The sequence below is a fragment of the Centroberyx affinis genome, unplaced genomic scaffold (assembly GCF_046629955.1).
Source record: "Centroberyx affinis isolate AG114_WGS23_722 - 3 ecotype Tasmania unplaced genomic scaffold, CSIRO-AGI_Caff_v1 ptg000120l_1, whole genome shotgun sequence".
Classification (NCBI taxonomy): domain Eukaryota; kingdom Metazoa; phylum Chordata; class Actinopteri; order Beryciformes; family Berycidae; genus Centroberyx; species Centroberyx affinis.
In genome coordinates, this window is record NW_027278821.1 from 23,194 (window position 1) to 167,372 (window position 144,179).

Below are 144,179 nucleotides of genomic sequence, written 5' to 3' on the forward strand. Positions count from 1 at the left end.
AAATAACAAGCTCTTCATTCTTCCTCTGCTGCGCTTGTCACCTCAGATGCGAGCCAAACATCTGTGTGACATCAGTGGCGCTGGCAAGTGTTACTGACCCTAGCAGGTGTTTGTGTGTACGAGTGTGTGTGTGTGTGTGTGTGTTTGTGCCTGGCATGAATGTGTATGTGTCTGTGTTTGAGTGGGTGGGTGTGTGTGTGTGGGGGGGGGATTGGGATTGGGGGTTGCATACAGTATCTGCAGCATACATGCGAGTGAGAGAAGCCAAGTGGCGGTGAAAGGAGCACCTGTGTGCGTTGAAAAGACTTCTCTGAATAGCTCCATATCCGAACAGCCTCTTATCCGCCCGATAAAGCTGTAAGTGATTCGCGGCAGCTTCCTGCCTGCGGTGGAGAGAGAGGAAGAGGGAGAGAGAGGAAGAGACAGAAGCAGAGAGAGAGAGAGAGAGAGAGAGATGTAATGAGAACATCAGCTGTAATTAGGGCTACTTTGCGCCGTTTGGAAGTAGGTGTCTCTATCTTTCAGAGAGAATTACTATTGAAAACTCTGGGTGGGTCAAAGCAATACAACTTGAACTCATTGAACGGGTAATAAGTCAGATTTTTACTGCCCCATAGCACAAAATGACCAAAAAATGACCTACCAAACTCTACCCAGCTCCATGTAGGCTACAATCTGACCTGACCGTCCGCTAAACTACATCACACTGCCCGTAACGCACTTTCACCCCACAGCAGTCTATGCTGCGGCAGAGAAAAAAAAAATAGTTCTGTCATTTCCTGATTAGTGAAAGTGTGTGTAATGGCGGAATTGTGTCATGTTTACTCTCAACTCCCCTGTGGAGCGGACAAATGGCTTTTTTGGAGATATTTTGACAAAACCCCTAACAACGGAGCTCGCCATTTCAACCGACAGCCGACTCGAGAGTCTATATTCTCTGCTGGTTCAAGTACTACAGGTATGTAAGAGATAAATTATATATAGGCCCAAAATCGCCAAACGTTTCCTTTAATAACAATGGCGACAGATAATACCTTTTTGCATCTCGAAAATTATTTGAAGTGAGCGTGATTCAATTTCTATATGTTCTATGGGAGTCCAAACCACAATGGCTGTAGAATATGGTAGGGCCACATTAAAGGTTTAGATAGATGATGAGCTCTAAAAGCTACTTCCCATTCTGAGTCATCACATCCTCTCTCTTAGTGGTTGGATAAGACCAGTGATTTGCAGTGTCGAAAGGTGACCATTCAAATGCTCCTGACATTTAGGAAATTGTCCTTTTTATTCACCCGTCTCCTTTTATTTCATCGCCTTTTTTCTTCTAAATGCCATTTCACCCTTTTCATTCCTCTCTCACCCTGTTGATCTCTCTTGTTCCTTCTTCCTTTCTTGTTCCTTTTAGCTTGACCGCTGGCTGACTCTATTTTTCTCAGACATCTGCCACTTCCGCCTCCCTGGACAGTACTGAGAGCGCGATTATCTCAGCCAGCGGTAGGCCATATTCTTTTTTTCCGGGTTAGAAACATAGAAGGAGTTGGCTTACGATTATTCAAAAGGTTTCAACAAATAATAAGAGCTAATGCAATGTTTTAAACTAATGGTGGAGATTTAAAGAGAAGCATTGACTATTTGCTGGCACTCAGCAGCAGCTTTAAAGTGGTAATCCACATGATCTGCCTTTTACTTAGTCTCCATCTTTGGTGCTAAGTGTTCATTGCTGTGGTGTTTCTGCACTGCACTTCCCAGAGATCACCTGTCAATCAAACAGTGTGTCCAGCACTGTGACTTTGTCTTTTTCCTTGGATTTTCTGTTGCTGCAGTTTGAGTTTCTCTTTTCTTCGTCTGTTCAGCCATGGTGGCGCTTGCTGCTCATGGTAACTACCCAGTTCTTCTTCTGTTTATTCCAAACAAACTTATTTATGATGAGGATTATTACTTTAAGTAAAGTTATGAGGAGGGAAGAAGGACAAAAAGAGGTTCGGGGCTTCCGTCTAGCAAAAGGACTTGACTAATGTTCCGAAATGCTTTGCTCACTGTGTGCCTCCTGCTTCCCGAAAGGTAAATCCGGGATGATGCTGCTGGTTAATTGGCAATACACAAAGGTTGCCATGGGGACAGACCCTCCCAACAGAGGGCAAAACAGCATCCAGTAAGTGGGTCCCAACAGCCAATTAGCAAACACAAGCGGAGTGAGAATTTAATGGGTTCTGAATACAAGACCTGTCGCCATGCTCAGAGTTTCCATTCCATTTACCTTTGGTAATAGTGAAGGAAATGTTCATTTTCTCCAGCAGAAAGAGGAAGTTTATCTGGTATAATTCATGTTCTCTCAGATGGTGAATGCCAGTGTGGCAGCTTTGTTCATGGTAGTCATCTCCTGTGCCTTTGGAGCTCAGTGACTTTGTGTCCTCCTATCCCTAGAGGGCAGTAATCCACACCCTGGTGCCCAGTTCAGTCATTAGCGATTTCACAGCTGCCTTCCATTTACTGCTCAGAGAGCCATTAATGTCAAAGCGACTCATCTGTAGGAGGCTTGCTCCTAGTTTGCTGATTGCAAAGTGTTTTACTCTCTCAGAAAAACTGCTTTGGCAAAAAATGATTGTCTTCCAGGCAGTTTGTGTTTGCAAGGAGGATCAGCTGGAGGTGCTGGAGGTGTGCAGTCTTCAGCCCCCAGCTGTGTGCGGTGCTGAGATGTGCAGTTAGCCGACTTTGCCGGGGAAGACAACAGATAGTCACCAAAGAGGACGGCCATGCTGAGCGGATGCTTCTTCTCCCGCTCATTAGGCTCAAACGCGTAAGACTGCTGGGACGGAAATCTGCACTGGCCGCATCGCCTTGCCCAGTTATCGATGCCCCATGGCCACAACTCGCAGACACACACACACACACACACATGTGCGCACACACACACACACACACACACAAAGCCAATGAACCAAAGCTTGTGTACAGAGGAGCAAGCTGTGCTGTGTCCAGGCAGGGTTTTAGTTGGTAATCATTAACACAGACTCCCTGTTTGCTTTGCCTCTGCCCCGGCTATATGTCTGTCAGCCTCTGTGTGTGTGTGTGTGTGTGTGTGTGTGTGTGTGTGCCTGTCTGTGTGTGCTGTCAACAGCGCCATGTGGTCATCTCTTTGTGCTTTATCAGCTTATGGACTCGTATTTACGTACAGGGGTCTCTCCAGCGCGCGAGGTTGTGGGGGCTTTTCGCATACACACACACATGCATAGACAAATACAGAGACACATGTGCATGCACATACACACTTAACATCTGCTCATGCCTGTGGTTGCATATGTTGCAGCGCTAGTTTGCTGTAGCTTTTTCTTTTCACAGCATCTTACATGGTCTTTTCAAATGTGTAAAGAACACAGATGTAGAGTTGAAGATGGATTACATTAACAGGCCTTATAACTAATCCTTGGATAAAACAAGCAACACTTTCAATGTTTCACTTACTGTAAGATATTTAGCAGTGCTAGCCAGTTAGCTGCACCGCACAACTACCCAGATGCGTTGTGTCTACAGCTATGTATCTTTGGAAGTGAGAGAATTAGTCTGGTCCTGCTTTACATGCTACACTGGTTGAGGAATTTGAATGACTTAATTTATTAAGATACAGAGCGGCCCTTTCCATTGAAAAAACTGTGATGAAGCAAGAGAAATTCATCTTCTTAAATGCAAGATACTGTGTGTACTGTAGTAATTTTCAGAACCTTTCCCAAATGGAAAAACTACTATGAAAATATTTATCTTTCTATATTGTAGGATTTCCTGCCTCTCTCTTCTGTGAACTAATTAATATAAGCATTAACAATGGGGGAAAAATGTTGGGATGGCATGTTGTGTCTGTTGTCCATTGATTGATTTGGTATTATTGGACCATTTGTTGTTGCTAACATCACATAGCCATGAAATTGAAGCCGACAATAAGTAGTTCTTGCATTCCAGGCCATAAAGCACCTTTGAACTGAATTGCAAATTGAATATACCAGACCCCCGGAGCTCGGCGAGGTCAGGCGCCGTTGTCATTCCGAATGGTCAAACGAGACCCGACTGCTTGGCAGATCTTTGCTGCCGGTGCTCCTTGCCTTTGCATCTGCTGCCCCCTCCCTGGGAGAGCTCAGTGCCACATCTGGTCGGGCCCGGGAGTCGAGGGGACGCCAGGCGGCTCCTTGAGGCAGAACATTAGCATACACTTACTCTGGGAATGCCCTTGACTGGCTGTCTGACGAAGGAGACGTGAGCGGCATCGAATACATACACCGCCGGGTCCTGGAGAGAGATGGGGAAAGGTGCGGTGAGACAGAAAGAAGGGAGACAGTGGAGAGAGAATAAACAAGAATAAGTGTGTATACTTATGTGTGTGTGTGTGTGTGTGTGCTGCATGGCCAGGTGCTTGGCTTTGAAGCGAGGGTCGGCACTGTACTCGCATAGCCATCGCAGTGCATTTCTATGTCTCATTACCATTATTCATTACTACTCATCTCAGCGTTGTTATTTTGTTTTCACAGTGCACTTTCAATGTCTTTTTTCAATGCGTAACATTCCTCGAAATGCCCCTTTAAAGCAAGAATAAGTTCACGATGACAATGTGTGAAAAAGCCCATCTAATAGTGTCGTGGATGGGTATTTGTTTTCGTGGAGCAGAAGGTACGAGTGGGTAGGGAAAATGTCAGAAAATACTGTGTTGAATGATAGAGGGGACGTGTGCGTTTTGTCTGACAGAAGAAGAGCAAGCGAGAGAGAGAGAGAGAGAGAGGGAAAGAGAGAGAGAGAGAGAGAGAGAGGTTGGGGGAGGGGGCTGGAGTAGGTGGGCGGGAAGAGAGGAGGCGAGTGTCACGGACAGAGAGAGAGAGAGAGAGAGAGAAGGAATAGAGAGCTGCTTGCTTTGCCGGAGCTGTTGACTGGCTGCGCGAGTGTGTGATCGTGAGTGCTGCTTGAGCCCGTCGTGTGACAAAAAAAAACAGGGACGTTGCTTTTTGAGCTTTTTTCTTTTTTTTTTTTTTTTTTTTCTTTCGTTAAGCGCGCCACATCCGAGCCTCCCTCAGCCTCCCCCAGAACTTGTGCGAACCACCTCCTGGGATTGTGAGGAGGACCCGGGGGAAAGACAGCGTGCTGCCCAGGTAAGAGACACAAAAAAAAAACAACAAAAAAAAACAAAACAAGCGGTCTTCTCTAGTAAGAGGATTTCTCACTGTGGAGACGGTGACAGCGAATGGGCATGGTGGTTCCTTCACAAAAGAGCTCTCATCTCTGTTGCTGCTGGCATGTGTATAGGTTGAAGATGATAAAAAAGTGATGTTTTTTCTCTGTGCGTGCACGTGTGTGTGTGCGAGCATGTCGGCAAACAGGGATCACGGGACAATATAATTGTGATGGGAAGAGTCAGGTCTCATGTAGGAGGAGGAGGAGGAGGTAGAGTCTTTTTGACAGCAGCTCCTCTTGGATGACAGATGTCAGGGAATGTTAGATTTACATTTCCGAGATCCGATTCAATCAATCTTGGAGCAAGTTAAGGCAGATATAAAGTGTTGAAACACTCGTGAAAGGTGTTTTTTTTCTCTCTCTTGTTTGGAGCCGTTCCCTTTGCCCTCATATAGTGTGGCGTTCAATAGTTGACCTCCTACGGTGAATAAAGAAATACTTAAGAAATACTATACATGCTGGATGTCTCTGGTCTTATCTTGGTCCTCCTTCATGGAAATACTAGACATCCTCATTTCCCTCAGTTCCTAGAAAGCTTGGGCTGAAATATTGGTATGTGTCTAAGCTCGCGCGCGTGTGCCCTCCTACGCGAGTGTCTACATTTGTAAGTGTGACCCGGCTGGATGTGGCTGCAGAGTTGATAGGATCCGTGCCATTAGTGAGAGGCAGGGATAAGCAGACTCCCACGGAGGGCTGGGCCGCGCTCCAGATCAACGGCTGCTCCTCCAGCTCAGCCTGGCCGCACCACAGCGAGAGGAAACACTGCTGTTTCCCTATAGAAAAGAGGGAAGACATGCCATATGTAGCAGTTGAAGCTACAGTATAGTGTCAAGGCATCCTGTCCTATGGTTTGCTTACAGGTAGAATGAAAACGTCACCCCCCCCCCCCCCCCCCCCCCCCCCCCCTTCCCCTATACGAAGCCATTTAGTCAGGACTCATGGACTAATCAAATCACTGCTCTGCCTTCCCTGCTCTTTGTCATTTCCCCTTTGTCGTTCCTTATCTCTCTCTCTCTCTCTCTCTCTCTCTCTCCCCACCCCTCCCTCCATCCTCCATTCCCGCGTACAGTATGCTGCCCCTGCCTATTAAACAAAGACAGACTAGAAGACCAGTAGCCGAACAAAGCTTTCTCTGTTGTTATTAACATTCACAGTTTTTTCTTTTTTTTTTTTTTCCCCCCACTCACTCATTTAGAAACATGAAAGACGGGGAAGGTTGGTAGATTGTGGGACTTCAAACAGCCCCCCTGTCTATTTGATTCCATTGTCTATCCCTGGAATAAGCCATGAAAGCCAACGCACTGCTCCGGTCTTTTCAGAAAACGCGAGCCAATTCAGTCGGATTTCAATTTCATTCCGACTCTTTTTCCATCACCTTCCAAATCCTTTATTCTCCCCCAAGGTCCAATCCGTCCTATTCACATCTACTGTGCCATTGTGCTGTGCCCTTTGGAAAATGGATTTCTACTTTCAACAGTGGTCACAGTAGTGGACTTGAACACTCACCTCCCTTTATAAATGCTATTGTCACCTTTTGAATATGTATGAAAGCTAAGTCATTTGTGGGAGCTATTAAATATGATTCATCTGTATTGAGGACATTTTGATCCTTTTCTTGGTATACACAAAACATTCATCCACCGGCTTTGTCATGCGATTCAACAACTATTGTGTGCGTGTGTGTGTGTCCACGGTGTGCGGTGTGTATCCAGCTGTGAGATCTCCCATTGCATCAATAGTTAATGAGCGTCTCTGGCACTCATTCACTGGCACTCATTCACAGTGTTTTTGTTTATCTAACGGCTGTTCAGCCTTGAGTGACACGTACACCATTATGAAGCTCGAGCACGCGGCTCAGCCCGAGCTGGATCTGAATCTAGGCAATATACTGACCTTCACACAACCTTGTAGTGGTGTGGTGGGTGTTTGGTGAGTTATGAAGGGGCGACAAGACATGAGAGAAATGGCTTGACTCATAAATCTAATACAGAGAGAGGAGGACAGACAAGTGAGGAGAGAGGAAAAATCTGACTTTTTGACATTAAATATGTGAGATCTTTGGCAAAAAAAAATGCATATATACACATATTTACATATTTAATATGGGTGTTTTGTGTGTGCGGGGGCTCTGACCCATTCACTCCATCCATAGCCGCTACAGCTTTCTTGCCCAAAGCGGCGGCGCGAGGCCTCCTTTCCTTCCGCTCCGCTGGACGCGGTCCGCTCTCACCGTGACTCATTCGCCTCGTCCGCCCTGATTGGCCGGCTTTCCTACTCCGGGGGAAGGACGGGACAGAAAGGGGTTGGCCTCTCATGAGCAAGGATCAGCCGTTCTTTTCACACAGCGTCCCACTGGATGCACACGCACAATGTCTGGGTCTGAATGTTAAAAGAGAAAGGACAGGATATGCTTTTGATTGCTGACAGGCTACCATTTGGTGCTTCTCTCTGGTATCACAGATATAACTGTCATCTGCACATTTCTGCAGAAAAAGTATTACTGAAATCATTCTTTCTGAGACGGGCAATATTCCATCTAGCCCTGACCATAGTCATATTCTGTATCCATCTGAGGCATGCATTCAAGCTGCCAAGCCCTTACCCCACCCCTCTGTAGATGACGCTGTCACATGTGACAGCTCCGGAGCAAACAGGGCGTGGAGCTCGGCGCCTGCTGAGACCGCGGCTTGTTTGCCTCTTACAGACAGACCTCACTAAAAGACCGGGCCCAAACTGCCCCCTCCAGCCAGCTGAACTGATATCATTCTCTGTGAGCGGAGGCCCTGCAGCGGGGGTTCAGGACCACGGACAGCGGTCCCTTACCGAGGGGCAGAGGTGGCAACAAGCAGAGGGGTGTGAAAATTCAGCACCACCTCTGCTGGACAGCGGCAACAGTCCATCGTCAAGGTGACAGAGGATCCGCAGCAGAGAGGTGCTAAAGTGTAGCCGATGAACTACATCGCACTTATTACCGCGCTGTCATGCTGAACTTGTGTGTGACAGGATCGGAGGCAGCGGAGATGAAGGCATGGGATGGCAAGCAAAAATAATGAGCAAAAATGACACGCAGGGCAAGCATACATTCTCTGAATCTGGTTTAATGGGGAAGTTGTTTTTTAAGATTGTTTATATGGTAATTCTGCTTAATTAGATAATATACAGTGAGGACTCACATAGTTTTTATATTTCCCATACAGAACACATTAGGTGCAGCAGTGTTTGAATGTTTACTGGCCTAAACTATTTGCATTTACCAGCCAACCCTGACTGCCAACAGACTCTATAAGCTGCAGTGCTCAGCATTGAACCAGGCAGCCTGGCTACATATTTACAGCAGTAGCCAAATTGGTAGCTATCAAACCAGTTAAGCTTGCTAACAGGGTTTGTGCTACATTGCCACAGTGAATGTAGCTCACTTGGACATTAGAACTGTGTTGGCTTGTGGTCACATCAGTCAAGCTCTTGATGCCCCATCCACCAGCTTTTCCTCCTGTTAGTACAAATGATGTGTTTGCGTCTTAGTTTCTTAGTTTCTGAAAAATACTCATTAAAGATGTAGCTGAATGAAAGTCAGCCAAAGGAGACTAGATTCCTAAGAAGTCTACAGACAGGTTGTTTGACCGAGTTTTTCCATCTATGGCTACTGAGTTTGCATTGTTATGGTCTTGGACTGTTCAACCAATATTTGTGAATAAACAACTTCAAAACCTAGAATTCAGAGAGCTAAGACTAATCCATACTTTTTCCGGAGCTGTTCCGCTTATAATGTGTGGGAGGCTGACTTTTTTGTTGTTGTTGTTTTTTTCATCCAAAATAGGCTGTATTTCAGTGTAATGGTAGCAAGTATAAGGCAGAAAATGTACCTGGAAAATCACTATGGGTACCATCAGTATGTTGGTGGAAGTCAGTCTCCTATCCGCTGCTGATGGAATAGATCCAGAGTTGCTCAATGACATTGTAGATCAGTATTGGTTCTCGTGTTTCTAACTTGTTCACAAATCTTAACCATCCAAGCTTTTTTTTGCCTTAGCTTCCCAATCATTAGTGCATATATCCAACATGAACAGTCCCTACCATAGTAACATGCTTCATTTCACAGAACAAATCATTGTAATTAATCAGCTTTGGCTGTATTAAATGTGATATGCGAGTCAGTTATGCCTTTGTGGATCCATCTTATTGATTTTAATGCATATGTTTACCATGTATGTACGTGCAAGGCATGTTGAAATCGCAGCTGCACAAGTCAGATTTATTGTATGATCTAAATTTGTCGATAAAATAAGATTTTGTTATATATTTATGTAGCTGTGGGTGTGTGTTCTATAGTTTGTACTATATCACCCTCTTTCATAAATCAATTGGATTTATTTTACATCTGTTTGTGTGATGCTGGTGAACATAAGAGGGTGAAATAGGATGTCACAATGGGTTATTTCTATATGCCCTGTTAGACGAAAGCTAACTGTCTAAACTTTGGTGATGGGATTGTACATCGCAGCCACTCAGAGCCTCGACATTGAATTGATCTGCTGGAGAATCCATGACGATAAGAGCCTCTTGTGTTCATGTAGGCACAACCAATAAAAGCAGAACAAGTCTTGCCCCGAGGCTTCTGTTATCACCAGTGGACAGCAAACCACCCGTCACCCCTCTCTCTCCCTCCGCCGTACCCCCATACACATGTCCCCTAATTGAGACAGCTAATAACTAACCAGGGTCATTTGTATGTGTGTGCATTAGCATAATTGAATAGGCATGAGTTAAGTGTTTTCCACTGGTGCGTTAATAACACGGTCCTGAAAAGAGGCAAACACATGCTCCACTCTGTTTATTCAGCTCAACGCTGTCATGAACCGGGAAGCATCCATCCGTTCAGTCCCCTCCCCTCTGCCCTATACCGTCTCCTCCCTCGCTCCCTTTTCCTCCCCCAGCTGTCGATGCCATACTGTAACGAAGGTATGGTCATTTTTTTTTTCCCTCGCTCCTGAGGATCTCCCTGTTCGTGTGTTGGCCAGAGCCTGAGAAACGGGGAGCTGTCCCGGCGCGATAACGGCCCAACACGCATGGCAGGTTCGACAGCCGTTGGACCCCGGCCACTGCGGGCTAATTTTCTCGTGTCAAACCGAGGCTGGCTGGAGAGATTCCCCCGCACGAGCGCCTTGTGCTTTCCCCCCTCGCCTGTCCTCGGAAGCCACTTTCACCCCCGGCAGGTCGTCAGTTACTGTAAAAGTCAACTCTGTCCGCAAACCCCTCCTTTTTGAGCGGCCCTAATGTCGGGCAGCTGAAGCATCAGAGGCAGGAGGTGGGGGCAAAGAAAGAGAGAGATGAGGTGAATTGGACTTTAGGGGGGGGGAATGGGATGGGGGAGGGAGGGGAGGGAGGTTGTATTTTCCATCCCGGTGCACTGCAGCTGTCGTCCTTGTCACTGCGCTGTGTAAATCAGTGCGCTGTCTGCTGCGATCTGAGCGGAAAAGAAGAGCTACTTTTCATCGCTGCATCTCTGACTCCACAGAGGGCTGCATATTCACCGGAGACCTCTATTTACAGAAGGGGGGGGGGGGGGGGGAGCTAACAGCACCAAGAAACGACTATGTTTTTAACACTAGTAAGTACACAGGCTGCTGAAAGGGAAAAAAATTTAAGAGTAGCACATGTCAAACAGATTTTTAATTGTTGCATAGCAACAGTGCCCTAGTTTTCAGTAGTTATAATGTAAGAGCAGCAAGGGAAGCCTAGTTTTATGTTTGACAGAGCAGATTTGGGGCAGTTTTTTATGTTTACATGTTGAAAATGACTTCTGGGGGTCTGTATCAAGTGTAAGGGGTGTAATGTAGAAATCAGCAGTCGCATTAATAACTGGTATATTGTGACACTGGTGTTCACATTCACAGTCTCTCTAGACTTCCACGAATAATCTCTTTTCGAAAGCATCATTCAGGGAAAATAAATATATTGCCTCTACTTTATGTGCACTTATGAGCACTGTAGAAATTAAAGCTTAGACTAAAATTGAACAGTTACCCGCCACTTTTGAGGAATTGAGTCTCCAACTAGCCTGAAAGGCTGCTGTCTTGCTGTGTTGCCTGGCTGCTGCCCAGTGCCGCTTCATGCTCCCACTATTGCACATGCAACAGCTGAGTAGCGTTCCATAAACATGCATATACTGTACATGGATAGATGGGTCATTCCTTTGGTGGACTCCTGCATTCTTTTCATTGCTATGTGAACCTGAACAACATACTTTGGTAAAAATGTGACATTTGAAAATCCATTCATTCACTTCAGGAAAAAAAGACATAAAATGATCTGACTTACTCAATTATTTCATTGACAGTCATTTTGTATGTGTATGTACATGTTGCAGCTTTGCAAGCAGCTTTGCAACCACAGTTTTTTTAGGGCGTGTCAGGCAAAAACACTCACAATCATTTAGAGACCCTGCAGCACTTGAGAGGCTTCTATTAGTGTAGGCTAATTGATCTGCCTTATCAATTTACCAAAACCAGTTTTAGACTTGTCCCGCCTCTTCTATGTGTCAGTGTTGACCAGAGCCTTTGATTGGTACTCCGCCAACCAATGGGTAACTGCAAAAACATGACCCAACCTTTGTCTTTGTGCTCCTACCCTTAGTGTGCATTCCACAAAACTGGTTTTCCGGCAGAGGCTCTTTCTTTTTACAAGGGTCAGTGGTGGCAGCACCTCTCAGTGTCCCTCCAATCAATCCCAGTTTACAGTAATTAAAGACTCTACCATCTTAAAAGGCTATCTCAAAAAGAGCCAACTATATTGTTTTTAAAGTCCCCATGAAATGAACTCCCATTACTTTTACTTCCTGGAAAAGAGAGTATCTTTAACGGTGACCTCATGCTGCACTAGGCGTAGATATAAATTCCAACCAATAAAACATCACAGATTTTTAAACAACATCAGAAAACACTGCCTTTCTCTCCCTGACTGATATTCCATTGGTTTACAATTTTGAACAATCCATCCCCCTATCATGTTTCAATAGGAAATACATCAAATCAAGGAAGTAAAGCTGCCATTTGATGAGGTCTTTTAAAGGAAAAAGCCAGGGGTTATCTCCAAATCTGACATTTTCTCCAAACTCTGCCCCACTTTGATGCATTGACATGCCCCGAAGGAGAGGCAGCTGTGGCAAATGGAGAGTAATCACTGATCTTAGATGTCCATTTCGGAGCATATTATCAGCTACCGCATCGCAGAGCTCCAATATGGAAGAAACAGATCCCATTAGAGATGTGTCCCACAGGGAACACACACACATCACGCATAAATACTGTATTCATGTGTACAATTGTGACTTATGTCTTAAAGCGGCATCGGAGGTAGATTTCATAGAGCTTTTCAAGTTTCCGCCCCCTGCTGAGCGGGGAGGGATAGGTCGGGGAGGCAGGTGGATGATGCGGACGGCTTCTGAAATTGTTCCGCAACTTGTGTATTCAACCTTTTCATTCAACTTTTGAATTATTTTGGTGATGACAGGGTCTCTCTCACAAATGCCAGGTTTGAAAAGGCCTGGGGAAAATGCAATCAGTGCTTTTTGAGAAGTTTCACTCCCCCGCTGCGACGAATTTCAAATGAACGGAGATGAAGTGAGTGCCGAGGAGAATTTGAAATGTTTAGGGAGAATAAGTAATACTTACTTTTCTCCCTCTCGCACTCTCTCTCTCTCTCTTTCTCTATCTCTATCTCACTCTCATGTCTCCACCCAGTTTCACATCACCTATTTGCAGATCAGAGGGAAAAGAGAGGAGACAGAGGTGTTTTTGTGTGTGTGTGTGTGTGTGTGTTGGGTTGGGTGTAGCAATGTGTGAGATCGGTGTGATTAATGGCGGCAGATAGAGCTCATGCATTATTCATCTGTCGTCACCTTCACCCGCTGCCAAAAGTCGTGACTGAATTTTTTGGGGAATGCATTATTACTGCGAATTTAAAGCCATATTAACAAGTCAGTCAAAAAAAATAAAAAAATAAAAATCCACCCTCCCTCCCAAGGACGAGTCTGTTCTCCCAGACCGCCTTGTTGTGAAGACTACCTCTCATGTTGAACAGCCTCTATCCTCCCCCACCCTCCCCCCCGAGGCGGCTTGCTTGTGAGCGGAAAAAAATAAAGTTAAAATCCCAGGAAGCTCTGCAGCAAAACCAGTGGGAGATTGTGTACTTGCAGCTATCAAAGTGCAGCGTGTACCTCAGATAACTCGGATAAGACGAGGAGTCTGAACTTAATTCCACTGTTCCCATGTGTGCTTGCTTGAGCCAAGTTACTGTTTTGAACCGCACAGTTCGTGGAATCAAGTGAGTCATATCATCATTGTGAATTTGACTTTTATAAGTGCAGCTTTCTGGACAGAGTTCATTCTTAAGAGAGCTGTACTCTTTTAAGAAATCATCCTCCCCGTAGCACTTGAATCCTCTCTCTCTCTCTCTCTCTCTCTCTCTCTCTCTCTCTCTCTCTGTGCCATAACTGTCAGTATAAATAACCTTGCTGGCTCCTGATATGATAAACCCCCTGGGAGAAACAAATTACCCAGGATGCACGGAGAGCGCGGGGCACGCGCAGCACGGGCCACTGGATTATGAGGGACGTTCGCTGAATAGTCGGCGCTAATTTCCCGTTCCACCGACAGTCACTGCGCGGCCAGAGTTCACCCTTGAGATGGAAATGTCTTTGAGGAGGGAGAGACGGATATTATGCATTATGCAGCGTCATGCCACGGCATACCACATGAAAGCATAGAAATATATCTATACATTTCTGCACTATGCTCATAGCTGCCACAAGTGTACCTTTATTTTGTGGTTGGGACAGTCAAGTAATATATCCTCATAATCATCATAATCCATTCTTCACATACCTCAACTGACCTATGCCCACTCTGTTACAGTGCTATTATGTGAGAAAGTTACTCCAAAAAATATAATCTGTTGCACATTATCTTTCAATCATCCAGAAGCGATTTTCTCTCCGAGAGTAAACAGCTGAAGTATTAATTATTGTTTACCACCAGGCACAAACTGTGATTATGCCCAGTGTCCAAAAGGTGTCACTCCAATCGATGGGAAACGCTCCGTCATGCGCCGCGTACCAATTTACACGTAATTACATTCTGCAGATTTGTTTTTTGCGAACATTGAAAAAGATGCGCGTGTGTCCTAAGTGACAGGGCCTAAAAATGAATACGCCGCAGACACCGGGGAGAAGGAAACAGAGGTCGGTGTGTTTACACGGCGCCGTAATTGGAAACAAAAAGTCAGTCACATTATTCCTGCCGTGTTTTCCCGGCCTGAAGGGGAGCGAGGCCGCGGCGTGGCGGGAGGTTTAAGAGCTTTTAGTGAGCTGAATTATGCCATCAGTTAGACCGTCTGCCCCTCCCATACCTGTCGATCCCCCCCCCCCCCCCCACTTGCCTTTTCCCCCCCTTCAGTCCATCAATCAATCCAGCCTCCAACACGCTCTAGTAAGCTTGACTGGCACTAAGGAGGGAATCTAGCCTCAGAGCGTAGCGTGTGGCGAGGGCAGAGCTGAACCGGGCCTTCCACTTTCCTCAACTGCTCCTCAAAGCGTTACACACACACACACACACACACACATATATATGTACACACACATTCCTGCATTCTCTCGTCTGTGGAAGGAATGTTCCTCAAAATGGCAGCGTGGTACTGTTCGGCATCACACGCCTACGCTGAGATGAAACGCTTTGGCTTAAGATGACAGTCGCTCTGTGGCTCTTGGAGATTTGTCTCTTCCTACAGCTCGTCTTCATCGACCCCAAGCACCTTCACAAGGCCAGCAACAAGGTCAAGGCCCTCGCTAGGTCATCTGGCTCTGGAGGTGTGTCCTGCTCCTCTGTGCTGTGAATGCCTCCCATGGCATCCGTGTATTCATTTCTGTTTTCAGTCCCTATCTGTTTGTCCCCGAGCATATAGATTCTATCCTATCGCACTGTGTGCCCATTATCGTACTACTGACACTACAGTATATGAGCGATATCCTCTATTGTGTGAGCGTGATGAGCGATGACAGCGCTCGGAGTCTTTTGTTCCCGCTGTATGCCCGGGCGTATTGTGCGTGGTCGTGTTTACCCGGAGCCAGTCGGGAGCTGCTTGCGGCCCCAAGGCGGGGTGGGGGGTGGGTGGGGAGTGGGTGGGGGGGGGGGGGGCGTGACCCTGAGTAACGTTTCCACGACACACGACAGAGCATCCCACTGCCACCGCCTCGACCTAGACGTCCCACGGTCCCTCTAACGGTTTTTTTTTGCGTGCCGATCGTCTCCGCTATTATTATATCGTGATTATATTCTTTTTTTTTTTTATTCGCGCAGCTGCTAATGCATGTGCGAGGCAATAATGGATGGCGCGTTTGTAATTGATTTTTTTTCTTCTTTTTTTTTTTTTTTCCCAGGTGATCGTTTAAAAAAAAGAAAATTCGGACGACACCGCGCGGAAATCCAAACCGGATAATTCCGCGGCGTAGTCTGTTCATTTCAATTTATGAAGCGGGGGAACGTCGTGAGAGGGTAATGAACAGGACGGCCATCCACATTCATAAACTGTTATAAATTAGCGCCGCGACAGGCTCTAATTAAGTCTGAAGCCACACTGAATTAAAACGCCGCTTTGTCAGGGAAGTGCGGAGGGAAGACGGAGAGGACGAAAGAGGGAAAGGAAGAAAGGAAGGAAGACAGAGCAGACGTGACGGAGAGGACACATGACAGGAGGGAGACGGAGAGAGAGAGGTGGGAAACAAAGTTTTCGCTCCTCAGGAGGGGTGGTAATAAGATAAGCTCTGCAGCATGAGCTCGCAGATGGCTGTCCTCTCCCCGGTGCGGCCAAGACACTCAGGCTTCATTTATCTCCTCCTCACAGCTTTGTTTCCATCTTTCTGGCCGGCTCTTCTCCCCTCCACCTGCCCCAATCCCCCCCCAACACACACACACACACATACCCCTCCCACCTCTCCATGGAGAGTGGAGCCCCCCCCAGCCTTCTCACCCAGCCTTCACCTGCCTCATCGGGGGGGGGGGGGGATAATGAGAAAGTCCCTCAGAGTTTTCCGGGCCCGGGCCTTATCTGCCCAAACAATGTCTTCAGATCTTATTTTGGCAGCCTTTTTTCAAACCCTCCTTCCTCCACTGTTGAGGCAAACTTGATTCTCGCAGTTTGCAGATGCACTTTCTAGCGAATAATAGCAACACTAGCAGTTTGAAGATCTGGAAACAGGTTCCCACCTTAGGAGGTCAAATACTGCACGCTGAATTACTATAGAAGTCCTCCATCATGAATCTATCCCGAATCTATCCTGTGTCCCAACTGCAACAGCTGCTGCAGCCTGTTGTTTCACCAACGTTGAAAAGAGACATTTATAGACATATTCTAACAAAAAAAAAAAATAAAATTAGGAGAAAATGACTGTCTGGCACGCCGTTCCTTGCACCTTCTGGCTGCTAGACAGATACTTGAAATGTGTTATGATATATTACACACTAATTATAAGCCCATTAAAAGCATAGATCAACTTTTCTTACTAGCAGACAAACATCAGAAAATTGCATTAAATTGAATGTCATTAACTATCCAGCTTCCCCATAATCAATGACTTATATTTTTTCACAGTGAGTAATCAATTCCCTACATTTTTTTTTTTCACTTTGTGTTCATTATATCACGCTCTGAAAAAATAATTATCATGCCAATGCCTTATGATCATCAAGTAAAGTGTTACCACATTTCCACTTAAGGGTGCAGAAAAAGTGCAGTCAATTAAGTGTTACGCAAGACCTAAGACTGCTGATGGATCATTGATTTATTGATTTTAACTGCAGCTTTGAATATTGGTTTCAACTTTTGTGAGGTGTTTCATACTTGAACGTGCATATGTGGCAAGAGAAAGTATGTGATATAGTGAGGTTTACAAAAATGATCAAAAATTAAACCCCTAGACCAAGAACGTGGTTAATACTTTGCTAATGTGCTTAATAATATGAAAGAGGAAATTTGTCACGGCTCTATTTTAAGGGAGCTGAATTTTCACACTAATTCCCAATGTTCTAGGATGTGTAAGGGACGTCTTCACACCACGCACCATCCTTGGTTTCCATGACGACTGTGATCCCTGTATGATAATCGGATTCCCGCTATAGCTGTGAAAACACTCATTCCTGCCTGATCCAAGGAAATTATAACATGAAGTCACAGCGAGGAATTTGACTCCATGACCATAAACAGCCGAGCGCAGAGATGCTTTGTAGCTTTGCCAGCCCGCAGAGTCGGAGCCGTTCATAACAAGATGGGTATCAGTGACAATGATAACGGCCTAGACCCCCATAAAAACTAGAGTATGCAGCGATATGATGGAGGAGTTGAGCCAGATACTGAAAAAGAACGACAGAGGAGATATCAGCGGCGGTAGCTGGGATGGATGTGGAACAATCCATTTTGTTTTTTATCATGCGCACCGCAGTATTAGAAAATGGAGGGGGAGAAAAAAGAAGAGTAAAGGAAGAGTGTTATTGTGTGGACTTCCTTTCAAATTACATTCTGGAGGTTGAAGAAGCGCAGGAGGCCGTTTGAGCTAATGTGTTTTTGTGGGGCTTTGTGTAGAATCACCCATAGTACATGAAACAAGAAAACCATAAGTTAACCAGAAGATCAATAAGTGACTGCATAATAGTCATTAATTTCTGCTCTTTTAGTTCTTTCCAAATGCGTCTTTATTGGATTTTTCAGACGCTGTCAGAGTGCAAAATGATGCCGGTATACAGTAGTCAGGAATGGAAAAGCAGGATTGCATAAAGTCTCCTTGTCGGCACAGTCTTTGCCTTTCACATTTATCTCCAGCTCAGAGTATGACAACTATAGATCCCCTCTCCTTTGCGGAAGACAAACGACCTTATTACCACAGAGGGCCATTCAAAATAGGATCATGTCAAGCATGGCGAAATGCTCCTGAGGAAATACAGACCTGCTCTCCGAGGCGCGCGTTGTTTCTCAGTGGAAGCGTCAAGAGCACATTTCATAGGCCGAATGAGTTTTTAGAGCTTGTTTGGGCTTTCAGCACACATCAAGAGGATCATCTAAAACCACTAGTGGACTAAGCACCAGTGTCGGTTTCTGTATATTTCAATACTGCGCAGCCGTTTGTAAAAGAGCACCTTCTAGCGAGGCTTATTTGCTGCTGAGGACACATTTGTTTCACCATAATGAAGTTTTTCTGTGTACCGACTGAGATATGCCTGGCGGGTGGCACTTGTTCTCTGGTTTACTGTGTGTGTGTGTGCGTGTGTGCGTTTTTTCCCCTATGTTGTCATAGCGCTAAGAGAGATAGGAGAGATAGGCCAGGCACACAGTGTTCTCCCTTGTGGGAAATTAACGTCCGCATGCATAATTACAGGATAGGACAGTATACCCAGGATTCATTTTCCTCGGCTGTGTACATACAGCCCTAAAGCCCGTAGCATTATCCACAGATCACTAGAACTTGCCATGTTAAATTATTCATGTTTGCAGATGTGAGTGAGAGAAATGGTGTGATGGTTCTGTTGATAAGCGCACCAGGTAAAGACGCCTTGTTCCGTTCACAATCAATCTCAAGCAATTTGAGGGGAGGTTAGCGTCACGTTGACCTCCCCTCTTCAAAGGTCACAGTTGTTTATGATCCTTTTAAGAAGTGGAGTTCATTGATTTGGATCTGGACGGATCCGCTGAGAACAGTACGGACTAATGAGCCCAACATGCATTAGTGTCCAATCACAAACCATCAGGCTTGATTCATAACGGCAGACCTTAATAGCATGATTGATAGGCTAATAGACCAATCATTTTTACGTCAGTCATCCAAAATGGGCTTGCTCTTTACAGTGGCTTCAGTTGATTTGCATAAAGAGCTCTGTTTGCACAGAATTGCTCCATTATTGCACAATCTAGAAAAAGAGCAGTGTCTTTGCTTTGTGGAGGGAACATTAGAGAGGGTTGCCGGGAAAGACTGCTAAACTGTCCAAAATCTTCTGGACATTGGAAGATCTTTATGTGAAAATACACCTGTGTTATTAGGCTAAATCACAAAGTGGGGCAGCCCTAATTGAGATTTGCCCCGTTGGCCCAAATGAAATTCTGGTGTCCGGTATGAAAAGTGAAGGATGTGATGAATCAAAATGTTTTCTTGTCCCTTTGGTTTCCTTTGGTATAAAGTGACCACAGACCGGCCGAGTTGGTAAACATGAGCGTGCTGTGTGCTACATTACATGATTTCTGGCTATTGGACTTCATACTTTTCTAACAGTTCCCTCTTGCTGCCATTTGGAGCCACCAGCGTGCGAAGTTGCCTAGTGCAGATTTAACACAAACAGGGACAGTTTACCTGATTGTGTCCCTTTCCCTTCCCTTTCATATCAGGTTCAGCAGCTCATCTCAGCAACTTGTTGGATTATTCATTGTGGCTTGTGGCCCTCAGGTGAGCCGCGCTCTTCACTTGGTGTTTATGCAGGTTGTCAACACCTGACAGCGGACGAAGCGGGGCTGGCAGTTGGTTTCCTCGGCTCGATCGGTCCGGACTGACGGCCCACAGCTGAAGGTCAGAGCGGGGCTGCCTCCCTCCCTCGCGTGAAATATCAGGCCAATTTAGAGGGAGATTTATGGAGGAACCAGCAGCAGACATCTGGAGGGACATGAGCGATGCTGAGAATTGAGCCCAGTCAAGTAGAAATCAAAGGAACTTGAGTATGGATGCAACTCGTCCTGGCTGACCATTTTAGGTACAATATTTACTGAAGCCCGTATCACTATATTTTCATTAAAACACATTATTCGGTGTAGAATACAGACACATTCAGATTCAATTTCCACATGCCTACTTGAAAATCCTATTTCCCGTTTTTCAGTGCCGATGATCTAATCACAGGGTAAGCTCGTCTCTCGAGATGTCAGAAGCACTCCAGTGTGTGGAGTGGTAGCTTGACATTAACGCTACGCCGAAAATAAACTCGTTCTGTCTGTTCTCCTTTGGTTGCGTTTGGTTTAGTGTTTCGTATTCCAAAACCATCTCCTTATGCCAGCCGAACTCAAAGGCAGCGCACCCTGTTTATATAAACCTGACATCAATGAGGCAGGAGGGAAGTGACGGCCCTTATTCTTCAGCCCTTCTCCCCCACACCCGTTTGCATGCAGATTTCCAACCAGCCTTTCTGATAACACTTCAGAGGCCTTTTCGGAGCAGACTGGCACCGTTAACGCAATCAAGTGCCGCCGTCCTAGCTATTATTATTATTATCCTAGCTTGTGGGAGAGCTCACGAAAGTGTTCTGTGTCTCGGTTAAGCTCTTTAACGGAGACAAAATGGTTGTCATTTTTCCTAACACCACCTAATTCCCTTAAATGTCACAGGAACACATTCAGCTGGTGTTGAATGGGAGCAACAGTGTCAACCTGGGCTGTGCTGTTTCCCTCTTGGGTGTCTCCGTTTCTGATGGATCTCGCGACTGATCCTCTGAATATTTTTTTCCCCACACAATGGTGGAATCAGAAGCTTTCGATTCAGTGTTTAATCGCTCGAGGGCATCTGACTCGGAGCAGCTTTTATTAATCATTAATAAACTTTCTGTTACTTTCCTTACAAGCTGCTTCCACGTTGTTGCTGTAATCACATGGCAATATCTTGTTCTCAGGAAACATTTTAGTAGACTCTGTTCCTCACTTTGTTGCCTCTTGCCGGGACCTTTGGCCGTCTAAATTGCCCCCCGAAATTGCTTGGCGCCTCAGCTCCCGCAGCACAGCGGCCCGCCTTCTCGCAGGAAAGCCGCTTCCGAAGCGGCGCCGATATTTCTCCACACTCCCACATGGGATAACTAACAGCTTGTTCAGTCAAGGGTTATCAGCCGCAGATGGTTGAAGACAATAAACATGATCAAACATGGGGGTGGGTATTTCGAGGCGGTGTGCCTTAAGCCCTGTCATAGGAAGATGCAGTGCCACCTCTTTGTAACATTTCCTTATATTCCTTTCTCTCCGTCTGCACCGCACCTTCTCGGGCTGTTTTTAATGTCTTTAGGTTGTCATTGTTTTTGAGCCGTATGACCTGTCATATCAAGCATCAGGACTAACAATTGATTGACCTCATTCCTAACGCAGCACAGGCACACCTTCTTTACCGACCATAAACAATCTAACTTGTGTAATGAGATGTGTGGCCTGCCCCTCACTTTTAATGGCTCCTATAAATCACCTATTTAGGCCTTGTGAGCAGTGCTAAGCTCAGGGCTACTGCTGACTCTCTGCCTCTCTCTCCCTTGCTCCCACTGGTGAGCCACCTTCAAGCTATTTTGTCTAGTAATCATGATTAATTCTGTTTACCTCAGTGCAATCATTATAGAGAACGGTCCCTATAATTCTAGTAGACAGTGTTTTGGAGTTAACAGGTTGACCTCGATTTTGCGCTGCCCTTTCTTCCCAAGGTTACCGGCATTCAATAAGTTAGAGCTGAGAAATAACACCCAGTAAGATTGCACATGTATCTTGTGGTTTGTTTAGTGTGCTCTCTCTCATATTGCAGCACACACAGGCTTCTGTGTGTACCCCGTTAGATTACAGTAGCTCCGCCTAGCAGTCATCTTAGGGGGACCGAGGCTCTTTGAATTGAGGTAATGAAACTTATCTTACCGTTTCAGAGAAGATTACACAAAAGCAAAGATACTAGAGCAGGTTGCTTTTTTTCCTATCAGAGGGACAAAGGAAATTTACTGCAAATAAGACTGCATGCTCTCCCGCGGAGTGTCTCCATTTGCTTAATGATCATACAGGAGAGGGTCCCACTCCAACTACAATGCCGCCTGATTGTATGGTCCTCAGCGTTTCCAGGGATGGGTTGTGGCGGCCCGGCTTACTTGACGTCAATTGAAACTCTTTTGTTCGCAGATAATACTTCAAAGAGAGCATTTACTCTTATACAATCTCTCTACCGCAAAGCTCCCTCACTCACCGTATCCACTTACACATCGCAGATGGAAAACGGGGAAACAAATCAGTCTACTAATGTTCCATTTCGTGTGATTAGATAAAGGCCGTTTGACATCTCTGATTAGGCTTTGTGAAGGTATCTCTCTTGTACTTTAATAAGTTGAAATGAAGTAATCACCATTAGAAAGTTGCATGAACCATGCTTTTATACTGAAGCCGCGTTGCTTATAGTGTAATGATAAAATACGGTTTGCTCTATATAGTAAGCGATCTGTCTCTATAATCACAGCTAGTCAGAGCTGATTGTACTATCAGCAGCAATTCCATATTTTCGATTTGACTTAATCATGCTCTTTCCATTCCCGTTTCCCTCTTAAGTCATTGAACTGAATAGTGAAGATTAAATTGATATCGCCCTACATGGTAAGTAGCAATGTGCTGTGGAAGTCTTTATGGGTTCTGTAGGAAGCTATTGTAAAAAGGATATGATGCCAAACCATACAGCTAAATACAGAAGTTCAAGTTCAAATTATTTCTGCATGCTTAAAGTTAAAAATGCATCTTTTTCACTGCACACTGGCTGCATGTACCAGCTGTTTTAGGACATTTGGATGATAATGTATGGATTGATTAATTTTTTCATCTCTCATCCACACTATGGCACAGTATCACCTGTGCTGACTTGCTGTACTGCGGTGACTTTCAGACTAATAGCTATTCCACTCACGGATTAACAGAGCTACTTTGTTTTTGGAGGCAAAATATTGTTTTTTAGAGCATGTGCTGCTCACCCTGCTGTGCCCCGGACTATGAACGACAGAGACAGAGGGAAGCAAAGGGGAAAACCCTAAGTGCTTGGCCCTGCCACTCCCACACCTCCCACACTGATCTCAAATGGAGCCCAGTAATAGACCAATTTCAGCTCTGCCTGGAGCAAACCAATCCCTTTATTCATGTGCTCGGGTCTCTTCCTCTGTGGCCAGATTGCACCCTCGTCCTCACAGAGGCACAGGGAGAGATTCCCCTCCCTGGCAGGGCGAAATGAAAGGAGATGGTAGGGCCGTGAGCTTTCTGGATGGGCACAGCAGAGAGTCCACATTACGGATGGTAATGGACTGTTTGTATGCCTGGCTCCCTCCCGGCCTCATATTGTTCATTCTGCAGGCTCCCTGGGCACTACCTCACTCCAAGGTCACAGGCTTTAGTTGAGGAGGCCAGGCCTGTGCTTACAGTATCTGGGTCCCCCTGGTGGAGCAGGGCAGCTCCAATCACAGTCTGATCTGAGGTAATAGGCACCGGTCCGTCCAGCCGCACAGAGAGGGGAGGAGGTAGGAGGAGAGGACTCCATAGAGAGAGCATTATACAAAATGTAGCACTCTATGGAGATGGAGCCTGTCTTGAAATATTTTATTCAGAAAATGTTGTCAGGATTGTCTTTTAAATTATTATTATAACTAATTTAAAAGACTATTATATCTTTTTAGCTTTCATATGATATTTGTTATATTATTATTTTTTGCTATTTTATTGTTTTTATCTTCTTCTTCTATTTTCTCTTCTACTTGCCTGAATTTATGAGTATGGTGCCTTCTGTTATTTGTCAAAGCACACAGGTGTAGTTTATACGATGATGACGATTATTATTATTTTTATTACCATTATTATTAGTTTTGTGTCAGCTGTGCTCTGTCTCTATCATATGTGTTGGTTCTCTGATGGGGAGCAGCAGCCAGGCTTTGGAGCGTGTGCTGCTGTGTGCTCTGACCTCGCTGGGCGCTGGGCTTTGGCTCCGTGTGCGTCGGTGCTGTGCCAGCCTCCTCTCCCTCTGATCGGATTGGGGACGCATTTGAATGACGCACCTGTTTGCCGACGCCCAGTTGAGCCCGACTGGCATTCTGCCGGTGCCAAACCGGATCTCCGCGGAGACGCCTCACCGGGAAAATGGCCCTCCCAATCCCGCCCCGCCTCCCCCGTCCCCCACTGTTTACCGAAAAGAAGTATTATCACAGCAGCCCACCCTGCCTCACATTGTCATCGCTCATAATTCCGATTACCAAATGGCACTCATGCTTAGTTAATTAAAAGGCTAATTTAAATTTCCCAGTCTCTGGGTTTTAATAAGACATTTAGAAAAATCAGGGCAAAACTGACAGGGTGGTAAACAGCTAAAGACAGTTGCCTGCTTTTCTTATGCTTCATTTGCTCGTAATAATAGCAATTTGATCTATTCAGCAGACCATAGTGCTGAGAACACTCAACAAGCATTAATACTTGTGGATTTGCTGCCCTTGTGGACTTTATCCTTTATGATGTTGTTGACTTTGTCCAGCTGGCCGGCGGTGGTGCTGTGCTTTCTCACCGGTGATGGAGGAGGTGACAAGCATCAGTATGGGCTGTGGCCGCTTCCTGGGGACTGATGTCAGGAAGGATTCCAGTCCTGACATGCCATCCTCCATAAGAGGAAGGTAATTGGCCCCCTAATTGCTCTCAGAGGCATGTTCCACCATGCCAGCTCCCCGGCCCCGCCGTCAGCTTCGGTCCAGGTCCGGTGTCAGCCGCTATGTGATCTTCCCCCGAACACTTGGCAGACAAGAAAAAAGGCAGCTCTCTCCTCCTTCCTCTGCCTTCCTCCCATCAGTGATCTATTCTAGTTCACCAGAACTGTCACTCCCTCTGTCTGCAACTCTGTTTGTCTCCCTTGGGGGGCGCTCTTTTCGTTGTTGTGTTTTTTTTCTCCAGCCTGACATCCCAGTCAGTGAACTGTTCAATCAGAGTTGGATCAATAGAAATTACATTGCTGCTGCCATTTTAAGCATTGGGACTGGAGACAGGCCAGAGTGATTGTCTTTCCGTCTCCTGTTTTATTTTCTTCTTTCTGGAAACTTAAAGGTGCATTAATGAATCCATAACCTGCATTGACCTCTACTGATGACCAGTAGGTATTGCAACAACATCCATAGAACTTATCTCCTCCTACACTTGTCTTTGGCTTTGAGGTGACTTGTAATTGACACAGACAATAGAGTCACATTTTCACAATAGAGAGGAGTACGTAATTGAGAATGTAGACAAAAGGCTAAACTTTATGCAGCATCAGTTAGCCATCACAAGGCTTTAGTCATAGTCATTTGTGAATGTTTTGGCACTGCTTCTGAATGAGCAAACATCTCATTTGAATCCATGTGGAATCTTCACGCTGGCTCCTTGCAGAAGTGTTGATGGCGCGGCTATAAACGGGGGAGTGGTGAAGTCAGGAGGCTCAGTGACTCATGAGAAGCCATGACAGAGAGGCTTATATAGGGGGAGATTTTGGCAGCCCACTTGGAATTAAGACGTGCAGTGAAATTGGATGTGTACGGGGGTTTGGGCCCGGGCCTGATCCACTGTGACAGGGTGTTGTGTCAGAAGCGGTTCCCTGTAAAGTAGGCAGATTGGAGTTTTAGTTACACAAACTCGGAGGCAGAGCTGCTCTGGAGGCAGAAATAATCTCATTGGTTGAAAAGAACCACTCTTTATTGTAGCTAACCTGAATGGCAAGGAAGGAACTTAACAAAAAATAGAAATAGCAATGACTTCTTTTGTCATTTATTCATGAGCATGCCATTCATAATCTTGGAAGGTGAGTAGGATAGCTAACTAGCTTACCTAGATAGCTATAGTCTAGCATGGCTAGTTTGAATGTGGAAGGCCAGCTAGACTGACTAGCTAACCTAGATAACTTTTTAAAAAAAGCAAGAGCACTACATATATTACCGCCATTTTCACTGCATGGGATCAGTGTAATGTTACTTAGCCAGAAAAACTGTGGTTCTTTGGTTCCGCCCCCTGAGGTTTAACTCAACCAATGAGATAATTTCTGCCTCCAGCGCAGCTCTGCCTCTGAGAAATGTTTGTATAACTAAAACTCTGTGTATAGTAGTAGTAAGTAACAAGGACAGTTTCCAGGCTGTGCTTCTTGTCAGGAGGTACCAACACAACAAACGTCTTGGTTAGGAGCCTTGTCTTCCTGCCAGCGTCTGAGAATAATGTAATCACCTGGGATTATGATTCTGACTCCAGTTGCTAAAACCTGTGTCAGGACCAGTGAAGTTGTAGTGGAGCTGATGGGGTTGGATCTTGGGTGGCACAGAGAGGGTCTTCCCTGCTGGCTCATTTTTACAACCAGAGTATATCTCTCTTTTGCCTGCAGAGAGTGAAAAAGAAGGGAAGGGGAGATATAGATAGAGTGGGAAGCTAGCTGAAAGAGAAAGCTCAGGGTAAATTTGTACAATCAGGAGTATTGGAGTGTACCGCCCAACGTCCATCTTGGTTTTCCATCTCTATATCACACCACTGTTGGCTGCATTGGAGCTTGTATTATTCAAGAGCAATCCCTGCCCAATTTCATGCGCTGTCTGATACGGCTGCATCTGATCGCAATCTGCAGACTCGATGCTCGCAGGAACAAAAATCTCTTTGATGGTATCTACTTTGCCTGTCAAATATGTGCTGTATGTGCGCTTTTGTTCTGTGGCTTGAAGCCAATCACACCTGTGGTAAAGTTACATCTGGGCTATGGAGATGAGACGTATCAAAGCACTAGGGAAAAGCATGACAGACACCTCTCTCCCCTCTCTCTCTCTCTCTCTCTCTCTCTCTCTCTCTCCCTTTACCATCGGAGCTTTTCATAACCTTGGGTCACGGCGATAACAGCAGGCTTGCAAATGAGAGAGCTTCTCCCAAATGAGAAAATCAGAACTCATGCTAATGCGGTGTCGGGGACGCCTGATGGCGAACGATAAGCGCTGAAAGATTGTTGGTCACAATGCCTGTTTATTTCAATGTCACCCTCACAATGTTATCTATCAAGCTGCCACCACAGTCAATGAGTTCAGAGTCTCACTCTCCGAGCCACCCTGGCACTTTGGAGTATGATTTAGGAAGGCTGTTGTGTTAAATGATAGTGTGCCAGGAGGATCTGATCTGACAGCTCAGTCTATTTCAATGATAAAATGATGGGAAAATGATAGCGTGTTTTATTTTGAGGCCTTGTCGATACACATTACAAAGGTTAAACTGCTATTCACTGGGTTTTTTTTTTGGATGTCATTATTGTAACTGTGCAGCTAAATTATAATTTCCCCCGCAATTAATTTGCTAGATGGACATGGGCAGGCGCGCTGTTTTACAAACCGAGCGCGTGGGCGGAAATGTTGTGAGAGGTTGTAGGTGTGGATGGAGGAATGGAGAGAGATTTGTTCCCTTGAAGACAGTTCTGTGGCATGTATGGAATAATCTATATGACACAAGCTTCTAAAAGTCAACAGACCGAAAAGAAAGCAGCATCCCATCCTGATCATGACGCGCCCCCCACCCCCCCCCCCCCCCCACCGCTCCTGTCCTCGTCATGACCGCTTCACATCTGCTTGAAACGGCAGATCAGTGACACTTGGCCTGTTATTTCTGGAGTCGAATTATTTGTCACCTTCTAATCACGCTCTCTCATCACTCTGTAACACCGGATGAGCAACCTGTCAGCTTTTGTGCATGAGCATTGACGGCTGCAGTAGGACTCGAGTCTCCACGGAGGAAATTAGACGTCTCGGAGGGAGTGGGGAGGTGGTGTGTGTTGGTGTGTGTGTGGGGTAGGGGGGGGGGGGTTCAGAAATCCTGTGACTCAAACGTCAGATCAAAGCACCAATCTGCTGCGAGTGTCAATTAGATTCGAGACGTGGGCGTTTGTAGGGAAGAGGCCCTGGATTAACTGATTTAATTCCAATATTCTGCTGAAAGCTCATGTTCACTAACCTAGAATTCACCCCATCTCAACATGTATGTGATACTTTGTGATTTAGCCCCTTGGCATAAGCTCTCTCCCAAGTTGAAATTCCCACACTTCATCGTTTAAATTGGATCGCTGTCGAGTAGCAAATCAGATGAGGCAGCGCATATTTAGTTTCTCTGGACACGTCAGAGCATATTACGCTTTTTAGGATGCGTGGTAGCGCTGAGTGAAGGGATCGCGGTTCGAGCCTCTCCTTAAACTAGCCCTCTTTACCATTTGAATCAGATCTTTTCCACGTGACGAATCAGATAAGACAGCGCGCGTTCAGCTCTCAGTCACCTGATGCTGTTTCTCGTTTTCGAGCAATGGCAAGACGCACGCACACACACACACACACACACAGACACACACACACGCCAAACAGAATTAAAAGGTCAGCTGCCAAGTGTCTGGGAAGAGCACTTGAAGGGCCGTCTGTCTGTGAGCAACATTAACAGCTCTGGGGACGTCTCTTTTGACACGGGCGCCGTCGAAAATGACAAAAGGCATCGGCAAATAAGGAAATTAAGCAGCTCCATCTGCCGCCTGATCTGTAACCAAAGAAACAAGGAACAAGGAAGAACCATCAGACCACTTCTCTAAACTCGTAAAAGGGGATTTCCCACATCCGAAAACACTTAACCTTAAGAACTACAAACACGACATTTCTTTATTTTTATTTATATGCATGATCTGTGAGTATTTAAGTTAGTTATGTCAGCTATGTCACTCTAGTTTTCTCTAACCTTGTTGTATTTTTGTTCTAGCGTTATGCACCTGGTGATATTTGCCTCGATACACCATGTCAGATGTGATATCTGTATCTTTGCCCTGCGGGATGCAGGGTGTAGCAGAGGGAGGCGTGAAGGAGTGGGCAGGGAGATGAAAAGCAGGGGGACGATGGAAGCTAAATAAAGGAAAAGCTTTAGGGCGTTTGTTTTATGTTGTTCCCCTACTTGGCTCCACCAATCCGAGGCATCTTTCTGATCCTAGTTAAGGCCGGCGTCCGCTGACTGAGCAGCGACAGCCGGACTTTAGTTTGTTTCTTCAGGGGTTTCTTTGTTTTTGTTTTGTTGTTTAGCTCAGTTATGGGTGAGCCATGCATCAACCGGAATGTAGGTTTATTTTAAATATTTTAATTGGTCTCCCCTGTCACATTTTTTCGTTTCAGTCAGTAGTTTCAATTAGGCACAGAGCCGACAAGACAGATAATAAACTAACGGAGCAATCGAACCCATAGTAAAAAAAGGGATCATCATTCATTCATTGGTTTCATTCTTTCATCATTCATTCACTGGTAAACTGAAATTTTGGCGCAATAAAATCTAAAAAACAGATCAAAAATATGTCTGGTGGACATTGGCCTTCAGAATGTAACAATGTAAAAAGTGCCAAAACATAACAAGCTCTGCAATATAAATATGTCACTTAGAGGAGACTTTGCAGAGAGATTTCTGAAGAAGCACAGACATAGAGCTATTTCCCCTTATAGAAAACTGTCAGCACTGTATGAAATCTCAAACCTGGGTCTGCTTGACAGAATGATCCTAGTACTCTCTGTAACCCCTTGGAGTACATCAATTGCCCTCTGTCTGCGGTGCCCCAGAGGGTCAAGCTCCTTGGCCATTAAAATCACGTCGCTCACTTTCTGCCTCTCCCAGCCTGTCACGCTGCCCGTGGTTGCCGGGCAGATTTCCCTGTAGGGCGATCCTGAAGTCAGGCGGCGGTCGAGCAAATAGCCCCCCTTTAACCGTATGACTCACTTACCTGTGGTCGGTCGGTGGCCTCGCCTCCCACGTCAGGCTGATTCCGACAGACACGGCTCCCCAGGGGCTGCTATATTAGCCCCGGCCCTCGACCAGCCGCCCACCGCCCCCTCCGGCCTCACAGCCAGCTAAGCACGCAACCAGGGCTAAGGGTCGCTAAATGTGGGATGTGGGTTTTGGAGCTGCTATCGCTTCTATATTTGTATCTGTCAAACGTGATAGAAAACAGACTAAGTCAACCAGCCAACTATAGTGTTTGATCCCTGTTGTTTGTCTAAGAAACACGGGGGCAGAGAAACAATGGACTATCACGGCTCTCGAGCAGTTTCTGTCTGAGTAATGTGTGAGTAATGGAGCTTGATGGTCAAATCTGAGCTAAATCCCAAAATATGACTGATACACTAGACAAACGCTCTGACAGTGTTTGTAATGTTCATTGGTGCAAGCATTGCTTTTTCATTTGGACACCAAGGTGTGTCTCTGGTATTAATCAAAACAGGCCTCTTATAGTTCTCGGCTTAGACAAAGACTTAAATGAGATGTGTTGCCTGCGGTAATTTCAAGTTTTGTGAGTGGGAGTGGCTAATGGAGAATTATGAAATACAACACTGAGATAGGTGTGTTTGAATTGTGGATGGGTGGACATAGATATTTGTCATAGATGGAAGAATGTTGGTGTGGGAATGAGAGGAAAGGGGTGGGGACCCAGAGTCACCTCAGCTATGTCCTGGCTTTACAGATAATAATGTGAATACATTTTATTTTCAACACCACCTCCCCAAAATCATTGTAGCGTGTGTAAGATCCTTCGATCAGTTTTGCTTTCATTGCTGCAGGATGTGGGCTTCGTAACACCAGCCAGTCAGGAAGCACGGGAGAGGGTTTTCCATCCTAGAATCTCAAATCAGATCAGAGAATGCTCCAATTATAAAGGGCACTTTAGGGCGCAAGGGTGCCAGTCTTGGTGGATTAGTCTTAAAGCTGAAGCATGCAATTTGCACTTGCAGTGCTCTTTGGACTGTTTAGTGTATCAAAATTGATTCAAATCAATGTCAGGTCATTTGATTCGGCAATTACCCCATATGTAAATTCCAACTATATGTAAGGTCTCATCAATCTCTCTACACTTTGTTAACCTCTACTCCCCGGCCCCAAACAACCAGCCTCTCATCCAGCCCCTGGCTGACAAGCCCGTTTTTCAGGGGGTGTGCCACCCCCATTGCAATGTTAGTCAGATGAATAGACTGAACATATCCACCAACGACTTGGGGAGTCTGTCAGCTCTATATGAGGAACAAGAGTGAACGATAAGAGCTGCTGGGATTTGGAGCCACTAAGTCTTTCTGTCTAGCAGCCAACACGGCTGCTTGTTCTAACTTTCCTCAGCTCTTTGGAAGCAGTAATTGAAAATAGGGGAATCTTTGTGCGCTGGCTTAATAGAGCTGTCCTGCCCTCGCTGCAAAGCGGGGTTAATAACTTTTTCCAGTTCCATTACCCCTTGAGATTGGCTTCAGGTGAGTAAAGAGGCTGCAGTGGACAGGGGGAAGCGGCCTCAGGGCCTTCTCAGCCTCCTCTTATCTCTTCTTACTGCAGGCAGCTCACCTGACAATCATTTGCACGACTTATTATACACATAAAGAAACTCTCCCCTGTGTGTGTGTGTGTGTGTGTGTGTGTGTGTGTGTGTGTGCGTGTGTACGTGTCTCTTCCCTCATATGTGACCAAGACGTCTCGTAACACTATCCTCCAGCAAATGAGTGCCCAGCAAACGGTGGTGGGTGCTTGACTGACAGCCAGTAATTAATGTCCCAGTCCACTAGCTCAAGTCCTATAAGTCACAGTTCAGTTCCTCCTCCGGCTCGCTGTGAGGCTTTGGACATGCACAGTACTTGATATAGACCTGCGTCAACACTGGACGACTTAAAAGTTCACATCAGTTCAGTTCAATGGGCTAAATTGGCCTGACATTTGACGTGTGCTGCCATAACAAGTTGACTTCACAACAGTGAGTTTGTTCTTGGTCTTCTGAAACGACAATCACACAGCAATTGGTTTGCGTCTAGTTGACTGGTGATTTTCGTGATTTTCTTTTGAAGGAGAGTCTTTTGATAGTAGTGAATAGAGAGAGAGAGAGAGAAAACAGCATGAGTTGGAGTCCAAACCCAGGTGCAGGTTGACAGTTCATGCATCAATTGGTTGGCTACTAGGATGACCCAGCAGACTGAATGGCTACGTTTACATGTGTTGCACAAAGTAACACAGCTATTGGCCATACTTTGGTTAAGGGCTTATGTGGGTTAAGCTGTGTACATGAAATGTCGGTCCAATATTCCAACTTTGGGGTCCCATCTATAGCTAGAACGGTCCGCCAGCAAAGAAGTATGAAAAGGTTTGGCCACTAGCTACCCTCTTTGCTCAGTCAAAGAGGGTAGCTTCTAATACAGGTGGATGAATGACTCAATAGTAATCAGTCCAATGTTTTTCATTGATATCAAAATTTAGTCATAACTCTGTAAGAGTCTGAGTTTGCGCAGACAGCTACAACCCAAAGTGAAGCAGTGAGATGTTTCTATGCAACAGTAACTTGTTTATTAAGTTACTAAGTTACTTCTCATAATTGGAAAGTCAACTTATATGTGGAAACTTATCCACTGTTATGCATATATAAGTCTTCTGTTTTACCTTTGGAGCCAGATCACACTGATGCCCATTTTGAAGACCAGACTTGAATTGCACTTGTTCTCCTACATGTAACACTGTTGCCATAAGAAAAAGCAAAATTAATTTTATAATGATCTTGTAAATTTTAGTATTACATATTAATGAAATGGTTTATGAAGCATGGAATTACTTTAAAAATTCTAATTGCTATTTATCTCCCCAATTCAATATAGTGGTGTTAATTGTTTGACACGGTGCTCTGGTCTATTATTCATGCAAACACAAGCTTTAATTTGCTTTGAGTTTTTTCTATGCCATTTATTATAATCACACTGTTAGCACTCCCTTTGGATCAAAACAAGTGTCCTTGCTATGATTATTAGTTTATCCTGATCTGTAAAGCAATCACTAATGTGTCTTGGCAAGGGGAGGAATTTCCCTGCTTTCAACTGCAGCAGCTACATGATCAAGATTGTCACAGTAAAGTGTTAGAGTGCACATAATAAGAGTTCATTAGCGTTTTGTTATAAAGGGAATTTTAACCAGATGCTGGAGTCAAATGAAACGTGTACTTCTTATACCTATTTGCCTAAGAGGAGGAAGTAGAGTCTTCATTGGGCCTGCTTGTTTAGTCAAAGCACTCTCCTATTGATCCAGACTATTGATCCCAGCACTAGCATTTGTCTCTCTCACTCTCTACATTTGATTTGTTCTCCACTATTAGTCTCTTCCTGTTTAAAAGTCAAACAAAGCGATGGTTTCTTTGAATTAGTCACTGTCAGTAAAGGACAGTTTTCAGAGGTTTAAATTTCAGCTTTCAAATGCTGACTTTGCTATTAAAATTTCTTATTATATACTGAATCTGAGTTATGTTGTGTACAGTGACATTTACAATTAACCACCAGAGCCCACCCTCCCACTTTCCTTTCTCTATGGTTGAATAATTTGGTAGCAGAAGCAGTGATTTGGATTTTTTTTCTCCAGTCCTTAGATGGAAATTTGTCTCATACATATATATGTTTGGCAATAATAGGTTTATCCCGCTCTATGATATACAGTAAACCGTGACTCAGTTGCCCCAAAATAAAAATGTAAATCACATTTACATTTAATCATTGCTTATTGTAAAGTAGGAATGGATTACACCCATAGCTCAGTTTAATTACTTCTTACTTTATTAAGTCTATTATCAAGTAATTAAATATTTATCCTGATCTCATCTGCATTCACTGTTGTAAACTCAAGTCAGCTCAAGTCTGCTGTAGTTGTAGTTGCGGTAGTGAGTACAGAATGTTTCACATATGGGACATGATAAGGAATTGCAAGAAATGCAAGAAAGTTTCTATTTGATCCTAATTTTAATCAGCTTCGGCCCTGAAATGATGCCATGCCAATTCCATTATGTATAATGTACATGCTGTCTGCACCGTCTCCACCAAAATAATGAATCGGTACCTGCTCACTCTTATTGACTTTATGCCTGGTACTGTGGTGTCGGTGCATACATGTATTCAATTGGTTTAAATTAGGCTGACATGTAACAACTGCCGAATGAATCATTATGTGATAATTACCGGAAGATTCTTGTTAAAATTTAATAGGTTTTAGATTTTCCTGGGTGATTAACTCATGATACGATGACAAGAGGGTGATGATGAAGTGATATTGACAAAAGGCCACCTGACTGTCTTGCTGTTCCTGCCATACAGTCTTCTATGATCTGTTTAATATGCTGAAAAAGATGATGAGATGGACAGCGGTACTCCTGGACCGGTGTCACCTTTGGGGTTGGGCTGACTTGGCAGCCTTGTAATTTTCTCAAACAGCATGAGCTATATGGTAGAGTGAAGTGTAGCTTGCCAAAACTGGAACCTGTGGGGAGCAGAGAAATCCACATGATACCAACATGCTATCCAAACATAAACCCATGGAAGGGGTCTCTTGTCTCCGCAGTAGCCCTCCATCTATCCGCTGCCTCTCTTTTTCTTTACAGTCTATAGATCTCCATTAAATAAACTGTCATGCCTGTAAGGAGGGGGGGAGTTTGGGGAGACAACAAAGGAGTCGGTGGAGGGAAACGGGGAGGGGCGAAAAAAAGATGAAACGATGATGGAGGAGATAGAAGGAAGGGTAGAGGGAGTTAGCGAGCGAGGGAGCTGACCCAGTTAGAGAGAGAGAGAGAGAGGTGATGGGGAGGAGCTGGGCGCCGGCATCGCCACTGTGGTTGGGGACCTGCTGGGCCATCTGGCGGCCCTGTAATTGGGTTGGGGTTTTACACCTGAGTGGCGCACCTCCGGAGAGACGGGTTGGGGAAACGGGGAAGAGGAGAGGAGCGTCGCGTTGCATGCTGCAGCACAGTTACTGCCATATTTGTGTTTCATGTTTTGTGATATTTTCGAGTTTGGCGTCCCAACATTTCAGCAACGTTTCAGCTAACATTTTCCCCATCCTACCTCCCGTGTGAATCAGTAAACGTGGGCCGCGTGACGCATTATTTAAAGCCGTTGTGAAAGTGGGTCATAATAATAGCGAAAGGGCGGATAATGACTTTGTGTCACGATGGATGTACAGTATGATTGCCTAGCGATGACAGCCCTTGGAAAGGGAAAAAGGTCCAAGCCTCTTTCAAGTTTTCCATGAAGGAAATAAGCCCTCTTCCACTCCAAATGATGCTCCCCGTTCAATTGAGTTGCCTACTGTGAGGCGCTAGAGACGCCGAAGATAATATGAAAGTTGTCATCTTATGCTCGAATGAACAAGTAGTCATTAAGGTGCAAATATGTGCTGAATTAATGTTTGATTTTCACCGCTGATGTGGTTCTTGATGTGGGAGGCATAACACACGCCATGGGGGATCCGCTAGACACACTATTTTTTACAGGAGCTGCTTGTGTCTCTCTTATTTGATGTTTCTGTAAAATGTTGAAGTACATCCATCGGCTTTCCACAATCCCAAAGGAATTATATCTGATCTTATCGATTGGAACCAGATTCTTTAACCGATTGAGAGTCAAATTTGAGTCTGAATGCTGTAACCGATGTATTATTCTGCATGTTTTATGCTCTCTACTTCACTGACATGGTGTCCTCCTCAACATACAAATGCGCTCTCAATGGACTGCTGTCTGCTGGTTTCTGTAGTGCAATTATCGTTTTTCAAAATGCGGCTCTTTTATACGTGACTCATGCCTGGAGGAGCGCTGTGAAACATCGCAGGTGTGCAATTCTGCCCCTCACGTCAGACGTTGACTCACATGGAAATATTGAGTGGAAGCCTGTTTCTCTCCCCTCTGGGCATGATCAATTCTTTTTCCATAGAAGAAGCCTCCCACGTGCACTCTGCAGAGCGTCATTGTGCTCCTTAACAGCCCTCGCCGGTGCTGAAGTATCTCTGTCACCGCACTGTCAGGAGAAAGTGTTTCGAAACCCAAAAAGTGGCAGCAACTCTGCGGCTACAGTGTTTCTGTTTTGAAACACTTAAAACCGGATATAAGATAATTTAAGATAATGAAAAACATAGTAGATTCTATCAGGTGTGTCCATACTTTTGACTGGTAATGTAGTTTCAACTTGAGCAACCCCCAAACACCACTCCCAGTGTTTTAATGGCTGCATAGCACTTGTTTATGGTGTTTCCAAACCTGATAACTGCTGTCTCCTGACTCCCGCTTCTAACAGTGCACCTAGCGTGCTTCTCAATGGCTCAGCCCCCACACTAACCTTGCAGCATTTCAAAGGGAGACCGAGGGGAGGCAGAGAGAACATGGACATGCGTAGGCGGACATGCAACCAAGGGGGAGGTTGAGAGGGCTTAGGTAACCGGCGGCTGCTTTCTTCACTACAAGGGAAGGTTCATTGTCACACTTTTCCCTGAAGTTCACTTCATCCCAGATCCCCTTCTATCTTTTTTTATCTGCAGATTTTTTTTGTTATACATTTACTGTTCTCAAGCCAGCCTCATGACATGTCTTGAAAATGTCTATTAGAGAGTCGAAGAAGTTGTCAAATGAGTGTGAAGTAAGTGTTAAAATCGCAGCTGGAGAGCACAATGCTGTCATGCTTTCACAGTATGCTGGGATGCGGCAGCTGGCAAACGTGAAGCGGTTGTGAACGCCACCTCATGCTAGCGACTCCGAATCAGAATCGCTTTTATTTGCCAAGTACAGCAGCTGCACAAAGAATTTGACTTGGTTAATTGGTGCTGATTCATAACGAGACAGTTCCACAATGCAGGATTGACTCCAGTGTTCGGTGAACCGTATCGCCATCATCTTGAGGAGGTTGAACAGAATAGGACCCACTTGAGAATGCTGTAGTCCCAGGGATCTGTCAGCAAGTGCAGCAATATTACATATGTGCAAGTAGTACAACTAGGTGAATATAGCAAAAGATGCGTAAATGAGGGTTGATACAGTACTTGGTTGATAGATTAACTTACAATAGGGTATCTTCTCATTTAGTTTGGTTCGTTTAGGTAGGTGAGAACAATGCCATTCAAACCAAATAACTGCTCCAAGGTCTAAGACCAATGCAGGTCTTGGTCCTCTTCGTAATCTGAATCAACTACAGGAGACTATCCCAAAACGCAAGGTTTTTCTGGGAATAAGGAGACGGATGTTCATATCTGATAGCCAGCAGTTCCTCATGCTTGGAAAGCCTAGCATAACAAAAATAAACCGTGGGCAAACCACAGTCTGGACTGTTCATATTCAACTATTTCTTCAGAGAAGGTTAATTACAGCAAATAGTTCAGACAAGCCCATCTAACTAGTTACAGGGACTGGAATCAGAATTGTTTTGACTCCCCCTGTCACCAAAATCTCTAAACAGCAACATTCTGCCCAATAAATGAGCTACTTGTGAGTCATGTGACTTTTGTTTACAAGGCCTGGTTCATTTGTAATTGGGCAGTGTGAGCCTGAACAAACCAAATACAAAGTCAACTTTTCCACAGTGGTTCAGACCAAAGAAAGCAAACTGTAGTTGTGATCGCAGACTAGCAGCGTACAGTCGGTTTTTCAGTCCAGCATTTTACTTCTTGAACAGTTTGTACTCTTGTTCCTCAGTGACGATGTGGGGGGTACAGTGGACAGCTGGAACCTCCTGGGCTTGTCTGTGTCGATGCTGGGTGGGTGCAGCATGGAAGGCGGGAAAAGGCTTGGGGCCCTTGACGTTAAACCGGCCGAATAATCTGTTCACTTCATCTGGTAGTGAGCGGCCGGTAGGGACTGGAAGCTCAACTAAATGTGATCAGCGAGCGTGTTGATGGAGTTCCACAAATAACAAATATCACAGGTGGAGAAAGTACATGTAGGAGCACACATGATCAGTTTAGGTGTCGTTCACACATCCCAAAAGTTTTTGCCATGGTGCCAGTCAATTCTGATAAAAATTTCAAATTTACATACCTCTCAGTTCTCTCTAATACAGTTCAATGGGGCAGGCATTGCTCACACACTTCCATGTTTACCCTGCTGTCTTCCAATTTTCTGCCGTATTCACGTCATATGGGAAGAAGTGGAAGAACGGGATTTCAGTGCTACAGCTTGAAAGCATTCATGTGTTTAACTCGTTGCAACACCCACATCCAAAATCATTTGTATTCATGAATTTTGAATTAATCATAAACAAACTGTAGCAGATATTGCTTGCTTTTCATTTAGAGTTGATTGTATTATTGTGAATATAACTGAGAATTTCGATTTTTAATACATTGGTGGATTCTGTGCTATGTTGACACACTTGTAATTACCACTAGGAGGTTGAGACAAATGTTTTTCCCCAGTCGGCAAGTTCTATAAATCCGATATAATGTAAACTTTCTATTTGCTAACACATCTAATACCACAATATACTTGTTTTAATCGTATGTAGGCAGGTCTCATTTTAGTGTGAGCGATGTGTTGAAAAAAACAGGTTTGGGTGTTTTTGGGTTTGGTGGGTTAGGTGAAATTCGGTTACAACAACCAACAACCACCCAAAGGGTCCTGCAAACTGAGAGGTACACAGAGCTCTACAGTGAAGTAATTGCCGAAATTTTGACCAGAATCTATTGACATGGTAGCAAAAAGTAAGAAAATAAAGCTCGACAATAGCCAGAGTTATCCTTTAAGGCAGGCCTGTAGCTCCCTAAGTGCCTCTTGGGTCTAACAACCTGCCAATAGCTTGAGATAAATGCGAGTAATTTTCCAAAGTTACTCCAAAATCTGCTTCAGACGACAATCGATGTTGCCAAGATGAATGTACTTTGTTTAGAAAGTCCATTGACTGTGATTGTTGCTGAGGTCCGTCTCAACGGCAGCAGGTTAGAGACGCAGGCTTGTGGCTAGTTTCAATCCCCAGACTGGCTGGGAAAATCTGAGAACCACTTTCCCCTGCCTGAGCAAATCCAGTCAGGGGTCCTTGAGCAAGGCACTTAATACGCAACTGCTCCACTGAAGCTGCTCAGTGGCTGACAGTAGAAGATCATAGCTGTTTTTTCCCAGATGTGAATGTGAAGCAGGGTTTAGTTTAAAAAGAGCATGCGTGCTTCATCAACTTTTTCCTGGATAACTGCAGGATTAAAATAAACAAAAACAGAATCACGCTTGTTCTTCTATCCCGTAGGGCAACAAAACAAATAGTATCTGAGAAGCGATAATACTGAAAAGACACTTTGTATCTCAGATGTAATTCAATTAAAATCACCTTGCTGCCTTTGCAAAAGTAATTTCAAATCTCCAAAGAAGCAAAATTTTAATTCAGCACCAAAGCATTCTCTTTTTTTTATCACATTGGAATGGATTGCCACGGCATATTTGTCCTAGCTCTTTGAGGTTCAGAAGCAGATACCATTGAAGGCAATTCTGAGGATTATATTTAGATTTTTCAATTACAGAACATAAAAGTCTTTAATGGTTCTGCTGTCAGCCCCGACGTGATGCCCTTTTTCAAACAATAATATTACTGGGAGAATATATGACTTTAATCAGAAGGAGAACCATTGAGCCATCAACCTTCACTGCGCACTGGTGGAAAAACTCTACAACTTTAGTATGCCATTAGCCACTGTAATTGCCATGGTGATAGATCCAAATTACAACCTGCACAGAAACAATGGACAATAAATAGTTCCTGTCTGCAGTAGGATTGCCACAACACCCGACTCACCCGACAATACTGTACCAGACCAAGTGTCATGATGCTAAGTAGCACCACAGTACCAAGGAAGGATGACTAACACTATCTGTTACCTGACATTCAGGAATATAGTGGTAAATCAAAAGGTGGGTCATTATAATGCAAATATCACCAATATAAAGAGAAATCATTGACACTTTCAGAAAAGCATTCATTCAAGCCTTTTCCAATCCAAGGACCCAGTCTTCATATATATTACATCAGTTCTTATGTATACTATTTTTTTTATGTCATAAAGATGTTTGTCAGCCTAAAAAGGTGCCAAAATGTCTTCTGCACATAAAACCATGGGTTAAATAAGTTAAGGTTTTGATACTTATGATACTTCAGAATCAATATTGTACTGTAAGAGAGTCCCAGGTATTGTACTGTAAGAGTGTGGTATTGTTATACTAATGCAGTATTGAAATAATGTGGAAACCTCATCTGGAACCAACCTCCCACAGTGTGAGGTGATGAGTAATATGCTCACAGCGGAGGCTAATGTGATGTATACTGTACTGCACATGCATGCACACGTGAGTGCATACACACACACACACACACACACAGAGCTCTGCTTAACGTAAGCAAAATATTGTTTCCTTTTTCCATCTCACAATGACACGAATGTAAAGTAAATACACCTGTTAGTCAGCTTGTGTCTATAGAACATGGTGTGAGAAAATAGTGGACAGGTAATCCCCTCTGCACTGCAACCTGCTGTACTCTAAATCCAATTGTGAAGGCTCAGAATTTCAATCGGTAACGCTGCTGAGATTTACTCTATGTATGGGAGTCATAAATAAACATTTCCTCTATGTATTTGATGTTAAAATCTGGAGTTTAAGCAGCGAGCGAGCAGCCTCGCGCTGAATCCTGCATGCTGGCCAATCCGTTCTGAACCCCAGGTGATGTTTACTCAGGCTGAGCCAGCAGCTGCTCACACGGCCCGCGTCAACTCACTCATCTGACGAGGCGAGAGCGCCGTCTCTGACATGCATCTGTCACAGCGGCGGAAAATCTCACCCGCGCTCGCCTCGTCTTGCTCTTTCTCCAACCGTCTCACTCTCTCTTTCTCCTCCTCCTCCTCCTCCTCCTTCTCCTCCTCCTCCCCCTGCAGCATCCGCCTGGCTGCCCGGCGCACCGCCACCATGAGCGAGAGTCGAAGGGAAGCGTTGGCGGCGGCCCCCGTGCCCACCAGCACCTCCGCGGCCGGCGGCAACACCACCGACCTGGCCGGCCCGGGGGCTGGAGAGAAGGACGAGGCCTTCTCCAAGCTGAAGGACAAGTTCATGAACGAGCTGAACAAAATCCCACGTGAGTACGGCTGCTTTCCCCCTGTCCCACGGCGGGATCACGCTGCAAACTATGTGCAGAGTTTTATGCAAGGATCATGTGATTAACGCATACGCCCTATTGAGATTACACATGGTTATTTGTTGTAGTATTACAACATAGACTTCAATTGCGACTGTGATTCACTGACAAAAATGTTTTCATCGAAAAAACTTCCTGGAGATGGCAAAAAATGGGACAAAACAACACTGGCTATAGTTAATACATTGATAATCAGTTGTGGAAAAAGTACTCAAATCCTTTACTTAAGTAAAAGTAGCAATACCATAATGGAAAAATACTCCAGAAAAAAAAGTGCTGCATTAAAAAGTTTACTTAAGTAAAAGTATAGAAGTATCAGCAGTAAAATGTACTGAAGTATCAAAAGTAAAAGTACTCATTCTTTGTGTTGAATTATTGCTGCATTAACCAGTTGTCGTTCTAACTGCTCCATACACTGTTGGGGAGTTTAAACATATTTTATGAGCTTATTGTTTGTTTTGCATGTAAAACCTTATTCTGCAAAGTAACTAGTAACTCCAGCTGTCAGATAAATGTAGTGGAGGAAAAAGTAGAAAATCTCACAAAATGGAAATACTCAAGTAAAGTACCAGTACTTCAACGGCGTAACACGTGACTCAATGGTGATTCAGCAGTGGTTGTGTGTGAGCTTTTGTTGATGACGCACAAGAAAATGCCAGTGAGTATGACCTATGACCTTTGCCGAGGAATTTTAATGAATCAGGAGGACTAGTGATTCACTGCATCTTTCAATTTTATTTTTTTTTGCTTCTGAATACAGTTCAGATCAAAGTAATACCAAGGAATTAAAGCGTTTCATGCATTTAAAGGGGAATATTACCCATTTTAAGGATTCACATACTGTAGATTATTCTTAAAATGGGTGGCATTCCCCTTTAATGGCTCAGGTGGAATTATTATTAAATCGCCTTATGAGAAACAATAATAGCGTTTGAAGTAAAGAATAAACATCTGACAACAACAATTCAAGTGTCTGATATATGATATATGAATAAAATATGAATAGCGGCCTTTACTATTTGCTGTTTAGTTTCCCTGTCTATCTCCCTTGTACTTTGAATCAGCACTGTCTCTTCACACACACAATACAGCACCTCCTGCCCTTTCCTCAACACACAGCCACACGCTTTTGCCTTAAGCGTTAAGCAGCACCGGGTATCTGAGAATACGGGTGTTACTGTGTCATCTGGGATAAAGCGCTGCCTACATATCCGAGGCGTTTGCATTCAGCAGCATCCTAAATATAGACGTGTCCACAGGCTCGTGTGAAAGTAATTCTCGCAAACAGGAACTGGCTCCTGTGGAAGAGAAGCCCTGTGACACCGCTAGTTATATTCCCCTCCTAGAGATTTATAGCGCGGGGAGTCTGATAAGAAACTCCCGCTTCCATCGGGGTGGGGGGGTGGGGGGGGGTTATTTGAACCGAGCGGCATATTTACCAGAGGAAATAAAGCCGTAATTTATATTCAGAGACTTTCATTGATGGAAAATGGGAGCAAATTTCAACTTTGAATAACCGCTTTGGTGCTGAGGGTGGATGAATAGACTCAGCGATGAGGAGTGTACGGAAACTGTACTGATTCCACTATGGGGGTCCTGAGGTTGATGTCCCCTATGGCTCAGCATTGAATGCCTGTCGCTATAGCCATTCATGCCGCTTATGTATGATAGCACTGTGTCATACTATGTCAACAGCTGCGTTTACATGGAGCCTTTTATTCCACTAGTGATCAGAATAGTAGCCCAATCAGAATAAAACTGCCTCATATAAGCACCTCAGTCAGAATGAACTGTCCCATTCCGAATTAAATAAGATACAAATTAATCAAATTAATCAACATAAGCCCATGGTAGAGTGCTGGATTTGGTATTTTGCGCATGTCAGAAACTTTTATTGTGATTCCTTACTGTGAAGCATGTAAACACACACCATGCGATCCTTTTATTTAGCACTCATATAAACACTTGCGGGGGGAATCTTCAATCGGAATGATTTCATTCAGGATGAAAAAAATATGGCTCATGTAACCGCAGCTAATGTTGGCCTAAAGACAGTACATGACTTTCATGTCTTTATTTGGCAACGGAGCAGACAATTCATTACGCTCCCATTATCACACTGTAATCTGGACAAGCACTAATTTAGGGGTTGTTCGGTGTGCCGCAGACAGAAAGGTTGTCTGAGAGCATCCCAAAAAAGCTGGTCCATTATAGAGGGGCTTACATTACTGTTTCCTCGCCTCATCCCCTCGATCCAAAGGGGCGAGTTCGCTCCCCGGCGCTGCCAGCCGGATGATGAATGCCCTCGGACTTGTTTACGCTGTGGAACGTCGATACCGTCTGGAGAGACTCAGGTAGCGGATTTAACGAGGAATATGCGAGAGGAGAAGCTGCAGACTCAGCACACTCGATCTGTTGCAGTTGCAGGAGGTTTTCTAGTGGGTTTCTAAAGCGGCTTTAGCCCGCGGCTTTGTGGCTGAACGCACGGAGCTGTCGCCTTGGCCTAACTTGTTGCTGGATCTCGCATGTGCTGTCGCTCAGGATCTGCAGGACGTGTCCCTGAGCCAGCGATATATTGCCTCAGCCCTGTCTGTTGGCTGACGGCTGCAGCATGCTGTCACACAGCAAGACTTTATTTCAGCCTTTCCATATTTCACTGCCGCTTTTTGGTTTCAGCTGTAAGGGAAAATGGCCTCAAAATAATTTTACATGGAACCTGACCTCTATTTTGTCTCTAGTTTGTAGTTGATTCATAAAGAGATACTTTTGTTATGGTCTTTAGTTCATTACATATTTTTTATTTTTTTTTATTTTGTTCTGATCTGAATTCCTAAAAAGCCCTATTCACTAAGAATCAAACAACTATGTATTGTTTAAGAACTGTTTGAGAATGAGAGAAAATTCATCAGACATGTGTCTCCTCTACACCTGGAATTCAAATGGAAATCAAAGGCAACTAGTGATTATTGAAGTCATTCAACATGATTACATTGCATATAATGTTATAAAGTTCAATGATACCTTCCACAATAAAATGAAGCCTTGTGATCAGTTTGTGAATGAACCTGGCCTTCCACCTCTGGAGAAATACGGGCACACACACACACACACACACACACACGCACACACACACACAGACACATGCACACAGAGTTTATGCGACTACGTAATCACACTAAACCACATTCTGACTTCTCTTCTCTTCTCTTGCCTCCAAGGAAACCAGTGTATTGAATTTCCCAGCAAGTTCTCTAAACACCCAAGGCTTTGCTTCCCAATAACAATTAACCTCTGGACACACAGGCTGTTTGATCCATGACTGCTGGCTCCACCAGCCATTACTCCAAATAACACAGACACGCAGTTGACATTTGAGGAAAATAAATAACGGTGCTCTTTTTCGTTAGTGCCTTTATGCTGTCTAAGGCAGCCAGAGTCTCCAACATTTTAATAAGCCATTGGACCGCAGAAATATCTTAAGTCTTTTCATCTCTCATCTTTTCTTAAAACATCTGAAAAAGTCTCCTAGTGTGGTGAAATATTTTTAAATATCATCTTGTTTCAAGAATCCTTTTGAAGTGTCATTTTCTTTATACTAGTGTAGCGATCTGCCTTTTTTCTGCCTTGTTTCAAGATATTGATGCTTGATTCAAGAAAATTCCTGAAACAAGTGATTGTTAACAAGTACAATCCTTTCACCTTTATACCTGTTTTTTCACTTTTGACAATCGTAGATTTGGGGGAAAAAAACAACAAAAAAAACATGACATTTGTGATTTGTCCCAACGTGTTTCACTTTGCGACGGCACATAGTCAACAGACAGCAGAGTTTATTAAAGAGGATTATGGCGGTGGATCAGCAAAGCTATTCGTCTCTGCCTGCCTGCTGGTCTGGCGACAATCCTTGTTCTCCACTCTCTGCCCTTGCTTTGGAGGCGTTTGCCTGCCATGAGACATCATGAGCCAGACCGGAACCAGACCAGAGCCAAACCTCTTCACAATCCATGGGTGGTTGAAAGAGTTTCGGTAACCTGTTGTCTCGCAAGGTTAGAGATCTTGGCAGCATCGGAAAGTCAGAACAAATCCGACTCCAGTTCCTGCACTAGAACTTTAGCTAAGCATAATGGACATGTCTGTGCTGTATGCAATAATATACCTTCTCTGGTGTCCATACCAGTTCATACCATACCATACCAACACATGAAGAAATAGCTGAATATGAGCATCAGTCCAGGCTGCGGTTTGCCCTGGGTTCATTTTGTTCTGCTAGGCTTTCCAAGCATTAGGAACTGCTTTCTATCAGGTGTCAACATCCATCTTGTTATTATCACTTCCGTCAATTAGAGCCATTGTGGTAGCGAGTCGGAAGATGCTCCCTGCTGCAGTTATTATTGTTTGCTTAGACAACCCACAGTGGGGAAAGGGCGCGGACAGGGTGCTGCTCTTGTAGGCATAACAAGATGTAATGTCAAGGTTAATTGACCAACAGGGCTCTGTCACATTGGATTAGTGTGGGCTGCTGGTGGTGGATATTACCCAGATCCACCATCATACACACACACACACACACACACACACACACACACACAGACACACACACACACACACATATACATCACCCTTTTGAAATGGCTCCATTGAGCTCTATCCAGTTCATCAAAACCCTTCTATTGAGAGCCACTTTTTAAGGCTGGCATTAATCTTTATGATGTAAATTCATAGTATTCATCATAGTAAGTCGCATCAAACTAATGAATATGGGGGGAAAATGCTTTTCTGAAAAATTACATTTTGTTTATATTGGTGGATTTTTTTCCTGACTAGTTCACTCACCTTTTTATTTACCACTACATCACTGTATGTAATATATAATATGTAATGTACTACATACTGCACCAGTGGCATGTAGGAACGACTCTTCAAACGGCCACCTATGTTTGAAGGACACAAAAAGTCAGCCAGTAAAACGTGACTTTTTACATAATGCTGGGGCTGCTACTCTTTGACCTCGTTTCGCAGCTCGAAAATGGTATCTGATAAGCTCTTGTGTGGGAGCCAAAAGCCAGCGCTGTGGGGCGTCAGAGTCAAAAACAGTCGGGGTGAGATTTTGCGCCTGAGAAATGATAATGATGTGTCCTATTGCAATGGCTAAACATATAACAACCAGACAAGAAAAAGAGAGATGCCTGAAAAAAGATTGTTGTGGTGTGGGTGCATATCCATTCAGTAACGTTATAAATAAAAGTGAGTAGTGTGATATGGTAGTTTTGTTTCCAAATTTAGGTTACTGTGGCATACTAAACTGTCTTTAGCCACAGCCTCTTTGGTTCTAGTCCCTACTCCAATTAAATTTCTATTCAAACCTGTTGAGTCAGCCAACCTGTAAAAACACAATCAACTGTTCACAGCCCCTGCTGCCCAAGAGATGAGTACTCCCAATATGGCCGCCAGAGGGTGGTTACATCACCTGAAAGCCCTCGATGGTAGTTAATCCTTTAAGGAGTCCAGCTGTGCCTTTGAACAGTGGCAGAAAGATGGCCGACACTCATTGGTATTCACAGTCCCTGAAGCAACGGTGTTTCATTGTGCGGTGAGGAAGTGCTTTGGTTCGCCGCTGTGCCGCGATCTCTTTGGACGGCGGCGATGAAAAATGATTTGAGCCTTCAGGAACAGCAAACATGGATTTCATCATGCGCAACACACCTGTTGGAGGAACTCCATTTTCCATGCAATGTCGTGTGGCGGAACAAGAGATAAGTGCGAGGAGTTGAAGTGGCAGTGCACATGCTGACTGTCTCTCTCTCTCCCTCTCTCTCTCTCTCTCTCTCCCTCGCTCTCTAATTCTCTCTCTCTCGAGAAAAGACACTCACACAATGTAGTTAATTAGGGGATGCTTTTATTGCTTTCTGGGACTCAGGTTCCTTTAATTACGGAACATAGAAGTGTCTTTCAGTGGAAGATGTGCTTGATGAGTAAGATAAAGCCTGGCTTCATGCATTGATTTCCACTGCAACTGGCTAAATGGCATTCCATCAGGCGTTTTGAATGTTGATGACATGCAAATAATCACAGTAGAACGACATAAGCATTTGGAGTTATTATGATAGAAAGAAATTCTGAAAAACACAGATACAGTACAGCAGTGTAGATCATAAAAATTTAAATGCAACTGATTTATGAGCGTATTTATTTTGACGGTTGCGTTAATGCATTAGCTGCATAATGCTTTTATCAGAGCTTTCATTTGAAAAAATGTCACCGTTCCACAGTTGCTTTAGAGGGGTGATTGCTTATCAATGCGGTTTGCAGGCTTGAAATATGAACCTGCCACATCTCCGACACTTCCATTAAAAGATAGCCTCCTTACCTTACCTTATGTTTGCATGTGTGTGTGTGTGTGGGTGTGTGGTAAAAATGGCCATTCCAATGCTGGAATGTGCTACAGTATCCTCAAACGTATCAGTCTCTGGCAAATGTTCCTGTTTTGGCCAAGGTTAAAAGTCTTTTTTCTCTCTCTTATATTCAGCCTTAAACCTGAGGCTTTACTGTCAGCAAAATTTCAGAAAAAAAAAAAAAGAATCCCAAAAAAGAACTGGAGATGGGGATGTCATGTCACCACAGCTTATTTTTCCACAAAGTGAATCAAGCTTGCACTGACCATAAACTTAGGTTTACGAAAATGAGCAATGACCTACCTGTTAAATTAAAGATTTAATACTCAATGTCTGACCACTCATATGTATGGCATCATGCTAAATAACAAAAAAACATGATTCACAAATTTACGGGAGTAATTCAATCAGTTTACTGTATGTATGCAAGGTAAAAAAAAACCCTATGAACCATAACTGACAATACCCACAGTTTATAATCAGCAAAGTAGAGTCATCTGCATATAGTTTTAGGTTTCTAAGGGAAAGACCAGTGGTTTGGGATGACTTGTTGTAAATGGTGCACATCCAGTGTTACCTCCATTATCACACCGCCCTGAGGCAAGGCCAAAGTCGTAGATCCCAAAGTTATTTTAGAGCATCACTCACTGTTTTTCCTTGGAGGAGAGTGCTTATTGATTTTGTCAACAGAGCATTGATTTTTCTCCTCTCGCTCCCCTCAGACCTCGGCAAGGGAACCACAGCTGAATGCTGCTGAGCCAAAACCCAAGAGTGATAGACTGTAATATACTTTTCTGTTTTGATGGGTCTTTCTTGTGTTTTTCAGATAAAGTCTTCAAAAGAGGACAAAAAATAGAAAAAATAGTTTGATTGAAGTTTGACCTATAATAGTTTATCTTTTTGGGTTTTTTTTTTTATTCATCAGCACTTTTGTGTTTGTTCCTAGGATGACTCATAGCATATATATTGTGGGATTTTTGGCTGGACCGCAACAGTGGGGCCAGCCCTACAAACGCGAATGTCTGTCACTGACTGACTGAGTGACTGAGTGACTGAGTGACTGAGTGATCAAGTTACACCATTGGTCGGCCGTGGCATGTGGCACATCATAGCGTCACAGAGCCAGAAATGTAAGTTTCGTTTTCTCCGCCGTCTAGTTTCTCCGCTGAGATTGGGAGCCCGTTTCTCCCACACAGTAAGCAGGCTGACCAATATCATGGATGTAAGCTGAAGCTAAAGTAGAATCTATACCTGAAATCCTCTGTTCTGTCGGGGGAGAGAGACACACAAACAAGCATGGAGGTTTCATCACGCCGAGAGCTTATTGCCGACCTTCCCGAAGTTTCCCGGGGGCACGGTTCCGGCCAGTGCCACTAGCTGGGCGCCGATTTGTTCCCGATGATCCGGCCGAGATTTCGGCCGGGGTCCCGACGACGATGCGCCCCCGGTGTCCGGCGAACAGCGTTTTCGGCACCGACGGGTAACAGAGCGCCTGGCGCTTGGATTGGCAGGATCAGTGCGGGCCGTGGGTGGAGACGACAGCGGTGGAGAGAGAGACGGGACGCGCTGGAACAATCAGTATGGATGTATGGACTATTATTCTGTATTAGCAGTCTACAGCCAGGGGTTAAAGTGGGTCGGAACGATCCGGAACGGCGTTCCGGCACCTTCGATTAATAAATAAATAAATCTGATTGGCAGTTTCATACATAATAATGACAAGCGAGTTCACAGGGCTGCCAACTCTCACGCATTGACCGAGAGACTCACGCAATTGACATTTTTCACACGCTCTCACGCCACAAGTCTATTTTCTCACGCAGTGAAGAACAAATTCATAACTGATAATGTCGCAACGTGAAAAAAGGAAACTGACAGCAGGACAGACGAGACAGAGCAGCACAGTGCAGCAGAGAGTTATTCAGACCATCTGAATAGCGAGAAATATACACAAATTATTATATTATATTATTATATATATTATATTATTATTATATTGTAATTTATTCCCATGCATGCTGCTCAGAGTAATCTCACTCGGCAGCTCTTCTGTGTCTCTCCCTCTCCTCTCGCGCTGTGCGCACGCAGGCAGGAGTGAGAGTAAGTTGCTATGGTTACGGGGACGCTCTGTGTCTGTCGCTCTGAAACTTTCTCATGATTCCCAATAATAGGTTTTTTAGGTTAGTATGCCTATGCAAGATCATGAATGTAAGCACCTCAATGCTGTTTCTTGACTTAATCCAAGAGGTTAGGTGGTGTAGAAATGCAGGAAATTTGTTTTAAATTACTATTTTTTTCTGACCCCCCCCCTCCGAAACAGGGTTCCCCCACCTGCCAAATCCCACTTTAACCCCTGTCAACAGCGGAGTTAGTTACACCATTGGTCAACCGTGGCACGTGGCACACTCATACACGGTCCAGCCATATACTAGGTTTTGACCTAGTCTTGTTTTCTCAATAACCACCCCAAAGATGGAGATATTTTCCAATATCATATATTTTTCAGATATTAAGTAGTCCAAATTGCCTCAGTCACCAGTGTTCCCTCTGTCTTTCACAGTGGTAAACACTTACAACATCAAAACATGATGCCAAAATTGGCTGATTTGTCTGTTTGTATTCCACTCTACAGAAAGGAGGTGTGGGCTGCCAGGTGTTTGATGTCTTATAAGCAGAAGCAATGATTATGGCTCCTGAAGGGTGAAGTCTGTTGCTGGGTCTCTCCCCTCATTATTTTCAGCCCATCTGGACTTTCTGCCATCTCTCTGATACTTTTAACAAACCACTTCTCCATCCATCATCCATTGTGTGTGTGTGTGTGCGTGTGCGTGTGCGTGTGCATGTGCGTGTGTTTGTGTGTGTGTGTGTGGTATGCCTATGTGTATGCCTCAGGGAGCACTGACTATTGTTTAGATAGGTGTCACAGTGTTTTGCAGCTGGCTGTTTGGCCCGTCACTGTGTTGTGGAGCTGAGTGGCTGCCATTCTGCAGGTGACAGAGCTTACTGCCTGTTGTCCAATTTAGTCCAGTCAGGGCCGTATACAGTACAACTACAGTGGAGGGGGAAAACAACTACTAATTTTCTCCTCACAATAAACTATGCATTTATGATATATCCATATGTAAGCAGAATATTGGGAGTTTTAGTACAAACATTTCTCAGAGGCAGAGCTGCTCAGGAGGCAGAAGTAATCTCATTGGTTGAGGTAAACCTCAGTGGGCGGAGCCAAAGAACCACAGTTTTTCTGTCTAAGTAACATTAGACTGAAGCCCAGTGAAAAAGGCAAGAGGTAAGACAGGAGGACGCTAATATTATGTAGCCTAGCGCTCTGGCTACTGATTGAAAAATGCAATCTAGCCAAACTAAATGTGTTCAATAGCCATACTAGGTAACTTCAAACTATAAACTGTAAATATCAAGGTAAGCTAGTTAGCTAGCTGCTGACCTTCCAAGATTCAAAAAACTGTGGTTCTTTGGCAAGGCCCATTGAGGTTAAACTCGATCAATAAGAGTGACCAAGAAATGTTTGTATAACTAAAACTCCAATATAACAATTCTAAGCATTGGATCTCAACACAAAATACTTATTTGCCACTCTTGTATGACATGAATCTGCAGCAACACAGAAGCCAAGAGCATTTGAACAAGGTGTGTCAAAACCCCATGAACCCGTTTGGCGGTAGTGCATCATTGACTTGTCACGGTCGTACCGCCGGTAATGCCTCTCAAGCTCACCCTGCAAAATTACCACTGCTCTCAGTCCCAGCAAATCCTGTGTTGCCGGTGATTGCCGTGAAAGTGTCAGTTGTCTGAGAATCTTTTGTTTAAATGGCAAGTGGAAAATGCCAACATCTGTTATTTCCACTAAATTGGCTGAAGCTGTTCAGTCAGGCATCATCCTGCTAGTCAGGACCAATCGTTAGAAGTCTGCCACATCTAGACTGCCGAGCACAGACCGAGGTGCTGATTCTGTGAGCTAACTACAGACACATTTTATATCTCCCTCTGCCTTTGTCTCACCTGCCAATTGTGGTCATTAGTTGGTACAGCTTTGGCTCAGATGATGGCTTGGCCCAGTTTACTGAAATGGTGCCTTCTTATCTGCAGACTCAACAATGTTTTATCTTATTTGCACTCATAGTCTAATCTCAGCTTTGTGCCTATGTGTTCCCTCCCCAGTACCATCATGGGCCATCGTCTCTATTGCCTTTGTGGCCATCATCCTGGTGTTAGCATGCTGCTTCTGCATCTGCAAAAAATGGATATTCAAGAAGAAAAACAAAAAGAAGGGCAAAGACAAGGGCAAAAATGCCATCAATATGAAGGACGTCAAAGATGGAGCCAAAACCGAGGTAAAGACTTTGAACTACTGCCACTTAACATTATTGTCTTCAAGACATACAGAAAAATATCCCTCTTTACACTTATTTATACTGTACTTATTGCCAAGACAGTGTTTAATTTGTTCTTGCTGCACCATAACTGCACTATGTTGTGCTGCAAGTTCAATAATCAGTGTTATTTATCCATAGGGTAGATCTAAAATATATCTAATAATATTCAGTAATGTTCAGTTTTTTGCTACGTGTTACAATTCCACAAATTGATTCCTTTTAGAATTTCAATTATTCCCATAATGCTTCACCACAGATATAGCCATCAATAATTCCCAATTGCCACCACTGTATATATTTTGTATGTATTATGTATTCAATGTTCCCAAGGAGATACATATAGTATTACTTTCATGTATACTTTTTTAGATGAGCTTTCACCATTTAGTTGAAAAAGAAAGACATTCAATCTAATTACAGGACAGTTTATGGAAGCCTGCCATTAAAATGGCTTCAGATTCAAGAGAGAGTATTGCAATCTCTCATTTTTTTCTCCTACTTTCTGTTCCTGTGAGTGTTTATTTTTGTCATATGAAGACCTGTTCACTCGTTTTAGAGTGCTGAGTAAGGTTTGCCGTGTAATGAAGTGGTATCCACCCAGAGAAATGACGTCACCAAAGCACAGAGGAGAGGGAACTAATTGAATTCTCCCTTTAAGCAATACGACACGTGAAACACTGACACTTTAAACCCAGATAGTACACTAATTGGAGCATCTTTATACTGCTGTCCTTGGTGGAATCATTTACAAAGTGTGTTTTAATTTGCTGCAACACCTCTCCCATCAGAGGTAGATGCCGAATTGTATGACAGAGACCACTTAAAACATTTTCATACTTCATTAGACTCACTTCCTTGTAGAGGAAAGCTATAAATTAAGACCTAAGTGCAATATTCAAGAGACTCCTCTGTATTTTCTTCTACTTCAGTGATTAAAAATGAAGGGAAAGGCACCTGGGAACTCAAAATGCTACAGTACATCACCTAAGCTTATTACACCAGTAGAGTTGCCATTATGTTCCTCAGAAACAATATATGGCTGCATTGGTTCAATCCAAACTTCTGAGTAGAAGACCACAGTTATTGGTCATCCTCATTACAAGTCACAGCGGTCAGTGGAGCCTGCTGCTCCCGAGGCAAGCGGTCATTTCTCCTGGTGTGCCCAGACTCTGGTGTGTTAACTCCTGTGTGTGGTTGTTTTAATTTGTGTTTCTTCCTTCTATGTCCTCCTTATCTGTGTTGTGTCTGATGACTGTTCGGGATGGTCACTGGCGGTAGGTTCCTAATTGCTGTTGGATCTTCTTAAGCCTGCTGCTCTGACGTTTTTTTATAGCCTCTTGACAACGACTTACTCCCGTAGAACCAAATATATGTAACTATGCATACAGTACATGTATATCTATTGTATATATGTGCGTAAAACCTGCATATGCACATATATATGTATGAAAGAAACACTGGGTGCGCTTTGACAAGGTTGAACCACATTGATTTCTCTGCCAGGTTAAAGTCTCCTGCCTTTTGAGTCTTTGATTTACATTTCAAACAAGTGCCCATGAGCAAATGTAGAATGATTGAGAGGCTCTACAAGTAAATCGTCTTTTGAAACTGGTGATGAAAGGGAAGCTTTCCACGTAGCATTTGCATTCACATCTGTGAAGTCAGGCAAGACGGATCATGCCCTTTCTGGAACACAGAGGCATGAAAGTTGGATTAACCTTATAAAATCTTATTAAAAACACTCTTTAATGTGGCTAATAATTGGGGCCTTTTCCTTCCTCAATCATTTTACCTGCTCTACGTTCCACCTACTTTATAAATGATAAATCCTGCAGAATCATTAAATGGGACACTGTTGAGGACTTGTACCTTAAAATCCCCCTTCCCGCCCAGTGAGGCTCAATGGAAGCCCATACTTTGGAAAGAAAAACCACAAACCATTCAATCAGGACGCGCTCGCAAAAGGCAGAGACCAAAAGGCTCAATGGAAGTTCAAATCGAATCAATGTTGTTCAGCCTTTTGCTTTCACACAAGCAACCTGACAAAACTAATAGGAGCAGGCCCTGATGTACATTACAACCCCTCTTACCAACACCTACCCACCCACCGCTGGCATGATGCTTCTAGCTACCATCGGCGTAGGGGGGTAACATAACAGCTGAGGGTTATGATGACAATGCGACTGTGTGTCTGAGGGCGTAACGAGACTTGGGGAATGGGGGTCACATGAGAGCACCGGTTTGTACTACTGAGAATGCTCTGCATGCAAAACCAAAGAGAGATCTTGGAAGGCAACTTTTGACGCTGAATGAATGACCTTGAGAGCTAGTTTTTGCCTCTTCAATCGCATGCGTTCTTATAACAAACTCCTCCACTCCCTTGACCCACCAATGCCACCACCTGCTACCCCCCCTGCCCCCCACCACCACCCCCCACCCTCACCTCAATACCAGGCTAGCGAAAGGGCAACGTCACTTCTCTCACTCTCTGCCATTTCCGACATTTCCCAGTTGATATGTGTTTTTGCCAGAGACTTGATCTGCCTGAAATAACATCAAGGGAATTGTCTTACTGTGATCTTTCCGGAAGCATCTCTCTCTCTCTCTTTCTCTTTCTCTTTCTCTTTCTCTTTCTCTCTCGCTCTCGCTCTCTCTCTCTCTCTCTCTCTCTCTCTCTCTGTCTCTGTCTCTCTGTGTCTCTCTACCCCCCCTTCCTCTAATGCCTGCCCATTGCTCTCATCTCTGGCGCCATCATTTGATCTTTCCTCCTTTTAGACAAAAACGCCCACAGTTTGATAGAAAAGCATCATCAGGGGACCAGGCCCGAGGCTTTAGTGCATCACAGAGCATGTCCTGGTGTTAACTGCTGTGGTGTTTTAGTGCTTGCTCCCCCCCCCTCCCACAAAAAAGAAAAGAGTGGCAGCTTTTACAGGAGTAGGTCCGCTGGCAGGACCTGGGCGGGGCACGGCCGGCTGGGCGCCGGCACCAGCGGCAAACAGACGACACTGACTCTTGGTGGGTGTCTCCTTCAGGCCTTGAAGGATGAGGATGATGCGGAGACAGGGCTGACCGATACGGAGAAAGAGGCCGAGCCCAAGGAGGACGAGAAACTGGGCAAATTACAATACTCCCTGGATTACAATTTCACCGAGAATACGGTAAGGATCCGTTCTCCGAATCGCTCTCACTGTGTGTCGTTGTTGCAAAAGGTCCTCCTTCGTAAGTATGGTCACCCCCAGCCTCTGTGGTGGTCCGACTTATCATCTCCCCATTGTAAACCGCTCAGGGTAAACGGGACCCTACCCAGGTTTTGCACAACATTCTCCCTTTGCTGTATTACCATTGCCGGAACTGCTGTCTGGTCACCGGAGCTTCGTAGCAGTCACACGGGAATATCATGGTGGTTGAGTTTGTGTATTTGTCGCTGAGTCATGTAAAAGATAGTCTTGGGATTTGGTTCTTTTCTTTCTTTCTTTCTTTCTTTCTCTCTCCTTGATTGAAAACAGTCCCCACAGAAATCCATCTGTTTTCTTTTCCAGCAAGTGAGTTTTAAAAAGCAGAATGAGGAAGCACATCAACTTCCCGCCGCCAGATGTTGTGTGACAGATAATAGAAGCGGTGCGTGAACGCAGTGCTGTCCCTCACTGGGCTAGCTAACTCCCCATTATAAACAGAACTGACAGGCTGAGATTACAAAGTAACACTCACCGCTCCTACACACACACACACACAGTCGCACACAAAAAGTCAAACACACTGGCAGACATACACCACCCTCATCCACACATAAAACCTTGGTCCATACAAAACTATTCACACACAGTGACATACTGAACCCTGGTAAGGGTGTTCTCATCAATGGTTCAAACAATAGTGCTAATTGTAGGAATATCCATTGCAATTAATATTCTTTCGTAATTAATCTGTGCAATACTCACACTTGTGTGAATTATACAGTCAATAATGATAAAATTCAGACCTGCATGCATACCATTACTGTTCAATTGTGCAGGTCCTCATTTCTTTTAGAGCAAAAATTGACAATAAAAAAATTAGTCATTTTGTAAAAAGGAATATTATGGAGCAAATATTCCATTTCACAGACTTGATCTGTCATGTAGTGGGGAGGCAGTGACAGGCTTTTCTATGAGGCTCTTGATTACACTAGTAATAAGTTCCACAGTGGCGCTCCAGTGTAATGAATGGATGACAGTTTTCACAGTATGTGACAGTGGCCTCGGTGCATCGGGCTCAGTTCAGCGGCTGCCTCTGAAGTTACAGTGGCTCACAACAGGCAGACCTAGAAAAGCAAGGAGCCAGCCATCCACCTGACCTACTTTCATCTTGGTGACGGACATAGTCCAGAGGCAGAGTGGCCTCTGCTCAAATCCTTTGTCCTCAGGCTTTGAGGCCAGTGCAATCAGCATGAATACTGTAGACCTGCTGGAGGAAGAGCGACACAGATGATTGGTGTAACGCCATCATCCTCTATAGAGGGCTAAGAGACAGGCCAGGAACTGTGTGTGTGTGTGTGTGTGTGTGCGTGTGTGTGTGTGTGTGTACCAAATATCCCCTACCATTGAATAGGTGGGGTGGGTGGCCCTGTGTTAAAAAGCTGCTAACCCACCTGAAAGAATTTAATTTGTATGGGTTTCAGTGGAGAGTTTTAGTGTCCATGGTCTAAATGCTGTTTCAGAGGCTTTTCCACCCTGACAAGAATAAAATTCTTGTGTGTGTGTGTGTGTGTGTGTGCACGTGCATATGTGTGTACATGTTTGTGTGTGTGTATATGGAGGGCAAGGATATCAGGCTGAATGAAGACAGGCAAATGAAAGTCAAGGCCCACATGGCACAAAGTCTCAGTTTGCTTCTGCCTGTTAACCATCACAAATGGCTGCTGCCCCTGGTCTTGATGATACTGGGCTTATACACTAATGAGAGCAAAGGTTTTGTAAAAGATCTAAATCACTGCGGGAAGAGCGAGGCAGCTACATCAGGCAGATACACAGCAAATGAACCACAAAGAGCCTCCTCAGCACAGCAGGAATGGAATTATAATGTCATTCCTACTTTCAACATCATTACCATATTCATTGGTCTTTTTGCGGGTCAAGAGCAGGCTTATTGCATTGTGCATTGTGTCCAGTCAGAATATGTGAATTTCAAACTGATTATTACAAAGGGATGCATTTCAAAACATCCATTTTATTTATTTATTCATATTTTAGAACTTCTCTTAGGATGTTTATCTCTGAAATAGAGCTCGAGCATAAAGCTGCTGCAGTAAAAAGTGGACTATGGCACATCGGTCTATTTGGCTGTAAGCAGTCTTCTTTTGAAGTGTGCATTGTGTGTGTGTGTGTGTGTGTGTGTGTGTGGCCTGTGGAGTTGTCAGACCAGGGCCCTGATGTATTAGGACAAAGCCCTCCAAGATAAGCTGCCAAAGGCTGAATCACCATCCTATACCCATTCCGGTCAGTGCACTGCCCACTGGGCTGAGCAACTGTGCACAATAACACACAAACACAGAGGGGTTATTACCAGCAGCCCTTTGTGATAGGGCCCTAGCCCTTTGTTAAATATAAACATCCACACAGATGTGCAAACACACAACCACAGTTGTCTTTGTTACAGATTCTGTGGTGTTTCAACTTTTTGTCTAAAAGATAAGATCATGGTCAGGTGTTGAAAATCATCATAGTATTTACTCAGTTGCTTAGAATAATCATGTTAGACTGACTTTGTTGTCCATGAAGGTGGAAATTTACCTTTCCCACACACACATACAGTTTTAAAAAGAACATTCAATACATACTACAGTAGTTGAAATGAAATGGCAGCAGCAAGCAAATTACCATATTACATAAAGTTGTAACTGTGCAAATAAGTCACTTATTGTAATTTCCTGTTTGAATGTCAGCCATAATGTCACACAGCATCAGGAAAGATACAACTGGCTGAAGCAGCAACCTGTATATCAACATTTCAAACAGCTTCCTGCTCTAATCTCCTCCCAAGCATCAGTGCAGCTCCCTGTAAAGATGGTGTGACACGCTGTGTCTGACACAGACTGTGCTGATGGCCAGGCGGAAATCAAATGGACAGCATGCAAGGATGAATTGCTACACTCTGATCCAGCTACCGCTTCACAGCACCACAGTGCAAAACATAAAATTATATCGTTACACTTGGGCTTGGGTAAGTGACAGCCAGAATAATTGTACATATTTCCTTTGCCTTCTGAGATATGCATCTATTTTACAGCAAGTAATCCTGATAAGCTACATGCAAGTGTGCAATTTTAGAAATTATATTTTGGTCAAAGAGCCCCATCCAAATTATGGCAGGAACTTATTTCAGGATTGCGGTGCGGTGTTGTGGTAATGTTAAGGTAATGTTGTGCATAACCTGGGGGTGTCCTGTTGAGCACAATGACAGCTGATGGATGATACTCCATGCTTTTCCATGATGTTCTCTTGTCCGGTGTTGTCTACCTGTATTATCCATGTATGATCCGTGTGTGTGTGTGTGTGTGTGCGTGTGTGTTTGCGTGTGTGTATTTGTGGTGCATTTACATGGTTCCATGGTATTCAACACTACTGTACATCATTCCATGAAGCCCTTTCTCTACTGGAATCTCACCACCATGCTATGTGAGCCTCTTCTTAGCACTGTTAGAGACAGAGATAACATAGGAAATAGTATCTATAGCTGCACCAAACCCATGTTTCAAATGGTAGCGGGGTTGTGTTGACACTTATGCAAGTTACAAGTTGTATGAGGATAGGGTCTTTTAGCAGATTGATCCTAGTTTTAGTTTTGAGTTTTAATTATACAAACATTTGTATAAGGAAGAGCTGCTCTGGAGGCAGAAATAATCTCATTGGTTGAGTTAAACCTAATGGGCGGAGCCATAGGATGTTAGCTAGGCTAACTGGCAAACTTGAACAGCAATGAAGGAACTCTGGTCAAAATATAAATAAAAAATAGAAATGGCAGTGACTTCATTCTTTCATGACCATGACATTCATGATGTTGGAAGGTCAGCAGGCTAGCTAACTAGCTTACCTATAGGCTAGTGTGGCTAGTTTGAAGTTGGACAGTCAGCTAGGAAAACTAGCTAACCTAGCATGGCTAGATACATTAGAATACATGTAGTTTGGCTAGATTGCATTTTTCAGTTAGTAGCAAGAGTGCCAGGCTTCATAATATATTCCTCCTCTCTTAACCCTTTCCTTTTTCACTGGGCTTCAGTCTAACGTTAAAAACTGTGGTTCTTTGACTCTGCCTTGAGGTTTAACTCAACCAATGAGATTGTTACTGCCTCCAGGGAAAAGACATAAATTAATGCTTTTATGAAAATATAATTGTTTTTTGTTGATATTGGTGGTTGTTTGCCTAATGATGATCACCCACTGGAGGTCATAGTTTGCCCACCTTTTTATTTACCATTATCAACCACTATCACTGGTTGCACGACACAGGAAACCCACGCAGCCTCTGACAGCTGTAGCTCCATGGCTGAGTGCCCTGGTCAGCTTCCAGATTGCTGCTTGATGGCTGCCTGATAGGAAGTTGATTGACTGACTAGCCGGGCCTCCTGAGAGGCCTTTGAGGAGGGGCTCTGACTGGCAGGTCAATCAGCCTCCCAGGCCCCCCAGTGTGGTTATCAATTATCAGAGAAACAGGCCTCTCATTCCTAGCCTGACACGCCCTGACCTTTGCTACCACCAGGCTGTAAGTTCATAGCTTTCTGATATTGACACCAATTCGTAGAAAAATCATCTTTAAATCACCGTTACGAAAGAGTGATTACTCACAGAGAAAAGCAAAGGACATGAGTAGTATTGCAGTAGGGATGAGGAAATATTTGAAGGCATGGGATTAACCAAGATCTGGATGCTCTGTTAGGATGGTGGTGGGATGACAGGTTGTGATGCTGTTGTCGAGTTGTAGAGAGTCTGACTTGTCTGCCCTCTCTTTCTACCCATCCTCTTTGTCCCTCAGCTCATAGTGGGGATCATCCAGGCTGCAGAGCTGCCCGCTATGGACATGGGCGGCACCTCCGACCCGTACGTAAAGGTCTACCTGCTGCCAGACAAGAAGAAGAAGTTTGAGACCAAGGTCCACCGGAAGACCCTCAACCCCACCTTCAACGAGCAGTTCACCTTCAAGGTACAGCTCATACTGAGAAGTTTGAGTGAAAGTTACATGTATTACTACTGAATGCTCAAAAACATTTGTGCAACTCAAGCATTGTTTTGTAACAGGAGGTTTTTTGGTTCCACTGACAATCTGATTTGCATGCAGTGGTGAATTCTGGGAAGGTGTGGAGACAGCAACCAGCTGGCACATTAACAAGCTCCTGACAGAATATCTCACACACGCACACACTCACTCACACACACATACACACACTGAGGCTCACTGTGATTGGGATTAACACAGGCAGATGCACCGGTACACTCTGGCCTTGCCTTGGCCATAATGGATGCATGGCTGTTGCTCAGCAGTGGGGAAAGTTGTGTTATTCACCCAGCAGTGAAGAGCGCAGGTGTTTGGCATAAGTTAAGCATAATTTGATGTGATATGCGTCTTAACGCCAGGTTTATTTGTGTCATTTTTTCTGATACTTAATTCCAAATGTGTGATGTATCCTGCAGAAACAGGACAGGTGATTATAAGCGGTGGCAACACGGGAAAGCATGAGTGACGAGTTTGTGCAACAGTGTCAAGGACAAAACGGGGAGTCTTATCTCTCCCTCACTTTTTATTTATTTATTTATTTTTTGGCCATGTTCTAACAAGTTACTTCCATTTAATGAATTTTGTCTCAAAAAACAGCTCAATTGAAGGCTCAATCAAGGATCCCAGGATCTAGACCAGATAATGCCGTCTATCAGGGACAGGGTTGAAAAGACAGCGATTGATTTGGAGCCAGAAGCACCCCACCACCCCCCAAAATACACAGACCTCTGTCTCTACTTGACATGCAATTACCTTTTGGATATATGCACCACAAACGTCTTGATCCAGTGGCAATATGAGCCAAAAGAATGGCAATATGTCAAAAGAACTGCTGATGCTACTCATTCTGTTTTCAGGTAAGATCTTACCAAGGTTGAAGATCCTCTGAATTTAAAGGAGAAAGAAGTCTAAATAAGATTTTTACCTCTCCATAGCACAAAATGACCATAATATATCTGCGGAGGGTTGATAGGGTCATTGATCAATACCAGCGACTCAGCGATTACTTGTCCAGATGCTGAGATTTCTGGCTTTCAACCTACACTCTTGTTTTGGACCAAAAGTTCCCTTCCACTATTGTCATCTCCCCCAGGTCCCCTACGTCGAGCTGGGAGGCAAGACGCTGGTGATGACGGTGTACGACTTCGACCGCTTCTCCAAACACGACGCCATCGGCGACATCAAGGTGCCCATGAATAAGGTGGACTTCAGCCACATAACGGAGGAGTGGCGGGATCTGCAGAGTGCTGAGAAGGAGGAGGTAAGGGTTCTGCAGTCGGTGAAGGTAGACACACACTCAAAAAGTTCAGTGTTCCTGGAACATTGGATTTGAGCAGGTTCAGAATAATTTCCTGGCATCTTTCTTTCCATGTCAAGGTGTAGATTATGGTACACTGAGTAGTTACTGCTTCGTTTATCAGACAGTTTTCATGAGTGCTTGTATAAGTGATATCACAATAATGATTTTGCTGTGTTCAGCAAGCCAGCAAGCTTGAACTGCAAATGCGGCGCCGTGGCTGATGTAATCCATCTCCCCTGGAAATGTCACTTAATCAGATGTCCACACTTCCCCTTCAATTAATAGAAGTGTGACTTTCCAGGCAACAGTTCAGGAGATTCAATTTTCATGGTAAATGTCATGGCATATAGCATGTGTTGCCAGGGGAACCTCATTTTTAGCATTATGGTGGCTTGATTTAAAGGTTAATTATAACAGTGTTGAGTGGCTGGCGGTGCTGTTTCAGCTGAAGGGCATCACTGCACCGCCTTCACATTTGGTCACACAGCTGCACTTGACAATTTTACACAAGGCTTGAGCCACTGTAGTGATGCCTCTCAGTGTTACTGCTCACTAGAGGGCACTTGCACAGGAGGACCGGTGGAAATTGCCACTTTCTACCTTGCAACTAACTACTAAACTATTGAAATATTAACATTAATCATAATGTGACACCAAGCAGTGATTGGGGATGTCTAGAAGTGACAATACACTGATCCATCTGTCTGAAAAGTTCTAGGAAGAACTTTTTCAGATGATGTGACAGTGCAGAATTCACGGGAAGCCTCAGTGGCTGCAAATTACACCTGCCAAGGTCAAAAGGAGTCTCTCCCTTGGCAGCCCAACTCCTGTACCATTATAGTGAAGGTCACAACCTGTTGCTTTATCCAGGTATTGGTCACAATCAAAACCCATTGATTTGTTTTGGGGTTTTTTTGCCCTTTATTTAACCTGGTAAGTCTTACTGAGATTAAGAACCTCTTTCTCAGGTCTCTAACCAAGAGAGCAGCATCAAGACAAACATTAAAATTGTACAATCATATAATCAAGGAGCAAGGTAATGCAACGTATGAAATCAAAATAGCATAAAAATCAATAAAAGAGAGAAACAAAGAAAAAATCTTCTCTAACAAAGCAAAGATGAGTCTGTAATGACTCTCCTTCATAATCAGTTTGAACTCACCAAGAGAGACTGGCTCTTTCAGGTTTCAATAATTTAGCAGTGAGTTCAATGAAGAGGCAGCAGAATGCATAAAGCTAATGATAGAATAACTAAAGCACATACACACACAGGGAGCACCATCCTCTTTACTTTTAAGGTCAGACGTGGAGTGGCAAGCTCAGACGATGGCCTTTCGGGTCAAAAGGCATGGGTTGGCCTTTTACAGTTCATAGAAAATATTGAAGAGCATAATTACCCCGTCCCTCCCTCCCTCTCGCTGGCCTTCAGAGGAGTGTGTATTCATGTTGATTAAACCACAGCCCTCGTCATTAAAGTGAGACTCTATTAGTTGTTGGTCTATAAGCAAATGACTGATATAGTGACTGGAGGTACATACAGTACAACGCTGCGACCAACCTCATTACATTCCCAACACATCGATTCAGAATGAGGAAATAGGCCTTGATTGGAAGTTGATGAAAGACTCCTGATGTAAAACAAAGGTCGATATTCAGGTCTAGTTTGCCTCTGTTGTATAATCGCTATTCAGAATGGCTTTTCCAGGCCACAAGAAAGGCAGGTGTGACCTGAGAGTTGCTGAGCCTGTCTGTTCCTCTTGTTGATGTGGGATATGGCAAGAATATGAATCACTTACTGTTCAGTGTGTGATTATGACCGTTTATTGCAATGTGGATTTGTCTGACGCAGTGAAGTGATTGCAGTACTTTCTAGTGATGATGAGTGACAAACCTGTATCAGTAAGTAAGCCAAAGAGCAATCAAACTGAAAGGATAGAAGAATTGTTTTGTTGTGTATCTCCCCCTATTAGACTGATTACTGAGATTGACTGTGTGTGTGTGTGTGTGTGTGTGTGTGTGTGTGTAGGTTAGAGCTAGCCAAGTAACCAGAACAATTGTAAAGGTGATTGATTGGGACAAAAGGTGAAAGATGTTTACAGTTTAATGGTGTCCACTCCAGTCCTAGAAACTTTCTGAGCGACGAGCCTCGTGTTTTTCCTGTTTTGCCCTTCAATATTCTGACTATTACTTTTCCATTTCCACTCCGAGACAGCAGACAGCTGGTTCACACGATGACTGACCTTGTTAACAGCTTGTCCTGCATACAGATCAGAGGCTGTTTTGGGTAAAGTCTGATCAGAAAATGGTTGTGTGTGCAAATTGTGTCCAAAATGAATTGTACTTAAAATAGCCCCAAAATAGGTGATTGCATCCTCTCTTACCTTCAAAAACCAGTTTTAGGAATAAGGGTATGTAGGGATAATTCAGTTACCTCTCTTGTGAGTTTCTGTGTGAATGATCAGGAAATAGCACTGATCCAATGTTCTTGTCAGTCCTTTTGTTTGATAAAATCAATGTAATGGGAATGCTTCCACCCAGACAAAGCATCCAGGCTAGTTTATTGTGAGAGGACAATGACTAATTACGAGAAAAACAAAACTGGGGATGGTAGTTTTTGGATAATTCAGTTTATATCTGATATTTAGGGGGGTGATAACAAAAGTTACTTATTTTTTTGATTGGTAATAATATTGCTGAAATTGAAATAGTAATTCGTTAGAATACACATTACAGGGAAAAGTAATAAGGACATGGTTACTAAATAACATGTTACCCTCCAACACCGCTGCCTACTGAGCTGAAATGCATGTAGGAGGAATGTTGACAGTTCTATTTTTATGCACAGTGCAGTCTGTACCAAGCAGAAAGCTCTATGAATATGTAGCAAAATGTATGCACTCTATTCATGTATTTATAAAAAAAAAAAAACTTCTCTGATAATAATAATCTGATAATGCAAATAGCTTACAATGCTTTTGTTGTCTCAAAACTCTGATTCTATCCGGACACTGTAATTACTGCAAACAGCTCTTTTACCCTGTCACGTAATACCATAATGTACCTTTCAATAACATCATACTATCACTTTTGATATAGAGACATACTTGGTACTTATGTTTGGTACTTACTTGTGTTTTTTTTCACCTGTCCCTGCCTCTGTGTGAGCATCTGTTGCGAGGATGCGACGCAGTAAATTAGGGTTTAATCGTGTTTTGTTTTTTTTTCATATGTGCATCTGTAACTGTTCTCACCTCTGCCGCCTCTTGTGTTCCCAACAGCAAGAGAAGCTGGGCGATATCTGCTTCTCGCTGCGGTACGTGCCCACCGCCGGCAAGCTGACCGTGGTCATTCTAGAGGCTAAAAACCTGAAGAAAATGGATGTGGGAGGCTTGTCAGGTGAGGAGAACTGTGTGTGTGTGTGTGTGTGTGTGTGTGTTTGTGTGCCCGCTGACTTTCCCTGTGACAGGCCCATTGTCTGTAATTACACATCTACCGCAGCACTTACTTTGCTTTTCCCACAACCCTGCCGCTTCTCCTCTTTCTCTTTCTTTAACAACCCGCCTGTTCACGTCACCGGCCGCAATTACGTTCGTCAAAGAAAAAATAGACGCCATCTGAAATACCGGTTGTGTTGCAAAACCTGAAAAATATCTCACCGAAGCCTCACTCTCAGTAGGGGAGATATTGATAAAAAAAAAAAAATCTAAAAAAAAAATATATAAGAGAAGTATGCCATCAATGCTCTCAGGAGAAACTAATTGAGCGGCAGCCATGTATAGGAATGAGTGGTGTGGGTGGAAACAGAACTGCACTTGTGGAGAACACACACACACACACACACACACACAACCACACACTCACCCACTAATGGTTATAGTCGGCGCTAATGAATACGGTATGTTGTGGCACAGTGAGGAAAAGAATGCGCAAAATAGAAAGAATGAAATACATTCCTGCCCCGGTCCAGCTCCAACAATACACCAGTACAGGATTAGGATCAATAGATGACATTTATCACACTACTCTGAATAGCGGGTCAGATGCCATGGCAACCGAATGTGCCACTTCTGAAGGTGAAAGAGAGGTGGAACTCCTACATACAGCATTAAAAAGCCTCACGAACCGACGCTGTCACACACACACACACACACACACACACACACACACACACACACACGCTCAACATCGGGTCAGTTCATCTACTTGTCAACATTCGTCTCCCATCAGTCAGAGGCGCAGAAGACTCTTTTAGGGACGAGAGACAGCATGATGGATCACCACCGACGCACTCCCCGAGACGCTCCGCTAAATCCCAAACCGCCATTGTGTTCTCACAATGAGAAATGTATTTTTAGTTTGGCTCCCGCGGAAAGGAAACTTTTATTGTCACATTGCTGGAAACAGAGGAATCTCATCCTGTGAATCTGTTTATTTCCCTGTGGGGGGGCGAGCCGGCGATGTGGGCAAAGGTGCGTGGCAGAGCCAGCTGTGAGCGCATCATCGCTTTAAATAGAAGCACGGCTAAACCGATGTATGGTTATACACACACACACACACGCACGCATATACACTAGGGTTCGACTGATGTGGATTTTTGTAGAGCGATATTTATTTGAAGCTGCGGATTTGATTAGACTGTTTTGCCCAAAAATTTTAAATAAAGTATTCAGTGTTTCTCCCAGAATTGTATTCTTATCAGAGTGGAAAAGCCTCTGAAACAGCATTTAGACCATGGGACACAAACTCTCCATTGAAACCCAGAATCAAGTTAGGGTTTCCCATAGACCATCAGTGTGCTGTAATATTGATCAAACTACATCATATCCATCATATTTGAAGTAGCCGACACTGGCTGGCCTATATATATATAAGTTATATATAAGTTTTAATCAAAGGCCAATACACACACATACACACAGCCCTACATGCTCCGAAACACTCCTCTCCCCGTCTCCCGCCTGTCCTTTCACTTTCTTCGGTGGTTTTATTCTAAATTCCCCAATGTGCAATTCGCTCCCACCTCAACTCTTTTTTGCCGCAATTACCGCGCACCTGGGTCCACTCGCTTTCCGCCTGACAGCCCGGCCTCACCATCCGAGCCTAACCGTCCTCCAGTACAGTAGCGCGCTGCACATTAAAAGCTCACAGCTCCCTTTCATCTGTGAGACTAGCGCGGGCAGCCATTTGGCAGAAAACCCTCCCCCCGCTGCCATTTTATGCCACTGGCATTAGCTCTCACCTGTGCCCATTTGCATCGTGGGATTGTCAACATCCCGAGCTGTCAGCCATGTTGACGAGCCAATAATAAAAGTAAAAAAAGGCTAGGTTTCTTGCTCCAATCTCTTACACAGAAGGGAAATAGCAGGGAAGCCAGACAGTTTGTCATCTCATACTGTATGTCACTGTTAATTGGAGCGTGTTTTATCTGTGTGTATTGGTCTGGGGAATTCAGGGTGAATTATTAACACACAGTAATAGCACACTGCATGGTTCTAATTACATACAGCCGGCATATACTGTAAATTACAGTCTGAACCTTGATTTCCGTTACCAGCAAGTTTTAAACTGACAAAGCACATGTGTGTTGTTTTAGTGAAGTATGTAGATTGTATGTTACTGCACATTTATGAGAGATTCGGTGTACCAGCCAACTGGTTGTGTCATGTGATATTTTTGTATGACCGTTTCACCGATAGTTTGTGTTTCCTTTGAAGACGCCAAAAGTCTTAGAAAATTGGACATCAGGAATAAGTACTATCAGAAGATTTAATAAGTGCTATCAGAAAATTTAATTTAAGATGCTTTAATGTCTGTTGTAATGTATGCAAAGTTTTAATAATGTTCTTTTGTGAAACACCAACATGTGTTCAACACTTGTATCTATCTAAATCTTGAACAAATGCAAAAAAACAACAATATTTTAGGCATCCACATCCTTTCCAGATTGCCTTATTTCTATAATTAATTGATACTAATAGAATCTCATTACTTTCATCAGTGTTTGAGGAGGTAACATCTCCAGAAGTGCTTTTCTCCTCTGAGAATGGACTTCAAAGTGTGGCAGATGGATGAAATAATAGGCAGGCCTATAATAACAATAATTAGCCTGCATCCACAATGTGGCTCAGCCAGGACTTGAAGAGGAGGACAAGTAATTGATGGCCTGGGATCAGTCCTCTCCTCTACCGCCATCCTGTTTACCATGCCTAATTACGGCTCACAAAACAAGATGTGGGTATTTTCATTAACCAATGTATAATCAGAAATAATTCTTTTGATTGGCTCCTGAACGCAGCATCCCTCCAGAAGCTGCCCTCACGCCGTGCTCCCATGCAGGACTCGCTCGAAGAGTTTAAAGAGACTTTTTAAATTACCCTTGACAGTACAGTCGGCTCTTGCTCTTGTTTCTCAGGACTGCAGCTACTGAAGTGTGGTGATATGCCGAGCACCATGTTCTTTAGCTGTCGTCTCTAAATAATCCCACGCACATTACAGCAAAGTAACTCCTCTCTCTGCAACAGCCAAATCTGAAACACTGTAGAGTACTGTATCTCCATTTTGTTAAGTTGGGTGTAATAAAAGCCTTAAAAACATACAAATCCCAGAGAAAAGTAATTGTACACATAGCAATAATGGGCTAACTAATACTATGACATTTTAAGACAAAGCTCTTCTAGTTAAAACATTAATGTTGGTATTGATACATTTACTTATTTCTGATTTCTATGTTTAACTTTTCAATGCCTGGAACAATGAGAACAGTAAAGTGAGGAGTTGGTCCAGAATAAACAGAATCAGAGACTTCCTCAGTAGCTTTGCCTAATTGACTCTTAATTCAATCAACAGGCTTAATCACATACAGTAAAGGCTGATTAAAAACATCCCCTTCCATTAAAGGGGCATTAAGTAATCTATGATCTCTATAGGTGATCTGTAGGAATTGTAACATTAATAGAACGTATCTCTTCCTACACAAGTCTCTGGCACCCAGTCTGTCTCCCACCCAGTAACGGTGGCCTGTAATTGACAGAAAACACTGAAGTCACAGTTCACAATGCAAAAAAGTAAGCTAGCTTAGTAGAGCAGAGATCCAACAGTAACGTCTAGAGGAGATGGAATATATCACACTGGAAAATAGTGTAACAATAATGTTACTTTAGGTGGGGATTTATCTTCCAAAGATAGAGTGAGAAAAGGAAAGTGAGCTTTGGAAGACAGAAATCCAGTCGAAGTAATCGTTGAGTTGAGATGTATGACAGTCATTTTGTGCTACGGAGCAGTAAAAATCTTGTTTATTGTTTCTGTAAAATTGTGTATTTCACTTCTGCGTATTCCAAACTACTTTAGTGTGTCCCTAGCAGGGGGTGCCTCCAAAAGCGAGTGAGTCATCCGTGTGTGTGTGTGTGTGTGTGCACATGTGTGACGGACACAAAGGCTAAGTGCCTGGCAGCGGCTTGGAATGAGGACACGCGGGCTAATAGAGGTAGTGGCACCGAGAAGTGCTTTGTCCCACCCGCTCAGTACCTCTAAAGGTGTCCCAGGAGGATGTGAGGCTGCCCATAACCAGGTAATGGACCTCAGTCGGAGAGGTTATCAAAGCACGCAGGCAGTGTGTCGGCAGTAATGAAGCCGCGCTGCCCCGACCCGGTGCTCCGGCTCGCCATCAAGCCTCTCGGCTGGAGGGTTTATTTGTTTTGTTTCTCTGGCTGGTTGGACTGAGAGACCCAGTCAGCAAGGCAATGGGCCCGGGGGGTCATTAAGACGATGAACAGGCGCAGTGAGAGAGCAAGCAATTTGAAAGTGATTAGGGAATGCAAACTTTCTTTTGACAGTGTCTGCCTTGTAGAGGATGCTAGTCAGAAGAGTGTAAGGGTTTAACATCAGTTCACTATTCCTTTGGCATATACTCTGAAAGTACAAACTATTACAGATGCTTTCTCTTTTCATGAACTTCACTGATGAGGTGAATGGAGGTAAAAGCTGCTATCCCTTATTTATTTCCCTTATTAAATCTATACCAGTCACAAAGGAGGAGATGGAGAAGTAGACGAGTTAGAGAAGGGTTTTGAAGCTTTGAGACAACTGAGCTAACTGCAACTCAATATCAGGAAGATGTCCCTTGTATTTTGTACATTCAGTGTATGTGTGTCTGTGCCTCTGTGTTCGGGCGGCATATGTGCGGCTCACCTCCGAGTCGAGTGTGTAAAACTAAACCGACAGTCACCCCTGGGTGCCCCCACCGTGGCAAATCCAAAATGATGCGAGGGAAACTTAAGATGACAGCTAAGCTATATTTAACCGTGCCTGTGTTGATGTTCATTTAGCACAACTCCGCCACCGCTTCCACACTCAACTAACAAGCAAATACTTGAGAAAGATGCAAACACCATATATATATGTGTACCTGATAGACGTTCCGCTGTGATTGACACCACCGTCACCTGAATAAATGAGCAGCAGGTAGCAATTACCAACAGCCTGAAAAACATAAATAACTACAGTACTTGAAACCAGTCGGGCTGTGCAGTATCCTCCATAGCTCCACCTACTGCTGCAGCTCATCGCTTCTCCAGAAACCTGCTTCTAACCCCCTGGGGGGAGCATTTAGCCCGTCGGCAAGCGCACTGCCTCATAGCACCATGGCCAAGGTCCAGGACGCAGATGAGTAACCCTCAGGATAGTGAAGACGTGCCTCTATAGTGTACACGTATGCGGGGGAAGCGCTCTTGCATCAGGGGCGCTGCCACTCATCCATAAAATGGGAGAGATTACATCCGTCTGGGATTAGACGGCAAAATGGGCCGGATATGAGTAACGGCGGGCCTCCCAAAACCCAATAATGCCAGACCCTCATCTGCCGGCCAGAAAGATAAGGGGCGTCTGGATAGCTGTGATGTGGCACCACAGGTGGGTTTTTTTTTTTTTCTTTCAGCCAGAGAAAGGGTTATCTTCCATAACCCCATTCAGCTGTTGTGTGTATTCAGGCACAGTTTCAGGTGTGTGTGGGTGGAGGAGGTCGTCTTGGCTCCAACACCGGGGTGAAAAAAAAGCAAAAATCTTGGTATTTAGTCAAATGACCTATATAAGAGGCATGGCAGGTATTGGTTATATGACGGTTGCAGCCATGTTTCACCAAATACCTATGCAATAATACAGCTGTTGTAGTATTGTATTTTTTTTGTGACTGCCTTTGCAAAAGGGAAATTGGAGCATTATCCTCATTTTGAAATTGATTTTGAAAATTGTCTTATCATTCATCTAATTCAAGAAACACATTTGTCAAAGATCCATTTAACATTGTTGAATGGTCCAATCATAGCCTAGTCCAGAAATAATAATAATAATCTGTGACATTTTCATATAAATAATTGTCCGTTCTGCTACTCCCTGTTGCCAATTGATACAACACAATAGTGATTCAATCTGTCCCCAGTTCAGGAAAGCTTTTACAATTTATTTGGAATACCTAGAAGAAGAACTGGGTAGTTCGCATGAGCAGTGATAGCCACCATGGCTGAACAGACAGAGAAAAGAGAAACTCAAACTGCATCAAGAGAAAATCCAAGGAAAAAGACCTCACAGTACTGGACACACTGTTTGATTGACAGGTGAAGTGCAGAAACACCACAGCAATGAACGCTTTGCACCAAAGATGTCGCCAAAATTTAAAAACAAGAGAATCACACGGATTAACCCTTTAAAATTCTACGATGTTAAGTTTTGTTGACGAGATTTCCAGCCTTAACGTGGAAGAGTCCATTGATAAAAGCAGCGGATAAAGGGCTCATACTGCTGTTTGATACACACTAGATGACAGTGGAGAAGATTCTCATTTAGATACTGCCGGACACATTCTGTTCCGTCACAAATTCACAACACACACACACACTTCAGCCTCTGTCTGTTTTTATCATCCCAGCACACCATGTCTTCTTAGCAGGAGGGTAATAATGGACACCCACTCCATTAGAGGCCTCGCCATATCTTCCTCTCCCGCTCTCTCTCTCCCTCAAGCCTCTCCCCCTTTTACTTTCTCACCCACATCTCTGTCATCTATTCATTCTCTTACTTTTTTTTTTTTTCTGATTGTGTATCCGCGGTTTTCTCTCTGTATTCATGTCAGCAGTGCCGGATGGGCCGCCAGTCTGCAATCAGCTCTTATCCCCCTAAATTGGATAAAAGATTAAAGGAGCTAAGCTTCCCCAATATTTGCCATTGCTAGGAATCCCACAGATGTTCCTACTGAAAACAGAGATTTTTTTCCGCGCTACCCACACATAGAAAAACGCAAAGCCTAATAAAGACTTTTCGCATATGGGATCCAGAGATAAATCCAGATTATCAGTGCAAGCAGTGTTTCAACTACTAATTATACGCACCAATTCAAAGTCTTACTCCATATTCATGTTGTTCTGAGTTTCAGCAGTTAGGGGGGATATTGTTCGCCTCAGGCCAGTGACTAGCTTATTAGCATCTCTGAGATTATTGCGGTTATTTATTTGTTTTTGTCGTTCACGAGCAGCATGTTGTCGTCAATGATAGATGGCACAAAGCGATTTTCATTAGATCTTTTTCGTCTTGGCTTGAATCGCCTTCATGATTGTGGGCTGTAAAAGAGTCGGGTCTTTCCTCTCCTCAAGGAAAAATGAGTCCGAATTTTCACATAAAGTAGGCGGAGCATGACCGCCTGGGATGTCCCTTGGATTTCTGTGCAGGACTTGAGTTAAAATCAGTATTGGTTTCACAGTTCGACTGTCCTCTCCTCATTTTTTCCTCCTCGCCTCAACCAAGCCGCTAACTCTTCTGCTTGTGATTAGCATTTGGAGGACGTAAACAAATCAGAGCGGGAAGCCCAACACCATGATTGCTAATAATAAATCTCTGACAGCGATGGGTGGGCTGGCTGTTATCACACACTCTCTACCTGATTGCCAAAGAGTGGATGAGGAGGGAGGCGGCAGTCTGACCTCAGCAGGCCACTTTGACGGGACTTGAGACGGCGTTTTGGACAAATGAAGATGAGGCTCTTGAATGGGGAATGGCAACTGAGTGATGTAAACACACAACACTCCCAGGACCACCCATCGGTTGTTTTGGAAGTGTTAATGTATTGTTAAAGCTGTGGATAGGTCTGCAAGTTTGACTGACGTGAATTAGCTGCACAGTTACACAAAATCTTTGATGTGAAGAATGAGAAAAGTTGAAAAGTTCGCTTTCTCCACAGATCCGTACGTGAAGATCCACCTGATGCAGAACGGCAAGAGGCTGAAGAAGAAGAAGACGACAATCAAGAAGAACACCCTCAACCCTTACTACAACGAGTCCTTCAGCTTTGAAGTACCATTTGAACAAATCCAGGTACGTTCTCATCAGCACGCACAAGCTGAGAGTTCACAAAGAAATCTCTTTTCAAAATATATTCTCTGTCTGTATGCACAAATTGTACAGTATGAACCAGGAGAGATTTGGTTGCACATAAGGAGGTTGTAAGTGTTCGCTCATTTACCAAATAATCACTTCCGAGGCTTTTTATTGTTACATTATAATCAAAGGCACTTCAATCTAAATAACAATCGGTTTCACAATTTGACAGACCAATTGTTCAGAGGTGAGATACAGTGCAGCTCACTATTACCTGCCCCTGAACACTATCCCTAGCACTTCTCACAATGATTACGTCAATGATCATGTCATGATTTAGCTGAAGTGAAGGAAATCTATAGAGTAAAAACCATATGGTGCCTTTATGGATGGTCTGGCTGTGATTAAAGACGAAGAAGAATAAATAAATGAGAAAAGCACAATTCTATTTCCAGAAAATGATAAAAGAAAAGATGAAGAAAGCACAAACTGTGCCAGGAGGGAATAGCAATGAACAGCATTATCGCTCCAGGCAAAACCATAATTGAGTCAAATTGATTAAGCACGTCACAGCTCACAAATCACGAGTTTGGCTCCACAAGCCTCAGATTCAATTTGAAGTTAAACTGTGTTGATCCCAATCAGACCCTTCCAAATCAAGCCCTCATTCACGACTGCTGATAGCAATGTGTTGTATATATTTATTTTGCTTATCGTATCGCCAACAGCCAGGATAATCATTAAATAATTATTAGTAGCATTGATTGAGTTGTAAATGCTTCATTGATTAGGCATATCGAACAGCTTCATGAAGGTTGTGGGAGCACCATGTGAGTTGAAAGTTGAAAACACACTTCATGAAATCTGATTCCTCTCCCTAAAACCAATTTGACTGTCATCCATCAGTCAAGGGCCTTTGCAGCAATACTATATCCAATATGCAGCTCATGTCCCAGAGGTGCAATGCAGACTAGGCTCCTTAAAGAGGTTGTAAAACATCATTGTTAAACATCCTCTTTATCACTGACCTCCACTGGCTATACTGAATCTGATTAATGACGCCTAGAAATCTGGTCTATTCCCAAACTTCCACCTCTTTCCAAAGTTTTAGGAAAAAAACGTTAAATTGAATCTGCTCATCAATATCTGCAGCAGACATTATTTATTTCAAAATTTCTGCCATTTCTGCTTACATAGATATCGCAAATTAACTGCTTTTAACAGCAGAGGCTGAATGTTCGAATTTGAGTTACACTTGACCTTGGGGCTTTCAGCACAATTCATCTAAACATCTTAATTGTCTTAGAAATTGTGTGGGAATTACAAACGCTGCTTTTTAATTGGTCTATCTTGTAGCGCTAATAGGAAATTTGCTTTCGACTGGGGTAGTTCTGCATCCTCCTCAGCACGAACGAGCCGTGCGACGCTCAATGACGCCATTCTGGTTTCCATTTGTCTCCATCTATAGGCTCTTACATGCTCACATTATTGCCGTGATGGCCCCTAGACTCTGAAACGACTTGCCTCAGAACCATAAACTGACAACCTGGTATCTGGCATCCACATCTGCAGGGCCACATAAGAGGCGTTTTTGAGTGGCAAAATCTCCTGGATGACTTCACGATGAAACTTGAAATGCATATAAAAATATAGCAAATTTCTTTTGAATCATTGCATTTTTTCCTGCTTTGATTTCAATCTATTTTCTAATTATTATCATTGATATTATTATCATTAGTGCCACGAGTAGAGCAAAGAGCAAAACAATACAAAGACTAAGCAGTAATGATCAACAAGGGGGCTGCTAATTTCCAATCAAAGAATGGCTTGTTCCAGCGCTTTGTGAGCCATTTGAAGGTAAACTGTACCTTTAAAAACCAACTAACCCCAACCGGCCGTGTGGGAACCTTATTCAGTATTTCATTACACGGCGTATTAGGCATGCTCTTTTAGAACAGTGGCTCCGTGCGCATGCAGGTGGCGGGAGCCCCATTTCAGTGTGCCAGTGGATCGAAACTTAATCAGGGCTCTTTGTGCACTAATTCATATTCCCTGCCAGCGATTGACGCCCAGGTCGCTCGTCTTTTCGACGTCCTTTGAATAAACACATGCCGAGTCTGAGGCTCGGACCTCTGAGTAATCAGCCAATCTGCTGTGTTTGGCTCTGAAAATGATTGAGGCCTGGTCTGGGATGTCATTTACTGTTAATGAACACTTATGTCTGAACGAGCGTCTTGATTCCTACATTACTGAGCTACTTACAGTAATAATCCGTGACATTTTTATATAAATGTATGCCCATTTTTCTACTCGATATCGCTGATTGATATAACACATTAGTGACTCAACCTTTAGCCAGTCCCTGAAAGCTTTTACATTTGCTGTTCTGAACACCTGGGGAACCAGGGGAAAATCCTGTGTTTCTGGTTTGTTTGGAATCAACAGAAAAAGAACTGGGTAGTCACCATGAGCAGTGATAGCCGCCATGGCTGAACAGACAAAGAAAAGAGAAACTCAAACTGCATCAACAGAAAATACAAGCCACACTGTTTGATTGACAGGTGATCTGTGGAAAGTGCAGTGCAAGAGAACACCACAGCAATGAGACAGACCAATCTGTCTCAGGATTGTATGATGTGAGAGTAATTCTTACAACCTGATTTATTCGAGCTGTCTGTGATTCATCAAACCCCGGCGTTGTCACACCCACTTGATGTGGCGTCTGCAAACTAATTTATTCTTCTTCTTTCTTTCTTGTTTCTTCCACCCCCCCCCCCTCTTCTCCCATTCCCCCCCCGACCCACCCCCCTCTCCACTCTTACAGAAAGTGCAAATTGTTGTAACTGTTCTGGACTATGACAAGATCGGCAAGAACGATGCCATCGGCAAGGTCTTTGTGGGCCTCAACAGCTCGGGGACGGAGCTGCGCCACTGGTCCGACATGCTGGCCAACCCCAGGAGACCCATCGCCCAGTGGCACGTGCTGAAGCCCGAGGAGGAGGTGGACGCTCAGCTCTCCACCAAGAAATAGGCAGGGCCCTTTCAGAACCTGCCATGTAGTGCTCTTTAGCCAGTATGTGTAAATACCTCAGTGATATATGGGTCCATCCATCGTCAACAACCCCCCCCCCCCCCCCCTCTCTACCCCCTACCTAATGTCACACTGCTTGTCTTATTGCTCCTCTTTTCTAAATGTTCAAACTTCTCGCAAACATCCCGCCCTCTGCTTTTCAACTTCTCTGTCCGGTTCTTATACTTTCTCTGTCTCTTTCCTCCACGCCTCTCTTGTTTTTTTTCGTCTGTCCGATTCGTTCACGTTTTCCATCTCCACCCCCCCCCACCCCCCCACCCCGCCCCCATCCCCCTAACCAAATGCCCCCTTCTTTTAAGCAATATGATCTGTATAGATAGCGCATGACTGAAAGAATTTATTGTACCACAGTTGTATATATCAGTATGCAGACAAAAATGATTTCTAGTTTATGTGTTTGTATGTTGTTACCCGTTTCCTAATCTGTGTATATCTTGATGTTTTTAATAAGATGTTCTATTTTAAATTATGTAAATGCAGATATAGAGGAAAGCCAATATTATATATCCCAGGATTTAAAAATTCTACCTTATTGCATTCCAGAAAAAAAAAGAATTCCAACCTGCAAGATGCTAGTGGAAATGAGTTCACACTGTAAAGGACGATGTCTGGCTTTAAGTTCAGCGAAGGCTCATCACAGAAAAGACGACAGATGATTATACACGTAAAACTCAAAAAGACAAGGCCATTAACTACTATGGTTCTGTGGGAAAAATTATGCTGCTGGAAATTATACAAGCACATGATTTCTTATAACTTTTTATACTTATTTCTCAATCAGAGGACCTATATGTTTAGCTTGACGCACACTATTATCAGAAACAGTAGTCAATACAAACCAGTTAGCATTTCATTTCTCCAAAGGCCATCGTTTACATATACTGGCTCTGCTTCCCCCCCCCCCCCCCCCCCCCCCAAAAAAAAAAATGGTCTCCTTAATCCCAAAAGACTCTTCTCTCAACCCTTCAGAAACAGACCCCATGTGAAACAAAAGCACCAAGCTGTAGCCATTGTGTCCTTAAGCTTGTTTAACAATATTTTTTGTTAACCGCTTACTTTCAATAGCCTTGTTGTCGTTGGGAATATATTGCGTTCAGGCTGGGGTCCGGTCTCCGAGAGGGAGCGAAAGAGTTGCGACTCTAGTTTTAAGATGACTATTTTTTAGAGCAATTCAACGTCTGACTATTTTTAGTAAACTGCATGATTTTTTTTACAAGGTTTCCTAAAGGCTGGGATATGGGGGGAGATCTACTGACACCAGGGGTTGTGTCTTCTGATACGATCCCCTTGCCTTCAATCAGAGGAGAGAGAGAAAAAAAAATCAAGAGTAATGTTTAAACAACCATATGGGTCAATATGTGACTATATTGACGGAGGTGAAGTGAGTTTCTAACACTGCCATTTTCAGGGAGGCGACTTATGTATAAACAGCCTCTCTTCATGCACACTCCCACTTGCTAGTGGTTGTAGCTTTGGTTTATTGGGAACAATGTCTTTGGCTGCAATGGTGCCCTGAATAGCAGTCTTTGCTTTGCGTTGCCTTCTCACAGTGACAATAGAGCTAGCCATGTTTTACTGCCAATCTTACCTTTTATGTGGCTACTGTTTTGCACTGGATGTCTTTGAACCGACAATGGCTTGTTGACTTCTTTACATCATTTTGGACTATGTTGGCTGGGTTTATTTCAGGATACCGGAGCTCAAAAAGTTCTTGATCAGCTTAGCGTTATCGAATGAAAGCGACAGCGACAAACCGCCTTTCAGCCGACAGCAGTTACATCGGTTTTGTTTTTATTGGTGGCACACGACGACACCAAGAGAGCTGCGAAACAACCGTAAAAGTTAATGGTCTGCGTAGGCGATTCTATTAGTCCATCATGTCCTTTACTACGGGTCCAATTTAAAAAAGGAATACGTTTTAATCCATGAAAACCATGAAGTCTCTTACCTTGGAGGAACCTCTTGCATATACTCGATGCTAGCTTCAGGAGGAGTTTCTAAATGTTTTCAATGTTATTGTGTAGTTGATAGCACTATTATGAAAAAGCTACTTGTCATTCCATAGGAGTCTCTGAGGACTGCTTTGTGTATCACTGTGACTGCCGTGCGTGCTTAGAGATGTAGACTTATCAGTAGGTAGCGAACCAGTTTGTTCTGTAGTGATGTTGTAGCGTTAATGCCATTTCCCCTTCTACATGCAGAGAGAGCGGCCTGTCGCGGGGCGGGGCGGGGCCGATCGACGGGCCGCGCGCGCGAAGAGGCGGGCCGTTTTTCGGAGCGAGAGCGGGTCGCTTCACGCAGCATTTTGTTGAGCACTGTGCAATACTTGTATGTTCATCCCATAGTGTTACGTGGGTGGCGTTGCCCGAGAAAAAGATTCTAACCCTTAGGATGACTTTAGTCGAGAGAGAGAGATGTATATCCTTCCCAGTTAAATGGTTAGGACACAGCACATGTAGATTCTGCTTAGGTTGGAGCTTGACACCTATCGACCTTTGTTTAGGGTTCCCTCCCTTTTTTCCCCCGGTTCATCTTTTTTTCTTCTTGCACACAGTTCCAGCATCAGAAGTTTCAGGGAGTATTAGGAAAAATACCAAACTAGATTCTACATTTAAATATCTCCTTCCCCTCAAAATACCATGTATATATTTACATAATCGTGTCAAAAATGTATATCAAGAATAAATATAAAGTGACATGAATATAATTCGTCGCAAATGTCATTCTATCTATTGACTATATACTATATCTCATCATACTGCTATAATTTTCATTCATGTTTTTCTTTTTTTCTCATTTCTTTTGTTTACTGCCCTATTGAATACCCTTTTATATTTGAGATGAAAACTCTGAATGTACAGTATGGACTGTGTTGGTGTAGATTACTTTTACCGTGAGACTAGGTGTAGTTTGCACTTTCTGTTGTAAAAACAAAATTACAGTTGTTTGTTTTTATTTTTTTTCTATTATTCTGAATTTATTCATAACCCTATTGGGTAGAATTCCCATTCAATTCAATAGCATTCCAAAAATCATTGAACATACTTTAATCACAGCTGTATGCCCTATCCCATTGCAATTCCTTTTGAACCAAGGGATTATTTTATTTGACATGTTTTACATATGTAGATTCATGAATTCCAGTACAGCTTCAGATAAAAAAATGGATTAAAGTACAATGTGTAGGCTCTGTAAAAAATGGCCTGAGCAATTCAATACGAGTACTAATGCAAATACGTTGTACTGATGGAATTACACGATCAAAGCTGAAAGAAAATGTGTAAAATGATCACTGAAATAACACGTGTAAACGTATCAGGGAAGTCAGTAATGGGCAGCATTGCAGAACCCATGGGATTGTGAGGTGTGTGGAAATACTACAAGAAAAAGCCATTACCTGCACTATAATGCAATGCTACTCTTATTACGGTTTCCTACCAAAGTATGCATGCATAATCAACCCCAAATCATCCTCTTGTAAGATACCTTACCAAACTCTCTGTGTGACAAGGAACTTAAGATTCTCTCCAGTGACACCGACAAGAAGCCACACTAACCTTTCAAAACAAAGCTGTGTAAAGTATTAGAATCTGATGCTGTAGAAAGATCCTAGTTGCCTTTGTGTATATCAACTGCCTGCTTGAGTATTTTGTGTGTGGAAATTTTCTCTGTAATCTTGTAGAACTGTTTGGGGTGTTTTTTCCTGCCATATCGCTCGCGGCGACGGCGAGCTGCTGACAGTTATATTTGCTGTGTATACCTTCATTTTTGACGAGGTGTTTTACAGTTTTGTTTCACTTTGTGTAGTGATTCACTCTGTGGAGTTTTCTGACTGTTGTTATATAACTTCATATACACAAATGATCAATAAAAATGTTTTATTTCCTGTTGATACAGAACCTTTTCATGTCATGTTTTCCTTCATGATATGGTGACCACATTGTTGCATTAAAGCATTCATTAAAATAGCAAAGACTAGTGTCACTACTTCTGTTACTATTGATAATAACAATTACAATTACTATTATTATTACATTATTTGATTGCTATAGGAAGTGTGAATGCCCTAAGAAAGATTTGCTGTTCAAACACAAAACTGCTTTCACATCTGAAAGAGCACATTCTGCTGGAAAAGTGACAATAACATGAATTTTGATGATGATTGTATCTAAATAACATGAACTGGTTGTGGTCTTGAGTCCTCTACACCACGCTTTTACACAAGTCACTACTGCCATCTACAGGACCTAAAGGGGGATGCCACTGAATTTCAACACTTCCATAACAATGAAATGTATGTTTTTTTCAATTTGCCCTTGGCAGAAATCAATATCTATTAGTGAATATATTCACTGTTGTCTCCAGAAAATAGGCACAAAAGTTTGTCCTGCCACCAAATGTGTGATGAAAAGAATTGGAAAGGTGATGATGAGACTGGGGCTAGATAGATTTTTTGGCTGCTATAAAATGAAGCTCATTTGGGTGTTAAGGCTCAAACATCTTATCAACACATGATGTTAGTCTCTAATTCATTGTCAATGGGGTGCCTTTAGATTTTAAATATTACTGGTATCACAGATTACAGTTTTGGTTCTGAATTGTTTAGTGTTTTTTCCTGGCAGTGACAAGTTTATAGGGCCCAAGGTGATATAGTACAAAGTATGCTTAGAATAGCTGGCCGGTGAATCGCTGTAGTCTTTGAATGTATTGCAATCAAATCTTCTATTTTTCTGATAATAAACTTTGTCAACAATTATACAATTAATTAGGAAGAGATTTCATTTCAGTCTATTTTGTGCAGATTGCTCTGAGCCAGACACAAGATCACACCAGAGGTGTCAAATCAATACAACCTTAGAAACAGCAAAGTTCCTGCATCTAATATCATTTGATGCCAACATTTACAAACCTGCTTATATCAAATACATTTCTGGGGACAAAGTAGAGAAATGGCTGATGACTGAAAATATATTATTTTGTCGGTGTGAAAAGTGATTTGACATTTCTCATCAAGTGCACAAAGCTTAGAAGGAACAAGTCAAGTCAAGTCTTATTTATTTATACAGCACATTTCATACACAGGGCAACACAATGTGCTTTACATAAAAAGACAATACAGTATGCATATGCAATATGCATCAACAAGTGTTGTGCAGTTACACAAGAATCAGTGCAGAATATGCCAATGTCAAAATATACAAAACACACACACACACACAGACTCACACACACACACACACACACACACACACACACACACACACACACACACATATACACATTAAGAACTTAGCCATAGATTGTTGTGAAAAGTAAGGTTTTTAACCTGGTTTTAAAGGTGTTCAGTGTGGGGGCCTCTCTCAGGTCCTCAGGCAGGGTGTTCCATCTACTTGGGGCATAAATACAAAAGGCAGCATCCCCTGCTTCGGAGTTAGTACGAGGGACGGTTAAAAGACCACTGCCTGTGGACCTGAGAGTTCTTGCTGGTTTGTATCTAATTAGCATGTCTGTTATATACTGAGGTGCAAGGCCATTTAGAGCTTTGTAAACAAGTAGTAGAATTTTAAAATTGATTCTAGTTTTGACAGGGAGCCAATGCAGGGATCTAAGAACAGTGGTCTTGAATGGTGTGACTTTTTTTAAACTATTATCAAGGTAGTGTAACAGGGAACACTGTTCCTGACTGCAACCCCAGTAGGAGCCCATACATGGTAAAGTGACAACTCCTCCCACTAGCCAATCGTTCAATCAGTGCAGGTTGTATAAAAGGGAGCGATGTAGGCAACCACAGTAGGTTGACTTCTTGCCTCTGGAGGGTTCGAAATCCACCAGTGGGCAAGCAACCAAGCTACTGTAGTTGCACCTCTGCCTTCCACCGCAAGGTTAGCTGCAATGGAGTTGTGGCTCATGCAGAACCACACCGATCCCCAAGAGCCAGTTCTCGGCCTACATTGGAACTGCCTTTCGGATGTCCTTGGGTACAAGAGCCGGTCCTATGAGAGTCACCCAACAACACTGCAGCACATCTACAAAGTCCTTGCCAGCCAGTATGATCCTCTTGGCTATATCATCCCTTTCACCACCCGGGCCAAGGTCACTGTGCAGCACCTGTGGTCCAAGAAACGTGGCCCCAACCTTCCCCCTGACCTTCTTGCCAGCTGGGAAGCTTGGGAACATGAACTGCCTGACCTTGCAGCCATCATTCTACCATGAGCCTCCTTCCCTCCACCACTCTCCAAAGAAGGCACAGTTTATGACCTGCACATCTTCTGCGATGACTTTGAGGTAGCATATGGCTGTGTCGCTTACCTCTCTGTCCAGTCAGAGGGTAAGGTCAGTACCTCATTTGTGATGGCTCGGTCCAGGGAAGCTCCCAAGAAGCAACTCACCATGCTGCGTCTTGAGCTATGTGCAGCCCTCACAGGAGCTCAGCTGGCCTCTCTTCTGGAGCGAGAACTCACACTGCAGCTACAATGCACCTACCTGTGGACTCACTCTTCCACCGTCCTGCACTCACCCAACTCGGAGTCCTGCCGCTATAAAGTGTTTGTAGGTACCAGAGTTGCAGAGATCCAAGAGCTCACCAATTCACAGGCGTGGAGGTACATGGACGCCAAACTACCTACACCAAGCTGTTGGAGATGCGGCCCCCCCTTTCTTCAGTGTCCCTCTGATCAGTGGCCAGTCCTGCATGTTCCTGTAAAGGAAGACATCACTGAACTGAAAAGGTCCACCTTCTGCAGCCTCATCTGCCCTGCGTGCACTCGAGCCTGCACCTGGACCTTCTAAACAGCCTGAACGTAGATGCCTTCCTTCTGTCCCTACGGAGATTCATCCCCAGAAGAGGAACCCCTCATGAAATCCTGTCGGACAGAGGAACTAACTTCAGAGGAGCCCAGAGAGAGCTACAAGAGGCTTTCGCTGCCATGGATCAGCAGCTCCAAGAACAACTCCGGTCATACCAAATAAAGTTCAAGCCTAATCCTCCTAATGCTCCACACTTTGGTGGTGCCTGGGAGCGTGATATCCAGTTTAGAAGCCCTCCAAGTAGTGGTCAAGGGTCTAACCGGAGGACTTCCTGCTGACCCTACTGATAGAGGTGGAAGGCATCCTGAACAAGCCCCTGGGTTACATGTCCTCAGATGTGGCTGATCCAGATCCCGTAACCCCCAATATGGGGCAGCGGGACGCCTCTCTACCGCAAGCGATCTACGCCCTGGAACCTCTCACCCTGCGGTGCTGACGTCACTGTCAGATTGTGGTCAACCATTTCTGGACGCAGTTTATACGCCGCTATCTTCCTACTCAGGAGCGCAGAAAGTGAAAGATAATAGTGGAGGATCTGGCAGAGGACAAGGTGGTCATGATTGTGGACCCTCAGTTGCCTCAAGCTCACTGGCATGTGGGACGGATAACCAAGCTAGTCCGGATTAGAGACCAACGTGTCCGGACTGCTGAGGTCACGGTCAAGGGCAAATCATACCTGACACCTGTGGCCAGGTTGATTCAGTTGCCAGCCATTCCAGAAGATGACGACTCAGCTGTGGCACCCCAACCTTGACACTAACATCTTAGCCAGCTAATCTGGAGGCGGCTGTGAAGAATTCCCTCTGAGTCTCATTTTCCCACGGCCGTCTCACTCCCTCCTCCCTTTCCGATCACGCAATCTTCATTGTGGTCCTCGCTGACCTTAGGAATGGTGAATACTTAACCCTTTTTACTGTGATAGAGGACTGAATTCAATTTTTAATGTATTGATTAGATTGGTGCTTTGCTGTCTATGAAACCTCGGTTTGGTGGGACACATAGTGCTGCTGCAAAGCCCAACCTCAACTTGGCACAGACTCCTGCTCAGGTTTGATGCGGCATGAATGGTTTTGTGTTAAATATTGACTATCTCTGTATCAGATGAAGTATTGGGCAATAGCTGAAATTTTACATTCTGATATACTATTGCATTGTCATAAACTGTATTTTGTGTGACACTGTATTTCTTCTTTCTTCAAGCATCCTCCCATCACTGCTGCCGCCACATTTGTTTCCACCTTTCCCAGATCCCATTACCCATCTAGTCCTGCAAAGGCTGTGATCCAGACCATCTCCCCTTTCTCCCTGCCGCCTCCTAGTAGTATTGGGCACTGGCGCTCTGTGAGGAGTAACTGACTGCAAGGAGGTGACTGTTGCTAGGTTACCGGTAACCACAAAAATGACAGACAGAGCCAACACTTTTGGAAGTTTATTGGAATTTAACATCTTTTATCGTCTTTCGGTGCCGAGTTTTCAGAGCAAAATGGAGGATGATTACTTTACTGACTTGCTTTTACTTACGGCTACTCGCTCTCTAAAGTAAATAAACTACACAGCCGAAGGATTTGGGTTCATGAATTTCTATCTGTATATATTGATTGTTATTTGAGTCTAGTAAAGTTTTGCATTTCAATTGACATTAATTTTATATCACTGTATTGTCAATTACAATTACTGATAAGGGACTTAATTTTGATTCCCAGCTGTTGGTGCCCATGGGCCAAGCAGTGATGGGGGCATATTTGCAGCCAGCAGTCTTGGCAAGCAACTGAAAAACCATGCTCTCTATATTGTATTCCTGGTCCAACACCCCTGCCTGCAACTGACCAGCCTCTGCCACATGTCATCGTAGGAGATGAAGCTTTCCCCCTGCAGACCCACCTCCTTCATCCCTATCCTAAGGAACTAGGAAGCAGCGTAGGATCAAGCTGCACCCTCATAATGTAGATGCAGTCATCAAGGCCACTTGTGCAACTACGTACAGAAGACCTTCCATTCCTCTGCAACCAACACCCGCACCCCAGAAGCTGCACGAGCTGCAGGGATAGCCAACCTTCAGCAGCTTTGCCTCAGCTGGGGCAGTGGCATGGCAGCAGAGTGCCTGTTTTGGTGTGGCCAAGTGAAATTCTTTGACTATTTTTCTGACCTTGATTAGAGAATGATTGATTTAGAGAATTAATGATTTACATGGTATTGTAAATCAGTATATTTCATTGTCCGAAGACTTGCTGGTACTCTGCCTTCTTGCTGTGGAACAGGGTGGTGAGGTCAAAGCCTAGGCAGACTGGACAGCTTCAGGCTGCTCTTCCTGCTCCACGTACCGCTGCTCCTCTGGGTCCTCCGTAGAAACCTTGTCCTCCTCTGCCAAGTTGCTGGAAGTTCTCCAAAAAAGAAAAAGGCCTAGTAAAGCGGTAGACCTTAACAGTGCTTGGATTTAATTTTTACAGAATAGTCTCTATCCCACTGCAAAATAAATTGCTTTTCAGATATCTAAAAAAAAAACAATATTGTCAATCAAAACAACCTTATTTATTAGGTCTTCAGTATACCCACACAGGAATACCATACCTTACAAGCAAACTTGTAAGCTTTCACTGTCTTGAGTCCACCACTACTCTTGGATGCAAACTTTTATTTTGTTGAGACTGTATGCATCCCTCATCTTCACCCACTTCTGTTGAGCTTCTTTTCCTGTGTGTGAATGGGCCTTCAGAGACATGCACAGAACACTGATAAGCACTACATCATTATCTCTAGTTATACAGACACCCTATGGCCCCATTATCTACAGAGCATTAGATAAACATTATTGTATTTTTCCATTTACATTTGGGCATGAGTTGATTAACAGAATTTTAGGTGTTGGTAGTGTCAGCACATATATAACAGGGTGGCCCAAAATCATACTCGATGACTTCATATTGATTTTTAAAATGAAAAAAGTAAACAATGATATGCAAATGCAGTAAATTTAACTGGAGGAAAACAAAATAATGGCAAATCATTTTGCATTTTAATTTTATTATTGCCAGAAAGTGTCAATGTCAGTGCATGAAAATGCATTTTACTGATTTTAAAATTTTAAATTATTCCAGGCTGCAGCTATACATACTTGTGGTCAAAAGGTAGCTTACTGTTAACTCAAGTCAACTCAACTCTATTGAGACGTTTTACAATATAAAAATTTTAACATTTCAGACTGGAAAAATTGTCATTTAAGTGGGGCATGGTGCACAGTTCTTTGGCACAGTACACCTCTTCAGGAGAAACCTTACCGGATAGCATGCTGTGCCTGCAGATGTGCATTGAGACACAGTTTAACTGAAGCAAGAAAACACAGATGCTGCACTCGTCCAGAACATGGGTAGAGGGCTCTGTAGCTCTTAATACCATGATCAAGATGGTATTTTACAGGAGTTTGAAAGTGATGATCACTGCCCACCTATGATTGAGTATATACGTTTTGTAGATGATGCATGTTCATGCTGGCATCAGGGTTTACAGGGTTTGTGTAGTCGTGGGGTCTGTGCTGGGGGTTGGGGGGGGTTGGCGGGTGTGACTGGGTCACCAGGCCAGGGCTCCCTCTCCATCTGAGCCTTGCCCTATATGGCGATTTTTGTTTGTTGGCAAAACACTGTGTCATGTAATCTCATGTGGTATGGGCCATGACACGAAAATAAAATTTCATTCACTCATACATTTTACATTTCAAGGTTAAATGGGCACAAGATGTAACATTTTACATCCACGCCAAGTATTTCTCCATGTACAGTTTCTCAATCATCAGGGACTGTTGGTGCCAATTTTCCTCTTGTTGGCTTGTTGGTTGCTGTTGTAATACTGTCTTTTGACATAGAGAGATAGAGAAGGAAAATCCACCATCTACCAACACATAGCTTTGTGTTGCCCCCAAGTTGAGAGGTGAAGGCTTGCGGATGCATCAGCGATTGCAGTGGCGTGCACAGACTCTCTATGGGGCAGGGACAAAAAAAAAAAGTCTGCTTATTTCTAGACTATAGCCAACTTCTCCAATCTAAACCACTGTCTGTTTTTTAATATGGGAAATCATTTTATATCAACTTGCTAACTTGAATGCATCATGTAGGGAATAATGATTCTATTCATCAAATACAATGACCAGTTATGTTTGGGCAAATGGATTTCAGATTAATTCTTATTGGTTGATTGGTCACACACACACACACACACACACACACACACACACACACACACACACACATATATGTATATATATAATAATGTAGATATGTGTAATAATAATAATAAGAAATGTGAATGTAAGAAATGTGTGAAATAGGTAAATACAGAAGCAAACAAACTGAAAATGCTTTTTTGACCTTTATTTAATTATCCATTTATTTATTTATTGTCTTAATAAATCTATATTTCTGGATAAATATTTACTTCGCCATTCTTATCTATGCGGAAATGGTCCTTGAGAGGGAGGTGCGTCAAGTTAACCAGCTATAGAAATGCCGGAAGTTAGGCGGACTTGCCTTCTAAATAAATGCGTAAAAAAGGCACTTGGGAAAATACTAAGAACGTGTTGGGTGGACAGAGCAGTATCTGATTTCTTCTCAAATGTATTTTTTATTCTGATCGACTTACCATGTTCAACTCAAAAAAACTGTTGCATTATGTGCGCCAATACGGCTTTTATTTCGAAAATAGTGACCGGATGCTTGTTGTATCCTAGCTAGGCTAGCTTGACACTGTGTTGCATGCTTACAGTGAGAAGGGTTGTTTGACAGCTCGTACTACAGGCTAGTCACAGTAAACTCAGCTGGTGGTATTTTCTGCATTGACAAAGACTTTTGAAGTTGCGCAGACGAAGTGAAGATGCTGTCATACATCGTTGGTGTGAGTATACCTTCATGAATACGACGGAATCGTTTGTTTTTTTAAAAATTCCCTTGCGTTAGCTAAGGCTAACGACGTTAGCTAGTTTTGCTAACCAAGTTCTGGTGGAGGCTTGCCAGGCTCAGCCTACTGGGTTTGCTATGACTCATTTCTCCTGCTGGATAAAAAAAAATGTCTCCATGTATTGGAGACTACTGAGGGGGATAGACAACGCCCTAGAGCGGGGTCATATTTTTAGGTGGCTAATGGTAGCTTGGTGGTCTGAGTCATACTCTTGATTTGCCCTTTATCGCAGCTTATTCGAAGCGGTTTTGACAGCATCATCAACCTCATCTTCAGACTTTTCTTCTCCAAGAGGAAACCTGCCATCACCTTAGAAGACCCCAACATTAAGTATGCACTACGGCTGATAGATAAACAGGTAACGTTAACACCATCTGAATGTCACGATTTAACGTTAATGATGTTCACTTTTTTGTATGCTGTGTTTGCTTATGGCCCCTTTGGATTTGCACTGTACTGAACGACACTTGACAGACTGAGATTCCTTTATGCTATTTCACTCCCTACAAACCAAAGGATTATACGTGATGCAGCTTGTCTGCAGCACGCACAGTGTTTACAGTGTGCAGTGTTTACTGAGACAGTTTACTTGCTGCTTTCCCAGATTGTCAGCCATGACACAAGGAGGTTCCGCTTTGCTCTGCCTTCTCCAGAGCACGTCCTTGGACTCCCCATTGGTTAGTATGTTGTTATGATCACTGTTGAATATTCAAGACATTAAAACTATCGTTATTCACAGTCATGAAAATAGCTGCTGCAAATTGGACCATGCTCAAATCAAGCATGTCTGGCAGCTATCTCTATTATTTGATGCGCATTGTTCAAAAGGAGGCACTAAGCTTTTCATCTGTGCTATCACTTCCAGGGCAGCACATCTATCTGTCTGCCAGAATCGATGGGAAGCTGGTCGTCCGTCCATACACCCCTGTGTCCAGTGATGACGACAAAGGCTGTGTGGACTTGGTGGTGAAGGTACAGAGTCTAAGAAAAGCAGTTGTACATATTTGAGAAGTGTCATTCTATTTCTCTAAACCACTTTTTCCCATTCTCCCTGTTTCCCAGATTTACTTCAAGGATGTCAACCCCAAGTTCCCCGAGGGTGGCAAGATGAGTCAGTATTTGGAGAGCCTCAAGCTTAATGACACTATCGACTTCAGAGGGCCCAGCGGCCTTCTTGTTTACAAGGGCAGAGGTGAGAACCATAACATGTGATGCAGTAGTAGATGAACAGATGCAAAGTTTATAGACAATTAACTTGCAGATGCAAATTAGCTCCCTCATTTGATAGTATAACTGTCTCTCCACAGGAACATTTGCAATCCAAGCGGAGAAGAAGTCCCCACCTGTGATGAAGACAGCCAAACATTTAGGCATGATTGCTGGAGGGACAGGTGAGGGAAACCTGAGTTCCTCCTGCACGAATCTCATGCTTGTACTTAGGCTTAGGGCTAGGTTAAATCCAAATAACATTTTTATAAACTAGAAGACCTTCCCACCAGCATGTGAACGCAGCATAATAGTTATGGCTACAAAAACAAAAATTGTCTATTGGCAGCAATCCCATAACCGGATCACCACCAAAATCTAATAAACATTTTGAGATATCTTGCTAACAGACGGACAGACAGGGAAACATAATCTTCCTACTGAGGATGCTGAAGCTGGTGCAACTCAACACAGTTCTTATTTTCTTGGGATCTGTTTGTTACAGGCATTACTCCCATGCTGCAACTCATCACAGCAGTGATGAAGGATCCCCAGGACCAGACAGTGTGCCACCTGCTCTTTGCCAACCAGGTGAGTTTTAAAAGCAGCAGCTCCATCAGGCTCGCAAGGTGAACTGAAGTTTTTGCAGTGTACATGATCCAAATCACTTTATCCAGACAAAATAGCAACTCTTTCTTCCCTTGTGCGCTCACAGACTGAGAAAGACATCCTGCTGCGACCCGAGCTGGAGGAGATCGCGGCCAACCACCCCGACCGCTTCAATCTGTGGTTCACTCTGGACAGGGCACCTGACAGTAAGAATGGACACATTGATTGTTGCAGGATTGGACACTGACTTTCTTTATCTCTTTATGGGACAGTCTCTCTAGCTACTCGGCCTGCCCCGCCACCTTCTAAAGCTGTTTAATATTTAGCTCGTTTAATACTTAGACATTGACCCCTGTTCTCTGTTACAGACTGGGAATACAGCCAAGGCTTCATCAATGAAGACATGGTGAGAGAGCGCCTGCCTCCGCCCAGCGACGAGACCCTCATCCTCATGTGCGGACCGCCGCCCATGATCCAGTTTGCCTGCAACCCGAACCTGGATAAAGTCGGCCACTCCGACAGCCGGAGGTTCACCTTCTAGACGTCCCGCCGTGCCGCGGGGTGAAGCTCGCGGCGTTTAAGGGCGTCCAGTGGCTCAGTTATCGTCTGTACCCTTAAAGCATTAAAGCACTCTCACAGCTGCAGTGGGTATTGCACTAAATAGATATATATATTTATGCCGTGGTAATCATCATGCAGCAGAATCACAGCATGGACCATTTCATTTTTATTAGCAAGTGTCATGGAAGTACATGAGGTAGCGAACATGTGAGCTTTGTTTGGATTTTCATCATATGTAGGCACTCCTACTATAAGCATTTCACACCGATCATCTTGGCTGATTATTGTGCAGTTTGGGGACAACCGTCACCAGACTGCCAGCGTGGAAATGAAGATGCAATCGCAAGCTGTTGTAAACAAAAACGTACTGTCCTGCCACGAAACGTCCTTTTGATTATAATATTCAATATCTGAGGAGGCAAGGTTTATATTGAGCTTTTTTCCGAGTGCCTTAACACTTTGCGAAGCTTTTTTTATGCACCGTTTAAGAGCTGTGATCACTTGCCTCATTTATACAGAATCTAAAGCAAAATATTACATTATCGCTGTTGAGAATGTTACAGAACGGATGTACCTACTATTAATGCCATGAAATGTCAATATTTTGCTAAAACATGTCCATTAGTGGTTTGGTTACTGATTTTGATGTGTTTGATGTGGCGTCTTTGCTGCCAGTCTGGCAACATTGGCTAATCGTATGTGGTTATGCAACGTGTTTGTCACATATTAAAAGTCAAGTTGTGTAACTGGAATGTGTTTTTTTTTTTTTTTTTCAGCTTTCATGATAGCAATAGCGAGGGGGTTAAATCAAAAACCCATTTCAATGTACTGTATATCACAAATCATCCTTATTTACTACAGTGTTTACTGAAAAAAACAACTAAACATCGAACAAAAAGTTCGGAAATTTGTGTTTGGTAGATTATTTCTCTGTTGTAACAATGCTTCTTGGCAATACATTTTATACCGTTGGAAAGCCTGTTTATTTCCCTTTTAAATGGTGCCCCATTTGTAAGGAACATGCATTTGTGGGATGAGCAGCACAGCTGAGTATGTGGGTTGCGCTCATGAAAGATTTGCCAAATCTTCTCTGCCAATGCCAAACAGCTTATTCTGCTGTTGCTATTGACTCTTGTTTTGAGCTTCCGGTACCCCCAGGTGCTAACAATCAGGCACCTGATTGGCACCTGATTGGCAGCACCTGTGAGCATGGGCCCTGCTACAGTGGTCAATTGGTGTCTGCTCCAAGAATCGGCATGCCACGTTTGTCTGATCTCGATAAGACCTGTGCGATAGGGCAACTTCAAGCTGGTGTTCCACAAAAGCAAGTTGCGGCATTACTTGGAGTGAGCCATAGTACCATCTCCAAACTGAAGGCCAAGTTCCATGAAACGGGGGATGTCAGAGACAGACCGCGAAGTGGGCGTCCCAAGAAGACCGGTTCCTCACCCTTTCAGCACTTAGGAACCATAGGCTGTCTTCTACAGATTTGCAGTCAAGGTTTGCAGGACGATATGGCACACGGCTCTCGGCCCAGACGATCCGGAACAGACTGCACGCAGCCAATCTCCGGGCTCATGGGGCTGCCAGGAGGCCTGCCATGACTGCCCTTCACCGTCAGGCCCGTTTGCGCTGGTGTCGGCAACACCTGCACTGGAACCTGAACATGTGGAGGAACGTTATGTTCAGCAATGAGTCCAGATTCTGCCTACGGAAGTTGGATCGTAGGGTCAAAATGTGGAGAAGACGGGGAGAATGCTATGCTGATCGCTGCACCGATAGAGTAACACCTTTTGGTGGAGGCGGTGTGATGGTGTGGGGCGGCATCTCCATCACTGGAAAAACGAGGCTTGTCATCATCGGAGGCGATCTCAATGCAGAGAGATATCAAGATGAGATTCTGCAACCAGTGGCGATCCCATATCTCCACAGTCTGGGACCGAACTCCATCCTCCAAGATGACAACGCTCGCCCCCACAGAGCGGGGTTTATCAGAGACTACCTCCAGAATTTGGGAGTAGAGAGAATGGAACGGCCTGCCAACAGTCCTGACCTCAACCCAATTGAACACTTATGGGATCAGCTTGGGCGTGCTGTTCGTGCTAGAGTGACCGACACAACCACGTTGGCTGACTTGCGACAAATTCTGGTTGAGGAGTGGAATGCTATCCCACAGCAGTGTGTGACCAGGCTGGTGACCAGCATGAGGAGGAGGTGCCAGGCTGTTGTGGCTGTGTATGGTTCTTCCACACGCTACTGAGGCTCCTGACTGTTTGTTAAATGAATAAATTGTAAAATTGCCAATATGTCTTGTTTCTTCCTTGTTACTGATAGACTTCAATCATCCAATCCACCAAACAACACCAAACAAGAGTCAATAGTAACAGCAGAATAAGCTGTTTGGCATTGGCAGAGAAGATTTGGCAAATTTTTCATGAGCGCAACCCACATACTCAGCTGTGCTGCTCATCCCACAAATGCATGTTCCTTACAAATGAGGCACCATTTAAAAGGGAAATAAACAGGCTTTCCAACGGTATAAAATGTATTGCCAAGAAGCATTGTTACAACAGAGAAATAATCTACCAAACACAAATTTCCAAACTTTTTGTTCGATATTTATAACATCACTATATCAGCTTACATGTTTAAATGTCAAATACATTCTTACCTCCTATAAATCAATGTTTTTTCCCCCTTTACATGCTAAATTCACATTTGTAGTGATTGCGCTATGCTAAACATCCAGTTGAAGGTTCCAAACATTTCAGGCAATCAGAACCCACAATAAATGTCAGGTGGTCTGTCATCCTCCATAGGTTGAGATCTGTTTCCTCCATTGCTTCAGACCCATCCAGATAAATTTGATCTAATGCAACAATTCAGAGGATAGACCCAGTTAGCAGATCTAGCTCTAACATTGAGTCTATGGGGAACCAAGTGCCTGAAACTGGCTGCTTGATTTCAATCTGCAATAGCTCAAACTGGATGTTTTCGGAATTGTGTGGACTGATTTATGTTAAGAAAAGCTCTGGAAGTAAAAAGTATACAACATACAGAATAACAGGTCAGTATTCAGTATTGTCAGACTACCTCTAACTTCCAGTCCTGATAACAATGTAGTTGATTTTCACACACTGATCTTAAAATGTCTTGTATCCCGCATTAATGTAAAATTACAAGTGAAATACACTGCCCACACGAATTCAACTATAAACTACAAAGGACAAAACACATAAAACAAAACTTTTCATAATAGAGTATGGGTATATCATACACCAGACAGATTCAGGCACTTGGTTCCCCATATACTCAATGTTAGAGCTAGATCTGCTAACTGGGTCTATCCTCTGGATTGTTGCATTAGATCAAATTTATCTGGATGGGTCTGAAGCAATGGAGGATGACTTGTGCTCTGATTGGCTGTTCATTTTGGTTTGAAATGTTTAGTGCCCTCTGCTGGATGTTTAGTGTAGAGCACTCAATACAGCCTGAATGGTTCCATGGAAGAGTAGAGTCCCTTATTGTAGTTCTCAAATGTGATTTGCAGTGAATGAAGAAGATGAAACCCTGACATTAAGGCTATAAGGAACAATATATTAGTTGCTGAAAGTAAGACTCATTTTCTTCAGGAAATATGCATTTTATAATTTTATTACCAAAAATTAAAAAATAGAACAGAGCATAGAATAAAATCTTAACTGATACAGCCAAGGCTTGCATGATGATACCTAGGGGCTATGGAGAATTGGTTTCTCAGTTTACTTTCACTCATGGTATTTGTTAAGATAACGTAGGGCAATTTTGAGTACCACAAATAAAAATTCACATGACTGGAGGACATGAAAACATTTAGTTCAGTACAACATTCGAAGAGGAACACTGCTGTCGGGGGGGGGGGGTGGAATACTTACAATAATTCACAAATTGGGACAAAGCAAAAGTACAGTATGCTGTGATTATTGAAAACAAACCAAAACATAGATGCTCCAATAATAAAGTAAATGCAGAAAGATGTACATGAATGCAATAAATGTAGCATTTTCAGTTCATGCAGTACATTTTTGACAGCTTCAATAAATATATACGGTCACGGCGGCGACGGTTGTAGTTGGGAATGATGAAATTATTCTGAAAGCAGAGGTCTCAAAGGTTCTAGTGGGAGGTTGGTGGGAGGCGGAGGGGGTCGGGGGAGACGTTGGCACAGTTTGTTCCTTTTCACAATGCTGGGTCAGCACGGCGGCTCCGTCACACGTGGGAGTTGTCGTCTGCCCCGTCGACCTCTGGAGGGCAGGCCGAGATCTCCCCGAAAAACTCCTCATCCTTCAGCATGCTCTGCAACACACGGGGGAGCGGGGGACGATGAAACTCTCCAGCGTTTAAATGACTAAACACTTTTTTGTCAGGTGCTGCGTACGATCGTATTGGAGCATTACAATTAATTTCTTACCGTCAGATTGTTGATGCCTTCAGAAAACACTCCTATCTGTCTAACAGTCCCTTCTGAGTCTTCCATCTGCCAAACAATATAAACAGAGGGTTGGGCATCAGAGGCAACTCAAACACTAAATGAAAGAAATTCATTCAAAATGCTGGCTGTTGCATATGGAAGCCCATTCCCGCCACTCAATAAAATAAAAAAACGATTCAATTCTGACTTTATATCTCACAATTCTGATTTTTTTTTTTGCGAGAAAAAAAGTCAGAATTGTGAGATATAAAGTCAGAATTCCGAGATATAAAGTCAGAATTCTGAGATAAAAAGCCAGAATTGTGAGATATAAAGTCAGAATTCTGAGATATAAAGTCAGAATTGTGAGATATAAAGTCAGAATTCTAAGATATAAAGTCAGAATTGTGAGATAAAAAGCTAGAATTGTGAGAAAAAAGTCAGAATTCTGAGATATAAAGTCAGAATTCTGAGATAAAAAGCCAGAATTGTGAGGAAAAAAAAGTCAGAATTGTGAGATATAAAGTCAGAATTGTGAGATATAAAGTCAGAATTCTAAGATATAAAGTCAGAATTCTGAGATAAAAAGCTAGAATTGTGAGAAAAAAGTCAGAATTCTGAGATATAAAGTCAGAATTCTGAGATAAAAAGCCAGAATTGTGAGGAAAAAAAAGTCAGAATTGTGAGATATAAAGTCAGAATTGTGAGATATAAAGTCAGAATTCTAAGATATAAAGTCAGAATTCTGAGATAAAAAGCCAGAATTGTGAGAAAAAAAAGTCAGAATTCTGAGATATAAAGTCAGAATTGTGAGATATAAAGTCAGAATTCTAAGATATAAAGTCAGAATTCTAAGATATAAAGTCAGAATTGTGAGATAAAAAGCTAGAATTGTGAGAAAAAAGTCAGAATTCTGAGATATAAAGTCAGAATTGTGAGGAAAAAAAAGTCAGAATTGTGAGATATAAAGTCAGAATTGTGAGATATAAAGTCAGAATTCTAAGATATAAAGTCAGAATTCTGAGATAAAAAGCCAGAATTGTGAGAAAAAAAAGTCAGAATTCTGAGATATAAAGTCAGAATTGTGAGATATAAAGTCAGAATTCTAAGATATAAAGTCAGAATTCTAAGATATAAAGTCAGAATTGTGAGATAAAAAGCTAGAATTGTGAGAAAAAAGTCAGAATTCTGAGATATAAAGTCAGAATTGTGAGGAAAAAAAAGTCAGAATTGTGAGATATAAAGTCAGAATTGTGAGATATAAAGTCAGAATTCTAAGATATAAAGTCAGAATTCTGAGATAAAAAGCCAGAATTGTGAGAAAAAAAAGTCAGAATTCTGAGATATAAAGTCAGAATTGTGAGATATAAAGTCAAAATTGTGAGATAAAAAGCCAGAATTCTGAGATATAAAGTCAGAATTCTGAGATATAAAGTTTTTTTTGCCTTTGTATTTTATTGAGTGGCAGGAATGGGCTTCCATAGTTGCATGCAAACACTGACTGGTTCAGTTTAAAATGACAGTATTGAGGAGTACTGAGGTCCAGCCCTCTACCTGCTCCAGCTGGTCGAGGCTGTCCTCGTAGATGCAGAGGCCCGTCTGGAAGCTGCTGCTCTTGGGCATTTCCACGTTCATGGGGCAGACGTATTCCTCACTGTCTTCCTGCCGCTTCCGCCTCAGAGTGCTGAAGCCACCGAATGAGAGCCGTCTGGGCTGCAGGAGGAACAGGGAGACAATCAGGGGTCGACCGATATGAGTTTTTATAATATAGATATTTTTGTACTGAAGCCAATATTTTGTGCCGATAGTCAGTATCTTCAAATTTGCCCATTTTCACGCCTGAAAAACACAAAGATCCAGTGTTTTCTCCCAGAATGCTATTCTTCTCAGGGTGGAAAAGCCTCTGAAACAGCATGTAGACCATCATAGGACACTAAAACTCTCCATTGAAACCCAGACCTACCCAGAATTATTTTAGCTTTAGCAGTTCTTTAAGGCAGAGGGGTCCCCATCTATTCAATGGTAAGGAACACATTAGGCCTTTAACTGAACAATGAATTGACAAAAAAACATTATATATGTGCAAAGAAAATCTAATTTAGGATATTTTTAAGTAATGCAGGTTTTACAGACTGTTTTTATGTAGTTGTGGTTAGGGAGGAACCTCCATCATATCGGACATGGACAACATGAGACAGGCCAATATTCAATATTTAATAAAAGGCCAATATCATCCTCATGTATCAGTCTAACTCCAGAGACAATAACACAGTCTGTGGACTGCCCAACAATGAATTCAATGTGGCAAATGTCATTACACTGAGATGCACACAGACTGCAGGAGAAGAGGAAAAAGCCAATTATACTGCATTGTTACCTACTGTCAAATGTAATAGTGGAACTGGGGAGATTTCAGCACAGTTGTTCCTGAGCCAGTGGAGGTTCACCCACCTTGACCTTGGCGGTAGCGGTGAGGACGGTGTAGTCTGGGTTTTCCAGACAGTCCTGTTTGAGCCGCTGCGCCTCTGAGCCGATGAGCAGGTGGAAATGTGTGGCCAGGTGGCGTCTCAGCAGGGTTTTGTTGGGAGGAATGTTGAGCAGAAGGGCAAGAGTTTCCACATTGAAGCGGGGCTCCAGCACCTTGGGAGCAGGCAGACGTCAGAGAAAAACATCAGGGAGAGGCCAAAAAGGGAAACGGACACAACAGAAAAGCAAGTTTGATTTTAAAGCTGCACTAGGCAATTTTCTTTATGTAAATGTTTGCCTCTTATTATTTGCTGCTGCAACTGCCAGTTTAAGTTGAAGTTTAATGTAATGTCATGTCATGTAATCCTGTCCTTGTCCCTTGTCCACGCCCTCTCACCATCAGTCCTCCATGCACGCCGCTGCCCCTCAGATTGGGGGCGTATTCTGCCAGATCCACGGACCGGAGCCACTCCATCACTCTGTGGTTGGTCCACTGGGAGATCTCTGCTGGTGTGATGTTGTTCTGGACAGAGAACAACAGGGAATACAGACCCAGGTTTCAGATGCAGATGCAGCTAAAATAGCTTTAAAAAGGCTAAAAGGAAAGACAGAGGTGTGTGCGTGGAGACTTCTCGTGCGATACCTCGTCAGAGGGCCGTCGTCGGAGACAGTTGATCTCGTAGCTGTTGAGCCGCAGGACCTGAATGGCCCTCTTGATGCTGAGGTGATGGAGAACACTGCCCACCTTCAGAGACAGCAGGTCCTCCTGAGAAACAGCCACAGGATCAATCGGCAACAAAGTCTTATCGCAAAGTCATGTCACCTGTTGGATGATTAATTCAGCGGGCCAATTTGGTCAGTCATAAGGGAATATAAAAGAATTATCAGCTCACCACTGTCATGTAGTGTAGCATTCGTCCATCAACACGGCCCTCATCAAACTGACTCTTGTACTGTGGTAGACCAATGTCATCCAGCCATCCTGGAAAAAAAAACATAAGCAACAATTCATCACATCAGACTAATTTACAGGAGGAAAAAAAAAAAGAGTTCTCAAACCCCAGTCATGGGTTACAGTTACATAATTTTTGCGATGATAGGGTTTCAACAATGGAGCTTTGAGATGGCGTCGCATGCTTTGATCACTCACTGGTCACCCAGTTGTGGTCCAGTTTGCCCTTGAGGTCGTCCTCCTCCGACCCGAGAGCCTGCAAGGCCAGCTGCAGCTTCTTCCTGTGGAGAGGGTGCTTGATGCCCAACTCCTGATGGGGTAAACACAGGAGCACCACATTACACACAGTAAACCTCTACAGACAGCAGAGGCTCATGCATATGACATCTAAGGCTGTGTTCACACCAAGCTTGTTTGGAGCGGTTTATTTGAACTCTGGAGCATTTGCAACAAAAAAAAAAAAAAAGACACCAAACAAACCCTAAAAACTCAAGATCCAAACTGTAGTTGTCTTGTACTGATGGCATCCCTACCTTCTCCAGATCATGTTGTGAAGCCTGCAGCAGTGTTTGTCCAGAGCGGATCCAGTTCTGGCCCTGGGCAACATATAGTCCCAGGCCCTGATCCTGCAGCCAGGCACACACCTGATCCTTACTCCATCGGGAGAAAGGAACATCAACAGCACTGACAGTGACAGAAGAAGAAAGAACACCAGTCACAGTCAGTCAGTTGGTAATACCGCAATAAAAACTGATGAATTAAATCCGTTCAGAAGAGGAGATATAAAGATGAATATATGTTAAAAGATATGGCAACCCTATCTAAAAGTTTCAGAAAGAAACTTGTAAATGACCTTGTACTTCTGAATTTTACAAATGGCAAGTCTTTACTAGTATAGCTTTATTCACTAGCCTTAAGTTTCTTCTTGTCTTCTTTGACATTTTCTATCTCCCGTCATTATCATTTTTTGTATTGTATTATGGGTTCTGTCCTGTCTTTATGAAAATGGTTGTGCAGGAACATTGTGTCTTTGAGTGACACCTACTTGGTGCCATGTTTTAAGTCACGGGACCAGCCGAGGCGAGGGCCAGCTGTGGCTCTGACTCCTCCCCTCCTGAACTCCATCTCTGATGCCTCATCAAGGTTGAAGGATGTAGAGTGACTCCTCTTTAGCCTGCAAAGTGAGTACGATCACAGTAAATGACCAAAAATGCTCCACTCATGTCACTGGAAACAGCACTGACGCACTCCGACATAAAAGACCTGGAGAAGACACTGAGCGTTACCTGCCAAAGAATTTCCTGAAGCCTTTGGACTTCTTCTTGGTTTCTGGTGAGGACGGCAGCGGGGCTTCATCCTGGGACTTACGTGCAGGAACACCGGCCAAGTCCAAGTGCTCTGTGCCTTTACGTTCCGTCTCAGCTGTAAATATATATCCGTTAACATGCAAGCAAACGTGCACTGGAACAACATGGCACAGCCCACCACCACTGAAAACAGATTTTCAGTGGATTTTTCCCCCAGCTCGACACTCAAGGACTCTGACAGCCTCCAACAACAACAACACTACAGAACATCTCCTACTAAACAAGCACCACTAGATCCAAAGGTTATCACACTAAAAAACACACACAAGCATCACAACTGAGTCCACACATGCAAAGGTCTAGTTGCCTATTATGACAGACAATTTATAGGCTTAGGAGGCAGCAAATGATAAATGCTCCCCAACTTCACTGGTAAGAATTATGAAAGCGGCTGCATTGCAGATGGTGTCACATCATTGGATAAGGGACAACTGGATATGATTTAGTGAGATCATTGGCAGGAACACCTCACACCATAGCGAGATACAAGAAACACCATGAACTTTTCAATGGTGCGAATATAGAAAGTGGGGAAAAATGTGCTTGAACCACAGCAATGCGATCATTTACCATCTGACCAGGGCTGATCAGTGTATGGAAGGTAGATGGTCACATTGCAGTGTCAGCGGTATCCCTATGCACATCCAGCTGTATCATCCAGAGCGGCCATGCTGCAGGCCCGGCCGACCCACAAGGCCGTTCTGCTCTACTGTACCTAACGTAGGTGCACTGGCACTCCGGCTGCGATCTTCCCAATTTACACACCCATGGTAGCAACATGAGAAGCGGCAACAGAACAGAACACACAAATATCAAAACGGTGTGACAACAAGAGACAAACATAATATATGTAATGACCCACGGAGGGCATCCATGCTGATCTGAAGGAGCTTGGTCTGTCCTTCCCTGTCTACTTGAGGCTGAGGCTCACCCAGGTTCGGGGCGCTGGCTGTGCGCTTGCCTCCACGCATCTTGAAGAAGCCGCGGCCAAAGGAAGAACGAGTCTTCTTGGTGCCAAAACTCTCATCGCCCGTGGTGCTTGGTTTAGTGGGGGAGGAAGAACTGGGTCCCGCTTTGTTTTTGGTCTGTGAGGAAAAAGGATGAAAATACAACAGTCAGCATATGGCAATAGAAAAATCATTTTACCTGGAAATTCAATAAATAACAGATGAAAATAGTAATTGCTTCATTCAGCCACCAGGTGTCACAACAGCACTATCTGAGTCCTTGGCTTATATGTCCTGTGATTACATGAACATTGATACAAAAAGCTGATTAACTCTGACAGGTGTTCATTCGTAAACAGGAGAATCCACTCACTTGGGTGGAGGGGTTCAACAAATCAGCATTGCACAGCAGGATTCTGCATGACTGGACTGTGTGTGTGTGTGTGTGTGTGTGTGTAGTGTGTGTTTGTGTGTGTGTGTGTGTCTCATAACTCGCCCACATTTTGAGGTCAAAAGGGCAAAATATTAAGACCCTGGCTTTCAGTGTTCAAACTACTGGAATTAATATGATTATATCAGCCTCATGTTTTTGCTGTAATCTTGGGTCTCTCCAGTTTGCCCACGAGGCCTAGAGCCTTTATAATCTGCCCACATCAGAGAGAGGCTGCTCTTACCTGGTCAATACTGCTGGTTAGGTGGCCTGAGCTGCCCGGGTGTGGGACATCTAGGGAACTGGAAGGACAAGGCCAGTTACTCAAGCCTTAGTTGAGGTCTAAACAGGGGTGGAAAGACTACCAAAACATCCTGCTCAAGAGGAAGCACTGTCACTTAGCTGAAATTTTACTTAAAGTACGATTACTGGAGTAAAAATCTACTCAAGTAAAAAGGTAGCTCATTACATTACCTAGTAAAAAAAATGTTTTTACATATGGTCAAAACGCAAAAGGATGAAAGGACACAGAGTTCTAACTAGATTATTTTAATTAGCAAAAGAAAATTCACAAAATAAAGTGAATAGACAAAGTAAAGGTTACTCTTCTCTTATCTGCTGACTGACCTTTAGCAGCTAATGGCTCCACAATTAGACAATTTACATTTGGCCAATTTCTGATGCAATGCTTATGGAGCCTACAAAATGTAAACTCTGTAACAGATGTGATTTACAATGGAGCAAAGTAAAATACTTCAGTTAAAAGTACCCAAAAAATACTACTCAATTACAGTAAGAAGAGTCACCGTAATTCTTTGCTTTCACCCATGGGACAAAATAAATAAAGCAGGAACAGAAGTGTTTTAACACATGTATGAACAATAAGTAGTTAAGGAAAAGGAAAGGAAAAAGATAAGGAAAGTTGGATGACCAAGTGTTACCTTTCTGCTGCATGTGCTTGTAACTGTCTTTCCCGGTCCAGCTCATTCATTTCGGAAAGCACTGCTATACATGGAATAGACTGGGACAAGGCAGACAGTGACACAGAGAAGCATGGACTTAGTGCTTTCTAAACGGCAAAACAGCGGAACATTTTAATAGATATGTCTTTCTGCTGAACTAATAACCAAAACAGGCCCTCTGAATTCCTGGTAACAGCAGTTTTCGGAGTGGGAGGCCAAAATTAGGTTTTTCTAAGGAAGTCTAGAGTCTGGGGTCCATCCTGTGTGTGAATTGTTTTGACAGAGGCAATGTTTACCTCGCCGGAGCTTCTTCCTGTCTCCCCCTCCAACGCCAGGATGACCCGATCCACCTCCATGGCAACGGGAACCGAGGGATCATCTGGGATATCGTCATAGTCATCTTCGTTTAGCTTCTCTGGGAGGGGACAGTTGTGACTGATCAGCAATGTGCTGGAGGGAAAACTCACCAAGCTCAGTTTATCCACTTCTTTATTTGTGGAATGGAGTTTACCCCCCCTTTTTAGGCTGACATAAATCTTTATGACATGAATCCGAAGTATCAAGTAGTGACAATCTCATGTAGGTTACATGAAGATGGGGTTTTTTAAGGAGGCAAAAATTATGCACAATTATGCCTTTGCTGGATCCTTCTCTGCCCTATTTGCCCAAATTAAATTTGGGTGTCTCACCTTTCACCTGCTCCTGCACTTTCTTGTACTTTGTGAGAGACTCCTGAAGCTCCTCTATCCTTTGCTCCTGTAGATAAAGGATTGTATATTGCATTTTAAATCAAAGTCAGCATGCATAAAGTTCCCATGACAAATCCTTTTAGCATATCAAAGAGGCTGTTGAGCTGCTACTTATGACTGTGGCGTCACAGTACACCGTACCTTCTCATCATTGGCTGACATCAGCGACTCCAGTGCCCTCTTCATCTTCAGCATTTCTGCATCTGAAAAAACAACCATGCTCATCAGACCTGTGGAAGTTCAGCTCCCACTGGGTCTGAAACCAGCACATCGGTAAGTTACAGCAGAGAGCCCACCAGCAGAAACCACCAGTAATGAAGTCACTGGGGCTTACTGTGGCGGCTCCTGGCTGAATGATCACAACAAAGTATCAGAACTGGGGACTTTCTGTGTGTATCACTACCAGCTCTATGCAAGTAAACAGCCCTTATGTGTCTATTTTCTCCATTCACTACAGGCTCTGACAGCTTGTAACAGCCCAATACTAACCAGACTTATCTTAGCCTCAACGCATGTGACATTTGTTTACACGGGTAGAGCCTGTCATTATAGAAACACACAGTTCCTTGTGATTATTTTGTCAGGAGTTTATTGTGGTATATGAGACAGGGTGGCCTAGTGGTTAGAGCAACCATCGTTCAACTTCACAAGCCAGGTTCAAGCAATATGTTGGCAAGCCTCCACACTGCTGAAGTGTCCCAGAGCAAGACACTCAATCCCAACCAGCTCCAGCGGCGCTGTTCTGTAACTGAGCCTGACCTTCGACCTCCCTGGAGGAAAGTGAGCAAAAAGAGAATTTCCCTACAGGAATAAATAAAGTATCAAAGTACTAGAGCCCCACACACCACTATGCTAAATCCAAGTGATTTCAAAATCAGCTTTTTTTTTGCACTCTGGCTCTTTTATAATCAGCCTACAGGCTAAATGAGTGGTTGAACAGTCAACTAGAACCTATACATACATGGCATACTGTATGGCACGAGTAAATGGCATGCCTCTACCAAAAGAGTTGATAAGAGAAAGTCAGCGGTTGGTGGGAGGAGAGGGAGATCCAGCTCAAACATGTCTGGTATGGAGCTTGCAGACAGATAAGGGGCTGAGAGGGGGAAAGTACAAAGAGGCCCCCATATTCACCTCATTATAGTTTTGACTATGTTGGTGAAATGTACAGCAAAAATCATTTATGGAGAAATTCCATTTCTTAAATCCTGATGAAGGCAAGGTACCCATAATTACGTCAGGAAGGACGCTCGAGGGGGAAATCTACTGTTTGTTGGAATGTGAAAACTCTTTTGGTCTAATCCTCATAAACCCTGTTGTAATATTAGAACTGAACTCAATGAAATGGTATGGGACGCTTCCAGACAATTATTAAAACAGCTCCCACCTCGCTCCCCTCCGTTGGCTCCGTCGTGGCTCTCCACCACATGTCTGGTCTCATCCTTCAGCCTCCTCAGCTCCACCTCTCTCTCCTCCAGCTCCTTCTGCAGAAGCTGCAGTTCCTCCTGTTGGGGGAGAGAAGACAGCAAGTCACCACTTTCACCCCAGTACTTGTAAATCAGACTTGGATAAACAGACAGAAACAAATCTGGTTTTACTTGAGGTAATATTGCCAACTTTTTTGGTAAATGACCTCTTTGATCAACTCACCACTGTGCAACAACAAGGTTGGTAGTTTCACCTCTGTGTTCAGTACTTAACGCATTACAGTTCTTTCAAGATGATTCAAAGCTAGCTTGCACCATCCACTGAACAAACATAGCATGTTAAATGTTTAGCATGAACCACAGCAAAATTAATAAATACTGTCCTCACAGAGGTCAAACTGCTACCAATTTTCTTGTCATACAATACAAAGCTGCTAAAAGATCTTATTTGTCAAAAAAAAAGTCTATTCCTTTAAATCAAGGAGATGCACCGATTAACGAGATGAAAATGTGTAACTATATGATCGAAGGACTTGTACCTTAAAAAGAGAGCACTTGTTTCATGTAATTGCACTGTAAAATCATTCTTTTCTGGAGTGCACTGGGTAAACAATACAGTTAATATACTGTATCAGTCTACACACAAATGCATTAATACAAGAAAGCTAATGGAGTATTTGAAATTGGTACAAATCCTGCAACCAGTGAGCTGGTGGAGGCACTTACAGGAAATGTGGTGAAAGTCAGGAAAGCAGTGTGCAGCAGTGGAGAAAGAGCAGGTTTAGAGGGTCTTAAGGGCCAGAGAGGAGCAGAGTACAGGCCGGAGATTAAACCTTCACCTCATCTCCAGTGAACCGGTCAGTGTTCCACTTTGGAGGCTTGACAGGTTAGCATGTTGTGGAAAGATGTTAAAATGAGAGGAGAGAGGGAGACGGTGGAGCAAAAACAGATGGAAAGGAGGGGGGAAAGGGGAGGGATGAGTAGAGAAACAATGTCACAGCGGTAATCACAAGGCAAGGATAACAAAAAATGCCCTGTATACATGTAATGATGCATTTGAAAGGGTGAAATCACTTCAGACCTCCTGTCATGCAGTCAAATGTGAAAAGAATTGACATCTGGAAGCCTGTGCTAAGTGGATGACCTTGAGCAGTGGACTACACACTCACTTTCGTGGCTTTGAGTTTCTTCTCACACTGCAGTCTTTCATTCTCTATATCAGTCACCCTGAACCGCAGGTCCGTTACTTCCTGGTACAAGCCCTAGGGAGGAAAAAGGAACTCCCATTAGCCATTAAACTCAGTGTCAGAGCAACTTGCACTGGGGAGTTTTATGGTGAGTGTGTGGGAGTGTATTTTTTTATTTTATTTTTTTAAACAGGGGGGAGAATTCCTCCCACAGGCACCGGACATTATTTTCAGATAAATGTCCCTCAGGAGAGAAATTGAGCAGCCCACTCCACACATGGAGACAAAAATTGGACTAAAGGGAAGCGTCATGGTCAATTACTGAACTGCTTTTAACCCAATCAGCAACAATGAGGAGCGCTGCACCTTGGAGCAATTATCATTAAACAGAGACATTAAATGGAATGTGTATTGTCATTTAGGGGTAATTCAATATGATTCTCAACCTGTTCATTTTTAAACAAATATAACATCCATAGTACATCAACATTGCTGATATGGGACTAATATGATGTACTCAGCAGGGCATGATTTATAGCTAAATGGAGCGTAAATGGAAACAAAAATAAATAGGTACAGCTGTACTCCCTACAGTCTACTCCCTACAGGTTGTAGTGTCTTGAAACAACACACAATATTCTCCAAATATATGTCCAGGCTGGTAGATGGAGTATATGGAAACTATAAGTCTCACAGCCTCCGAGCCCCTCAGACGAGAGAGAGGAGGGGAAGGGTAGGTTTATAGGAGGAAACAGCTGCTGGAGCAAAGGGGGCCGGGTGAAAAAGTTCACCCAGCACCACATGACAAATCTCTGGGTACTCTGACCAAGTGAGACAGACCTCTGGCCAGATCCAGCGACTTTTAAACAATGACTGCACAGCTGCCAAGATTCACCCATGACAAAAAAGGGTATAGGTGCCATTGGAATATTCAACTATCTTGGAATTATTCTGAAATATTTCATAGGTGACATGGTGTGTGTTTTTAATGACGCGGGTCTACCTCGCTACCCCTGTGATCTCTCTCCACAGTAGTCAGCTTCAGCTTCAGGCTAGACACCTCGGTCATCAGCTCCAGCTTCTGGGTCTCCAGAGCCGTCCTGTTCAACAGCTCCTATGGAACAAGACGCACACTTGGTAAAGCCGCACAAAAAATATTACACAGGATCGCAGTTTTCAGATGGGACGGAAAAATAGCGTGGAGATTCCCATTCATGTAGATATTGCGTTTTAACAGCATACTTTTTAGGGGCCTCACCTGTTGAAGCAGCTCCTCAGTAGCATTTAGTTTTTCCCGATGTTCCTCAAGGCACGTGTCTAGGTCCCGTATCTTTTCTCCTTGCACCTCCACCTGGTCTGTTAAAACACTTACCTGGAGGATGATGAGACATCATTATTAAATCATCCCAGAAAATCACTCACTACGCACAATGCTACAAGTGCGGCGTTATGTTTGTTATTTGGGTGCAACTGTTTCAACTTGCTCATGGCTGCGGCGGGGGTTTTTGCTCACACACCTGAAGAACAAGACATTCCTTGTCACTCTCCAGTCGTGAAAGACGTTCTTGGTACACTGCATCTGCACCCACTGAACCATGGCCATTGGTCTGAAATGATAAGCAAGACTGGCATTGTCAGAACAAATAGTTGCATTTCTTGCCTCTACGGCTTTCACCTGTCATTTCTTTTGCGATATGAGCTGATAAAAGGAAGGGAAGGGAAGGCCTTTGACTGTCATGTCGAGTTGCTGGTCTGGCTGAAGAAAATACACACCAGCCTCCAGCCAGATAGATTTCCTAATGGGTGCATACTACTTGTGCATAACCTCCCCAACAATTGACTCGCATGTTTTCCCTTGAGGAATAAGAGAAGTACAGATATATGATTTAGGTTATAAGAGAAACATGCAAGGGTCAATAGTATTCTCACATGCAAGTGATTTGGAAATTGAATCAAAAGCAAACTCCTGTCTCAGATTTCACACATGGAAAGACAGCGCTGTGGGGGAAGAAAAAACATGAGCCTCAGTCTGAGTCAACGTTAGCCTGGAAGATGGAAACTATTTCCAGCAGGACTCCTATAGAAACTCCATCATTCACAAAGCATGTCATAACAGCACTCTTACAATAAACAGAGTCGAGCTATAGGTTAATACAGCAGGATCAAGAGATGCAAAGCAGATCACAACATAATTGATACATACCAGAGCAACTGGGTCTTAACATTGCACTAGGCAAGTTCTATGTAAAATTACACCCGTCTTGTCAGTCTAAATCACAAATTGGGGCTAATTGGGGAGAAGAGCATCCCATCCCCTCAGTGTCGAATGATGAATCAAAATTAAAGAGCAAAAAATACATTTTACTCAGCAGCAGCTAGAGAGTGCTCCGTCCAGACAAAGCTGGACTCACCAACGACAGTTGAACCTGCTGTGGAAAGATTATTTTCCTCCAACACCTCCATCCCTACCAGCAACTAAGAAGAATACATTTAAGTCCAAGGAATGCACAGTTTACTAACATCATGTTGCATGACTAATCAAGTCCATCAAACATAAAAAAATTCAGTTATCTCTCGCCCAAGTGTGAAGTTGCCTAGTGCAGCTTTAAAGCAAATGACAAGAATTGAGATATGTAGTAGTGGATGTGAAGGTCTCTAAGGTTACTCGTGCAAAAACCTAGATGTTTTATTATAGTATAACATATTATCATCTATCAACATCTTTAGAATTACAAGCCAAGAATATAGACATATCTTTAGTTGCACATACATACACACCGCACGCATGCAGACATACACAGAATTTACAAGCATGGAGACTAAACAGAACTTTCCAGATGGATCCTCCTACCATTCGTCCCTGCAGCCACTCCGCTAGTCCCTCTGCAGTGGAGTCGGGGATTTGGCATCGCAGGTTGTCCCTCTCCTCAGTGTCCATCAGCTCCAGCGCCGCCCGCAGGTCCTCCAGTAGGTGCAGCGCCCGCAGGCCACCCAGGAAGGGTGAAGTGGGTGACTGGCAGTCAAACAGCCCATTGGAGTAGTCCATGGCCTTGGAGCCTGGGGGCAGGAGAGGAGAAAGCGAGGGTAGAGTTGGATGGTGGAGGTTGATTGAAATAAGGATACACATTTTATTTAATTTACATAAGCACAAGGGTGAACAGAATGGATTACAATTACTTGTTTTTGTGTACTGGTACTTTCAGTATTTTTCAATTAGTAAACAGCAATTGTAGTTTTACTTAAGTATGTTTTGACATAAGTGTTATTACTTTGCTACATTTTATACTGCATCTGATATAGAGTACAATTTTGGTAGGCAATCCAGAATCCAGAATCCAGAAACTGCCCAATTTATGAGTTATGTGTGAGGGAAACAAGGTAAGGGAAAAGTCAGCAAATTTCAACAGACCCAAACTCATGGCCTTGGCTAGTTCTGAAAAAAAAAAAAAACTGTAGGAGTATGTCGGAGAAGAAAAACAGAATGTCTGTACAAAAAACACTGTTGACATGTCTGTAAATTGTAGCTTTTGATTCATGCTTTACCTTGTTTATGCACTTTATTTAATTTTTTTTTTTATTAAAGAACATTTTTGCACTCCAAGCCCTTTCATCTTTATTGCATTGCATGGCAAACATCATATGTAAGAACATTCTGTTTTTTAAGTAGCTCAGGAACTTTTACTCTGAGCACGTTAAATGCACAACTTTTTACTTTACTTAGTTACTTTATTTTACTTCTACTTATGTAAAATGTCATCAAAATAACAGCACTAATACTACATTTTGGTAGTCTTTTGCACTTTTTCCACCCCTGCATAAACACACAAAAAACACACCTAGCGAGCAGATGTTTATATGGGTGAAAATAGATTATGCTGATGGCAGCTTTACTCACAAAATGTCACCTGCAATCAAATAATGACAATTCCCTACTGTATCTCTTGAAACCATACTTGCCCAGCATTGGAAGCAAATGCATGAGCATGTTTACCGAACTCAAGAGCATGATGTTCCCACCATTTGTTGTAATCTGCTACACACCATCTGTCAGCTATCTTAAATGTCAGCCTTCATGAAGATGTCCAACAGTAATAAGGAGGGGGCTAAATAAATAAATAACCAAACAATCATGGCTTCCCAACAGTAGCGATGGAGTGGGGCTTCATGAAGGCTGTGGTTTCTGCGGTAACCGCGGGGACTGGGGGATGTCATGTGATCAGCCATCTCTCTCCCATTGGAAAGGTCAGCGCTATAATTACACACATCAGCGGAAAAGTGGGGACTCTGAAACTACAGCCTGTTCTGCTCATCTGCAGCAGTCCAAGTATACAAAGAGGGCCAAAAGTTCCCGAGCAGCATTTGTATTCCAAAGTCACAGAGCTTGAATAATCATTAGTTTCCGACACTGCAGGGACAATGGAAAAATTGTTTCATTTCTCACGGAGGAGGAACGCAGTGGAAGAAAAGCAGAAAAGGCCAGTGATCTAGCAGCACAATCTGATTATTATTCCATACTCTTATGTATATTCAGGAGGACTACATTAAACTGCAGGTAGAAGTGGAATGTGTGGGACACATTGTGTTTACCATCCACTGGACCTACTATTGCCTCCTTCCAATTCAATGGTTTCCAGATGTGACTCGACCCATGCCATATGTAGGCCATGCCCACTTAAAAAACGTATCATGGCCGAGTCTTAAATGTCCAAGTGTGTGCTGCGGTTACCTGCTATGATCCCATCCATTTGCTCCAAGGCCGCTGCCAACATCTCGCTGGCGTCAGACATCATCCTCTCCTCAATGAATCTGACAGAGAAAAAGGAGAAGAGTGTTAAGAGAAGGAGAGAAGACGGGGAGGGGAGAGGAGAGGAGAGGAGAGATCCATAAGGCCTCTACCAATCCTAGGCAGTTATGAAATGAGCAAGCCTTCTGAAAATCTAATCATTGTAGAGACCACCCAACACCCCAGTGATGACAGCATCCTTTCACAAGCTTAAGTCCGGTCATTTTCCACACAGATTCAAACTATTCTCAAAGTCAAATAGTGGCATTGTAGTGAAACTTGATGGGAAGGAATTCTTGAATTTCTGTAAATGTAAAACACGTGAATCAAAGCTGGAAAAGAGAACTACAACCTCCAACGAGTAGGCTGAGAAATGAGTTGATTGGTCATGCTGTGTGTAAACAAGTAGCGTCCCATCCCCTCTCCAAAATGCACGACAGAGAGAAAATGATTTTCTCTCCATCTGTTTAATTAGGGGCAGGCTTTCATAAAGACGTCAAACAGGAACTTTTAATCTAATCATCTGGTTTCTGGGGCATTGTGGCTTCAGTCTGTTTAAAAAGAACAAAACAAAACAACATGGGGTATTTGTGGAAAGAATAAAATGACAGCTACAGTTTTGAGTTCATAGTAACTGACTGTATAGACCTCTCCAATGATCTTTCATTTTTGTCATGGCAGATGCCCATGACTCTAGGTGCAAGTCTAGGTTAGTTTATAATCCCTATGGCCCTGCTGCTGTGCAAGCATCAGCCTGAAATCACAAAGCCAGCCTGCATGTTTTCCCATTTCCAATTGGACAAATGATAATTGCGTTATCGCTAATCGCGTTATTGTGCAAGCTTTCATTCTTCCGTTTTAAAACGTCTACTGAAACAAATTAGGCTTGGAGTCAATGTGTGTCACAGAAACTGGCTCTCTGTGAGACAAAACAACAAAGTGGATTCTGGGACTGCTGCCCCAACCTATTACCCAGGCCTTATTTCCGGCGGCAAGGCAGTCACGGGTGCTGAGGGTGGGCTCCTATCTGGAATAATGGCACTATTCTCCCAGGGGTCTCGGGCCCCGTAGTACTGGTATGCACGGCATCTCAAACTTCCACAACAAAGCTGGACAGTATCCCTCTGACTGCTGAATTCAAACCGTTATCACATGTTTCTCCTTTACATAAAATTGACAACACAACATTTATCACCTCAAATAAGATCCGGCTTGGGAAAAAAGTGGCTAGAGTTACTGCTTAAATGCCCTGCACACGTTGCTTGGTCTTCAGAAAAAGCCTCAGACAAACTAACAACATACTAACAGAGGCTCTACTTGTTCAGAGAAACAAGTCCCATGGTAGGGGGGCAGGGACTTGGGTGAAATACTGCTGGCTTTGCTTCATTTCCTCCCTCTCTAGGGTCACAGTGTCACACCCAGCAGGGTAAAAAATGGGCATTAAGAGCATAATTAAGCTTGGAGCTTGGAGGGGGGGGCTCTGCTGTTAACACAAGGGCCATTAAGTGCTCCATTGCCCTGTTTCAATTACACACTCACAGGTCAACAGTGGAGAAGGCTTCTTCCATAATGTAGCCATGCTCACACTGCATGTATTTACACTACCCCATAAACATATCATTGTGATTGCTATGAATTGCAACCCAGTTACGTATATGCACACATGAAACAATCCCTGCATTATTGAGCTGAACGCTGCCCTGTACTGAATGGAGCTCATGTCCTTTAAAAGCTACACAAAACAGACCCATTGTTCAATGAACATGCCCAAAAATACTGCAGATTTGAACATAAGACAACTTTTCTTGCCAATTAAATGTTACAGTTCCCACGGGGACTGAGGGAGGAGGAGTGCCACAGGGATACGTCTTAGTAGTAATACGTTTTCTTCCACAGGTATTTCCATAGTATGATGGAAAACCATCCCTCACTCACACCAGGGTGGAAGCTGTATTTGGTCAGCTGCCTGTTTCACCCTGTGGGAGAAACCTAAACCTTGTCCATTTTCCAAAAGGAGCAGATTTTTTTCTTTTTTTTTTGAGAATCCAAATATTTTCTCTCCATGTGATAGCTGAAACCAACAAATAGCATGGGTAAAGAGCATCACCACTGATCAACTCTACTGTACTTCTCAACAATTGGAGACTATCCTGTACAGTCTTCTGGTCACAGTGTAAACCCAGGTGTATATGAGAGTAGAAGGTTTTAAGACAAAACAGATTACAATATATTAACAAATAAGTTGCTATCCAGTTCGTCCTCTCCTGTTCTCCTCTCTATTATCTTGTGATTAAAGTCAAACATCTATTGACTGTGTATAATAAGTTTCATGAGCACTCCCATTCAATACAAAAGAGAGAATCTTAACAGTCAACATGTGGTTCAGAGTTTCTGGTAAATTTACTTATGCAAAAATCAAATTAGCAAGTACATGTGCACATATTGTTCTCTTTGAAACAAACACTAATGAAATCTTGTGCTGGACATGAGGCACAAAATGGTATTGAAACGTCTTGCCACGTAAGTCCCGTTCATTCTTCAGTCTCCCAAAACCAGAGCCTTTAAAACGCCGGGCTGAGCTGAGAAATTTTCCGTTTCTTTTGCATCAGTGACTAGCAGGTCATCCGTAAAGAATTTTCTGACCACAACCTCCAGAGAGAAGCCCGCCGATTAGGGCCCATCTCTTCAGTCATGTGAAGTAGTGTCTGTAATGACGACTGATAATGCCACAGTGTGGGAGTGAGCGCTGCACAAATTCCTGAGCAGGTTAGTTCTCCCCGAAAACAAACACCGGTGCCTGGTACTGACATCCCCACCGACCTCTGACCCCCACCCTCCGTCCCTCACACCAAATCCTACTCCAAGTTTAAAAAAAATATACTAGGGACATGCAGTGCCAGTCACTTAAGGTACATATGAGGAAGTAAAGGCATGAATTTGCTGTCCTCTACTACCTAAGATCTAAGAAGCGCTCCTTTCTTATTCTTTTTTTCAAGACTAGGAGTTTATTCAGTGTAAACTCAGACATCCAAATTGACCAGTCAACAAACTGAACAGACAAATAATATGCCACAAATATGCCATACCAAACAAAACATGCCGCAAGGTCAAAATACAGTATATCCTAGTAATTGTGTGCAACAGCTGGAGCCTTTCAACTCAACATAAACATGCATTTTGGAACATGCAGGCACACTTTTCATGTATGCACACACTTCATATTATGAAAATGACTTTTATTTCCATCATCCCAAGATTTCACTGGTCTCCATTTGTTGTGTTCAGATTAGCAAGGTTTTGTAGGCATTGTATCTTACCGAGCCAAGCAGCACATAGGGAAATACGTGCTACATATTCTACAACTGTGAACACAAACGTTTGATACTGTGCCAGTGTCGACTAAAGCACCAGTGATTACTTTGGGTGCGCTGCCTCAAAAGCATAATTCAAAAACACCATCAAAATTGAGAAGGGGAAAGGAGCCAGCACACCAGGCAGTTAGGGCATCAAGCCTTAAACAAAAGACATTAAGGAGCTGAGATTGTAAAAAAAAAAAAAGGCTCTTTTAAGTGAAGACAAGCAAGCTGCACAGGGCTTCTTCACACAGAATCACCAACCAAAACACATTATGGAGACACCTCGTTTATATGCATGGCTCTTCTGCTCCTGGCAGAATCAATATTTTTTTAGGTATATTTCATAGAAAGACAAACAACTCTCTGGGCATCAAACTTGGCTTTTCTAATGGAGTGAGGTGGTTTGACATCAACCAGATGTAGCGATATGGAGGGGGAGGGACAACGCATTTGAAAAGAAAATAGGTTTGGTATGCTTGACCCTATGGTGAGTGGTCGGTCTCTCTCTGTCTCTCTCTCTCTCACACACACACACACACACACACACACACACCCCTGCCGGTGCCTCACACACTACTAGTGTTCCAATAACCTAATTCCAGCTGTGGTACAGATGTGCCTTTCAGAAGCGAGCTGCCTCACACACTTGACTCGCATTTACTTGACAGTATTCTATTTGCTGTTCTGTAAAACTTTCATCAAGACGAGCAGAGGATTACTTCATGCCATTAGTGAAGAGTAGCGGCACCGTAAAAGAAGCAGTTACAAAAATAATTGAGGAACAAATGGAGGCGGATAGTGTGACATGGACTTGTGGAGGTCAATCCCATCTGACATCCAACCTCTGGACAAACACTATGCCTTTGTTTACACTTGCCTTCGTGAGACGGTCCAGTGGACTTTTTGTCTCGGCTGCTGTGAGGTCAGGCTGTTTGACAGAGACGTCAGCCCGGTCTAAAGACCAGTGCTTTATTTCTCACTGCAGTAGCGGCGGCCACACAGAGACACCACGCACACAAACAACTCTTTGTCTTCTAGAGCCTCACATGGTAGCAAAGCGATACTGATCCCAAGGTACTGCAGTTTTTCCACGTGGCCCCGACTAAATCACAGTGAAAAAAATCACACTGGAGAGGGGAAAAAACGGGGAACTTATGGTGGAAAGGGGCTGGAGGAACTGAGTAACCTCACAGCGAGCCAGCAGAACGTGGCAAGATGATCAGCCTCTTATTGCTTTTGTTATCAAGCTCTTAAGAACCACTGCATTCTGAGGACTGACTCCGGTCATATATTCAAGGTATAACGTCAGAGTTGCTGCTGTAAACTTGGGTTGCAGCATATAGGAGAATGAGTTATATATTTTGAAGTTTCATTTAGCTTTGCTTGAATGCTCTTGGTGCCTAAAGTGAATGAGCTGTATAGACTCTAAGGGGTAAACAAGACTGAATCAGAGGCATCCCCACACTCAGGATGACCTTCGCTTTGTTCTGTCAGGAAGCATTTCCTGGCCGATTCTGCAGAAAGATGCCTTCCTTTCGGTCACAAGCTGCCCCTTTTCCCAGCAATTCTACCATTAAGTGCACTAGCAGCATTAAAAGCTGAGATGTCAAAGACTGCTTGTTCTGTCGGGACAGAAAATACATTGGAGTAGTCTCAATTTAGGTTGGAATTTATATGGCTAATCTAAAAAAAAAAAAGAAAATCTAAAAAATGAGCCTACAATTTGTGGCCCAGTGAAATGGAAATGTTTCAAATCAAGTTAAATATTCATTTCATTACAGAAGCATGTCAGCATCCCAATATATCATGTGTGACTTGACGTGACACCTCCCACCTTTCAAAATACACCACCACAGAACTATCACACTAAGAATGTAAGGAATGCAAATGCCTAGAAAAGGGAGGCTTCCCACTGGAGTACAGAAAGGACCCAGTCAGTCAACTCTCTGAACACATGGCTTCAAGGAAAGAAATGTAAAAAGCTAGAATGCAAGAGATCTTTGGGGTCTGTCCAGTATAACTCCATGGAATATGCTGATTTACTGCCGGCCAAGTTTGCTGCTAATACAAACCAGGCCCTATTAATGGACTTTGCCTCCTCTATTGGCTCCTCTTTACCTCAGCAACAAACAAATGAGTGTGTCTGTTGCCTGAGGAAACAAAACCTTCAGCATTTACAGATTACAGCTATTGATTTGTGTCTCTTTAACACCGAAACCATCATTAAGCAATGCAGTAGCCTGGTGTTTTGTTGTTTTATTACACTAGTTCTCCGACTGTAACAATCAGGTGTGCAACAGCATGGCCTTTCTCAGCTGCTGACCATTAGTGGTGCGAGTGCGGGGAGATACAAATATGGTTATTGTCAGGGGGGAGAAAAAAATCCTTTGTTGTGCTTTCAGCTCTCTGCCCGGAAGCCAAGACAGCATCAGACGTACAGTGGAGGGCTGCCAGCGGGTCAGACAATGCCTCAGGAGGGAGGTCTTTCCTGAACAGCGCTGTACTACGCAGGTTTACACAAACAAAAGGCTGCAGAAGTGGGGGAATGACAGTGAAAGAAGCTGACATCGGTTTAAAAGCCCTGGCTCACATGAGCATCTTTGAACTTTGTTTGGGCTGCTACTAGCTTTTCCAAACTGAATCTGAATGGAGGCGTACCACTGTGATTCATATTTTGCATTATACATTAATAGACAGTCAAAAAGTCAGCTCTGATTAAATGAACGAGGTGTACATCACATAAAAGGTGGTCATTTTAACATTTAATCAGTGCTGCAAAAAAATTCTAAATGCCAATGGCAGCTGATGGCTGGGCACATGAATTGTTAACTTTAACAATTTCAATGGTGAATGATAAAAAAAATGAGGATGAGTGAATGAGAAAAATGACTGCAAATTGTCACTGTCATGCATTTCTGGTACAGAGGGGGATAGTTTAGTAGTATTTATGGGTACATTTTCTGCTGTTATATAATCTAAGTACTAGTCATGAAGTTTGACCTTTACAATACACAAAAAGCAGTTCATGCTGTTTTCCTTTGTAGGGCAGTATAGTTTATCCAATGACAGATTTTAAAGTGATTCTATACAAATATCACAGCAACGCTACAAGTCCCAACAGAGCAGGAAAAGTATAGGAATATGATGGTGATACCGTAGGAGAGAAAACAAAAACATAAAGTACAATATGGTCACTAAACTCTATGACTACTCGAGCCACACTATAGTATAAGCACTCATAGTAATAAGTGACACCATAGGAGATAGGCTACTGAAGAATAACATAAAGTACGACAAGTAAACTCTCTTGAGTAACACACATTATAGAGTAAGTTCCTGTAGGAATATTGTAGCGTTTTTTAGGTTAGGTTTTTTTCCTCCTTTCTACTAACGTTACGATCCTTGGATAACATTACCAATAGTAGCTCTGCTCATGGTCTAAAAACAACAAAAAGTTTATGAAACTTCGGCACCCTTACCGTTTTCCACCACAGACTTTGTACCAGACGGTGCAGTCTCCAGCAGCCGGACTCCAAACACTGCTGCACTTTTCAGCGGAGCTTCATCGCTGGCGCTCACCTTTCCATTGAATTTCTCAGTCAATTGAATTTCCCATTTCCAACTAGAGAGGAATACAGCAGCGTTAAGTTAAACAGATGCAGCCAGAACACTTCGGGAAGTTGGACGATTTGGCCTTAAAAATAAAAGCGTAAACTGACTCCGTTGGGGGAGGGGGGTGTTTTGTTAGCATTTCCCAAACTTTATCAATTCTACATCAACTGGGCAAAACCGCTATGCTAGCTCAATGTAGTTGACACTAAAATATTCGCCAGCAAAATATATTTTTTGTCACAAATTAGCCAGTGCAATTACATTGTGAGAAAGCTCTGTTTGGACAAACTTGTAAATTACTAACCTGTTATGCAAAAAATAGATTTGTTAGCTCAATCTAGTTGTTACTATTTTTGTCACACACAGATTGGCCACCGCAAAGAAACGCCTACGTAGATATTGGCAATCATTTAGGTCGTAGGCGTTTTATTTTTAAAGTTCTGACCGGAAATGCAATTTGTTATTAGCTGGCTTGACACTGCGCATGCGCTCAACCAATCACAAACCTCGTAGCTTCTCCAATACGCTGAAAAGTTGACTTTATGACTGAAATGTAGTCAGTAGTCTAGGATTACAATAATTTCCTTTTCCTTTTTAATTACATTACATTGACCTTGATTCATGCTGTCTTCAAATGCTATCGTAGTTGCGAGTTATATGACCTTTAGACCCAAGGAAGTGTTAAATACCCTAGGCCTACTACTGGGAATGTGGAAGTTTTCTGATACCCAAGTTGCTTAGATACGATGTTTGGGAGGCAGAGAGCATGGCAGCAGTGCCAACAACTGACGGTGAAAGCGATGTATCATAGAACAACGTTCTGCTAATAAATTCAAATAGCAATTCCAGCTGCACTATTTCTCCTCTTCATTCTGCCACTGCGTTAAAGTAGCTCTGTGCTGCTTGATTTCGAAAATAAAATAGCAGCCACCAAAACACTACTTTTGCTGCGAGTCCATTTTGTTATTTCCAGCTGTACATGCACAGCTTTATGGTAATGCTCAGCTTTATGGTAATAAACAGTGCCTGTTTGTTGCAACCGTTCCAAGTTGTGGCTCAGTTTGTGTCTGATGGATATCTGATAGCAGCAGCAAACAGGTTTCAATATTGCCAATCAGTGATGTGATGTGATAAAACTTGTGATGTGATTAAAAGGTCTGTGAGTAATCACCATCTCACCAATATAAACAAAAATACAATGAATGTGCAAAATATTAGGAACATCTTCCGGATGTTGACTTTCTTTTGCACAATCCACATCAATTGTCCAAAAGCTTCAAAATCATCTCTAACTCGTCTGCAACCGAGGGTGATGTGTGGTCTGAAACAGTGAGACAGAAACGTGTTGTCGTTGTCAGATCCACCAACAGGTGGCGGTAGAGTTGTTTTCATGATGTTTGGAGCAGGGACAAAGCAGGTTGCCTTTGCCAGGGAGTCCTAACTTTGTCTAATAACATAGCCGCTGCATGGAGTATGTACTTATGGACATTCCCTGGAGCACAGAATGATCTTATAGGAAGATCTGGAGGGAATGTGTCTTGACAAAGTACATTGCTTGGTGCTTGGCTTCGCTGTGATGTGGAAACCTGTCAGTGTATGCTTAATGACAGCAGACACACACTGAAACGTATCTGAAAATGAAATGAAAAGGCTATTGGGAAAGAACTAAACTATCTGTGTGTCCACTGTAGGATGCTTCCTCCTCTGTTCTGTGTGTACCAAGACAGCTTTTAGCAGTTTGCCTGTGGGCTCAGGGCTTTTCTGATTACACTTGGACACATTAAGTCATCTTTCCCGACTGCAACACCAGGGAAAAAACAACCTTCACAACTTACCTTGCATAGAAGTGATAAAGCAGTAATTGGCATTGCAGCCTGCAAATAAGCTCCCACTCTATAGCTGAAGAATATTCTTCACTATGGCAAACATTACAGTGTGTGGACTGATGGTGGGAATACAACTACATAAAAGGCTCATGTGTACAAAAGCTAATGTTTTTTTGTTGTTGTTTTTTTACCAAAAAATTCTGGAAATTCTGGAAAATATCACATTACTTTTCCATAGGCCAGTGTTGGAATCCTGGAATAAAAATCCCCTTTGGCTGGTGGTGAGACACATCACACTACATAACATATTCTGACTTTATTATGTTATTTTAACAACTTAGTATGCCCCGATTAAATAAGTAGGGCTCAGACTTTTAGTAAACAGACAACATTGATCTGTTAATTCAGTATATTAGACTACCACCAGATATTTACAGTATCTCTGCAGCAGATCCAAAGCCCCCTTGTGAATACATGCTGGTATGGATGGGAGTTGGCTTAATGGGTGGTATATATGGTAAACTGGTCTCACAAATCTCATGTTCCCCAACCTTCAACTCTCACAAGGCGTATTCCCATGCGACTCGGTCTAAGGGGATAGCGTCCCTATGCACCCCACCATGCAACATTAGAATTGTAGTGGCCATGGCAACCATGTCAATTAGCAAGCTCTTACAACCTTGTCAAGGTCTTCTATGCTTTTTGGAGCAAATCAAATATTCTCCATCCACTCCTGTGGAGTTGAACAGACATATTACTCTGATCGCTTAAAGAGGAGATTATTATGCTGTTGAAAGCTTTAATTATGGAGCGGGTTGTCATTCTGGCTTCATGAAGTGTTTCTCCTATCTGGCTTAATCTCCGGGGACAATATCCCTAAGCATCCTGCCATGCAGCATTCTGATTTTAGTGGCCATGGCAACCTTGGAGCATCAAAGTACCTATACAGCCTTGTAACAGTGTTTTTTTTATTTATTTATTTAAGAGACCGCTGCCCATTGGGGGAGTGTACCTGTTGGTGCACTTCAATGGATGTGGAGGCACCCAGGTCACAGTGACTTACAGCAGTGCAAACAACATAACTAAAGTTTGAGACACTTGCCACTCCTACAGACTGTATTGACTGTTCTATGGTGAGCTATGTGTAAGGAGGCAGTAAGTAGATCTCACACTGGGCCGTTATTTGATGCCTACACTGCAGAACACCATCCACAGAGTCAACGTCTCGCAATCGATAAGCAATCGAAAGACTGACCACAATTCCTCCACAAACATACAGCATTGTGGGATAAATGTCAAGTCCGTAGACAAATGTCCCTCTGACAAATGACCCTTTGCTGTGTTATTAATGTCAGTGGGGGCAGGAAGTCTGAGAACTACAAAACCTGTTGCCACCCAAACCTGAAAAGGACGCATGAGGACACATAAAGCCAGACTGCTGCCTCTTTTGTCACTTTGCTGCCTAATCTTGCCTCCTTTCATGCTTACTGTATATTCTTTTATGCACTGCCTATGCAGTTCTCCCTTTTCCAACAGCTTTGTCCTATTCCTGGAGGAGAAGGGAAAGAATATACGAACAATTTACCCTGTCAAGTGTCACCTTATAGCAGACGACAAGAGTCGAGTGAAGAAGAAGAGATGGAGATTCAAACTCTCTAAGTCAAGTCAAGCCCACAGGATTCGCTCAGTTCCATCTGGAAGAGCGAGTGATCCCTTCATTAGTCGGCAGCTGAGGCCCGAGACGTTGAGGAGGTTTTGTTTCATCACTCCGCTCCCCGCTGATGAGGTCAGGGAGATCACGTTGCCTGGTTATTTCTTTATTTCTTATGCAACACACCTGACAGGGTGATAATTAATGAGACGAGGGCCCCGGCGGCTGGGTCCCCGAGGCTCCTGGATCCCCCTCACTGACAGGTCTGACTCCCTGGCCTTATGTGCACCCGCTTGGTACCATTCACCGCAAAGGATCACTGGTTCAACCCACTTTTCTCACCCATGTACAAGAATTCTATGATCTTTCAGTAATCATTCGACTCCAAATGTGATGATTCGCTTGTTGACATCTACAAATGCACATTACATGCAATCTACATGCACTTCACACAAAGAGCATGTGGGATTAACATCGCAAGCCTCACATGACGACTGACTGCTATTCCTGTAGCACTGAAAGAGTCGGTCCGCTCCGCTTTCCCGCACGGCTCTAATGCGAATCGTGGACTACTAATAAAGAAAGGAACACACCGCAAATAGCCTGTCCGTCAGCCGCGGAGGACCTCCTGACATCCCATAATTATTCCCTCATTGTCAGGAGGCTGGTAATAAAGTGTCCAGCGCCCAGACGGTGGTGGTGGTGGTGGGGGGGGGGATGCAGAGAGAAGCCCGGGAGCACGGAGAGGGCCAAGAGAGACGAGCCAGAGATGAACCGCAGGGATCGATGATTGTCTGCCGCCATATTGGCTGACATGGACTCAATACCACTTTGAAAGTTAAAATAATAAAAAAAAAAAACAACTGGCAGAACATACAGAGGGCTATCAGGTGGTGTCATGCACCTTCTAGCAGCCATAGTGGAGGTCTTCAGCTCTTGGGCAACAATAGCAAACAGCTGATTGCATTTCTAAACCGGCAACAGAATTGAATAGACAATTTCCAAGTCTCATAATGGTTATCTGATCTATTTTGATGTGATCATTACATCATTATATTGTCCTTAAAATGATTGTTTTCAATACCAAGAAAAGTGTTTGACCTCAAGAGTCATGTGGTTTTTTGATAATAATTAGTTTGGAATGAAATCCTCAATAGTCGTAAAATGAGAGCCAATGCTGTTCTCAATAGGACTTCCTTCTTGTTTCTGATGGACTATGGGTAAAATACAGTGCTGCTAGTAATTCAAGTTTACAGCTTGAAAATGTGATTCTTTAACACAAAAAGAATCAAAATCCATTTGGAGATGAATTCGTCTGTTCAGTGACCAGTGGTAAGGCATTTTTAACACTAATGGCCTACTCTTCTCAATGTTGAATGTTCATGTTTTGTAAAAGAAATAATCTTACAACCAAGATTTCTTAGAGAGAGTCATTCATAAAAGTACAGTAAGCGCACATCTCGGGAGGGAAGGAGCTAATCTGTTTTCCCGGCACCCCAGTGCTCTTTCAATTAACTGAGATGTTCTCTGCTTGGACCAGATGACAAAGGAGTTTAATATTAACATGAGAGGTAAAATAGGATCCAATATGGGAGCCAGCCTTCTGTGCACCCAAGGGATTCCAGCATCATTGTCCATCACAAAGTCATTAATCTCAGCAGCTCTCATCGCCTGTTGTTCACATACTCTTCAACTATTGTTAGGATTTCATAGGTTAGCATTTAAAAAAAGAACAAGCCAAAAAGAAGTCAAAGTAGAGATTTTATGCCTGAATATCAGTAGTGGGGACTCAAGTCACATGAGTTGGACTCTAGTCAGACTTGAGACTTGACTTGATGCATGAAGAGAAGACTTGACACTTGACTGGACTTCTGGTGACTTGGGACTTGACTTTGACTTGTACTTTGACGACTTGAAAAGGTTTCTAAAGTCTTGACTTGAGATCTTGTGTTTGTGTAAATGACTTCCAGCAGACGACTGAATTTAAATTCTGTTTTCTGAATTTGTATGGAATGATTGAATTTATTGAAGTTGAAACTGATTATAGAAATCAAACTCATGATGCTCTTACCAAGTTTTTATCCTATTAAAACCATATTGCATTGAAAAGTCCTAGATATTTAGTTTTCTTTAAGATATTACATTGATACTGGACTCTTGATTTGTTCTGACTTGACTTGGTGTTCTACATTTAGACTTGGGACTTGATTTGAGACTTGTGCCTCAAGACTTGAGACTGACTTTAGACTTGAGCACAGTTGACTTGGTCACAGCTCTGCTGAATATCCTTGGTGACACATGGATTGGCGCAAAATATAAAATATATTAAATAAGACTCCTCACATTGCAAACAAAAGTCTTATGTCCAAAATGTGTCTTATTTTAAATTTAAAATAAATGTAATGATTAATGCAAATTAAATGATGTAATGCAAGTGAAAAAAGTGTGTGTGGGAGGGTTCCATATGGTAATACTCGTGTATATTTGTTATTAGCTGTGGGTAGGACTCATCTGAGATGTTATACAGTTCTGCAGTATTGGAAATAGTGCTAGGACAGTGTTACTGGCATGAGAAATGAGTCATACCTGAAGCTTTCTCATTAAACTACCCATGTCTGGGTATGACTGCAGTTCACTTAGAGGTCGTGTCCAGATCACAGTTTGAAGCCAAGACTTGTGTCTTCTGCCTGGGGATGAGATGTACAGTCCAAGGTCAGGAGGAGAAACCAAACCCAACATCCAAATCAAAGGCCTTTCAAAATGAGTCAACATAGCGATGCACAACTCTAGGGAACAAATAATTCTTTATAGCCTATAAGGAAGTCAGAAAGTGAGTTGCTGACTTATGTTAGATGTTGTCATGATGTAATATGACAGTGATAAGCAGAATGAGCTGCTAATGTTGGGTCAGTATGCATATATACAAAAGATTGAGAGGATAGTTGGTGTTACTACCAACTTCCCTAAGTAAAGTTTACAACTTGAAAGGCAGGATACTTCTGCTTTAACAGGCAAAGACATAAAGCCTGCTTAGAAGAATAGACAATAGTTGTGCCTGTTTGCATGCAAAGTGACTAGAAGCAATGTGTTTGCTCAATTCCTCATTCACTTGCACTCCAAATGTGGAGCTGTGATTTCACTGCAAATGCTGCCAGAAAACAAAGTGAGGGCTGACCAAGAGAAACACAAGAGACAAATGAAAAATCCGAAGTTCATATTTCCCATGATAGCCAATACACCCATATTAAAAACTCAGGACGAGAGAGTGGCACTTTCACAGGTTCATTCAATCTGCAGGTTGGGAGCCAAGGAACACAACATCTGCAGGTTTTATAGTGTTGAATATTCATGATTATGTTAATACAGATAGAATATAATAAAGCTATTGGTCAAAACATATAAGGCCATATGAACTGAACAGCCAATGATAATTATAGTTCTAGCACTGACCACCTTCTTCTAGAAGACAACAAGTTATTATTTTGTCAAGGCCACTTGGCCAATGTTATCTATGAGATTTGGGCATTTGCATATTTCAGCCTCACAGTTATGTGAGAAACACACAAGATGTTACTTTTAGAGTTTAATCTTATAATGGTGAAGCAGATTCAGCGTTCTTGAGTTTTAGGCACGTCAGATTTAAATATGGGTCAAAGGTTACATATTAACTGGGCATATGGGAATGTTGCTTAGTAGAGGTGCTTTTCCATTTCTTCCTCAAAGTACATAGCAGCCTTTAAATCACAATTAAAATGGGTATACACAAAATCAGGCTAGGGAAAATTTTCATTTCATTTCATTTCAAACCTTTATTTAAACTCGAATAACCATTGAGGTTGCCCTCATTTACAATGATGTTGAGTTACAAACAAGTTCAAAGTTTTAAATAAATAGGACAAGACATAGATGAGAATAAAGAAAATCAATTAAAACAGTTACACATTGAGGCAGGGAGGTTTGTGATCATGGTTTTAAATTGTCCATAGGTTAGTGAGTATTGATTTTTAGTGTGTGTTGAAGATCATTCCAAGAATTTGGAGCACTAAAATAAAAGGCTGATTGTCCAAATTTAGACCGTGCTTGGGGGACCTTAAGCATAAGCAAGTCATTTGAGCGAGTTTGATAGGGTCCAAGGTTCCAGTCCAGCATCATTGAAATGTAGGGTGGTAGCTTTCCAACGAGGGCTTTATACATAAACAAATACCAATGTTTATTATGCCTCTCTGCCAGAGAAGACCAACCCACCTTATTATACAGAATACAATGGTGAGTACCATAGCTATCACCAGTAATAAATCTGAGGGCAGAATGATAAACCGTGTCTAGGGGTTTAAGAGTGGAAAGAGCAGCATTTCTGTAAATTACATCCCCATAATCCAACACTGATAGGAAAACTGCCTCAACAATCCTCTTTCTGCTAATCATAGGGAAGCTGATTCTGTTTCTGTAAAAGAAGCCAATTTTTTGACGCAGTTTGCTAACAAGATTGTCTATATGGTATTTAAAAGTAAATTTCTCATCAAGCCAGATGCCAAGATATTTATATTCAGTAACTCTCTCAATGTTAGATCCATTCGCAGTGGATATATGCATACAATTGTGATCAATATGTCTGGCTCTAGTGAACAGCATGAATTTTGTTTTATTTGCATTAAGTACCAGTTTAAGATTGATAAGAGCATCTTGTAGAGCATTAAAGGAAAGTTGCAGGTTCTCAATGGCTAGTTGTACAAAATGCACCCAGTACTTACTGACAGTGTGTGGTATACTTGAAAACATACTACAGCTGCACACTCATAACTCTGACACAGAATAAACCTTGATTACTAGAATCATGATAAATAATAAGGCAGTACAGATAGTCAAAAGAGCAATAATGATTCTGTATCGGAGTTACAGATACTTTCTAGTCTTGCATGAAAAATAATTTGTCCCCAAAATACTGCAGGAGGGCTTTCAGGAAGGTGCACAAACACCAGTTGGAGCATATTTGTGTGCGGCCCTGATACTGTCAGTTGGTAAGTGCCGGGTAATTGGACAGTTTCCTGAGAGGAAAGCATCTGCTTGATTTATCCTGTGCCAGGTATAGTGCAGGTAAACCTAGCAACAGGCTGCTGCAGACCGAGCTTCACTGCACACCAGATTGTCAAGGCACGTACACAACAGCCACAGACTCACACACGGATGTACACACACAAGACTTACATACACACATACGAGTGCAGCACACACACACACACACACACATCACTGGTGTTTCTCAGCGGGGTGCATAGGACATACTGCATGTGCGAGGGGGAATCGCATGACGCACCGCACTGACCTGGACACACTCCATGCTGTTGATCATTCCGTTTAAAACAGCTCAGATGTGGATATTTTGAATTGCGGATATTTCAAAGTTGACCTAATTTTCTATGATACTGTGTGGGTTAGAGAAGCTTGGCAAGGCCTGCCGTATTTAATCAAACAGCAGATTGGTAAATGTGCGGAGAGCGGCATCTCTTCAAGTCGGATTCCTTCGGCTTTTCTTGTTGTTGTCGTCAACAAACAGATACACCGTGTCGTTTATGCACTAGAACTAAATACAATATGTACCGTTAAAAACATCCTTGTTTATGATCCCGATGTTTCATCCCTCCATCCCCTGACAGTTGGCTTGCCCAACAACATATCGTGGAAAAAGACAGCTAAATGATGGTGTTTTGTTAGTGCTTCTTAGCGAGCACAGCACAGCAAGCCTGAAGAGATTTTGGGGATATTGTAGAATGTCAAACAGCCTTTTCTGTGCTAAAAAAAAACAGGCAGAACATTTAGGGCTAAAAACACCAGAAATCCCAATAAAGACCATAGGAAAACCATCCAGACTCACAAAAACGGAAAAGATTAGAAGTATCCAATCAGCTATTTGCAAATTACTTGAATTGCTTGAAGTGTCTATTACATGTTATTATGCTGTTATATTTAAGGTGAATATCATTTTACCTTTGGAGACAATAAAGGCAGTCAAGTTGTTATAGTTCACACATGGTCGCACATAACTGATATGTATTGATTGTTTGGTGTTGTGTGGGTGTGTGGGTTATCATTAGTCCTGTATAGTGGCAGTGTTCACATTGAGACCAGACTAAGTCTCACCATGGCAGAAGCAAGTGTTTTGGTGAATAGGGTTAATGGTTCTAAATTGAAACTCACAAGACCATAACCAACCCTCTGAGTAACAAATGTAAACCAAATAGTACATATTATGCTCACTGCAATTTCCCACACACATCTATTTCTGCTTGTTTGCATTCACTTTAATGGCTGGGTAGCAGGTACCAGTATAGTGCCACCCACAACATACAGCCAGTGTACATAATGGATTTGGATGGGATTCAGAAAACAAGACGTTGCAAGTTGTCACTGGTGGTGCCTGGAGGGATTTAGAGCAATATTAATGATACTTAATATAAATCACATGTAGCGCATAAATCGTCTGTTATTATATTACGATTTTCTTTCCCCCCACAGGAATTAATTGCAGGTGTATTTACAAGCTACAATAACTGTGAAGGACTCACAAAGATTCTGTGTTCATTTAATTCCTCACTAGTCTGTTCAGCAACATGGCTGAACTGAAAGAATATTGCAGTAGGAGATATGAAAATCTGTTCAGAGAGGACAAAACATTTAATATGAAAAGCTTCAGATGTGTGAAGGATTTCATTACGGTCGAGTGTACGAGTGGGAGCTGTGGAGCAGACTCTCGGTGTGGTCTAAAGCCTCATCCAATTCATTCAATTAGCTGTAGCCTAAGCGTTATAAGTGGGTGATGTGATATCCCCACTCCACTCTCGGGCCGGACAACAAAATGAATCATCCCAGTCTCTCTCTCGCCCGATGACTGATGAGATGTGGCATGTTTCTATCATAAATGTAATTATGTTTATATTGAGCCGCCGCTCTGCTGTCTGACTATGGGGGATCGCATTACGTCCTCATTTTGGAAGATTTGCTCTGTCTTCAAACAAAAGAGAGTTAATTCTTTGTGTGTGTGTGTGTGTGTGTGTGTGTGTGTGTGTTATGTGCATGTTAAAGTGGAAATAGAAACACAGTTTTCAAGGTAAAACAGCTACTTGGAAATGAGAACCATATGATTTTTCCATTCTTTTTTTCTTTAAGTGCATTTAAAATGAAAAACAACTCTATGATAGGTCAACATCATGTATGTATTCTCTATATTCAACATTTGACATTCCTTTCAGCATACCTTTTACATGAGGTTTTATAATCCAAGTTTTTTCCAAGTTTTGCTGTAATTTAACTCTTACACTTTGAGTTTTAACTGCATTATTTATTATTGTTTAAGCACCTTGTATTGCAATCTTGCACAGAAGATGCTATATTAATAAAGCTTGATGGATTGATCAATATTCTTCATCTCCTGCAACACTTTTGAGCTATAACATTCCTATACTGAGTTATTATTCAAACCACAGATACTGTTCTTGTTAAAGCGGTGCCATTACGCTACCACAAAAAATTAGGATTAAGGCCTTTATTATCCTCATTTCTCTCTCAGCTTGTGTGGAAAATTTGATATCACTGGATTTGAATCAACTGATGCAGATGAGAGCAATGCTATGCTAACTGCGGTAAGAGTATAAGCACAGTTAAAAGAGTTGAGAGCACTTTGTACGTCTCATAGGGGAAAACACAGAGTGAACCGATCTATAAGGATTCAGTTTGAATATGAACAGTGTGGCTAGTTGTCTGCAAAATCCCCAGATTAAAACAATCAGTAAGTGTGGGCGATCCTCTGAGTGTTTGCGTTAGTAATCCTGTTATAAATCTGCTGCAGGCTAAACTGTGCTATCTGTCTGAATACTGAGGGATAAACCCATGTGTACAGTAAACACTGTCTCTGCCTTCTATTATAATATTCCATACGTTCCAGAGGGGATACAGAGCTAATATAAGCTCTGAGTGTATATACTATGTCTCTTCCAGCTAATTTGTTTGAACAGATAGCATCATCTGATACGTCCTAAACAGACCCTCCTTCTCAGTTGCTAAAACCAAAAACTAAATGGCAGAATGGTAAAACGCCTGGCATATTTTTCCTGCTTTTACACTGATTTCCAAGAATACTGACGAGCAAACGAATGCATGAATCAATCAATCAATCAATTAACGAATCAATTAACATATCACATATCAGGATGAGTCTGTTATTCTTTTTAGCTTTGATGATAAATCACATATCATGTTCAATGTGTAATGACATGAACTGTGTGGGAATGACATGGTGCATTAAAGAAATAGAACAATTGTTGGGATTGGGCTATTTTCAATTAATAGTAAATAATCAGCTAACTAGGACTGTCTATACAAACTAGATAGATTTTTTTTTGCATTGCTCTTGGACTAATCTATACATCGGTTATGGACATTCTGTACACTCTGCATGCGAGTTGATGTGTATTTCTGGACACGTTTCTGTACATCTGTAAATAAATCCTGACACTGTGAGTGGAAAACAATGTACACGTGTGTGTGTGGCACATTGTCACTTTTCTCCACATGTGGTACCTCCAGCTGGTGGTGTTAAGGTGGTCAGCAAGTGATAGACAAATTTGTACATTGTGTACATAAGTTATCTACATGGGTAAAGTGAATGTATTGATAAGGTGATTAGTTTTTATCTGCACGTCTGCAGACACTTTCTATATGTATGTCCTATATTCTATATATACTGTAAATATCATAGAAAAATATTTAAAAAATCACATATTTGTCCATATTATGAAAATTTCTTCATATTCCCTTACTTTTCTCATCTGTTACATATATTGCAGATTTCTTCATACTTTTATAATTTCTCCATATTTTCTGTATATTCTCATATCATACATATTTTTCCACTTATTTGTCTCTTGCAGTATGCTCTACTGCTGTCACTTTGCACAGAACGCATGCATGCTGTTATTCATATATTTCATGCTTTTTATTCTTATAGGTCTTATACATTCTAGTGTTGTAATAGTTGTTTGTGTTGTTTTCTACCCTTCCTTTGCTCTATTCTTACTTGGATTTTTTCTCGCTGTATCCTATTACAACCCAATTTCCTGGACAAGGATAATTAAAGTTTCATCTTAATATGAGGGGACAGTTTCTTAAAAATGTAATGTGCTCTAAAAATGTGTGATTTTTTTTTGGGTGATGATGGGTCTAGCAACCAGCCCTATCTCCCTGTGAAAACTCAACAGGTGGTGCTGGCACGGAGCCAGGGAAGGACCAACTGTGTGCCCTTCAAACACCGCACAGAGAGGAGAGGGGGGTGGGGGTGGGGGGGGGGGGTTCTGACAGGAACATCACAGGACAAACAAAAACACTAAATCCCACCTGGCAACTAGGGTCAAAGGGCGCTCGGTTGCTGCTCCGTTACCTGGGTCTGCTGTGTCCCTGAAACAGAATGAGCATTGGATTGGATAGTTTCACTTTTGCTGTATGTCAATATCCTACTGCATGATAAACTCAGAATAGCCCACCCCCCACATGCTCTCATCAAATAATTATGATGACATACATTATCAATTAGATAAGCATTAAACCTTTCTCATATTAGAATAAACTTCTTGCAGAGTTTATGAAAAGTTAGGTCAACAAAAGCAAGTGTCCATGTGACTCGGTCTGTGTTTTATTGAAAACCAGAGCTCTGTATGCTGTATCACAGATTCTTATGAAAATATCTATCTCTTAAGCCAGTATTTACAGAACAGAATGGTGTTTGTGAAAGAAAAAAAGGTCAAGTCTTGTTACCCAGTCTGCTCACGTTATGCAAAAACAAGCAAAAAGCCTTGGAATCTGCAGAAACACTGGTCATAACAGAAAGGTCAGCTATTGTCTAGACAGCTCGCTCCTGCTCCAATAAACCTGACTGCAATCTTACATGATTCCCGATGATATGATGTTGCCGCCCGCGTGGCTTAAGAAGTAATCAGCTCTCCTTTTTCAATAAAATGAAACTTCTATTTAATTTTTCAACTCGGATTGAAGAGGGAGCTGAGTGCGTTATTAGTTCTTGATTGCCCAAGAGGTAAATTACCACTTTCTTTTCTTTTGCTGTTATACGAATGTTTTAATATTCCATTCAACTTCATCCAGCTTCTCCTGGAGCATCACAAGCTGCTCCCCCCATGGGTCTGGCCTGGGCGGTCCTCCCAGTTGGCCATGCCCAGTATACTTTCATTCTTTTGGGCACTGCACAATGTGACCGTAGGTGAGGGTGGGAACGCAGATCGACCGGGGAAGCCCTCTCTTTTTACCACCATGGTCCAATACAATGGGCGCATTACTGCAGCTGATACTCCAAACCGATGGTCGGTCTCATGATCCCTTTTAATCTCACTGGTGGACCAGACCCGAGATACCTGGGCCTCGTTTCCCAAAAGCATCTCAATAGTTTGTTGGGTGTTTCCAAAAAGCATCTTAACTTAAGACACTCTTAAACTAATGATCTCTGTATAAAATAGATGGATGTGGTGACATAGAGCGGTGTAGAGGGAAACACTGAGATATGATATTTTAAAAAAAAAGGCTGAGGTGTACTGAGGGAACCGCGAAAGTGGAGAAAAAACACAAAATGGGCGGCGTCCATTGGCGACTGCTGCAACTGGAGTGGTGAGATTTTGGAGAAGGGACAGGGAGGGGAACAATTTATTTTCAAAAGAAATGTTCAGTAACTTATTGACGTGCAGTGAAACCCGTCATGTAGGCTATTGTGCGCGTGTCGCGGTGCCGGCGCCCGGACCGCAACGTTGTGCGAACGCCTGAACAGCGTGTCATTAAAATTTGACAGCTGCCTTGATCGGAGAGCAAAAGCTATTATATGAATCCTCACTCATAATTTTGAGGCTGGTTATTAATTTTTGCTCAAGGGCAAGTGTCTGAAGCAACAGACAAGACAAAAGCATACATTAACATTAAACCCAGGAACACAGTGTGCCTATTGCATTAAACAAGATAACAGTTGGCTGTAAGCTTTCTACAGGCAATTTAAATAATGTCTCTGTGGCGATTCTAAGCATATAGAATTGTTTCTGTTGTGTGTGTAATCTTTGTTCAGTAGCCTCTTTGATGTATATCACATAACTTACAGATAGTTTGATTAATCCATTATTATGAAACCAAGTCAACAAAATTTCAGCACCTTTCATATTGACATGCTGACCCTCATCCCACCTGCATTCAGCAGCAAACCACTCCATTGCACATCAGAGATTACAGTCCGTCCAATGAGGCCAAAAGGATTACATCATCTGCAAATAGCAGAGATACCACCCTAATGTCATCATTAGGTCATTAGGACAAACTGGTCATTGGGGAGATAAATAAGCATTTATGTCTCCCAGTAGGCCAATGGAGCTGGTAGGCAGAACTTTCTCCAACACCCAACCCATCACTTTCAAGTAGGTCAGATACTCTGAAGTGCTACTAGAGTTTTCCTCTCTACAACTTGTGGTTGCATTGAGGCGAGTCTCTCGTCTACCGGGACAAACTCCACGCCTTTTCCATAACACACACAAAGTATCGTGGCCTGCATGAAGAGAACTGTCCTCATTTTCCACCTAAGTATCTTTATCAAAAACCTCCGACTGGCAGGTTTTGGCATAGTTGACTATGTGGAAGAATAACGAACTCGGTGAAGAATCAATCAAGGGCCGAGTTGCTTACTCGTCCAGTGCTGCCAGGGTGCTGATTCATTAAGTAATAGGATTGGGGAGGTGCGTTTGCCCCACGCAGTGCGATGTAGTGATGCTGATGGGCGTAGGTTGACCCAGTGATTCAGATCAGCCTTCCATTAATACCCGGTTTGCAGCAGAGGCGTCTGACACAGACCCGGGCTCAGTAGCACTTTCACTCTATAATGCCTGTGGGATCTGCATCCAATTTAGCAGTTCAGTTTAGTGGCAGCCTGTCAATGCCTGCTGAATTTCCCTTTGGCTCTTCACTTTATAGCATCTTAGCACATGGAGTACCACAGGACGACCCGGAGGTTGAGATTTTAATATTTCATATGCAAAGGTTAAAATTCAATAATCACAGTGAAACAAGACAGAAGACAAGTTGGCTTGGCAATCATGTGTGCTTAGATGAATATGTTTGAACCAATTCAACTCGGCATGGATGTAGGATTATGTAAACACAAACAATAATTAACACAGCTACAGTGTTTCTGTTGCCTTTGCCTCATTAATAAACACCCAGCAAGATGCTGTAACTCTCAATATGTTTTGTTTGGAGAGGAAGAGTGTGATATATTTGGAGATGCTCTAAAGCGCCTCAGAATCTTATCTCTGACAACCTCCATTTTGTTCATCTCCATTTTCTATTATACGCTTCAAGATATTTGATCTCATGCATTTTCTAGTTTCAGTTTAAAGTCAGAAGGAAATGGCATTTTAATGGTGTCTTGCTTCCGTAATTCGATGTATTTCCAGCTAAAGCAGGATGTTGGGGCGGGGCGTAACGCGGGGAGGGACTGTTCAGAAGTGTTCCATGTCGCTAGTGTCACTTTGAATGTTATGAAGTTGCAGATTTTATATAAGAGGGGCGGAAGGGGTATTGGTATTGGATGGTATTATTGACTCGAATACTTCTGTAAACCTACTGGTATGCCATCAAGTAAGCAGTAAAAATACACTGTTTTCCAGGAGGTAGCAGTAATGGGATTTTGACACGAAAATAACAGAGAATAAAAACGGAGAATTTTTGAGGGCATTTAATATTAAATAGTCTCATAAAATTTGTAGAAATTACTCTCTTATTCTATGTGAGGCGAAGGAGTCCTGACTGAAAAGCAATGCCTGGTACTTTGATCTCAGGGACGCTCAGCAGACACCTTTAAAGTTCAGCCTCAGCACCCACCATTCTTTGTCTGACATACTGACACAGCTAACGTCAGTAAGCTACAGACAGGCTAGACACACACACACACACACACACACACACACACACACACACACACACACACACACACACACACACACACACATAGGGGAGGCATCACTTCCTCTAGTAAGATTTGAGACTCAAAGAGACTTGTACAAGGCTGTCCTTGCAGGAAAACCCTTATAGCAATAATGTATGATGCCGTATTAGGGCCAATGTAGGTGATATCTTTTTTTTTTTACTGCAGGAGGGTAATATTCAGAGAAAAAACTCAAAAAAAAAAAATCTGAATTTCTGAGATTAAACTCAAAAATTTGCCAGAAAAAACTCAGAATTTCTGAGTAAACATGATGCATGTTTGTTGCACCTCCTCAACTGACGTGTGGCATTCGTGTTCAGTGTGTCTGTGGTGTGGAGGCTGAAGTGTTCCACTTGGTTGATCCTGCCTTGCAAAGTGAAGCAACAGGACCTTCTTTAGTCAGTCCAGCTGTTGTTTCCCCAAGGGACATGTTGCCCCTGCAGTGACTCTTCGTAGCTGTAACTGCAGTGTGTGTGCATGCATCAAAATCCAGGACACAACATTGCATTAATCTCACCTAAGCTGCGTCTGAGATGTGTCAACACGGATATGTACACCTCACTTCAGGTAATGGGATTCTGCGGCAGCCATGCATGCACACAGTAATTTTTTTTAGCTTGCTTGCAATTACCCCTTAACCTCAATAATGTAATCACTTACCAGGGTTCCCAGGCAACTAGTGATCTCTCTTCATCAACAATTATACATGAGAGGGAAATTGCGGCAGTCAGGTAGTTGCGGGAAACGACCCGTCTTGTTTTTTGACATTGATATTTGTGAGGAAGAAGGACGGAGATGGAGAGGGAGGGAGTGCAGCATTAGCTGTGGGTCACAGACAGGATCCAGCTCATTATGTCCCTTCATGGCTACAACACCAAACAGAGCAATGCAGAGACACCTTGTCTAGCTTGGCAACTGGCTATGTGTCTGTCACAGCGTCTCTCAGGATTGATGAAAGGTTCTGGGTGGCGGAGACGTTAATGGATTTGGGAAGGACAGACAGGAAAACCGAACAGGACGTCCAGTAATTGTATTGGCAGTGCGCTCGGACCTGCTGGCAGCACACTGATCTGTTTGAGTGGCGAGCTGGCAGGGGAGAGCAAAGCAGCGGACGCGAACTTTCTGTTTCATTATCAAATGACTGGTAATGAACTCTAAAGGATGGCATGACGCAACAAATCTGATAAAATGTTGATTTTTAATTATTCACTCAAAAACAACCTACTCAAGTCAACAAGTTTTAATAATTTATTAATCTAAACATGCCGCCCCATTGTTCAATCCCTTAAACCTGTAGTTAAATAACAAGAAAAAAAAACTCATTTAACTTGAGTAACTTCAGTAAGAGAAGAATCAATGATGACATTTACTAAAACTTTAAGGTTCTTCACTACAGTTCACATTAGGTTTCTCCAATACATAACAACATAGAGGGGTTATTATTTATAGAATTTAATATTATTAAGCATTTTTCTGTAATTATTATTACAGTATGAACAACAATAATAATAATAATGATAATAATAATAATACAGGCCATCTAAATCTTTTTTCAAAGGAAATGGGAATAAAGTTTAGCCAGACCGTGAATGCAGCCATTTGACCCATGACTTTCTGTCCATAAATGGTACTGGATGCTCTTTTCATGCAGGTTCCAGAAGATTCTTCCTCCCTGTTGAAAGTCAATGAGACAAAGAGCAACATTTTCAGGCTCATGGGCAATGCCCTGCCTTAAAACAGCTGCTGTGGCACAAGATGGATTGGAGTGCTCTGAATCTACACATATAGTAATCTATAGGATTAATTACTTGTTCTTACCTACAGTGGCAGCAGTGTCTGGTGAAATCCATTGGTAAAACAGGGGCCATGTGCCAGTTTCTGCACTGCACTCATGTTAACTCTCTGAGTGCTGAGCAGTTTGACCCATCTCCGCTTAAAACGTGTTGCTGTTTACAGCGCCATTACTAACACATGAAGTTTGGAGCAAATCGTTCTGTCTGTCAGAGTCTGTCAGATTGAGTGCGATGCTGCTGGTCTGTGCATGTCTGTGCAAATGACAAACATGACATGATGTGCACATCAGGTGCATTAGAGATTGATTTAGATCAATTTATATACAATGACCAACTTTTGATCTTGTGGCAGTTGTGAGCGAGCAGCGAGCCTATGTATGGGAAAGTCTCACATGCAATTTTCAACCATGGGGAATCAGACAGTCAGACAGTCAGTCATTTAGTCAGTCAGTCAGTTAGTTATTCAGTCAGTTAGGGACAACTACTAGTATTGGCTGCCCTGGCTCTGCGGTCCAGCAAAAAGACAAGGAAAACAAAATTGCAGAGGGTTTATATAGATTCCCTCATCACTGTAATTATCAGGCAGTTACCCATTAACAGTGCTGAAAGAGACCTCTTGTAATGCATTGGAACTCTTGTTCATGTTCAATAGATGTTGAATTTGAGTTTGCTAGTTTACGTAAAAGCTGACTTGATTAGCAAAGTGTTTTTGTTTGTTTGTTACAGCCTCACTAGGAGTCATGGAAGTCGATGAAAGAAGTCAAGTGATAAAATGAATCATTTTTGTAAATCAACAGCTGCTGCCAAACCTTGAGCGGGTCTAGAGACAGTGACTGCTGCGTGCCTGGTGTACCGAGCCACTACTGACGATTAAATTCAAAATCCACCCGAGAACCTAATTCACAGAAATTATTCACGCGACATTGGATGGATCAGTGGAGATTTATGAGTATGGACAGGGCCACTCCACTCATAATGAATGGGATTGTGGCTCTGTTGAAGTGACAGTAGTGTGTTATCAGGGTAAGAGCGATTGGCACTTACATAATTTTGGTGTACAAGCTCAACAAACTATGGCACAAAAAATGATTGCCATATAGGGCACAGATCTGATCTCTTAATTTCTATGTGAACAGTAAGAATTGGAATTACTTTCTAAATCAGATATGAATAAGTCACAGTCAACTTCAACCCTTGCCGTTGTTTATTTTTTCTTTTTTTTATTTGATGAACTTGTGAACTCTATCAATACACATGACCCATGAACCTCCAGTATTCATGTGGCACTGCAAAATATGGAAGCCTTGAGCCTCGTTGATAAAATGTACTTGGATTTCATCTTCACTTCAGCTTCATCCTAACATATTTTTTTTAATTGTGGGTACACCGGAGGCTACAACTGGTTAACGGTTCATGGGCACAATCTATTCAAAAAATTAAAATTGCCCCTCAGTAATGTGAAGAAAGATGTAAAACCTTCAATTCGCTATACAGCCATCTTGAGGCAGGTCTAAATAGATCAAGGCAGTCATTCTGTTTGTTTTGCACCACAAGTTCAAGCTTCATAAATAATGGTGTTAAATTCTCCTTTTAACTATTAACGACTTTAGAGCAACTTTGCACGTTGGCAGCGAAAGGTAACTGTCGTTGAAAACTGAAAACTTAAAACAACACCTAGAAATCATGTTCAGCTTCAGGTGAGGTCAGTAAACTGCACACAGCATGCTCATGTTTACCAACCTGGCCGGTCTGTGATGCTTTATACCAAAGGAAACCAAAGAGATGAGAGAGGAAAAGATCTAACGTTGGTGAGTCCAGCCTTCTCTGAACGGAGCGCTGTTCACTGCTGATTAGGAGACAGCTTGGATTTCATTTGTGAGTTCTGATTCGTCACCTCCTGTGGGTGGAGTATCTGACACCAGAACTTCCTTTGGGAAAATAGGACAAATCTACAGGGTCTCAATTAGTGGGGATGGGACGCTCTTCTTACTGTAATTGCAGTTCCAATGTCTGATTTAGTTTGAAAAGAACATATTACATTGAATGATCTAAAAAGTGAGAAACCAATTTCCTCTACAAAATGATCTTATCTCATACAGCGAGCCAATATGACATGCTTGAACAAGTGTGGAACAATGCTCACAAACAACTGCTCCACCAAACAGCAAGTCTCCCAGACAGAATCAGTGGAAGTCAGAGTCGTACTGGCAATCCGTCTGAGGATCATCCATCACACTGCCACATCCGAACGCAATGTTCCTCGGTAGGCCGTCAGCTGTCCTCAGGATCGCAGTCTTCAAGTCCTCAGACACACACCTAATCCACCTTAAAACACTGCACAAAACAGCTGTTGGACCTTGCATTTCTGGATCCAGTTTGTTGTTTTGGTGTGTATTTTTCGTACACTGCTTTATTTGCAAAACGTCTACTCGCTTTCCGATGTCATTTGGAACTGGCTCTCTGATTAGGCTTGCCTGAAGACCAGCCAATCAGCATCCATCAATTAGGTATCAAACAACTCACAGCACTCTGTTGAACCTTTAGTGCACACAATATTTGCCATCATGGCCTCTTGTTTCTCCTACACCACATCAGCGATGTGAAACGTCAACGGTAAACGACATTCCGACATGTCACATACACAGACCGACATTCAACAATCATACAGGGAGAAATCCATTGTAGAAGAGATAGCAATTTCTCTACCGACAGTAGCCTTAATAATGCAGCGCAGCCACAGGACATACTCTCTGCAGGTTGTCGGAAAGCACTTGGGGGAAAATGTAGAAAATCACTAACTTAAAAGTACATGAGGCAGGTTGAGGGAAAATGGGGACACCAAGAAAGTAAACTACAACACTTCATCACAAAATAACAGATCACAGACTGATGATATCAAACAGTGTGAGAGTATCTTGGGGTGGTATTTTCTTTTAAAGGGGCAATAAGTACGATTTTTAGTGCCCCATAGCACAAAATGGCAAAATCTGCAGGGGGTTAATAAGGTTGTTAAGGTAAGGTTACATTACTTAACGCCCCTTTAACTATTACACTAACCAAAATGTATTCCTAATTCTAATCTTAACCTTAAACCCAAGTCTATCTAACTAACCTAAACTAACCACTCACCTTGGAGAATTTTCCTCATCTTTCTATCCTTGTTGTGAGGATATTTGGCCATCTATTTTCTTTTTTCTTTTTTATTATTTTTTACTTTTTTCTAAGGAATGGGAGAATTTCAGCAGCATTATTAGCTACACAAAACCTGGATCCCCTATATTGCCATCATTATGGCGTCTCTCATGCCTAACAAACCCTCAGTGATGCGAGACAATCATAACATGGAGAATGACCACATTTTCTGGTGACTTTCCAGTGCAGCATTTTCCCCCTGGTTTCCAGTGGCCCCTCTCCGCCGACCCTGTCACTATCAATTGCATATATTCTGCAATTACGCCTTGTTTACTCCTGTCATTCCCTTTAGCTGTGGGAAGACGCTTATATAACGGAACATACGATGCATGATCATCAGCGCTGCTGTCTCCCTGAGAGAAATTAATTTACCCCGTTCGTTCTCACCTTGCCCTTTCAAACGCTCAATCCATTTTCTTTCTTCTCCTCTCTCTGTTGCGAGCGTTCTGAGTCTTTTTTGCCTGTATGAGTTGACAGTGGGAGTCTGATTCAATCCACGGTCCCTGATGGCTGTAAAAGTAACTAGTAGGGCTTCCACTTTGCCCACAGACCAAAACATAGACTCAGTTTGAGACTTATTCATTATGAAACATGAACTCAGCTTGTAAATGTTGTGAGAGTCTATGCGTACGTGTGTGTGCATGCATGTATGTTTGTGAATGGCCAGGTGTCATTTGTGTAAATCCAGTTAAAAAAAAATGTAGATAAATCTTTCAAAAGGTCAGAAAATGTTTGTAGGGCATTCTTGGTGAAAGGAGCAATCAAATTCCTGTCAGACACAAGTCATCCTGCCTCCGCTGTGTATGTTAGGAATGCTATATGCATATTCTGCATGACCTGGACTCCCCTCCTGTTGTGCTCCGCTGCACAAAGGGGGCGGGAAATCTATTAACCTTTAGGGCAGCAGGAATACCGCCCAGCCAGCCGGGAGGGGAGCAAATGCATCTGTATTTAAAGGTTAGGGGAGATGTGGAGTAATGAAGCACACACACACACGGACGGGGTGGGATGATGTAGGAGCATACACACACACACAAAACACTAGCAGGTCCAAAGTATTACTATTGCTAAGTATCACCCCAAGTATCAAGTATTAAAGTGCGTTCAGACCAATCATGTTTGGAGAGGTTTATTTAAACTGTATTTGAACTTTGTATCTGTATTTATTCAACCAACCAAACTGTTTGTATTCAGATTACTGTAATATGGAGATGGGCGGGGCTTATCCAGAAAGTGGGTGTGGCTTAGACTGAAATCCCCCCAATTTTTTTTTTCCTTGTAATAATTGCCATTGCTATTGTTGAGATATTAAAGCATTAAACTGGTTTTTAACAATGATCTATCAATAATAATGAAGTAAAAACCCAACAACCTGGATGCTAAATCTCTACCCTGAACTTATTGGATGCTATTATGTACTGCATGAACACTGGGGGACACAAGACAATCAATTACAAACCCGTCAAACTTTTCCACTATGGTCCAGACCAAAGAAAACAAACTGCAGGTGCGATCACACTCTTAGAATTCACACAGAAACACATGCATGCATGCACACACACCTTTAGGACAGTAAGAAGGCCTGCCATGACCTTGAGAATTATACACAGGACAACCTTCGTTACCCTTGCCAGCTCAGGTCTTCCCGGCCACAGCCAGAGTCGCGTTGGACTGGATCGGAAAAAGCAGCATCCAGGACAGGAGGACAGCCAAGTGGAGCCGGCAGACTGAGGCATTTCTAATAATCCACCTGTGGTAATTACTCGACGATGTAATAAAATTTATTCGGGTCAATATAACCAGTTGGTTAGAATGAAAACTGATGCTGGAGAAGGACAGATATTTGAAGATGCAATTTTTTCAAGTTTATTACTTTCACAGCCTTTTCCAGATGGTTAGGCCAAAAAGAGAATTGTTGTAAAAATCAAGCAGAAAAGGTCTCAGGGTGATGAAAGACAACAGTATAAGTCCCATCTATAGTGTGAGAAATAACCTCTACAGGAGGTTATTTCTGGGTTGGACTATGGAGGCCAGAAAGCGAAGACAGTGTCATTTTGAACGGTTAATGAGCGGGTAAATGCCTTGATCTTCAATGGATCTCCGGCCAAGGCCATAATCAGACATTTAATGAGATATTTAATGGATAGCTCTGCATACGTATTTGAGAAGAAGGTATGATCGCTCACAGAAACAGGCGAGGCCTTAAATGCCTTTCGCCGATTTATGACATACAATGTGTAGCGGCGTGTAAAACCGCTAACATTGCCTATTGATGGCGGCAAAGGAATCAGAAAGGTCATTTTGAATCTGTCATGTTATTAATGCCACACAGAAATACTTCGGAGGTTTTGAGCATTGCGGGTTCGGCCAGAAGCACTTTGCTGAATTGAGCCACATTCAAAGAGAGCATTCAGACGAATCCCTGAGTGACAGCTCTATTCAGACAGACAGACAGACCTGGAAGAAAACACTCCAGCCTATATTCAATACAAACCTTTTACTTCACAATTTTTTTTTACTTTCACAGACGGATAAAAAAAAAAAATACTGAATCTTCAGGCAGCACACAAATGAGGCCAGCCATCTTCCTGGCTGCTAACAGACTGATTCACAGGTTTTGACATTTCAGTCTAACGCTGCAAACTGTCTTGAGAGTTGACGTGGAATTAGGCCACATGATGTTGATGACCATTTCATATCAAAATACATACATGGGTACCAGAATGAGCAATTTTACATAGTGCAGTGCAGCTGTCAGTAGACATTACATTGCTTTATCCGCTACAGCATATAGTCTATCTGAAGTACAACCTGTTTCTAGTGGCTTGTTCACATTCAAGACTCTTCAAGTGGATCTCCAGGGCTTACAGCCAAGACGGGAACGTCCAGTCTGTGAAGCCTCTCTTCAGATGTGTTACTATTAGAAAATCTCTCAAGGGCCCATGGTGTCTCCACAGGAGGCCTGGAGGAGCCGTGATTGTCATCGATTCATTAGCAAATAAGCAGAGCTGCCGCGGTCCAAAATCCATCCATCTGAAACCCGTCCCTCCCCCAGCACTGGCACTTTTTCTTTCTTTCTTTATACATTTCCTCCATTTCTCAAACATAATAACCTTTATTTGTATAGCACCTTTCATACACAACATGCAGCTCAAAGTGCTTTACATCAATAGAAGGCAGATAAAAGACAGATAAAAAGATAAAATTCATATAAAAGAACAAGCAAAGTGCGTTGCATTAAAAGAATCAAATCAAGTAAAATAGAAAGATAAAAGAACACAACAAATACCCCCACTTTTAGATGCACATTGTGAGTGAACCCATATGTTTTTCTTTCAGTGAAATATAAAGAAGAGCTTGACAGCACCAGACAGGCTGGCTTTCACCTCCCTGCCCAACACTGCCCTATTCATTCCCAAAACCATTACCTCCGTCTGATAATCCAGTCCGATAAACAAACGGAGATAGACCCGGAGTGAAGCGCTCTCTCTCTTAGCTGCGATTACAGCATGTTGTTATCCCTTTCCCCTCACTGTGGCCTTTTGTCCCGGATGATCTGCTGATGATCCGCCTCTCCCTATAGGCGTGCTATCTCTGCGGCTCACCCGTAGACAGGGTGCAGACAGCCAGATAGCATCATCGCCCGGCCCGAGCGGCAAGAGGTCCGGGCCGCGGGCTGGTTTCAACTATCTCCTTTTGTCAGGTTGTTACTCTGAGGCCGGAGAGAACCAACACGTAATGTAAATACGGCCGTGCCTCTCCTGTTTTGGGGGCTGGGGAACATAAAACAAAGCAAACTACAAAAGCTGTAATCAAACAACCCGAGATCCGTCCATTAGACCGATCGCAAAGTCCAATATCTCTTTAGGCGTTTGGGCCGATGCGGGTCTGTCTGTGTTTGAAGAAGATGATTCTTCTCATCCCCAGTGTCCAGCACAGCAGGCGCTGTACTTTGCACAGCAGGTGTTACATAACATGGTGCCTGTCCAGTCTTATGTAACAGTCACAGAGAATCTCAGCCCTGCCTTTTTTTTTTATTAATAATAATCCAGTCAAGCTTTTGCCCTGATTTCCCCTTTAATAACCTTGGGAAAGCAAAAACCGTAGCAGTAAAGACGAAGAGGAGGAATCGTTCGAAGGCAGATTCATCACTTAGGCGTCGGTTTATGAATAGGTGGTCGGATGTACGTTGGGGGTTGTCAGTGTGGATAGAGACTGAAGTGCAAATAGCTCTGCCTATATTTCCCTCTCCTGTTTGTTTGGGTGTCTGCGCCGTTGTGGTTCTGTTGAATGTACCTGTGGATTCTAATAAAGAAGCGGAGGCCCTTGTGACTTTATTGGGGATTATGTGTTCCGGTCTCGTCTTCGCTCCCCCCCCCCCCCCCCCCCGCGCGTGGGATTTACCTCCCGCCGCCCGGGGGGAAGGAGCACACATGGACGCACTGCCAAACTGAACGACTTACCGTTAGCTCTCTTTTTCTTTCGTTTGGGGATTATCTAGCTTGTCAGTTAGCTTCTGTGACCCTTGCGACGTGACTTGCATGAGAATTGACGAAAGGCTAATTTTGTTTCAAATATAACAAATATAACCTAGTTGAGTTGTGACACTTTGTTGTTTCACAGTGTTTTATCAAGTCGGTGATAAGTTGATACATTATTACACATATATGTGACAAGCATGCATACACACAGACCAGACATTTAATTACAGTACTTCCAGTGGAAACACCTCATTATCTAAGCTCAAAAGCATACAATTAATGGCGCTGTTGCTTTGGCTCCTGCCCACTTGTCGGGGGAAAAAAAAACAAATCTGTCATCATCCTATTCATCTTAGCAAGCCATCATCCCTCTCTCTTGAGGATCACAGTCAAAGTTTGTTGTTGGCTGAGATGCACTCTCCACATCCCCGCATTATCCACAGCTGCACCCGCCGCCACAGAGGGAAATTAGCGCTGTGGTGCGCTCTAAATTGTGTTTAATTATAGCTCTGTGAGAAGTGGGGAGAGTCTCTCCAGTCCAGCCCATTATTGAACATCCAGGTAACCATGACAACAGCTCAATCAAAGACCCATGCTACTGAATTGTGAATGTCTGCACTGAAGTCATTCGGGGCTGAGGGTACAAACCTGTGCAGTTTCCCCTGTCAAAAAGGCAAATACACACACACATGCTTACCAACATTGATTACCATTTTGATCTAAACACTTATGTTCAAATGCTTGAAATGTGTTTCTTAGACAAATATAAATAATAGAGTTGATGCCTATGTGTGAATTTCTTTCCAAAGCCTTTGCCTTTCCATCAAGGCCGATAGTTTTGATTTGTTTAACACTTTTTTGGTCACTGCATAATTCCATTTGTGTCATTTCATAGTTTCGACGTCTTTACTCTTATTCTAAAATGTGAAAAATAGTAAAAAATAAAGAAAAATGTGCGTCCACTACCAGACTGATAGTGTATACCATAATATAAAATAATCAATTCATGTCATACAATATTGTGATTAGGATGTTATTATTATTTGCCTCAGGAGGAGCATTTGGAGTGAGAGAATGGCAGAAAGTGATATGGACACACTGCAGCGTGGATTACAGCCGCAGCCCCAGTGGAACAGTAATCAAATGACATAAATTAGAGTAACCTCTCCTCGTGGGAGTGAGAGCATGGCCACCCAGGAGGCGGTTATTGATTAGTTAAGCTGAGGGAGAGCACATCAGATGTGCAGAGCGGACACCTTGTCTGGGTGAAGGAGGGAAGAGCGGTCCACTAATGAGCAGGCCACCACGTTTATATTAGTTGTGAAAAGATAATGAACGAACATCTTATGTAATTTTGAACGCCTTTTACTGCCTTTCCACCTCCTAATTAAGGAGATAAGGAGGTTTAAAAAATGAATATGCATCATTGACTTAAGGAGGTTGTACCTGATATAACTGAATAGCCATTGCAATGTTCAGTCAAACAACGTCCAACTTTTCTGATTCCATCCCCACTGCACTGCTAACCAGAGGGATATGACTCCAGACTGCTTTCCATGACCACAACTGGTCCTGCTGTTTCAAATGGAACATAAAAAGGTGTGGGAATTGAAAATCAATCTGAAGTGAAAACCAAGAGAACAGGAACAAATGCAAAGCGGGGCC

The 144,179-nt window shown here is 43.0% G+C and overlaps 3 protein-coding genes across 4 annotated transcripts; 2 read left to right on the top strand and 1 right to left on the bottom strand.

Annotated features, from left to right (window-relative positions):
* Positions 1-4,880: 4,880 nt before the first annotated feature.
* On the top strand, positions 4,881-75,681 carry LOC139651213 (synaptotagmin-1-like). 2 transcript variants are annotated; one of them, XM_071528072.1, is made up of 9 exons: positions 4,881-5,129; positions 40,700-40,896; positions 51,528-51,700; positions 54,775-54,900; positions 59,750-59,917; positions 61,083-61,250; positions 64,568-64,685; positions 72,514-72,647; positions 75,475-75,681. In XM_071528072.1, the coding sequence occupies exons 2-9, from the start codon at positions 40,731-40,733 to the stop codon at positions 75,679-75,681; spliced, it is 1,260 nt and encodes a 419-aa protein (XP_071384173.1). In that variant the 5' UTR covers positions 4,881-5,129; positions 40,700-40,730. The 2 variants fall into 2 exon arrangements, with proteins under 2 accessions (XP_071384173.1, XP_071384172.1); XM_071528071.1 differs by having other exon boundaries at positions 54,784-54,900.
* Positions 75,682-87,288: 11,607 nt separating this feature from the next.
* Positions 87,289-90,638, top strand: cyb5r3 (cytochrome b5 reductase 3). Its single transcript, XM_071528200.1, has 9 exons — positions 87,289-87,429; positions 87,725-87,850; positions 88,097-88,169; positions 88,358-88,464; positions 88,555-88,684; positions 88,800-88,883; positions 89,204-89,289; positions 89,414-89,513; positions 89,676-90,638. Exons 1-9 carry the CDS (start codon positions 87,409-87,411, stop codon positions 89,846-89,848), a joined length of 900 nt encoding a protein of 299 aa, XP_071384301.1. The 5' UTR covers positions 87,289-87,408; the 3' UTR covers positions 89,849-90,638.
* Positions 90,639-93,556: 2,918 nt separating this feature from the next.
* On the bottom strand, positions 93,557-116,558 carry LOC139651200 (liprin-beta-1-like). The gene is made up of 25 exons (XM_071528067.1): positions 116,424-116,558; positions 109,532-109,611; positions 107,657-107,862; positions 106,323-106,412; positions 106,064-106,177; positions 105,809-105,919; positions 104,788-104,880; positions 103,579-103,696; positions 102,333-102,394; positions 102,132-102,198; positions 101,739-101,857; positions 101,422-101,501; positions 100,725-100,782; positions 100,035-100,188; positions 99,023-99,158; positions 98,782-98,910; positions 98,270-98,420; positions 97,935-98,046; positions 97,678-97,766; positions 97,428-97,550; positions 97,182-97,307; positions 96,770-96,958; positions 95,873-96,031; positions 94,319-94,384; positions 93,557-94,203 (listed from the first exon to the last, which is right to left on the bottom strand). Exons 2-25 carry the CDS (start codon positions 109,593-109,595, stop codon positions 94,117-94,119), a joined length of 2,703 nt encoding a protein of 900 aa, XP_071384168.1. The 5' UTR covers positions 109,596-109,611; positions 116,424-116,558; the 3' UTR covers positions 93,557-94,116.
* Positions 116,559-144,179: the final 27,621 nt, after the last annotated feature.

Coding starts and splice junctions, on each gene's coding strand:
- LOC139651213 (XM_071528072.1), top strand. CDS start 40,731: ATGAGCGAGAGTCGAAGGGAAGCGTTGGCGGCGGCCCCCGTGCCCACC. Junction 40,897..51,527: donor CGAGCTGAACAAAATCCCAC/GTGAGTACGGCT, acceptor TTCCCTCCCCAG/TACCATCATGGGCCATCGTC. Junction 61,251..64,567: donor AGAGTGCTGAGAAGGAGGAG/GTAAGGGTTCTG, acceptor TGTTCCCAACAG/CAAGAGAAGCTGGGCGATAT.
- cyb5r3 (XM_071528200.1), top strand. CDS start 87,409: ATGCTGTCATACATCGTTGGT. Junction 88,685..88,799: donor TCTTGTTTACAAGGGCAGAG/GTGAGAACCATA, acceptor GTCTCTCCACAG/GAACATTTGCAATCCAAGCG. Junction 89,290..89,413: donor ACCTGCTCTTTGCCAACCAG/GTGAGTTTTAAA, acceptor GTGCGCTCACAG/ACTGAGAAAGACATCCTGCT.
- LOC139651200 (XM_071528067.1), bottom strand. CDS start 109,595: ATGATGTCTGACGCCAGCGAGATGTTGGCAGCGGCCTTGGAGCAAATG. Junction 106,413..107,656: donor AGTGGCTGCAGGGACGAATG/GTAGGAGGATCC, acceptor TTATCATTTCAG/ACCAATGGCCATGGTTCAGT. Junction 97,767..97,934: donor GGACCACAACTGGGTGACCA/GTGAGTGATCAA, acceptor TTTTTTTTCCAG/GATGGCTGGATGACATTGGT.